Source organism: Hippopotamus amphibius, chromosome 2 (assembly GCF_030028045.1).
Source record: "Hippopotamus amphibius kiboko isolate mHipAmp2 chromosome 2, mHipAmp2.hap2, whole genome shotgun sequence".
NCBI classification, from domain to species: Eukaryota; Metazoa; Chordata; class Mammalia; order Artiodactyla; family Hippopotamidae; genus Hippopotamus; species Hippopotamus amphibius.
Window position 1 is genome coordinate 2194229 of NC_080187.1, and position 131618 is coordinate 2325846.

A 131618-nucleotide genomic window follows, 5' to 3' on the forward strand; every position below is an offset into this window, starting at 1 on the left:
TTTATCCCTGGGATGCAAGGATTCTTCAATATACACAAATCAATCAATGTGATACATCATATCAACAAATTGAAGGATAAAAACTATATGATAATCTCAATAGATGCAGAAAAAGCTTTTGAGAAAGTTCAACATCCATTTATGACAAAAGCTCTCCAGAAAATGGGCATAGAAGGAAATTACCTCAACATAATAAAAGCCATATATGAGAAACCAAAAGCCAACATCGTTCTAAATGGGGGAAAAACTGAAAGAATTCTCTCTAAGAACAGGAACAAGACAAGGGTGTCCACTCTCACCATTATTATTCAACACAGTTTTGGAAGTTTTAGCCACAGCAATCAGGGAAGAAAAAGAAATAAAAGGAATACAAATTGGAAAAGAAGAAGTAAAATTGTCACTCTTTGCAGATGACATGATATTATATATAGAAAACCCTAAAGACTCTACCAGAAAACTGCTAGCACTCATTGATGAGTTTAGTAAAGTAGCAGGATACAAAATTAATGCACAGAAATCTCTTGCATTCCCATACACTAACAACGGAAGAGCAGAAAGAGAAATTAAGGAAACTCTCCCATTCACCATTGCAACAAAAAGAATAAAATACCTAGGAATAAACCTGCCTAAGGAGGCAAAAGATCTGTATGCAGAAAACTTTAAGACACTGATGAAAGAAATCAAAGATGACACAAACAGATGGAGGGACATACCATGTTCCTGGATTGGAAGAATCAACATAGTGAAAATGACTGTACTACCCAAAGCAATTTACAGATTCAATGCAATCCCCATCAAATTACCAATGGCATTTTTCACAGAACTAGAGCAAGAAATCTTACAATTTGTATGGAAACGCAAAAGACCCCGAATAGCCAAAGCAATCTTGAGAAGGAAAAATGGAGTTGGTGGAATCAGGCTTCCTGACTTCAAACTATACTACAAGGCCATAGTGATCAAGACAGTATGGTACTGGCACAAAAATACGAAGGAAGATCAATGGAATAGAATAGAGAACTCAGAAGTAAGCCCAAACACATATGGGCACCTTATCTTTGACAAAGGAGGCACAAATATACAATGGAAAAAAGACAGCCTCTTCAGTAAGTGGCACTAGGAAAATTGGACAGCTACATGTAAAAGAATGAAATTAGAACACTTCCTAACACCATACACAAAAATAAACTCCAAATGGATTAAAGACCTGCATATAAGGCCAGACACTATAAAACTCCTAGAGGAAAACATAGGCAGAACACTCTATGACATACATCAAAGTAAGATCCTTTGTGACCCACCTCCTAGAATCATGGAAATAAAATCAAGAATAAACAAACAGGACCTCATGAAACTTAAAAGCTTTTGCACAGTGAAAGAAACCATAAACAAGACTAGAAGGCAACCCTCAGAATGGGAAAAAATAGTTGCCTATGAAACAAAGGACAAAGGATTAACCTCCAAAATATACGAGCAGCTCATGCAGCTTAATACCAAAAAAGCAAATAACCCAATCCACAAATGGGCAGAAGACCTAAATAGACATTTCTCCAATGAAGACATACAGATGGCCAACAAACACATGAAAAGATGCTCAACATCACTAATCATCAGAGAAATGCAAGTCAAAGCCACAATGAGGTATCACCTCACACCAATCAGAATGGCCATCATCACAAAATCTGGAAACAACAAATGTTGGAGAGGGTGTGGAGAAAAGGGAACTCTCCTGCACTGTTGGTGGGAATGTAAGTTGGTACAGCCACTATGGAAAACAGTTTGGAGGTTCCTTAAAAAACTACAAATAGAACTACCACATGATCCAGTAATCCCACTACTGGGCATATACCCAAAGAAAACCATAATCCCAAAAGAAACATGTACCATAATGTTTATTGCAGCACTAATTACAATAGCCAGGACATGGAAGCAACCTAAATGCCCATCAACAAACGAATGGATAAAGAAGATGTGGCATATATATACAATGGAATATTACTCAGCTATAAAAAGGAATGAGATGGAGCTATATGTAATGAGGTGGATAGACCTACAGTCTGTCATACAGAGTGAAGTAAGTCAGAAAGAGAAAGACAAATATTGTATGCTAACTCACATACACGGAATCTAAAAATGGTACTGATGAACTCAGTGACAAGAACAGGGACGCAGATGCAGAGAATGGGCTGGAGAACTCGAGGTTTGGGGGGGCGGGGGGTGAAAGGGAAGCTGAGACGAAGCGAGAGAGTAGCACAGACATATATATAGTACCAACTGTAAAATAGATAGCCAGTGGGAAGTTGTTGTATAACAAAGGGAGTCCAACTCGAGGATGGAAGATGCCTTAGAGGACTGGGACGGGGAGGGTGGGGGGGACTCGAGGGAGGGTGGGGGGGGAGTTGAGGGAGGGAGGGAATATGGGGATATGTGTATAAAAACAGATGATTGAATTTGGTGTACCCCCAAAAAAATAATTAAAAAAAAAAATGAGAAAGGCTCAAGAAACTCAAGGACTGCAGGGTGGGGTGGCTCCTTTAACAGTGGTGGGTAGTTGATGGAAAGACAGCAATAGGCTCAAAGTCCTAGATTTTTAATTTAAGGCATGGACTGAGAATCAGGGACTTTATTACTCTGTAGAAAAATCTCTCATACAGGTTGCAGCTGCAAGATTGAGTTAACTGAAACCCAGAGTTTTAGCTAGCCCATCAGCAAATCCTATCAACAGGTGAATTCACAACCTTACCACATCTGTCATGGGAAAGCTGGAGCACTCATCAATCCTCAGAATTGAAATGGGGATATTTGGGCAATGTTGAATGCCGCAGGTACCCTGAACACCCAATCTCACAAGGCTCACTTTGAGAAATCAGTCCCTCCTCCCCTGGCTGGTAAGGCTGTGTCTTGCTTGAAGACTCTTCTCTGAGTAAGTTACTTCCAAGGAGAAGCTAGTCTCCTCAATCTCACCCCCGTCTCATCCTGTCTCTCTAGACTGGTAAGTAGAGTCGGACCTCAGCAGGTCCCAGTGGCCAATTACAAAGTCAGAAGATCTGACTGAATGAACAAATATTTGCTGTTTTATATTGGAAAAAACAAAACAAAACAACAACAAAACCAGGGAAATACATGGGAATTGATTCTAGAAGTGTTTGGTCAAGAAAAGAGGGTGCAGTTTCAGATGGGGTTCCATCCGTAAGCAGGGCTCAGTGGGCTAGCCAGGGAACTGGAAAGGATCCAGCTACTTCCTTTGTTGCTCAAGCAAAACCTGGAACCCACAGTGGCCCACACCAAGATAAGTGAATCTTCCAGAAATCCCACGGAATAACTTAGAGGTAAGGACTCTCAGTAGAGAGGTAGGCTTGTTGGAGGGTCTTGTTACCTGACCATCCATCCCACAGGCTGTCTGGGGAGGGTACAGAAGATTCATCTTTTGCCAAGGGAAAGCACTGTGAGCAGAGCAGAGAAGCACCATGGTGGCTCTTCTCTGAAAGCTGGATGGAATGCCACGGGAGATGCAGGGGGACAACCATGCTCCCAGGCCACTGCAGATCCCAGGACCCGAGGGCAGCAGGGAACACATCGTGACATCTTACTACCACAGCCCGCGTACGCGAGGTTCCCACAATTGTCAGCTAGGCTAGTGCGATGAACTTGGGGAGCCAACCCACGGGGGTCTGGAGAACAGCTCTCTCTGCCCTCTGCCCCCCAGACGCAGGTCTGGTGAGCAGAGGCTTCGCTTGAGCTATTCAATGCTTACAGCCCCTCACTGAATTTCTAACCATGTGTTAGTTCAACTCCCGGAGCCCTAAGTAGAAAGGTTGGCCTGGAGCCTACTTAGCCCCACCCGAAGGGGCCAGTGGCACAAGACCACCCTGGCCTCGCGGGACTGTTGGAACCCCAGTTCCTGGTGAACCGCGGTTCCTAAGCACGCGTCCTGGTTACGGCCATCTTCACCCAATTCACCATACAGCAGGAGGGGGACCTTCTGACTTGGAGACTTGCCATTTGGTTCTGAAAATATTTGACACCAGGCCCTCGGATGTTTTCTCCCACGACTCTGCGTTTCGTTTTCTGCACCTGAGGCACACAACACCCGAGAGGCCACCCTAGCCTCATTCTGTAACGCTCTAAACCTTTTCTTCCGTTGTCCACGTCCCATTGCCCACTACTGCCTCTGGGCATGAGATGCTCGTTGCCACCAAATCAGGTGTGACGTGTCCTTGCTTCTGTCCACCAGCAGCTCCCAGCCCCAGGCTGGGGAGGGGCGTGCGTGGCCAAGCCCAGGGAGGCTGGAGCATTTCCAGTGTTTGAACTGTCTCCCGCCAGTGAAGAATTCTCCACGTTTCCTCACCCTTTCTTCCCTGCACCTCCTACTGTCCAGTGCTGCTTCTAGAAACAGGGTGTTCCTGATGCTACCTGCCACCAAAACGCACCACCTGCTCACCCTGCACACCAGCTACGTGAAGCTGGAAACACAGCCGCACACACAGAACAGGGTGCGAGGGGCAAGCTCCCTGGCGTTTCAGGCTTCAGGACAAGGGGGGCACCCAATGAGACACACCCAACAGACCTTTTGAGATACTCCTGTGATTTCCACAGGGGGTTTCTAGTCTCCCAACTCTCCTGACTGCAACATACAAACAGTAATTCAGGAGTAACCACTGGTGCAGAGACAGTGGGACAACAGAATCCCGGAGTGAGGCTCTAGGTCAAGCAAGATGGCAGGAAGTTGCGCTGCACCACGCAATCCCTTCCTAAGACACGCAACCAAGGACAGATACACATAAACACGCTTCTAAGGCTAGAAAGTGCTTTTTGCACTGCCTTAGCTGTGGCCCACAAATTTCAATGCACAGCACTGTCATTATCTTTCAGTCTTAAATATTCTCTAACATTTATTAGTCATTATTCTTTGACTCACAGGTAATTTAGAAATGTATTTTTAAACTTCCAAACACGAAACTTTAACAATTACTTCTTAAGTTTTTAAATTGTTCTATGACCAGATACAAGGCTGATCTTTTGAAATATGACTTGCTTCCTGGACTAGGAGATGGTCAGTTTTCACCACTGTTCCACCCATACTCAGGGTATATACTGTTTTTTTTTTTCCCCCTGACCAGGAATCAAACCCCCACCGCCTGCATTGGAAGTGGAGTCCTAACCACTGGACCACCAGGGAAGTCCCAGTGCATACTGCTTTTAAACACACTGCTCTGTGTCCATCAAGTCAAGCCTGCAAACACTCTCAGCCAAACCTTCCACATCCATCTGATTTATCTGCTTGGTGTATCAATTCCTATTGGAGATGTGAAAAATCTCCCACTTTGGTTTGTGAGTTGATTTCTCCTTGTGGTTGGGTCAGTTTCTGCTGGACAGGCTTGAAGATGTTTCTGGTGCAGGACTGTTCTGCCTTTCAGATGACGTGAACCCCTTTCAGTGCGTGCTGGGACTTTTTTTTTCTCTGGTGGTGCCTTGTATCTTAAAGTCGACTTCATCTTATAATACAACCACACCAGCATCCTTTTCGTTACCAACTGTTTCTTAACTGGAGTTTAGCCAGAAAAGTTTTCTTACCAGTTTTATTGACACATAATCCACAAACCATAAGGTTTATTGAGTTCTGCCCGCGTGCATTCATTCTGGCTGCCCGTGGGCTTGGACTTAACTGGGCCAGACTGGCGCACCCTCGCTTGGTTCTAGGTTTGACTCTTGGTCTCCTGCCCCCCCCCACTCCACCGCTCCCCTCCCAGCTCAGGAGCCGTTTCTATCTTTCCATGGTTACCTGGAGATTCAATGTGTATGCTTATCTCCAATTCTAGTTTTTACCCCTTACAAATACACTCAGAGGAACTCAATTCCAGGCAGCCCAAGCCCCGCCCCTCCACCTCAGCTCCGGCTGCAGGAGCTGGTTTTCGTCCTTTCCCAGTCAGTCCGGGGATGACACGGCAGTCACGAAGGCCGTTCGTTCCTGCTCCTGTGAACACGGGAGAAGAGGCGGTCCAGGGCAGCCCCCCTCCCGCCACACCCCCTCCCTCGCCCCCGACCTGCAGCTTTCGGGGTGCTTTCCGGCCTCGCAAGGGGCGGCTGGAGCCCGGATCAGGGTCTCCCCTTCCCCGCCTCTCAAGGCTCTCCTGCGCCCGCGGCCTGAGCCCCGTGAGCAGTCGGCGAGGGCAGCCCCTCAGGCCAGGCCGGCCCGCGCCAGGTCCTGGGGCAGCACGCGGCCCTTCCTGCGGGCCTTCTGCAGGCGCCGCTCGGCCCCGGCCGCCTTCTTCCTGCGCAGGTTCTGCCGCCGCCGGTCCTGCCGCCGCTGCATCTTGCCCACCACGTGCGCCGTGCGCTTCTCCCACGCGCGCCGGCGCCACGCGCGCCGCTTCTCTTTGCGCTTCAGCGCCTCCTGCAGCAGGCGCTCGTCGTCGCGGATCCGCACGCCCTCCGCCTTGTACAGCAGGTTGGTCCACTGCATCTTGGCCTCGAGCTCCCGGGCCCGGCCCGCGTCCCGGGCCCGCAGCTCCTCCAGCCGAACCCGCCGCGCCCGCAGGCGCTCCAGCAGCTGCCGGTAGTTCCTGCCCGTCAGCGGCGTCAGGCTGCCCTTCAGCCTCTGCCTCTTCTCCCTTCTGCGCTGGGCCTTGCTGGCCGGCGCCTCCCCGGTCACCTCCACCTCGGGGGAGAGGGCCGTGTGAGCTGCGGGCCGCCTCCCGCCTGCCCGGGGCGCACCTGCGGCCACCCCCGCCCACCCTACGGCCGCGCGGCGCTCACCTTATTGAAGAGCAGCCCCGCCGGGGCCTGCACCGCCTCGCCGGGCGCCTCGGGAGGCGGCAGGGCGGCCTCTGCCCCCTCGGGGGCCTCGGCCGCCTGCTCCTTTGCTCTCCGCTCCCTCCGCTTCCTCTTCTTCCGGTCGCGCTCCTGCTTCCTCCGGCGTCTTTTCTCCAAAATGGCGGGAGACAGCTCCCTGGTGCTGCCCTGGGGGGCGAGCATGTGCTAGCTCACACGGTTCTCCCAACCGCAGGGCCCCCAGCCTGGCAGGAAAAAGGGCCCGCCAAGTGCGTTCCACCAGGAGAGGACGTGGCACCCACGGTGCACCCAAAGCAAGGACAAGGGGACCCCACAGAACCACGCCTTCGGGATCCCAGGCACCTCCCCCACACTACGGCACTTCCCCAGCATGGTGCCTCTCAATCTCCCCAATGACCCAACAAGGGACATGTTGTCCTCCATCATTTCAGGGAGAAGAGCAGGGGCTTCGCCAAGGCCACCACCCAGATCCTGGCAATGGGTCAGGACAGCACGGCGCTTGTGCAGACAACTGCACGATTCTGAGCTCTGCCCGCCAGACAAGAGCACTCTGGACCACCGCAAGGAGGCAGGACCCTCCAGCCTGTCCCAGGACCATGTGGAAAGAAGCCAGGGGGCTGTCCCCACCCAGCAAGAGGCCTGGGGTAGGTCCCCAGGAAGGAGAGGGGGTGGCGACAGCATTCGGCACAAAGCGCTGAGGCTGGTTGAGGTCCCAGAGCGTCCCCTGGCTGTCACCTTCGGCAGGTCACCTCATCTCAAGCCCCGGCCTACCTCATAGGGCCATCGTGACATTTAGACAGACACACAGTAAGTGCCGCCCAGTGTGGGTGTTTTAGCAAAGGCAGCTTCCCTGAGGGAAGAGGCTGAGCCTCTCTCCAAGGTCACAGAAGAGCCAGCACCTGAGTGTGGCTAGCAGGAGGGGGGCCCTGAGGACTGAGCTCCCCCAGATGTCGAGGACTACACCTGACCTCTTGTAGAACAGAGCTGCCAAGGCGCTGGCAGGACCCGCTGCAGGGGCAGGCACAGGGGCTCAGGCCCTCCCGTCAGGCCCACACAGGCTGGCAGAGCTGGGAGCTGACCTCAGAAAGCACCAGATGTCTCCTCTCCAGGCAGGGTGGGGAAACCATGACTGCACCCAGAGAGGCCTCCCCCACCTACCTGGCCCCGCGCCTCCTGGATCTTCTCGTGCAGGCGCTGCCGCAGAACGTCCAAGGCAAACAAAGAGTCGGGCTCTTTGGCCAGGCCACCTGCAAAGCAGAAGCCAGAAGACTGAAAGGAGACCCCCTCCCTGACCTTCCTGTCCACCCCTGGGGCCCAGCCTCAAAGCCTGAGTCTGCATGCACTGCCCGCACTGCCCGCCCTGCCCAGTGGCCACTCCTGCATCTGCAGGGCCCCTCGTCTATGCAGCCTCTTCAAGCTGGATTGGCCTCTAGGACAGGACAGCCTCGTGTGGTGGCCAAACCCATCTCCCACTTCTTCCAACTTCTGCAGCACCCAGCCCCACCCAGAGGCAGCTCTCCCGACACCACTTCAGAGACTTGAGAGCTGTAAAGCTCTTCAAGCCAGGCTGCTCAGCACCTTGGCAGGACTTGGCCTTGTCCCTCGCCACCCCAGGTACCATGTGGCCTGGAGCTACTGAGCACTTCCTGAGATTCCCATCCACCCACAGAGCCCCTGTGATCTGTCCTCTGGAAACGCATCCTTCGGGAAGTCTCGCCCTGTCCCAGGGTACCTGGCCGTGCTGTTATGACCGGAAATGACCACGTTTACATCAATTCCAGATCCCAGTTGGCCCTGCCCGCCCCCCTCACCTGCAGGGGCCTCTGTGGAGCTGGAGGCCTCCGCCTCCTTGGCTACCCCTGGCTTCCTGGCCTGAGACTTCTCCACAGGGGCCAGGGCCTTGGGCTCTGCAGCCTTTTTCTCCCGTTCCCGGGATTTCTTCTGTGATTTCTTCCTCTTCTTTTTGGGGGGCCCAGCAGCTTCTAAGACTTGAGTTTTGCCAGCTGAAACACAAAACGAGAAAGGGCTGCCATCCCAATCCCTGTGACCCATTCAACAGGCAGGAAGGGCCTGCAGGGGCTTTGGTCCTAGAAAAATGCTGAAAGCCAGGCGGGGTGGGGGATGTGCAGACCCTCATCGACTGTGTTCAGAGCCACACACGTCCTAGAAAGCAGACTGGCCACAATCAGCAAAACCCTGAAAAACACCCACACGTAGACCCAGCAGTCTGCTAGTGAGAATTCATTCTGGGTATGCAGAAGGATTTGGCCTCAAGGATGTTCATCATACTGTCTTTTTTTAAGTGAAAAACTAGGAAAACCTAAACATCCATCCACAGGGACACGATGGCACCGCCGCACGATAAACTATGGTGCAGCCGCGAAGTCACGGCAGAGGCTCTCACTCTAACAGACTGAGGGGAGTCCCTGGCGGTCGGGCAGTTAGGACGTCAAGCGCTCACTGCAGAGGGCCCGGGTCTAATCCGCGGTGGGGGGACTAAGATCCCACACATGGGGGAGGGGGGATGCTTACATTCTAAACGGAAAATGAGGAACAAATACACAAACTAGGAACCAAACTGTTTCAGTGAGAAACGCTCAGAAAAAAAAGACTAGAAAGACACAGATCTAATTTGTAACCAAGTAATAAGAAAACTTACTTAACTTCTACAAAGTTCTACGATGAACATATTTTCCCGTATAGAAAGAAACAGTCGCTTTTCCTCTCCCGCGTGCAGGCCAGACCCTGCCGCTCTCCCCGCCTCTGGGGCTGGGCAGTCCTGACTTACAAGCCCCTGCTCCCAGCAGGCCAGCTTCTGTGGGTGTCACCTACTCGTGCATCAGCCCCCCGAGGGGAGCGCCTGTCACCCCTGCCGTGCGCCCCCGCCGCAAGAGCCATCTTCTTCCTTCCTTCTCCCCACGCCAACAGCAGGCCCAGAGCAACAGGCTGCAAGTCTTCCCACCCGGTGCGCACAGCTGGCCAAGCCTGCTCACGATGCCCGACGGCAGAGCACCCGTTCCCAGGGTCACCCCCAAACCCCGGCCGACCTTCCCGCCCGGGGGGCACGCAGCTTAATGCCCCGGCCTCGCAGACGGGCGCCCCCAACGCGCAGGGGCAGCGGCGCGGTCCTCAAGCGCCCCTCGCGGGACTTCCTTCCAGAATTTCACAGGCTTGCTCCGCGCACCTGCGCGTCCACTCCAGCTGCAGGCTACTGGGGCGCGGGGCGGACGCCGACCTCGCCGGGGGGTAGGGGGCACGCTGGGGCGTGCAGGGCGCCCCTCCCGAGGCCCTCCCAGGCCCGGCCCCGGGCTGCGCGTTACCCGGCTTGCGCTTCTGCGGCTCGGGGCTGCGCTGCGAGCAGATCCTCTGGGCCAGGCTCTGCAGGTAGACGTCCTTCGCGAGCAGAGAAGCCATGGCTGGAAGCTCGGTGGGGAGGAGGGCCGGCGCGGCCCTCACCGACGGTGCCCTCCCGGCCGCGCTCGCCGGAACCCACCACGTGAGCAGGCGCGGCCGACCGAGCCCCGAGCCGCCGGCGCGCGGTGCTCGATTAGCCAAGCCTGGCGGCACCGGAAGAGGCGCGCGGGGCGGGCGCACAGCATTGTGGGGCGGGGCGGGGCGCACAGCATTGTGGGGCGGGGGCGGTGCCCCGGGGGCGCCCCGTCGCCACACGGCGATACGCACAGGTCCGAGGCCCTTCGGTCCTTGGGGGTTCGGACCCCAAAGGGAAGCTGGCGAGGCCGCGTCCGTCCCGAAAAGACTGCGCGCCCCGGACGCAAGCGGTGAAGCACACACACGGCGGCGTTCTCATCACGTGTGTTTCGGGGCGGCCGGCAGTGCATTCGGGGGGCCGCGGGCTCCACCTCCCCGCCCCCCGCCCGGGGCGGACAGGGCACGGGGTGACGTCCGGCTCCTCGGGGCGCCGCGGGACAGGCAGCGACGGCGGCGGGCTCTCATGCAGGCACCACGTAGGAAGGCCCCTCCGGGTCCTGGACAGCATTTCTAGGCCATGACCCCAAGCTGGCAGAGCCCACGCCTGCCCAGCACCCCCGGCAGAGACGGCTGGCCTGGACGCCGAGGTTGTCGGGGCAGAGCCCAGGCGCTGTTTTCTGACAGCCAGTGGGAGACCAAGGGTCGTCCCAAACGAGTCAGGCCCGAGCAGAAGGAACCAACCAATGCAAAGGGGCAGAGCCGGTTTTATTCACGTCTCATTACAAAAATAACCCACACGTGTGCAGCGGCATAACGAGGATGGACCCCACTGGACGTCTGCGGGAGTGGGCAGCCCCCTCCTCCCTACAGCGCTGCATGGAGGCCCGGCCTTGCCTGGTGCTGTCCACTCTGAGCACTCTCAGGTCAGGTCTCCAAACACTGGGCATCCTCCCTGCCCTGCTGTTAGGTCCTCACAGGACAAACTACCCTGGAAACGCCCTCCCATCCCAGCCAACCAGGAAGGTCGCAAATGAGAGATGACGACTCGAGGAGGGACAGGCCACCCCGGAATGGCTGGAGGCATTACTTTCCCCCAGCACTTCCAGGTAGACTGTCCCTGGACTGACGAGTTCCCCAAAGAGGCCACAGCAGCTCCCCAAGTGGGAACCAGGGCTGAAGGCAGTCGAGGCGGTGGGGAGCCTGGAGGGGAGCCCTGGATTTCGTTCCTAAGATCCTAGAGGCCCAGGGAGGGGAACCCTGGGAGGCTCAGGCATGTTCCGTGGGGCCAGGGCCCCCGGCGTGGGAGTGGGCAGGGGCTGCGGCCTGCAGGGGGCCAGCACTGGGCTCCGGGGACGCCAGCAGAGGGGCTGAGAGGCCGTCAGCGGAGTCTGTGTCGAGGTCCAGCCTCCAGTAAGCTTCGCACAGAGGCAGATCGTTAGCTTCGCAAAGACTTGAGCTTTTCCACCACCAGAAACCCAGGGAGAGACAGGAGCAGGCAGAGGCGGAAGCCAGGGAGGGAGAGCGAGACAGAAGCAGAGTTAAGGAAAAACAGACCGCACCCCAGACCTGCCTTCCCCTCCTCTCCTCTGCGCGAGCCCCTCCAGCAAGCAGGCCTGGCTGAGGGCGAGGCACGGGGGACCAGCCACCAGCAGGCTGTGGGACCTCGGCAGGTCCCTTCCACTGACCAACCTGTGTCCCCCCCAAGTGGCCTTCCTAGCCCCTGCCGCTACCTCCTGTCCTAGCTCCAGCTGCCCTCCTCCTGCAGGGAGCTGCCGGCCTGGCCACACACTCCACTCACCAGCTGCAGGACTCAGTGTCCAGAGCTCGCCATCGTCTCCACGGTTCCTGCCCCTTGCAAGGCCCCTGAGGCAGAGACCCTGTCTTCTCTGTGGGTCTGGCCTTGGCTGAGACTCAGCCTGAGTGGGATGACAGGAGCAGACGCCCTGGTGTTCTGTGTGACCTCAAACAGGCCCCTGGCCCCTTGAGCTCAGTCTCCCGCCTCTAATACGGGGACAGTACGGCCAGCATCTCAGGGCAAGGATGCAGGTGAAGAGCACGGCTCATGAAGGGTGTCGAGGGGGCACCCAGAGCATGGCCGGGCCCCACACTCGCCTCGCTGGCTTTCTCCCGAATCCTGCCCTGCCTCTCGCTCCCGCCCTTGCTCCTGCCCTCAGCATTCATTCTCAGAAACCACCCTGGACACAGAGCGGAGTCTCAAGGAGAGTGGAGGGCGAGAGGCAAAGAAAGAGCACATTGTGAGCAGAAAGCAGGGGAGCGAGCGTGGAGACAGGGGCGTGGGCAGCCGGGTCGCACGTGAAGGACAGGCGGAGCGCTGGTGGCCCGGGGAGTCGGGGGGAGGTGGTGGTGGGAACTGCCTGTGTTGGGGGTCGAGCAGGGAGGGGCCCACAGCCCGCCAGCCCTGACTCAGCTGAGCCCTGGCTGCTCACAGGCATTTAAAGACGACGGAGGAACTCGGCCTCTTGAGGCACTGGAAGAGCAGGATGGGACCCCAGGCCCTCTGGGACCAGAAGCCCCTCCGGGTGAACCCAAGGCTGACAGCGCAGAGCCGGGGCGTGAGGAGCCTGCCTCTCAGGCCCCGGTTCCCCTGCAGCCCTGCCCCCCAGCCCTCAGCCTCAAGAGGCTGCGACCACTCAGCCCAGGGGCCTGGCCCTGGGGGGCAGCAGGAAGACAAACAGGCACATAAGGGACAAGCGGGGCTGTGAGCAACGTCCCCAGCAGGGTCTCAACCCCCCCAGGGACCTACCCGGGACCCTCTCTGAAGGCCAGGTGTATAAAAGCCACTCGCCATGTGTCTGCTGAGCTGTGGGTATCAGGGACGAGAGGAGGCCCCAGAACCCTCAGGAAGACCCTAAACCGCTCCCGCTGGCCAGTGATACTCTGTCCCTTCCCACGAAAGCCAAGATGGGCAGGGACCATGAGGGGTGGCACTAAGGCCAGCGCAGGGAAACCAAGCCCCAGGCCACAGACGTGCTGCTCTGTGGCCCCACCGTGGCCGCCACGAGACAGAAAGGAGCGCTGAACATCCACGACAGGAAGGACACATGTCCAGCATGGGCGAGTGGGGGTGTGGACTCCGTGCCTGCTGGACCAAGTCTTGATTTTTCCAAGCTAATGGGGACGGAGGTGCAAGGTCTCTCCAGCCTCCGTTTCCCCGCATGTACGTTACACCTGGGCTCTGGTTTCTCAGGGCCCCTCCAGCTCAGACTGCCTCAGGCGTCGGGATTCTAAGCGGCCACACGTGGGCTGGGGTGACAGGTCTCGCCCACAGCTGTATCCCTGGGGCCCAGCGTGGGCCTGGCAGGGAGGAGGCCTGTGGTCTGTGAACATGGCTGAGCTGAGGGGGAAGTCAGTGGTCCACGTCCCCAGGCCTGGCTTTCAAGGCCATCCTCTGCTTGGCTTTTCTCCTCCTCCTTCCCAGGAATCCCCACCTCCAACACACACACAGTGGGTGTCCAGTGACACCCACCTGGGATTGCACCCCTGGGCAAGCACTAGAGTCCTGGACACGGGCCTGCGTGGCCGAGAGACCAAGCCCCGCCTTGGCCGGAATGTTTAGATGTTGATTAGACAGCTCAGAGGGACAGGCCCCCGGGGACAGAAATGCTGCCTTGGCCCTCCCAACCCTTGAGGTTCTGTGACTTTCATCCCCACGTCCAGGCCCCGGTAGGTGGCGTAAATTGTCTGTCAATCAAATGCTCTGACCGTGAGGTCTGCTCTGAAACTGAGACAGAGGGCTTTGTTGCCAAGACCGGGAAAAATTCGGGAAAACAGGACCTTCGGGCTACCAGGTGGGGTCGAGCCACCCCTGCTGCCCGGGCCCAGGTCCGCAGGTCCACTCTGCGTGGGGTCCAGCCCTATTTGTACCTGGACGAGTAATACTCCTCCTCCAGCTCGTAGAGGTCAATGGAGACCTCATCCCGCAGGGTGATGAGCTTCCGGTCACACTCCTCCTGCAGAGCTCGCAGCTGCTGGTTGCGCTGGTCGATGGCCTCATTCACCGACGGGAAGTCGTTGAGGATGAGGAATTGCTTGAGGTCGGACACCAGCTTCATTAGGGACTCGCCAGCTCGGACCTGCGGCGGCGGGGACAGGCGGCACAGTGAGGGGCTGACGGCGGCCTGCCTCCGTGTGCCTGACGCTGGGTCAGCAGTGGCCTCAGTTGCTTCACATGCAAAGTGGGACCACGGCGCTAACACAGGGTGGTTGTGAGAAGTGAGGGAACGAGAAGGTAAGCTACGGGAGGGCAAGGCCCCTGGCACCAAGGTAGGTATCATCAGCCTCCCGGTCCCCACCCCCCCGGGCCTCTGGCTTCTGCGCCTGTGTATGATCACCAATCTCACGTGTTAGTCAAGCACACATCCTGCTCCTCAAAACCTCAAGCCCCAGACAAGAGCCCCATCCCGTTTAACCCCCGCCCTGCTCTTCCTCGGGAGCAGCATGCCTGCCAGCAGGAGGGATTCCTCTAGGACCTCGTCCTGGGCACTTTCACCCGTGATCACAGACCTATGGAGATCCCTGGTTGCCGTGCTTGTTCTGCAACATTGAAAGGGATCAAAACGCACGTCCCGTTTCATTTGGCCATTTGCTTCCCGCACTTATAAAGAATCTTCAGCCAGGAAGGGGCAACCTCTTTCTAACCACTGCCCGGCACTCGACAGGATGGCCCTGGCCGGCTACTTGCCGGCCCCTCACGCAGCTGCCATGGTCAGCCCTCCTCTCGAGCGGAGCCTCCTGAGAGATGGTTTGCCTCTCACCCAGGGAACCCTAGTGGGGACCACAAGACTCCTGGAGCCCGGGCTGTCCCCTCTGCCTGGTGACTCACGATGTTGGCGGCTCGCACGTGCATCTCGTAATTGTCCTGCTCGCCCTGAGTGGCCCTCGACACCTGCGTCTCATCCTCGATCTGGAGGGCAGACAAGAAAGCCTAGAATGAGCAGGTGCCCCAGCCCACAGGTGCCTGCAGCGGCAGCCTGGCCACACTCGCCACACCCCGCAGCCTATCTTGCCCTCTGCACTGGGCACCTTCACCCTCTCTTGTTCTGTTCTAAGGAGATAACAGGCACCTTCAACAGGACCAACGGATGCCTAAGTATGCCAGCTGCCAAACCTGGTGCAGGGAGGTGTTGGTCCTGTCTTTTTCGGGGTATGCATCCCTGTTCAGCACAGACTGTGTCCCTAGCTTGGGCACTCACTGACCTGAATGGATGAATAAGAGAACAATGTATTTTTTTTAAGTAACCACTTACCAAGTACCTCCTGGGTGCCAGACACTGTGTTAAGCACTTGGGCATCATCTTAGGAAATTCACAGAAGCCTGGACCACCATCCCTGGTTTACAGGTGGGCAAACCTGAGGCCAGGACAGACCTAAACGCACTCAAGGTGTCTCAGGCAGTAAATGGAGGAGCCTGGAGCCCTGCCCCATCTGTCTTGTCCAAGGTCCACACTAGTAACTGTCCCAACCCACCCACCAGGCCAGGGTCGAGGCGGGGTCAGGATACCCTAAGCGGTTGGGAGCCAGACTTCCTGGGTTCAAATCCCAGTCCTGCCAGATATTAGCAGAATGACTTTGGGCAGGTTGCTAAATCTCCTGAGCCTCCATTTCCTCCTCTGAGAAGGGAAAGAACAGTGTTACCTGCCCCATAGATTCTTGCGAAGACTAAATGGGACAGGACACAAAGGGCCCTCGCGGCTTGGCCTGACACGTCATGAGCAGTAAATAAATCCTAGCTTTCGACATCACCCTTGGGACTTGCCTGGTTGCGCAGTGGTTAAGAATCCACCTGCCAGTGCAGGGGATAGGGGTTCAATCCCTGGTCCGGAGAAGATCCCACATACCGTGAAGCAACTAAGCCTGTGCGCCACAACTACTGAGCCTGTACTCTAGAGCCCGCGAGCCACAACTACTGAGCCTATGTCCAGCAACTACTGAAGCCCAAGCGCCTAGAGCCCGTGCTCCGCAACAAGAGAGGGCACTGCACTTAGAAGTCGGCGCACCACAACAAAGAGGAGCCCCCACTTGCCACAACTAGAGAAAGCCTGTGCGCAGCAACAAAGACCCAACACAACCAATGAAGGCCTCTCCAAGCTTCCCTCCCTGACTGCACGCACTGGCAATAGCCCCCACAGCAACCGTTTTACACAGACAAGCTCCTGCAGTCCTACCAGGCCCCCATGACGCAGGGGAAACTGAGGCACTGAGAAGTCAAGACCTCATCCAAGCCCTGGCCACCGCTAAATCGTGCCGGACATCGGAGCCTGGCACTGCGGGTGGAGTGCCCTCCAGCTGCCTCACCGGGAGCGGTAATTAGCCGACGTATTTATCCGTCGGCCTGTTGGCTAGTGTCTTGTCCCCCTGCGGCCCTCCCAAATGTCCTCCCTGCGGGTTCACTGCCTGGCCCGGAGCCCCCGTGTTCAGCGGGTGCTGTGAAAGCAGACCCCCGGCTCCGCACTCTCTAATCCTGCTACTTCCCTCGGTCTCAGAGGGAGCGGGAGACCGGCGGCCCCCACCCACCTTGGCGGTCTTGATGACCTCGGTGAAGTTGTCCATGATGGACTTGACGTCGTCCTTGAGCCGCTTGTTGTAGGACTGCAGCAGCGTCTCCTTGCTCTGCGGCAGGGCTCTCTGCTGGGCCATGGCGCGGCCTCGGGCAGGGCGGGGGGGCGCCTGGGGCCCAGAGTCCGCGGTCAGCGGGCGGCCCGCGCCTCCCACGCTCCCGGGCCCGCCGCCCGTCGGAGGGGCCCTTCGCGCCAAACCCAGCGATCCCACCACCCGCGCGCAGGGGCACCGCGGGGTCGGCCCGGCCCACCCCTCCGCGGGCCCCGCCGACACCCCGCCGGGCTCCGGGGCGGCCTTCCCGGAGGCCAGGCCCCCGCGGCCCCAGCCGCCGCCCGCGCCCCACCTCCTCCGCACAGGCCGGGCCCGCTCCCCCGGTCCGCCGCCCGCGTCTCCACGCCGGGGTCCCCGAGGGCCGCCGCGCTCCGGCCTCTCTGCCGGGACCGCCCTCCCGCCCGCGCCGGGTGCCTCCAGGCCGCGCGCGCCGGCCGGACCCCCGACCGGACTCACGGTCTGAAGCAGGTCTGGGGTAAATCGCACGGGAAGGACGCCGACCCCGCCCAGCAGCCCCGACGCCCACGCCTGGCCCGCAGAGCCTGGGCCGGCGGGTCCCTGGCTGCGGAGGGGGCGGGGCCGAGCGCGCACCCCTCCCCCGCAGCACGGGGCGGTCTTCCCGCTCTAGGCACCGCCCCCTATCGCCGGGCCGGAGAAAGGCGTCCTGTCGCTTTAAGTTCGAAGTCACGCGCGGGCGCCCATTCTCGCGATCTCCGAGGTCACATACATATCTCCCACAATCCTCTTTCCTTTCTCTCTCCGCCGGCTGCTCAAGATGGTGAGTTCTTGTGTCACCCGCGGTTTCGGCCCTCGGGTGGGGGCTCTATCCGCCGCCATCCTCCCCGGGGCGCGACCGCGCGGGCGTCTCTCCACCGCCCAGCGCGAGAGGAGCCCCTCGGGGCCTCGCGCAGAGGCATCGGGGCCGGATGGACTCCCGGCGCCCGGCCGGGCGAGGAGGACCCGGGGCGCGCGGCGGAGGGGGCCTCTGCCCCGGGCGCCGCACCGGCGTCGTGGGCGGGGGGTTCTGAGCCCGCCCGCGCCTTGCGGAGCCTGCCGTGCGCCGGACTCCGAAGGGGTCGCGGGGCAGCGGAGCCTCGTGCAGATGATGTGAGAGAATATTTGCTATCTGAGCGGCGGTGCGGACCTCCCTGACCACCGAGATCGCTGATGCACGAGCGGGCCCAGGCTCGCCCGCCCTCGTCCTCGGGGCGCCGGCCCGGGGCCCCCAGCGCCCCCCACCCCCCCACACGCGCAGAGACGCTGGCGGAGGCGGCGGGTGACCCTGGGGCTTCTTTTTGTCCAGCCCAAAGGGAAGAAGGCCAAAGGGAAGAAGGTGGCCCCGGCCCCTGCTGTGGTGAAGAAACAGGAGGCCAAGAAGGTGGTCAACCCCCTGTTCGAGAAGAGGCCCAAGAATTTCGGCATCGGTGAGTGGGGGGCGGGGGATCGGTGGCCCCGTGTGCACACGGCGGGGTCGTCGCGCCGGGCCCATTCTCCCGCGTCACCCCACCCTCCCTGTCCCTCCGGGACCGCGCGCCTCTTCTCTGCGTCTGCCCCTGGTCCTGCCCTGCAGAGGCCACCTTCTGCACCGTGTTCTTCGGTGTCGCGTGTACGTCAGTGCAGGATGTCGGAGACAGCTTTTCTAGTGTTTTTTCTTAAATGTCATTCTCAATGAAGAAAATTTGTGTATTGAACTCAAGGTTATGTACTGTCCTTAATAGGTGTCAGTGGGTTTGGGGGGCGTGGAGGAGGCTATTTAGAATGGGATTCTTAAGTCTTGCCCCTTTCTGGTTATACACGGAGCTTGAGGGCACATTGTATCCTGCGTGGCCTCCTTGTAAGCATTTGAGTGCGTGTCAGCATGGAGCCCCGGTGCTGGCCTTTGCGACGTGCTGGCCGCCGCCCCCGCCCCCCGCAGAGGCGGTGCGACTGCAGCGCCGGCCTACCCGTTGGCTGCTTGTTGATTGAGGAGAGGTGTCGCCAGTCTCCCCTGTGATCCTAGGTGTTTGTGTGCAGATGATGTAAAAGAACGTTTGCTATCTGCAAGATGGTGATGACGTTTTAAACCACCAAGATCGCTGATGCACCTGCAGCCTTCTGGGTGGCCCTAAACACGAATTTGGCAGGCAGTTTGAGTCTCACAGGGTCGCCCTTTACTTCTCAGGACAGGACATCCAGCCCAAAAGGGACCTCACCCGCTTTGTCAAATGGCCCCGCTACATTCGTCTGCAGCGGCAAAGGGCTATCCTCTACAAGCGGCTGAAAGTGCCTCCCGCGATTAACCAGTTCACCCAGGCCTTGGACCGCCAGACAGGTGAGGTTCTGTGGCATAAAAGCAACAGTGGGGAGGGGTTTCCCCGGCGTCGTTGCCACCTTTACATGGACACTGCTGTAGCTGAGGCTTTTGAAGGGACAGTGGGTACTTTCAGTAGGTTAGCGTATTAAAACTTGGGATTTCCTGTTCAGTTTCCAGAACGTGATGTACTGAGGAGATAACATACCTGTTCTGAGGTGTCTGGAACTGCAGTTGTTTTCAGGGTAGCGACCTAGTATTTGTTAAGGACAGGTGACACAATCTTTTAAGACTACAGATCTAAACTAGCAATCTTTTTCAGCTACTCAATTGCTTAAGCTGGCCCACAAGTACAGACCAGAGACAAAGCAAGAGAAGAAGCAGAGGTTGCTGGCCCGAGCTGAGAAGAAAGCTGCGGGTAAAGGGGATGTCCCCACCAAGAGGCCACCTGTCCTCCGAGCAGGTGAGTGGGCCCCTCCTTGAAGGGGATGTGTAGGGGGCAGGCTGTGGCAGTGATGTGTGAATTTCTTCACCTGGAGTCACCGTGAAGCGTAAAATCCGAGCTTTTTTAACCGAGTCATGGCCGGGCCCCCAGGAGAGCTTCTTTTGTGAAAGCAGCCCCCACTCCTCTGTGATGCAGACCAGTTGTGTGTTCTAGGGGTTAATACTGTCACCACCTTGGTGGAGAACAAGAAGGCTCAGCTGGTGGTGATCGCACATGACGTGGACCCCATCGAGGTACGTTTGACTTGTTCTCAAGTGTTGATTGCTGGGCTTAGATTGGTTGGGTCCTTGTCTACCAGGAAGACAGTTCCAACGTCTGGGTCTGGCAGAGGCCTTGGTGGGGTGGCGAGGACTGTCGCTTTTCACCTGGGGAAGTCCTGACAAGGGATACAACACATGGCTCTTGCAATGATGTGAATTTCTCACTGAATTAAACCTTGAAGTGCAAATACATGAGCTTTTTAACCCTGAGCAATTGCTACTACCTTACCTTTTAAGTTACTGCTTTTGCTCAAAATACACTCTAGAGCTAATGCTGTCTTCCAGCTGGTGGTCTTCCTGCCTGCCCTGTGCCGAAAGATGGGGGTTCCCTACTGCATCATCAAGGGGAAGGCCAGGCTGGGGCGTCTGGTCCACAGGAAGACCTGCACCACCGTGGCTTTCACACAAGTCAACTCGTAAGTGTGCAGTGTAGTCCAGAATTCCTCACTAGGGGACAACCCTTCCACCCCCCTCCCCCACCCCCGTGTCAAGGTCACAATTTCTCGGGATCTTAACCTTAAAGACCAAGTGTAAAAAGATACTTTTTTTCTGAACCTTTGTCAATGATGGTTATGAATTTCTTCACCTGAATAAACCATGTGGTGATGTTGTATCTGAGGCAAAAGGTTTGTTTAGAGCTAGAAGGGAAGTCATTCTTGCTTTCTGGATGGGTGACAGGCCAGTGACCCATATCTTTCTCTCTCCTTTGTTAGAGAAGACAAGGGTGCTCTGGCCAAGCTGGTGGAGGCCATCAGGACCAATTACAATGACAGATACGATGAGGTAGGTAGAAGATTCATACAAAATACTGTCTTTTGGTAAAAACTGGCTGGCTCTTAGCTCTTTCTGAGCAGTTTTATTTGCTGATCACCTTCAAACCACCAAACAGAAGTGCATGAACTAGTGTGCTTTTGAAAGCCTCAGAGAATGACATGGCAAGCTGACTGCCTCTCTTCTTGTTACAGATCCGCCGTCACTGGGGAGGCAACGTCCTGGGTCCAAAGTCAGTGGCTCGCATTGCCAAGCTGGAGAAGGCAAAGGCCAAGGAACTGGCCACCAAACTGGGCTGAGTGTACACTATTGAGTTTTCTGTACATAAAAATAATTAAAAAGAATTCTTCAGCTAGTGTCCACTTTGGGTCAGAAGTTCGGGATGGGGGCAGGTGTGAGCACTCTCAACCAAGCCTGGATTTTGGATCTACTGATGCATTTGGGTAGAAAGGAAGGCGCTACATGCAAGTGTGGTGTAGAGATTGATTTATTTATACCAGTAAGCACATGGTCAGCATAAAACCAGCTATCTTGAAGTGGCTTCCGTTGTTCAGGGACAGGGCTACATCCCATAACCTCGTCACACACCAGGAGTCCGTCTTAGGAATTTCTTAAACCACAGGTACGACGTGGCCGCACAGAGTCCGTACCTTGGGTTGAAAGAAAGTGAACATCGTCAGGGTCTGAGGGGAGTGCAGAGGGAGCAGGAGTGGCTGGGCCCTGGCTCACCAGGTGATGATGTACTGCATGTGCTCGTTCCTCAGGGTGACTCTGGTTTGCCCTCCAATAGGTCCTCCGGGGACTGTGCTCTCTGTGGAGACAGTGGGCTCTGTCCTCACCGTGGCTTGTGCCTTAGTGACCAATCAGCCAGCCCCTTGGTGTTGCCCCCTCAGCACATGTCAGGCACACTCCTGCTCCACCAGCACACATGCTGGGTAGAAGTGGCAGGGAGGTGTCCAGGGTTAGGAAGGTAGAACAGGGTATTTACAGAAGCTCCTTGGCCTCTGGGGGTGGGTTGGTCACCACGTACTGAAGTCGGCATCTATGAAGATGGGCTCTGCGCCTGTGAGCCTGGCCATGGCCTCCAGGTCCCGGTAATGCCAGTGGTTCCTCTCCGGATTATTCTCAGGAATGAAGGGCTTTCTGGTCTCTGTCAGCCTCACCATCCCAACTAGGTCCACTTCTCCCTCGATCTGCACAGGAAGGTGTGAGGTGTCCTTGTGGGGCCCGGCACGGAGCCTGGGTGGTGCCCACAGGGAACGTTCACACCCCTTACCTGGCCTTTACTCCGTGTGTCTGGGTTCACTTTCTTGCGGGGCACAAACCCTCTGTTTACCAGGATGGTGATTCTAGAGTAAAATGAGCATGCTATTTCAGGTAGGGGAGCATTTCTGAATAAAGATGATCACCAGTGGTCATCCTGTCATCACTGGGAATGACTGCACAGGAAAGGGCTTAAGAGCCAGTAGAGTTGGGGGGAGGCCTCAGACCCAGTGACGGCCATGGCTTCACACCCTCCCCACTGTCTCCACCACCGTCTGATGTTTGCCCCGCTGGAACATGCAGCCAGTGACCAGCACCTCCCCACTGCCTTGCGTGTCTGCCCCAATCTCCCATCCTAGCCAGGGGAGCTGCTGAGCTGCAGCATCGGGACCCATCCCAGACCTAAACCAGAAAGCTGGGGGCTGACAGGGCCCCTGGGGTTTCATTTGTACGTTACCATCTGGAAGCTGCTCTGGTTACCAATCTTGTGGGGCAGGGGATGGGCATCGTGGACGTGTCATTTCCCTGCCCTGGAATATGCTGCCCATCTCTTCACTCAATATCTGACCCAAGCAGTCCCCTGGGAAGCCTTCCCTGACTCAACTCCCTCCATGCAGGGCTGGAGGCTCCTTTCTCTTGAGCTCCTCTTACTGGCCCCTCAGGCTGCACCAGAAGCACTAAACGTGTTGGCAACTAGATGGTTTCTCCAGAGGCCTGTTTCCTTCACCTCTCCTTCCTTCCCCTTCAGAGCTCAACACGCAGGTGGTGTTCAGTAATCAGTTAAATTAACTGGCTTCACGTCAGAATTAGAAAATTTCAGACTCCAAGGAGTTGACCTTGTCTGGGTATCTTGGATTCCCCAGGGCTGGGGGTTGAGAAGGAAGAAGACGGGAAGGACCTCCTCTGCCAGGCCAGTCATCCATCGCCACACCCCTCTCACCCCAGGTCTGTGCAGTGGAAGGGAGTGACCACGTAGGCACCACTCTCAGGCGCTGACGAGAGCCGGCCGGCCTCCCGGGCCTCCCGGGCTGGGTCCACCATGGTCCGTGGCATCATGTGCAGCTCCTTGGAGTGGTCAAAGTGCCCCCTGACCTTCACTGGCCTGTACTCCAGCTTCTTCAGTTCCATCGGGCTACACGGGAGGGGAGAAGCAGAGCTGAGGCCAAGCAAGGTTTGGCAGGAAGACACACCCTCTCGAGGTCCGCAAACCACAAAGCCCGCCGTGGCCTGAGAAGTGATGCAGAAGGGGACACACAGGCGCCGAGGGGACTGCGTCATGTGCCCTCTTCATGTCAATGCCATGTGGGAATGTGGATCTGTGCTGCCCAACAGTCCACGTTTTCAAGAAAAAGCTCAAAGCTGTGGCCTCTTGTGTGAACTTAATATGTTGCCCAGAACTACCATCTGCAAGCCAAATACAGGCTACTTGTTTGCTCCTTTGAATGGGAAGCTTTGTGATTTTAGCTGGCTCTCTACAACACTGCCATATTTATTTATTTACTTATTTACTTCTGATTGCGTCACATGACTTATGGGACTGCCAGGGAAATCCTAGGACAGTGCTCTTAAGTAAAGGGAGAGGGCAGGAGAACCAATGGGCATTTTTTTCACAATAACATTCTCAAGTCCAGACATGACGTATGTGCTCCCTCCCTCCAGCTAAGAATTACTGCCACAGAAGGCCGTCAGCTCTGTGGGGGCTCCCTCAGCTACGCTGGGCTGGGGAGAAGGGGGAAACCCAGGTTCAAAAACCTTTCTGTCTGTCGGTCAGGCAGCTTCACAAGGGCAGTTGGGTGTCACCAGGAAGCCTCGCAGGACCACTGATTCTGACGGCTCCCGTCATGGTCGGGAAGACAAGCAGCAGCCAGGCCCCCCTGGTGCCCTTGAGTGAGCCCAGCCCTGGGTGGGCGGCCATACACACTCACTCTGCGGGCAGAGGGATGGGCTCGGCCATAACTCGAGACTCCAGCTCTGCGATCAGCTGTAGCTTCCACTTCCGACGCTGGACCTGAGGACACAGGGCATAAGCCGGAGCGGGTGGCAGCAGGGCGAGGGCTCAGAGCCAGGAGAGCCAGAGGCCAGGCTTTACCTGCCATGTCCCTAGGCCAAAAGCAGTCACAGGAACGAGGAGCAGAAACCACTGGAGGAAGGAGTCATCTTCTGTTTTTGCGGCAGTTGCTTCTGCTGAAGAGCTGCCACACCTGCTGGGCCTCCAAGCCAATCCTAGGAGACGTCACAATACAGGCATGGGACCGGAGGCCGGAACAAAGAACAGGAGCAGCCAACTCCTCGAAGCCGCCACGACTGCCCGAGAGTACGTGGTACAGGAGGAGGGCGCCGGCCACCACGTGCGGTCGGGAGCCAGCCAGCAGCACCTGCGTCCAGCCCAGCTCCCAACCCAGTGCCCGGCCCACCACACCCCCTCAGTGGACATTCACCGACTGAAGGAGACCCGGGGCTTCGTCCTGGCTCTGCCCCCAGCCATGAGCCTGGGTGATTCACGGAACCACCGCCTGCCTTTTGTGCGAGAATGTGCTGAGACGCGTCCTGGCACTAAGATGCGCGGGTACGGGCTACCGTGCTCCGCAGAGAGGGAACGCGATACACTCGGGGGAGCGCTTTACAGAGCTCCCAGAACACAGCTTTGCTTTCCCATCGCTCGTAAATTTAAAGTTAGGAAAGCATTCACGGAAAGTACCTCTAGGCTCTCAGAGGGTGAGTCCCATCAATCGAAAGCATCACAGGCCTTGCGGATGGTAAAAAAAAAAAAAGCAGGCCTGGAGCAGGCTTCCGACGCGCCTTTACAGCGCGCACAGCGCTCTACACACACACAGCCTTTGCTGCGCCTCGGAGGCAGCGTGCAGACGGCGGGGACCGGCTGTGCCTTGCTGGAGGATCTCACACGCTCTCCGTCCCGGCCCCGCACCAGCCCGAGGCGGCGTCGGGCAGGCACCGCGCGTCTCCGGCCAGGTGCGGCGGCGGCAGCGCGGAGGGCGGCGCCCGCCTGAGTCCGCGCGCGCCCAGGGCCCGACGCAGAGGCCCGGGCGGCAGCTCCGGCGCTTATCGCGACGCACGGTCCCCGACAAAGCGGAGGCCAGGGCGGGGCGCGGCCCCGGACGAGTCCTCACCTGGGCGCGGGACGATCCCAAGGGCGCTCCTCCCGACGGCGCGGGCCGGGGCCTGCGGAGACGCGAGGGGCCGGCTGAGCTCGTCCAGCCCGGGCGCGCGCCCCCAGCCCGGCCGCCCTCCCCCCAGCCCGGCCGCCCCCCGCGCCCGGCCGCCCCGCTCACCCGCCCCGCGCGCAGCCCCAACCACTTCGCCGCCGCCGCCACTGCCGCCGCCATCGCCCCGCCCGCGCGCGCGCTTCCGGGGACTGGAGGCGTCTGCTTCCGGGGCGCCGCCGGCCCCGCCCCCCGGCCGGCCCCGCCCCCGGCCCGCGCGCTTGGAGCGACGCGCGGCCGCCAGCTCCGCGCGTGTTCGGCCATGAGCGAGCCGCCCGCAGACGTGCGCGCCTTCCTGCGGGAGCACCCGAGCCTGCGGCTACAGCCCGCCGGCGGCAAGGTGGGCGGGGGGCGCGGAACCCCTCGACGTGCCGCGGGGCGCCCGCCCGCGCGCACCCCCTGACCGGCCCGCCCGCCCGCCCGCAGGTGAGGTGCGCTCTGACGGGCCACGAGCTGCCCTGCCGCCTGCCCGAGCTCCAGGCCTACACCCGCGGCAAGAAGTACCGGCGGCTGGCGCGCGCCGCCCCGGCCTTCGACTACGCCGCGTTCGAGCCGCACGTCGTGCCCAGCACCAAGAGCCCGTACGTGGCCGGGCCGCTCCCCGTGGCGGGGCGGGCCGGGCGGCCGGGGGGGCCCCGGAGCCCCGACCCCTCCGCGCGCTGCGTGAGCTGGGAGCGCCGAGGTCCGGGTGGGCGTCCGGCCGCGGCCAGCCAGCCGCGGTCTCAGGCGAGGCCCGTGCGGCGCGCGCTTGCTCTCTCGGAGACGTTGAGGCGCATCCCCGGGCCTGTCGGTGTCGCAGAGGATGGGAGCGCGTGCGCTTTGTCCCCTGAGCTGCTGACCGCGGTCGCTTTCCTGTGTTGAGCGTAAAAGAGAGCTTTGGTTTAGCTGAGGGCGCACGGCGGACAATAGCGGCCAAAACGAAGGGGCGGGGGGGGGGGACGGCGGAGGCCGCCCCTGCCCAGCGCTTCGCGGGCCGTGCTGGAGCAGGCTGGCGAGGCCTGGTGTCCAGGTGGACGGGGACGGGGCCCAGTCCGCCGGGCGGAGTGCTCCTCCGCCCCGGCTGCGCACTGCAGGTGCTTGGGCGCTTGTAGGAATCCTGGTGCCCAAGCCACACGGTAGACCTCCTCTGTCAGACGGCCTGGGGGTGACTCTGATGCCGCCGTGCTGCAGGGCCCCGGGTCTGGACCCTTGTGGACTGTCCCCTTAGGCACCAGCTGTTCTGCAAACTCACCCTGAGGCACATCAACAAGTCCCCGGAGCACGTGCTGAGACACACCCAGGGCCGGCGGTACCAGAGAGCTCTGCAGAAGTGTGAGTAGCCGAGGGGGCACACGGGTGTCTGCGTGCTCCCTGTCCCGCCCCAGGACCAGCACCCCTAGGAGGCAGAAGCGGCAGCCCGGGCGTGCTTTGGTGGTACTTGGTGGATGCACTGGGCGGGGTCCCGGCACAGTGAGGAGAGACGATGGGAGGGACGGCGCAGAGCTGGAGGCAGACTCCGAAGTGATGCCGGTTGTGGTTATGTGCGGTGAAGAAGCCGGTGCCGAGCGATGCCAAGTGGGCCTGCCTTATGCAGGAGGCTTTCGGAGGGCTTCTTCTTAGACGGAGACTTGAGGGGCTGCAGGGTGGCAGGGAGAGTGCTCCGCTTGGCTGTGGGGGGTTCTGGAGGATGGCCGTTGTGCCCCCAGGCAAGGTGAGGTTAGACAGGCAGGTGGGCAGGAGACCACGGAGGGTCTCGGTCGCGGTGGCGTGGGGATGGGTTAAAGCACAGACCGGCCTGAGAGGAGGCGGGGTTGGGGGGAAGGAGTGGGAGGGGCCACCTGGTAGCTGTGCAGTCACCCCTGTGAAGATGGTGGTGGCTGGGGTCACCAGGTGCTGGCCGGGAAATGGAAGGATGTGGGTGGTTTTTAACGGTTTTGTGGACAGAATCAGAGGACGAGGGCAGTGAGGGAGAGGAGGAAATCAGCTGTGATTCCCAAATTCCTGGCTTGCGAACTGGTAGATGAGGACGTCATGAGGGTAGGAGAGTGGAGTCTGAAGAGTGGCTTTCTGGGGAAGAGTACAAATTCCTTTGAATGTTACAAGCTGGAGATGCGTCAGGTTGTGTGGCTGTTGAAACCATGGACCAGCCCTCAGAGGATGCAGCTCAGTGACAGCCATGACGTCTGCATCCCATGGAGCCAGGGGAAGGGCCGGGCCTGAGCTTGGAGCCCTGGGAAGGGGCAGAGGAGCCGGGTGGAGCTGTGTCTGGGGCAGAGAGGAGTTTCAGGAACAAAATGGCAGGCTCTTATCAGATGCCACTAAAGGGAAGATGAGGACTGAAGGGTGACCTGAGACTTGACACGGGCCACTGAGGTGGCGCGGTGGCGACAGAGCCAGGCCGGAGCCAGGTGGGAGACTGTAGCCCCTCGAGGCCGGGGAGGGGGGACCAGGTCAGGGTGGAGTCAGGCGGGTTTGGGTTTGATGACAGGAGGGTGAGGAAGACACGTGCAAAGGCCTTATTTCCCGATGAAGAAATGAGCGTGAGAGCGGCGGTGGCCCAGGGGCCTGGGGAGGCAGGACACATGTCTCCTGGGCCCCTTGCTTCCCCTCAGCCGTGTTCAGCTGCTCGGGGAGGGCGGGAAGGGGCTGGGTTTCCCCTGGGCCAAGGCACTGAGACAGGCTGAGGGGGCACTGAGGCCACTCTGGCAGGAGAGCGTGGTGGGGGCACCTGGCCACGTATGGCCTCTGCTGGTGACGAGGCTGCTATGGGCCGTGGAGGGGGTGGCAGGTGGGCAGTGACATGAGAGGCCAGGGCCCAGTAGGGCTTGTCTGCCCGTGAGTGACGATGGCAGGCATGGGGACAGTGGGCACCGAGGAGGGTGAGCTCCAGCAGCCCAGCCAACCCGAGTCCTCCGCGCAGGAGGGGCAGTGTGGCTCCGGCGAGGCCTTTCCGTGAAGCCTCTGCCCCACCCTCTGCTCTGAGCCGAGGGTCAGCCAGGGCCAGGCACCAGCTTGCACTGAGCTCCACCACCCAGGGAGAGGTCCTGGCCACGGTGTCTGAGGGGGCTTCAGTCTCCAGGTGACGGGCTGGCATGGCTTCCGGGCCACGTTGCACTGGAGCCTGTGCCCGCCCAGCACTCGCCCAGCCGCAGCGTGCAGAGCCTGGCTGGCCCAGAGGAGAGGCTGCTCCAGGCTCTGCCGTCCTCCTGCCCTGGCCTGCGCCCCACGCACCGCCCTACTCTCCCGTACTCGCCTTCCACCAACCGATTTTTACCCACGGGAGGGGGCGCTTCTGGGAGCCCTGGCAGAGCTCAGCTCTGTGCCTGGAGGACTGTGGGGAGGTGAGGAGGGAACCAGGCAGCATGTGGGTCTGTCTCCCAGATGAGGAGTGTCAGAAGCAGGGTGTGGAGTTCGTGCCCGCCTGCCTCTTGCACAAGAGGAGGAGGAGGGAAGACCAGCAGGATGGTGAAAGGCCACCCCGCCCTAGAGAAGCCTTCTGGGAACCTGCGTCCAGCGATGACGGCACTGCCCCAGGTGACAGTGATGACAGCATGACAGACCTGTACCCACGTAAGCTGGAACTTCCTCCCCTGGTTCAAGTCTCATCTGTCCACTCTGTGTCCATCCACAGCGAGCAGCTCCCTCTCGCTCTGTGTCCTCTGGTCCTGGGCCCGGCTGACCCCCCTGCAGAGGTGGTAGGTAGAATTTGACCTAAAACAGCCCATCTCTCTACTCCTTCCAGCCGAGCTGTTCACCAAAAAGGACCTGGGAGGGACCGGGCACGCAGACAGCAGTGATGAATTTCTGACAGAGGATGAGGACGAGACACCAAGGGGCCGCAGAGAGATGGGCCCTGGAGACAGCGAGGCCCTGGGAGTGGGCCGGGAGCAGGTCCTCAAGCGCAGGAAGGTGGGTGCCACCCCCAGGGCTGCCAGCGTGGCTTCCTCTAGCCAAGGTTTTCAGCTTCTTTAGAAAAATAAAACACCTTTTTCACAACTGAAATCTCAAACTAACAATATGAAAGATAAGCACCAAGGCTGCTCTAGTGGGGGTGGGGGCTGCTTCCTGGTTTGCTGCCTAGGAGTTTCCACTGAAGCCTCTTCCTCTCTGCGGGCCGGGACTGGGGGGCCGGGCTCACAGCACCCCTGCCTCAGATCAGAACACCTCCACTGATGGGAATTCTCTGTGCCGCAGAAGCAGTCTGGCTCGTTGAAAAAGAAGTTCAAAAGTCATCACCGCAAACCTAAGAGCTTCTGCTCTTTTAAACAGTCGGGTTAATGAAGAGTTGCTGGAGAAGACACATCTTAAGAGCCTTTCGAGAATCCTCCCCGCACCCAGGCCACATTCCTCTTCAGGGCGGCTGCCGCGCATCCCGCATGGGATGGGATGTCCATCCACTCCCCGTCTGCTGCCCCAGGAGGCAGGGCTGGGGGTCTGGCCCGCAGACATCAGGGTCTCACCCCCATACCCAGGAAGTAGCAGGGACCCCGAGGGAAGAATTCTGTCAGGACGTGGTCTTCAGCAAAGCCCGGATGGGCCACCAGAGGAGAGCCCTGGTCAGGCCCCACCTGGCTGGATGACACCACAGGATCACACTGTATACAACAAATGCCATTATTTATTTTGATGTGTCTCCAAAAATCAAAATGTTTTCAAACACAACTAAGATATAAAATACAGCTTAAAATGAGATTCATACCTATTTCCCACATAAAGCAAAAAAAATTTTAAGTTGTTTTGCCAAAACCAATTGGTAGATGCCAGTTTCCTCTCCTCTCCGAGCAGGTGCAGACCCCTGGCCCACGCAGGGCCGAGGGGGCGAGGCTGGTGGCCACCTGGCCACGCTCAGTTTTCACAAACCAGAAAGGTCTTCCAAGCGGGGGGCTGAGGAGGACGTGTACTCTGCCCAAAACTCCCAGAGCACCTGCGGCCTGGCCGCGCGTGCCACGCATCAGGGCCGTCGTGCTGGGCCAGAGGGGAGGGCGTGCGGGTCAGGGGACCACCCTGCCCAGTGAGACGGGGAGTCACAAGCCCCCTCGTGTGGGAGCGTCCCAGTGACTGAAGTAGAAAAGCCCTCTGAACTCACACATACTCGGGGGGCAGGGACGTGGACGCTGGGGGAGGGGCAGGAGCATCTTGGGGTGAGCCTCTGCGGCGGCGGGGACACGGGTGGGTGCTGGGAAGGCTCCAAGAGCACTAGTGGGCGAGAGCCGGCCGCCCCCCTGCCCTGCGAAGCGGACAGGGTTGCTCCCCACTTCCCTCTGGCTCTGGCCTGCAAGGTGGACGTGGATCTGGGGTCAGGACTGGCCCCAGCCGCTCTGGAGGAGGCCCTCAGCCTGGCACCCCCAGCTGATCGAACCGGTGACGGATGGGCTCCCAGGCGAGCTTGTGAGGAGCCTCACGAGGCGGGGCCTCCTCCGAGTCTGGCCAGCCTGGCCACGGCGGTCTGACTCCGCCTCCCCACGGGAGGCACAGAGGCCTCGCTACAAGGCGGACGAGTGGAGGACAGCGAGAAGCACCCGCACCCCCCAAGAAGAGAAACGCAGTGTAAGGCAATGTTAGAAAACTTTAAATACAGGATTAAGATCCAATCAGTAAGGCATCACAAATCGTAAAGAGTAATTTGGGCCGCATTCAGCATAGCAAACCGACAGTCTGAGCGCGCGACAGCCTCGGGAGGGGAGTGGTGGCCGCGAGGCCTGGAGACCCCCACAGGGGAGGTGAGTGGGCGGCGCCGGGCCCGGCCGTGGCCGGGGCTCTGGGACAGGTCCGTGTGAGGTAACTGGTCTGAGCGCCTGCTCTGGCCCGGCCCCCCGGCAGCGGCAGCCGCCCCTGAGCTGTACACACGGGAGCCGAGGCCCACGTGCTGCCGGGCTGGGCGGCGGGTCCCCGTGGGCCCCGGCAGCTTCCCCGAGGGCCCCCGTCCCCACCCTGAACACTGCCGCTCCCAGGGCACCAGCCCGTAAAAACCGCCCCCGTCCGAGCCGACCTTCTGATGAGCACCTCCACCGCGAGCAGCGGCCCCGGGGGCCCCTCTAATACTGCCTGATTCTTTGGGTTTGGGGTTTCTCTAAATGCTCTCGCTGTCCCTAGAAAGTATCACAAAGCAGGGCAGAAACAATGGGGAAGGCACTGGCGCGATTCTGAACCAGTGTGTTGATGTCGGGCTGGCCACCCCAAGTTGCTGAGCAGTTTTAGCTAAAAACATAAACTTTAAAAAAATAATAAGAGGGAGACTGCTTTGAATGATACACAAATGTATCTGCTCACAGTACAGTGTGAAGGTCCCCCACCCCGAAAAAGAAACCGAAAAGTAGGGCTGGGAGGCCAGAGCCAAGCCAGCTGCTCACTCCAAGGAGCCGCGGCCCTGCCTGGGGGAGGGAGGCGCTGACGGCGGGCCTGCCGGCTCCGCGTGTCAGGTAACAGGCTGTGAGTCCAGAGCAGATTTAGCCATCAATTATCAGGTGTCTGCAAATAAAGTTCTCAAAACATCTGTGCCTTTACCAAGGGGGGGGAGGGGAGAGGAACGAGAGACGCTGGCTGCTACGTCGACCCAGCCTGAACCGGTCCGCGACGGCACGGGGCCTAGCCGGGCGGGGGGGGGGGGTGGGGGTCCCGTCACCACTCTTTCTTCTTCTCGTCCATGGACACGCCCCCAGGGCCCAAGGCCACCACCAGGAGCAAGCCTCCGATCACCGACATGGTCTGGAAGAAGTCGTACTTCAGGAAGTCGTGCATGGGCTTGTAGACGGGGATGGTCCAGAAGGCGTTGAAGTACACGTTGATGGCGAAGAGCCAGACGACCAGGGTCAAGGCCGCCAGCTTGGTCTTGAAGCCGACGGCCACCAGGACCATCAGCGCCGTGCCCACGAGGTTCTGGAGGATCTGCACGGGGCACGGGTGAGAAGTGAGAACAAACGTGGGGCGGCGCCCGTGCCGCCGCAGCCTCAGGGCCGGGGGCACGCAGGGCGTGCCGAGAGCCGGCGTCACACGCGGGGAGGGAGACCACCGCTGCTGCGGCGGGGGCGGCACACGAAGCAACGCTCTGCACCAAGAAAGGTCCTGGGAAGAATAGAAGGTCTCCAGGTAACAGGCTGGGAGTAACTGGGACGCACTCGGGTCTGAGCCTGGGGGACCTGTCCGCCAGAGCCACGGTCCCCGGCGCTGCTTAGAAGCAACCGTGCCCTCCTCCCCAGCGCCAGGAGCCCCTCCCGGGGACCCCGCCCAGCCGGGGCCCCAGCTCTGTGAGATACTGGGGGACAGGGACAAAGCCTTCCGCTCTGCAGTCCCAACACCTGGCGTGCAAAAAGTACGCGATAAAGGCCCGGGTGTGAGGACGGAAGGAGGAACAGGAGACCGTGAGGGAAGCCTCGGCGACTCCGGGAGGGGGCCTCCTCTGTCGGGAGGCAGCCCTGTGCCGCAGGAGAGCCGCACGGCGTTCTGTTTCCTTTAACGGGCTCCCCCCCCACGGCCCTGCGGCAATGCCCAGGGCGTGAGCGGGGAAGACGGGGCACGGGGCCGGCCAGGGATGCGCACCGAGAAGAAGCTGGCGTCAAAGTGCAGCAGGGTCATGAACATCAGGACCAGCAGGACGCGGCCCCCGAGCTGCATGTACTGCTTGGGGGAGCTCTCGCGCACGGTGGGGACGCCGGCGAACATGCTCTTCCCTTCGGAGCGGGACTCCGCCAGCAGCAGCAGCAGGCCTCCTCCCAGGGCCAGGTTCCTGCGGGACAGACAGGCCACGCTCGCCGCTCAGGCGCCCCGGGCCCCGAGCGCGCCCGGCAGGCCGGGTCGGGAGGCCCCGGCCGGAGCAGGGATGCCGGTGACACCCGTGGACACGAGCGGAGACACGGACGTGTCCACGCCACCCCGGGGAGCCGGGCCTGGGCTGGGCTCCCCCGCTGACCAGCTGGATCCCTGAGAGCCGGTGCTTCCCTCAGACCCTCGCCCCCCTCGTGAGACACGGGGTCGGGAGGGACGACCTCGCTCTCACCTGTGTCCTGGGGGCCCTGGGTCGGGGAGGGAAGCCTTCAGCAGCGTCCACTACAGAGTCTAAGCGGCACAGTTTGGACCCAAAGAAACGAACTTCAACCCATAGTTACTGAGCTTAGAGATATGAGGAAAGCACACTGACGTCACCGACCGGAAGGCACCTACCTCATCAAAAACTTCAAGTCCCATAAGATGCTGTAGGCGATCGTCTGAGGGGAACAGAGAAGACAGCAACGTGAGTCCTGGCATTTTCAGACAGACCCGCATCCTACACAGTTAACCGCGTCAGGCGGTTCTTCCAACAGAAGCGAGCATCTGAACACGACACACACAGACCCTTTCAGGACACCCACAGCCCCAAGCTCAGCATCTCTTGGGGGTGCGGCGGTGGCCCCAGATCTAACAGGCCCCAGCTTCCTCAGAGCTGGGCCCAGTCTGCAGAACGCGGCGGTCCGAGACACCGACCTGGAGTGAATGTGTGTTAAAGGTCGTGTGTGAGTGGCCAGGGGTTGTTCTTTATGAACTGAAATGCTAACAAGACAGTGTCCTGGCTGCAGCCATGCCTTGTCACCGGGAACTCAGCCCCTTCCCAGGGTGCTCAGCCGCCTGGCTCTCCTGAGCTTGCACGGAGGAAAACCTGGCAGTTTCTCAGAAGAGGAAAGGCGTTCCAGGCAGACACACAGCGGCCTGAGAGCGGAGCGAGGCAGCGTCCTCACAGAGGCCTTTCCACCAGAAGCTCTGCTCTAACCAGCGCGCGGAAGGGGGCGCCCCCGGCTGTGCGCCGCTCACCTGCAGCGCGATGATGCCGAAGAGCCCGAAGCAGGCGTACTGCACGAAGTTCCTGCTCAGCACCAGGATGCAGCCGGCTGGGGCGGAGAGGGCGAGGGTCGGGGGCTGCGCGCACCTCCCCCGGCCTCAGGTGCAGCGGCAGCCCCCCCACCGACCCCAAGCCCAAGGCAGCGTCCGAAAGGATTCGCGGCAGGCGCGGGCCCCACACGGGAGTCCACTGGCCTTTACTATCTAAAACACGGGTCCGGAAAGCGACCCCGTGCCACAGAGTCGCGGTCCATCAGGAAGCAGCTCTTCTGTGGAGCTTCAGGACAGGCTGGCCAGGGCAGGTCCCGCCTGGCCCTCACATGCCAGGGTGGGCGTGCTGCCGCCAGAGGACGGGCAGCAGGAGCAGGAGGGAGCGCCGAGGCCAGCACAGCCGCACGGCATCCGAGGCGCCCCCCTCCTCCGTTCACCCTGGGTCGGGGTGCCTCGGCCCCTGGCTGGCCCGCCCCGCCCCGCCCCCCCCCCCCCCCCCCGTCTCCGGCGCCTCCTGCTCCGGGCACCACGCACAGGGTCTCCGCGCAGTGCGGCCAGGACCCAGCACGGGGCATCCACCCGCGTGCCAGCGGGACCCCCCCCAGACGCACGGCCCGCGCGGGCACCACTCACTCAGCTGCCCCAGCAGGTTGAGGAGCACGAAGGCGGAGGCCAGCAGGTAGCCGCAGCTCCAGGTGGAGTCGATGTAGTCGCGCTGCTCGCCCCACTGCAGCCACATGCGGACGCCGTCCTCCAGGAAGGTGCTGATGAGGCACAGGCGCGCCACGTGCGGCAGGTACTGCTTGGTGACGCGCAGGAACTGCGGGGCCGCGGGAAGCCGAGGTGGGTGGGGGGGCGGCGGCGGTGCCAGGCCCCAGCCCAGCGCCTGCTCCCAGCACTGCCCAGCGGGTCCAGGCGTGGGACCACCCAAGCCTCCGGCCCGGCAACAAGAGAGCCCTGAGGCAACGCCATGGCCCGTCCCTGACCTCCTCCATCATCTCAGCCAACGAGCAGGGGGCGGCTACCATCGTCACGCGTGGCACCGCCACAGGACACCGCTTCCACTCTCAGTCAAGGGCACGGGCAAGGCAGACGCGCCCAACGACAGACCGAACAGGCCCTCGGAGATGACCTACCCGGTCCGGGGTTTGTGCCGCAGCGTTGCTGCCTCGGCACCAGTCAGGCGGCGTCCTGCGCCCGAGGCTGTTAGCCGCCTCCCTGGCCTCGCTACCCACTAGTGGCCACGAGCAGCCCTACGCCTCCAACACGGCGTCCTCCTGATCCGCGCCAGCCACGCCATTTATGACGGGTGATTAGCAAACAAGCAGGCGCGTCAAAACCAAGGTACAAATGTCATTCGGGTGAACCACGCGCACCTTCTCTTACCCAGCATTCGAAGCTGAGGTACAAAGGGAAAGAAATCCTATGACACAGGATAACACAGCAGGAACTCGGGAGAAAGATCGGGGACCCACCCACGTGAGTGCTGTGTCAGGAGCCAGAGTCTAAAGGGCGTCGTGAGTCTGAGCCCTCACGGGGACCGTAGGAGGGACGTCAGAACCCCTCTTAGGCCGATTAAACCTTTGCGAGAATAAACAAACGTGTAGAAGAGTGTTGCTTCATGTCGGTGTTCTGAAAAGCTGCTTAGAAGTCCTAGAAAGTGCTAATGCTGTCCAACAGGGTCACCGCGCCTCTGGCTCTTCAGACCAGCCTGTAGTTGGTCAGCTCCGGCTCGGCCTGCAGAGACGCCTCCCCTCCTCCTGGGATCTGGGCCACAGCAGCCGGGCCGGCCCGGGAGGAGGGGAGGAGAGAGGTGGCGAGCCAGGTGTCCACTCTCCTCCAGCCCTGCAGCCTGAGCCCCGGGTGTCCCTTCTGCTCAGCCCCTGACCCCCACGGAAGCGGCGCCAGAGTCAGAGACAGACGCGCGTGTGGTCAAGCTGGCGGGGGCGGCGCGGGCTGAGCCTCCAGCCCTGGCTTCTCATCCTGCCTCTGCTACCCGCCAGCCAGCAGCCTGCGGACTGCAGACACGCTGAGTTACTCTGGCTGGCGGGGGTCTCTACTATCCTTCTACAAAGTGAGGACAACTGGGTTAATGGTTGCGAAGATTCTTTCCAGCTTTAATGAGAAAAGGGAGGGAGAAAGGACCTTGTTTAAAGAAACAAAAAAACGTCCCACGTACTCCTACATGAATAATTCTGGAGTCCGCGTAGAGAAGAAACATGGGGTGTACGTACTGGGTGTAAACACATCAGACTAGGAGCTGCGGGGACAGTTGACGCCACACACTCTGCCGTTCCTGCCTCGTGGCCCGAATGACTTCGAAATGCCCAGCGACGGTGTGACCACTCAGCCCAGCAACACAAAGGGCACCTCCTCGGCTCTGACGCCGTGGCCCTCGTATCAAGGCCCAGCTGAGGAGCCCTGGCGACCACACAGGCCTCAGCGTGATGTCGAGACCTGGCAGAAGCCACGGCGAGGCCAGCAGAGCCCCACGGGATGGCTGTGCAGACTCAGACTCCCGGGCGGGGCCGTCTCCCCTCCACGTGGTGCCACGCCCCCGGGGAGCACACCCACGGCCGCGGAGGCAGTGTTTAAAGCCTCCGCGACGCGTCTCGCTCTTAATTTGTGTGTCTGGGTCAAGAGGATTAAAGAGCGGCCAAGAGAAGGTTCTCTGTGGACAGATAATTCACTCCTCCCTCCGCGTGCAGACACGCCAAGGAGACAGACATCTCTCTGCTTTGGAAAAAAACTGCAAAACTTCAGGTATCTGTGCTCTGAACTAAGTACGAATCTGATTTTCAGGGTCAGTCGTGGTCTAGGTTTAGGACTGATCCAGAGCTGCTCTTAAACCAGCCACCCTCTAATGAGCGCCTGTGTGGACTGAACACGAAAGAGAAAAACTAGGTGGGACGTAACATGAGACCAATTTCAACCTTATTGCTGACACGCATTTTGGTCTCAGTGTGTGGCCCCTGAACCCACGTCATGCTGCGTTTCAGACAGGGTCCCCCTGGCACAGAAGAGTCCCTGAAGCAGGCACCCAGCAGCAGCTACTCGGCCAGTGCATGCGCTAAGCCGGCCTCCTGCACGCATGACGGGCCCTGAGTGCCGGGGGCTGCCTGCGGCCCGCCCGCGGCCCGTGTGCCCACGGCGGTCACCCATTCTCTCCACTCGGGTAATTATACCCGACCTGGGACATTCCTCTGGGAATACAGTGATCATGTCACAGAGGCACCTGAAGCTCCCACAAAAAGAGGAAAACCTACTTTCCCTTAGTATTCAGGACAAAAGGGACTTAAGGAAAGCAGTCTGCAATTCTTGGTTCATGAGAACTTGGGAGGCAGAGGAAAGAGGCAGGTCAAACTCCCTTCATCACAGAGGACCGGGGCTGCCCAGCTCAAGCCTGCACATCCCAGAAGATTAGAACCTGCGGCCAGGGGACTTCCCACACATCAGGCTGAGGCAGGGCTGGTACTGGAGCTCAGTGACTCACACGTGTGCACTCACTGTGACCCCTGAACCCCCAGCGCGTCTCCCCAAGCGCTGCTCTGTAGGGTCACGCAGCTCCTCGAGGCCCAGGAAGAGGTGTCAGCCGGCCCTGAGCTGGAGAGGTGGCCTGGCTTTCTTTACTAAAAACCCCTGTGGAACAAAGCGCCTGCCAATAGGAGAGCAGCACCAGGCTGCACTTGACCTTCTGGGAGAAGCCTCACCAACCACAGCCCCGGCCCCCCCACTCCCCAGAAGAGGCAGGGTGGCTCTTCAGAACCCCTGTCTGAGATCGGCAAGCAGCGACAGTGAGTCAGCCAGGCCCTCTCTGCCCTCTCCCCACTTTTTTGCATAAGACAGCAAGCCCTTGGAGGGGTAGGGGTGACAGAGCAAAGGAACAAGAGGAAAACACTCAGAAGCCACCCACCTCTGTCACCAGAACCCTACCCACAGTGCCGGTCACCTACGCACTGTTACTCCAGAGCCCTGAGACCTGGCCGCCATGTGTGCCTGGTTCAGTGTCCTGCCAAGGCTATCCTAGCGCTCCAGCACTTGACCAGAGGCCAAGGGGAGCTCCTGGGGGTAAGAGCTCCTAGGACTGGCTCTGTCCTGCCAGAGGACAGGTAAAAATACCAAAGGCCACACTGGAGAGCGAGGCCCATGTGGTTTACCTGTCACCTTGGTGACAAGCCACCAGGAAAAACCCATTAAATGCTAACACTCCTATCTACTGGTGCAGATGTGCTTGGAAGTTACAGTCGCAGACTGGCAGCGCGGCCCAGCTACAGGGCACCGGCGTAATTTTGGACTGCTGAGCTCACTAGTCTCTGGCCCCTGACGCGGTCTCAGATGGCTTCCGCACGCCCAGCTCCGGCAGAGAGCACTCTCAGCACTTTCTCCAGCAGGAGGACACGGTCCCTGGCTGCCCAGGGCAAGACGCTTGATGCCAAAGAGGCAGCTCAGGCAGAGCCTGCCAGCGGGAAGGAGCCAGACTACTCACCCTGCGCCCACACCTCTGCCAACCTGAAGGGAAGGTCACAGGACGGCCAAGCTGTGCAGGGACTCAACACATCGGCCCACCACGTGCTGCGAGAGACCACACAGCCCTCCCTCTCGGCGTCTGAAGATGGAAACGCTATGGCGAGGCTCACAGGATCCAGAAGCAGCACACGCGAAGGACCCAGCGCAGTGTGCACGCAGCCACGGGGTGCGCTTACTGTCATAATTCTCAAAGGACTCACGGCCCTTTTGAGGTCCTGCTCACAGCACCCCTGACTTTCTGGCCGAATCCTGTCACTTCATTTTTGCTTTTGTTGTCTGAAGACAAGGTTAGAAAAGACAGATATGTCACATTATGTGACCAATGACTTTGATGACATTTCCCCAGTCCCTTCAGATTCAACCATTTTCATCTTAAAAGCCTGGACTCGCAGCACCTTTACTGCTGGCAGCTTTGTTTTCATACCGTGCAGGTAAATGTTAAAAACAAAAGCGCCACCCCAGCTCGGCCAGGTTTTGTCCGTAGGAAGCCACTGCTTTGGTTCTGTGCCCCATTATCTGTCCACGTCCTCCTCTCAAGCCACGCCTACCGGCAGAAGAGGCTCCCAACTTCGGTTATGACAGCGTGCCGAGCCCCGCCCTCCTGAGTCACCCAGAAGGGGGCACGGAGGTGTCTGCTGACATCTGTCACAGCCAAGGTGGGCTCTGGTGCTACAAACCTGACCGCGGGAGCCTACACTGCCCGACAGATGCTGCCCCGGTCCACTGTGTTTTCCCGGTTTTTAGGCACTGTGCCCTCTTACAGCGCCAGTGCGCTGTGCTTCCCCCGATTTGTACTAGGAGAGGGACACCAGGCCTGAGAAGCATGTTGCGTGTGGCACTGGCCTCGAGGTCTGAGGCTGGGTTTCTCCCAAGGCTGTGGCCCCAGGCCAGTCCAGGAGCCTCAGCAGGCCTGGTGTGCCCCTCAGGGGCCTTTCCGGTGGCAAGCTTCTGCTTGTTTCATTGAAGGCAAACAAAATACATGGAGAAAAAGAAGAAAGGATTACGTAAAAAGAGTCTGATTTTTTTTTTTTTGCAGTAGGAGGGTTTATCATTTGATAGTTGGCAGCAACTTGATTGGAGACATTTTATCTAGATTCGGTTATGAAATTCACTTGCAAAACCAGGGTTTTTCCGGGCTGCAAAGTAAGTGTACAAGGCTCTCGTGGCTCCCTTGGCTAAAAGGAGCCATCTTCTTAGGCAGCTGCTACTTGGGGAAACGAAATTGGGTCACTAAAATTATGTCAAAGAAAACTGACATAGCAAGCCTCCTTGGTTTTTGAGAGCCTTCAACATGGAATTGTTTTTGCAGGCGATGCAATTTTTAGACTGTATCTATAAACACAAAATCATGACCTTAGGGAAAACTCTTTCTACGAGTCGGTCTGTTTTATCCCCAAACCGGTTTTTAAAATATCAGCTCACAGGAAAGTGGTGCACAGGAGAACCCAACTGGGAGGCCACACAAGGCAGATAACGTCCCACCAAGGGGAACAACAGGAAATCTTGTTCACCAATAAGTGACCAGAAAACGCCCGCTCACTACTGTTTAGAAATCTCTCTCAGACACAAGCGCACACACACCTTCCAAGAAGCCCAGCCTCAGAGGAGGATGAGCTAATACCACCTCCATAAAAGTAAAAAGCCGAGCCTCGCTACCCTTCGCTCTGGTAAAGCCCCACACGCGTTAAGCGAACCAAGGAGAGATCGGCAGCGGGGCCGGCGCGGGCCTCCCTGCAGCGGGAAGGCTGCGCCTGCAGGCTCGGCGGGGTCCTTCCAGGAGCACGGGCTACCCGACTGAGCAAGCACCACCACGTTCTCGGGGCAGCCTGGTGGAGAGAGGGGGCGGGAGCTCGGTCCTCTGCCCTTTCCGGGATCCGGCGCCGTCCACCTGGCGTGCGGACACCTCTAACGGGGACCCACGGGCCTGCCGGAGGGCGGCCACCTGTCGGCTCCGGGAAGGGGAGGGCACGGGGGCAGGCTCGCCCTCCCGCAGGCGTGCGCGCCGGCAAACGCCCATTCATTTGGGTCGCAGGGCAGAGTCCGAGCAGGCCAGGAGAGCGCGGCGACGCGGCCAAGGGCCCCGGGCCCCCAACGCCTCTGCGGAAGGGAAGGGGGCGCGCGGCGGCCCTCCGTGGCGGGGTGCGCCCGGGCCGCCCCCGCGCTCTGGGAGGACCCCGGCCCGCCCCTCGGCGCGCCCGGGAGGCGGGGGAGCGCGCAGGCCCCCCAGCGCGGGAGGGAGCGGGCGCCCGCACGCGCCCCGGCCTCCGGCCCGTCTCGGCGGGCGGGAGGCCGCCGCGCACACGCCTCGGCTCCGGGGGCGGCCGGGCCGGGGGTCCGGGGAGGCCGGGCCCAGGGCGGCGGGGGCGGCGCGAGGGCAGGCCGGGCCCGGAGGCCGGGCGGGGGCCGCGGCGGGGCGCGAGGCCGCGGGCGCGGCCCAGGCCTCGGGCGGCCCTGCGGGCCGGGGGCGCTCGGGGCGGCCGGGCTCCGGGGGCCGGGCCCGGGGGGCGCGGGCGGGCGGGCCGGGCGGAGGCCTCGGGGGGGAGGGGGGGAGCCCAGGGAGAGGGCCCCGGGCGGGGGGCCGCACCTGGTCGGCGACGTCCTCGGCCGTGCCCATCAGGTCGTTCTGGCCCATGGCGGCGGCGGGAGGCTCGGCTGGCTGGCTCGCTCGCTCGCTGCCCCGGCGCTCGGCCCGTCGGCGCCCGCGCCCGCGCCCGCTGCGGCCTCCACAGGAAGTGCCCGGCGGCCGGCCTCGCTCCCCGGCGGCGGCTCCGGCGGCTGCCACGTAGGCCAAGCCTTAAAGGGGCCGCGCCGCGGGGCCCGCCCCGGCCGCGCCTTAAAGGGGCCGCGCGCCGCCCGCCGCGCCCAGGCCCCGCCCCGCCCGCGCGAGGCCCCGCCCGCCGCCCTCGAGCCCCGCCCTCCCCGCGCGAGGCCCCGCCCCGCGGGCCGGCCTGCTGGAGCGTCGCGCGCGCCCCCGCGGACAGCCGGATGCTGTTCGGGCGGGGAGGGTCCCCGGGTCAGACCAGCCGCCGGGGTGAGGGGCGCCCGCGGGCTGGGGGGGATGGGCGCCCACCGGGCGCGGTCCAGACTGAGCATGCTCGGTCCAGGGTCCGAGCGCGACTCCGGTGAGCGGTGCACCCCAGCGCCCCGCGGGGGGACAGGGAGGCCGGGAGCCTCCCCTCGAGACACCATGGAAAAGTACCAGGTGCCGAGCTGTCCCCTGGCGGGAGGCGGGGGCGACGAGGGGCGGACGGCCAGGGGCTAGCCCAGGGCCCGGGTCTCCTGCGGCCACCCCGACCCCTGCCGGTTTAACGGTCGCAGCCGCCAGAGACACGGCCAGCGGCCAGGTCCGGCCCGGGAGGCACGGGGCCCGTGTCTGCCTCTGGCTCGTAGGGTGACCGGGGTACCTCCAGATGTGACCTCCTGGGTGCCCGCAGCTCCTCTGGGCCTGGGTGGCTCCCTGTCCAGAATGACGGATGAAGTTCAGGCCTGTCCAGTGTGAGTACGAGAGGATGGAAGACAACTCCATCCTTCTGCCGCAGGGGTGCGTGTGCTTCGGCCCGTAGACCCAGGACACCCTGGGACGCTCAGAGTGCATCCCCAGAAGCCCCCGAACTCCTAAAGCAGGCGGTCAGGAGTCCGCAGCTGGGGGAACTTGGGCCTTTTCCCTGGCCTGTGAGAGCCGTCAGGACCTGAAACATTCACAAAACAAAAGGAAAGCTGCAAAATAAAAATAAATGAATGTTTAATTAAATGCATAAGATGTCAACCTTATTAAATGTTAGAATCAGTCTTTGTAAAAAACTAATTTGACAATAACTTGTAAGTTAGGTTTTTTCTCACTTTGAGAGAATTCCCTTTGTGGGGCAGGAGACTGTGGGGGAGTGACCTTCTGGGTGACCAGAGAATTATAAAAGCAAAGTTACTTTCTCAGGGGGAAAAAAAAGGCTTGATCTGAAGACAGGGGTGTGTTTTACTGTTTGATTTGCCCCTGACGAATGCTTAACGTGTGTGCGTTCTCACACCAGCCTAAGCCGCTCAGCACAACCCCCCTGTTATTCCCTGAGCAGGATTCAGGCTGCCGCAGGGGCTCGTTACAGAATCCTAAAACTTTTTTGGACTCTGAGAATCCCTAGACTCGGGCTTCCACCCGCCATATGCCCTCCTCCGCATCCTGCCCGTTTTCCTCCATCCTGTGAGGAAGGTGATCCCATCACCCACCCTCACCTACCCCTCGGCCTCCTGGTGCAGAGTTGTGGCTTGGTGGCCATCTCTCTGCAGGTTGGGCTCGATGCACCCACTCTGGAGTCAGACTCCAGAGTTCCAGTCCATCCAGGCCCTCTCGGTTACTAGTGCTGTAGCCTCAGGCAAGGACCCTGCTCCGGTGTCTGAGCTTCCTCCAGTGTAAATGAGGAGATAGCAACGGTGCCAACTGCGTGGGTGGCCGTAAAGCACTTGGCATGTGCCAGGCACACACATGGCTGTGACTGATGGCACCAGTTACGGACCAGTTACTTTCTTGTTTGGATGCCCAGTTGGGAGGTGGATGCTGGAAGCTGGGACCCTAGGGGGCTAGAAAGTGAAGAAACCCTCTGCCCCAGTGAGGTGCTGGCTCTTGGATGCCTGGCTGGTTCTCACCACAGATTGGAGAAGGGGTGTGGGGTGGTGGACAGAGCTCCAGGACTGACCTCAAAGAGATGAGCTCGGGTTCTGCCTTCACAGGTCTCCTCAGCCTTCTGGGCTGTTTCCTTCTTTGCCAGCCCACAAAGGAAGTTAGGAGGACTGGAGAAGACATTGGAGATGGGCCCGCTTTGGAAAGTGAAAAGATGTGTACATTTTCCTGAAAGCTCCTCTTTCGCTGGCAGATTTTGGACTGGCTGACTCCTGGGGCCTTGGGGGTGAACCTGGTGGTGGAGGAGACAGAAACCAAAGTAAAGCACGTGATAAAGCAGGTAAGGGGGGGCGCCTCTGGCACCCCAGTGGGGCTGGTTCCCCACACACACTGACCACCGCCATGTCAGAGGAAGGCCTCGTGATGTGGCAGCCAGGTTGCTCTCGGCCAGCAGTCACAGAGGCAGATCCAGCGGGGGGTGGATGTGGCGATGACAGGAGGCTCCTCAGGCTTCCTCGCAGACTCGCCTCTCTCACCTTGATAGAGAAGGAAGGCTCACGTTCGCTCCACCAGCAGCCATGCCCACCATTTATCCGGACACCGTGCCCGGCATCATCGTCATCTCGTTTAATCTCCTGCCAGCTCAGCAAAGCAGGACCGATGACCCTGCTTTACAGCCAAAGATAGGGAGGCTGAGGGGTTGAGGGGTGGCCAGGGACTTGCCCAAGGTCACGCAGGTTTAAGGACGGAACACCGACCCCGGGCCCTTCCTCCACCTCCTCACCAGGGTCGGCACGGCCAGGTGGAGTGTACACCTGCAGGGGGACAGCCCTTGGCGTGTCCAAGACCGGGTGGTCCAGATGAATGGAGGGCCTAGGGAAGAGCTTTGTTGGTGGCCGCTGCTGGTGCCCTTCTGCTCTGCCAGGCCTCCGGTCTGTGCCGCAGCTCAGCAGCTCAGCCCCGAGGCAGCAGGGCTGACAGTCCTTACCAGCCTCCTGCCCCGTTGCCAGCTGGCCGTGGGGTCGTCGCATTGTCTCCCGGGCTCATGGGGCAGGACAGCTGACTGCCTTCGCCATCAAGGAGCTTTTTAAAAAGTCAGTCAATCTTCCTAAATAACATGGAGGAAGGGGGTTGTATATCCTTTCAGGGCTTTTTGGTAAGCATTTATAAACTTTTTTGTTTTTACAAGAATGGTGCTAGGACTTCCCTGGTTGTCCAGTGGCTAAGACTCCGCACTCCCAATGCAGGGGCCCTGGGTTCGATCCCTGGTCGGGGAACTAGATCCCTCATGCACGCCACAACTAAACGTTCGCATGCCACAACTAAAGATCCTGCATGCAGCAATGAGATGCCACGTGCGGCAACTAAGACCGACGCAGAGCAAGAAAGGGAGGGAGGGAGGAAGAATGGTGCTGAACTTGATAATGCGCTTTCCCCACTCAATGTGTGGCACACGTCCTTGGTGCTTCTGACACATCCTTCTCCTCCCGGCTCTGGTGGCCATATGGACCCCTCTGCTTGATGTGCCCTGACTGATCCGACATGTCCACTCAGGGCGATAGACGTTTAGCTTGTTCTTGAGTTTTCACTCTGTATAAGCAACTCTCATAAACAACCTTATCGTTAATTTTTTTGAGGATCCATGATTTCTTTGGGTTAAACTCCTAGGGATGGCATTTCTAGGTCAAAAGAGGTGACAATGTTAAGGGCTTTCAGTGTGTTTTTGGCCAAAATGACTTAAGCACGAGCACCTGGAACAGAAGGAAGGGATGCGGAGCACCACTGCATAAGGGGTCTTTACGTGGACCTGGGAATCACCTGCTAACTGCGTTTTCATCCATGATCACCCCAATGACAAGAGTTTTTCACTTGTAAATCTCACGAGCAAAAGTTCTGGGTAAGGATCTGGTAAGATGCGGTGATAGTATGTGCCCACAGTCTTTGCCACCAAGTGAAGTATGTCACAGACTCAAAGTTCGGTGCTGCTTTGACCACCACCCTCTCTCCCTCTCCACGCCTTCCCCACCACCCACATTCAGTGACGGGGACAGGCCTCCCCACTCGGGTGAGGAATACAGTGATGAGGCTGATACTTTGCCAACCAGAGCAGAGCTCTCTGGCTCTGGGGACGACCCATTGTTTTCTTCCCTGCTTGCATGATGGTCTGAAAATGGATCCTCTGATGATTCCTTGGAGTTTGTTTTGTCATCCTAAACTTATCCTTGCAGTAGGAGCAAAGATGATCTCATTGCTCAGAGTGTTTCTGGATCCCTCCCTTAGGAACATCTCCAGGCCCTGTCTGGTGCCATGTGATGGGGCATGAATGATAGGAGGCTGGCGCCCCTGCTGAATAAGGATGGTGGTGGTGGTGGTGGTGATGGTGGTGGTGGTGGTGATGGTGTGGTGATGATGGTGGTGGTGATGGTGGCGGTGGTGGTGGCGGTGCTGGTGGCGGTGGTGGTGCTGGTGGGGGTGTTTACTGACTTGGTGTGCCTGTGCCCCTGCAGGTGGAGTGCGTTGATGAGCATCAGGCCGACAAGGCCCTGGAGGAGGTAACTCTCTGGGTGGTTCCCTCTCTAGAGGACGTGATGCTGGACACACAGACTGTTCTGTACCCCACTGCGGAGTGATGGGTGGAAGCCTGGTGAAGGCACGGAGGGTCAGAACCAGCTCCTGCCCTGTGCTGTGAAGCCAGAGGCCCCCAGGTCATGAAGGGAGTCTGTGTACCAAACACTCATTTCTAAATCCAGCTGCTGACAACTTAGAATGTATGTTCTCAGGGAAGATAACCTTTAAATGCTGGCTAGGTCCCTAGGCTGATCCACCAATAACCATCTTTTAAAAGGTTTTTTTCTTTAATTATAAAATAGTTACAATAGAAAATTTGGAAAATAGGGAATTGTTTAACAAAGGAAATATAAACTCTTTTACGTTTCTTAAGTCTACCAGTCAGAACTGACAATAACATCCTGATTTATAATAACAGCAAAAACAGCTGCATATACTTTGGTTTGCCAGGCAAAGGCTCTGAGCCGTTTTTCTCTGCTTTTGTTTTGTTTGTTTGTTTGTTTTTTTCTATTTTTTACAATAAACTGCATATATTTAGAGTGTACAATTTGGTATCCCAATCTCCCAATTCATTCCCCCCAACCCTCCCCGCTTTCCCCACTTGGTGTCCAGGTATTTGTTCTCTACATCTGCGTCTCTATTTCTGCCTTGCAAACCGGTTGATTTGTACCATTTTTCTATAGTCCACATATGTGTGTTAATATACGATATTTGTTTTTCTCTTTCTGACTCACTTCACAGTCTCTAGGTCCATCCATGTCTCTAAAAATGTCCCAGTTTTGTTGCTGTTTACAGCTGAGTAATATTCCATTGTATATATGTACCACATCTTCTTTATCCATTCATCTGTTGATGGACATTTAGGTTGCTTCCATGTCCTGGCTATTGTAAATAGTGCTGCAGTGAACATTGGGGTGCATGTGTCTTTTTGAATTACGGTTTTCTCTGGGTATATGCCCAGTAGTGGGATTGCTGGGTCATATGGTAGTTCTATTTTTAGTTTTTCAAGGAACCTCCATCCTGTTCTCCATAGTGGCTGTACCAACTTACATTCCCACCTTCTCTGCTTTTCTTGAATTTCACATGAGGTTAAATGTCTCCCTTCCTATCTAATGGTCACTTGTTTGTCTTTCTTCTGGAATCACCAGCTTTAGAGCTTTGCCAGCAAACAGCTATTCTGTCCACAGTGTGTCTGACACGCGGTGATGAACCCAGGCCACATTCATGAAAGAAAGAACTTGGGGGGCCGTCCCGTGCCGTGGCCCCCACAGCATCACAGCCCCCACTGTCTCCCATGCCCCACCAGGCGGCCTCCGTTCACACCCCACCCGCCAGCAGCAGCAGCGGTCTACCTGGCTCTAAGTCGCTCAGGGAGCCGTGTCTGCTGCCTAATTGTGTTTGTTCTCAGAGCGCTTTGAGCCGAGGGCAGGGGCCCCGGGACCTCTAGGGCACACAGCCAGGAGGCCAGGTGGCCCGGGCAGAGCAGCGGCCCTTCCTGTTGGCCACACTCCCGTCTCCAGCCAGCCCAGACGGTGCTTGTTTCCGATGCTTCAGGCACTCTGCCTGCATCGGCTCACCTAGTCCTCCTGACGCCCTGGGAGGCAGACACCATGGTTACTGCTGTTTCCAGATGAGGCTAGGAGGCCCAGAGAGGTTGAGGGGCCTCTCCCCAGTCACACCGTACAGCCAGCACATGCCGGAGACAGGACCTACCCTGGGCCATCTGGCTCCTAACCTCCAGGCTGCCCACCCTCCAGGCTGCCCACCCTCCCTGGGCCCGCGCCTTGCCCTGCTCAGAGCTGGAGGTTTGCGGGTGTTGTTGGGACGTGGGACAGAGAAGCATCACTAGACGCGGTGTTTCCCTCACGTCCGCTTCCTCTGGCCTCGCCCCGTAGCTGACGCCACTGCTGAAGCTGCAGCACGCCCACATCTCCGTCTACCAGGAGCTCTTCATCGTGTGGAACAGCGAGGTGGGTCAGAGCCGAGCCCGCGGGCTCAGAGGGCGCTCGGTGGGCCCGGATCTCCCTCCAACCGTGACCCCTGGCGCGACAGTGGCAGTGACGCTAGGCGTGGCTCCCCCGACCCAGCACTCCACGGGGCCACGCGGAGGGCTCCCTGGGCATCACCTCACGTGAGCCCCCCAGCCTCTGCCTAGGAGGGCCACTGTCCCACTTTCCGGAAGAAGAAATGGAGGCTGGGAGAAGCCAGCGGAACTGCAGTCTGGGTCTGGTAGCCCCCAGCCCTGTGCTCGGTCCCATCGCTGTCTGATTCCCCATCTTCCCAAGAAGCCAGAAGCTGGCCGGTTACTCCACGTGGGGCTGAGCTGGAGGGGGAGCGTGCTGAGTGTGAGCCACAGTCAGACCTCCACCTGACGACCGAGGGAGGGGCCGAGGGGAGTGGAGGGGCCCCCTCACGTGCATTCCCTCCCCTTCAGCTGGGCCCCGAGGAAAGCCTTGGGGAGGGCCCCTCACCACACGTGCCCCCAAGGATCTTCTGAGCACCCCTCACGCTCTCAAGGGGGCACACAGAAGCCAAGAGGACATGTCACCGTGGGAGGGAACACAGGGTCCTCTGAGAGGCCTGACGGGGCTGCCGGGGTCCCGTTGGGTGCAGGCCCCTCAGAAGGAGGACTGGATCTCAGCTCAGCCCTAAGGGACAAAGGGGCCAGGGCCCCAGGCACAGTGGTCTGCATGTGTGGTGGCCGGGAGGCTGCACACCTTTAGGAGAAGTCCAGGCGGCTCAGTGTAGACGGGGGTGGGGGGGGAGGGAGGAGGCCAAGGTGGGCGCAGCTCAGGAGGGGCCGGACCTCCCGTGGGGCGGGCGGTGCTCCCATAGCCACTGCAGGTGGTGGCCCTGTGGAGGAAAGTCCTGGAGCGGGTGGTGGCCCAGGAGCGCCCAGGCCTGGGCTTCCGGGGGCCAGAACTCGGCACCTGGCTAGGGGCCCAGGTGGCACCTGGCTAAGGGGCTGTGTCCCCAGCAGATCTCCTCTCTGTTCCTCTGCCTGGTGATGGAGTTCCACGAGGGAAGCTTCCAGAATGTCATTGAGAAGAAGAGGGCAGCAAAGACAGTCATCGACTCCAAGGTAAGACAGACTCTGGGACACCAGGCCTGGGGGCTGCCTGGACCAAGTGATGCCAGACACCCCGCAGTGGGGGGCAGAGGGCCGGGGGGAGGTGGCGCCACTGGAGCCGGGTCTCCTCTTTCCCGATGTGTGTGAATGAATGTGCTTGCACACCGCAGCGCACACAGATCTGAAGTGTACAGCTGGGTGTGTTTTGCTTAGGCAGACACTCTGGTGCCCCCCCTCACGTGAAATCAGAGCGTTCCTGGAACTGCAGACAGTCCCAGCCAGTACCCAGGGTTCGACTTCTGCCTCCAGAGAGAGGTCCTTGTGCCTGTCCCTGAAGTTCACCTAAATGGGCTCATAGAGCATGTTCGCTTGTATCTGGTTTCTCGTGTTCATCCCAGTGCTTAGAGATTTACCCACCTGTGTGTGTGTCGGGGCCGCTCCGTTGGAGGGCCACACCACCGTCGGCGTCTCTGGTCCAGTGCTGTGAGCATCTGGGTTGCTTCCAGTTTGGGGCTATTGTGAACAAGGGCTGCCGTGAACACTGCTGGGCATGTGTTCTGATGGACCTAAACATGCATTTTCTGGGTGAGCCCCTCAGCGCCGAGTTGTTGGGTCACAGAGTGGGTGTGTGTGCTGCTTTAGCCAATGTCCCAATCCTCCAGGATGGCTAGTTGACTCACATCCCCAGTTGTGAGTCTCCCAGCTCTGCATCCTGGCCCACACTGCACTGTGTCAGTCTTCTTAATTTTAATTAAAAATTACATTTTACTTTTAGTTATTCCGAGTAGTCACGGGGAGCATTTTTTGGCTGTTTGGATATCTTCTTTTGTGTCTGTTCGGGTCTTTTGCCCATTTAAACACTGGGGGTTGTCCATCTTTTCTTGTTGTTTCGTAGGAGCTCTTTATATATTATGGACACGGTGTCCAGATGTCTTCTCCCAGTCTGTGGCTTGCCGGTTCACTTTCTTAATTGTAATGAACTCTGGTTCGTCAGTGTTTCCTCTGTGGTTGGTGCCTTCTGAGCTGTTAGAGAAACCTTTCCTGCCCAAGGTCATGAGAGGATTTTTCTCTGTTGCCCGCAGCGCTGGATCCATTTGGATTTCACACCAAATGAATGGTGCCTGCTTTTGCTCTGAACACACCTCTGTCCTGTTGGGCCTCCGGGCACTGCATCCCTGCTGGGGGTTCCGAGGGGATGCAGCTCCTCTCCCAAAGTGAGCCTCAGAGACAGGCTCTGAGTGGGTTTCAGACTTTCTGTTCACAGTAGAACCCTGTCAAGTACAAGCACGTTCTCAGAACCCCCAGTAAGGAAGGCAGAGCTGCTCTGCTCGGGGGTCTGGGGGTCAGTGGAAGGTGGGGTGGGAGGAAGCCCGGGGTCCTGCCTGCTCGGCGCCTCTCTGACACCCCAGCTGGAATCCAGGGTTCTTAGCAACATGGTTTGAAAATCACTGCCCTGGAAACTAGATGGATCTTGTTTCTGACACAAAGCACCTCCAGAATGCTCTTCCTCAGGGGTCTTTTCATTCTAATGACCTGGAGAGGCGAGCCCCAAGTAGGAGCTGCAGACTCCAGCGTTTCTGATACCCGTGGGGGTGGGGCGGGAGCGGGGCTAGAGCCCCAGGGCGCCAGGGTCTCCTGGAGACAGCAGTGCAGCCCTGGGAGGCAGGGCACGCCGGCAGACAGGAGGGCCTCGGCAGCGGCCGCTCTTGCACTGTCTCTGAGCTGCTGGCCACGCGCTTCAGGCCCATCTCAGGCCGCAGGGCGGGATCTAACCACGACCCTGCCGGCCGCTCTGAGTGGCCGCTGACCTGCCTAAGAAGCGCAGTGGGGAGCCCCCCTGGGAGCTTTCAGGCCCCCCACCCTGCATCTCTTGCTTTTTCCCCAGTGGATGCAGAACATGCTGGGCCAGGTGTTGGATGCACTGGAGTACCTGCACCAGCTGGACCTTCTCCACAGGTGACCTGGGCGGCCAGGCTGCTTCAGGAGAAAAGGCACCTTCGGGGCGTGGCACCTCCTGGCGGCAGCACCCTGGGGCAGGCCCAAGGGAGAGAGGTGCAGCCAGGACGAGGACGGCCCCTCCCCCTCCCCCGGCACTTCCCAGGCTTAAAGAGAATGTCACCCCCTCCACGACCCTCCCCACGCACAGACAGGGCGGTCGGTTCTAAAGTGCAAGGAAAGAACCAGATAACAGCACCGAGGAAGAGATTAGGGCGCCCAGGGGCCTCTGGGCGCTCCCAGGCTGAGCTTTCGACCTGCGGGCTTCACGCTCTGGAATCGTGATCCAAAGGAGAGAAAACCGTGTGAACGAAATGTAGGAAGGAAGTGCTTGAGACTCCGTGTCAATGTCACTGGACCTTAGGAAATGATGGAAAGCCAGTCCCCAAGCAGACGCGCAGCTGAGATCTGGAAGGATGTTAGCGGAGGGACCACGGAGGGACTGGGTTTCCCTGCTCGTAGTTGGCTCGTTTTTCCCTTTGGAAATCACTGAGTTTATTTATGCTTACAGGAAACAATATTTAGAAAGTGGGCCGAACAGGGCATTTACTGAAGAGAGAGGAGGAGGGGTGTGGGCTGCGGTGGCGGCCCTGGTGTGGCGGGAGCAGAGGGCTCACGGACGTGGCCCTGCCAGGCGGTGGGTGGAAGGGTGCCTCTCTCGGTTTCAGGAACCTCAAGCCCTCCAACATCGCCCTGGTCCGCAGCGACCACTGCAAACTGCAGGACCTGAGCTCCAACACGCTCATGACCGACGAAGCCAAGTGGAACGTCCGTGCGGAGGAAGGTGGCTGGCGTCCTCCCGGCCAGGGGACAGTGGTGGCTGGGGAGCAGTGCGGGAGGGGCCGTCCACCGGAAGGGGTCGCCCCTGGAGTCCAAGGGCAGTGGCCACCCTGGGTGCTGGAGCAAGGCAACAGCAAACCTCTCCTTGCTCAGAAGGTCCCCACAGACCCCCCCTGGGCTTATGTGGACTCCAAAGAGACCCCCTTGCATGGACTGTAACTGAGCAGAAGTACCACCGTGGGGAGGGGGCGTGCAGCGACCAAAAGACACTCAGAAAATGTTAACCTTCATGGAGGGGGAGGGAAAGCCTCGGGAGGGAGGAAAGTGACGGACGCCAGGCACCGGCGTGGGCTGGGTTACTGTACTGAGTCTCAAAATAACCCAGGAGATGGTCGAGGCGAGCAGTCGTGGAGAGACGTTTTCCTTCCTTTGAAAAGACAACAGGGCAAAGGGAGCTGGGCTTCAAGCCTATAACAGCTATCAGGGGTGGAGAGAGCAGCTCTCCAGTGGAGAATCCCAGAGTCCTGGGCTGACAGGGACTGGTGGCACCCCGTCCTTGGTGGATGGATGGACGGGTGGGTGGGTACGTGGATGGATGGATAGATGACTGGGTAGGTGGGTAGGAGGTTGGACAAGTGGATAGACGGACACGCAGATAGATGAAAGGTGGATAGGTGGATGGATGGATGGATGGATGGGCGGGTGTGGGTGGGCAGGTGAGTGGATGGGTGGATCCTCTGGAGGTGCAGATGGCAGGGGTCCTGGGAGCCCACCCCTTTGCTCTTTGTTTGGGGGGTGGAGGTCCAGAGAGGGAGGGGCTGCCTGAGGCCTGTCAGGCATGTCCACCTATCCACTTGTCCATCCACCTACCCACTCATCTATCTGGGCTGGGGATCCTGCTGTTTTGGCTCCTTGTCTGGGGTTCAGGTTTGTTTGTTTATTTATTGGCCACACGGCTTGCGGGATCTTAGTTCCCCAACCAGGGATCGAACCTGCGTCCCCGGCAGTGGAAGCGTGGAGTCTTAACCACTGGACCGCCAGGGAAGTCCCAGGGGTTCAGGCTTAGAAACAAGGGCAGGGCAACTAGAACTTTGCCTCCAGGTCCCAGCTAAGTGTCGGGAGGGGCAGGACGCTGAGGAGGGTGCGTGTATTAGTCTCCTCGGCACGTGGCTCTTCAGACTGTTTCTGCCGCCGCGGAGGGACACGACGCGCACACGGCCAGCCTGGCGGGCCCCTGCTGAGATGGGCAGCCTCGCTGGCTGAAGATCAGGGGCCAGGATCTTACTGACCAGCGGCCTCTTCCCCTCCCCTCAGATTGCGCATCTCTGCCTCCCCAGAGAAGGGGGTGGGGGCTCATTTTGCAAGCTTCTTGCTTCCCCAGGGAGCACTGGACTCACACATCCCCACCTCACTCCTGCCGACAGAGCCCTTTCAGAAGTCCTGGATGGCCCCCGAAGCCCTCAGCTTCTCCTTCAGCCAGAAATCTGACATCTGGTCCCTGGGCTGCATCATCCTTGACATGGCCAGCTGCTCCTTCCTGGATGTGAGGGGCTTCCATCTGCCCCTCCCCGCCACACCCCAGCCCCGCTGCCCACAGCCCCAGGGAGCCGGGCTCTGCCCACCCTGGCGCTGAAAGGGGTGCCCTCTTCCCATCAGTATCCTGCCTGTGCTGAGTGCCCTGCGGGCCCGTGTGGCGCCTCCACCCCCGCACTCCACCCTACAGGACCCTTGTGAGGGGGTGATGGTAACTTTCAAACCCGCCCACACAGCAGCCCCTCCTGGACGAGACCAGCCAAGTTCAGGTGCACAAACGGCCCATGGTCGGATTCCAGCTGTGGAGGGAGGGTGGTCCTCCACCTCCTCCAGCCAGTGAGACGGCCATTCGCTTTTCTCCGACCCTCCATTTCTTCTTCGTACAAGAACCCTGGGGCGCAGGTGGCCTCTGGGCATTCCTGGCGGCGGGGGCCCCATCGCCTCCCCTCTGCCCAAGGTCAGGCCGTCTTCCTTTAGCTGAGGGAGTGCACAAGCGGTTCTCTGTCTCCTCCTAGACCACAGAAGCCATGCTTCTGCGGAAGTCCATCCGGAGTTCCCCTGACAGCCTGAGGGGTGTCCTGAGGACCATGGAGGAGAGGAGCGTCCCTGATGCGAAAATCTTCGGTGCCCTTTTGCCTCTGATGCTCCAGGCTGACCCCTTGGAGCGAATAAACATCAGGTGAGCTCAGGCCCCGGAGTGGCATTTCAGCCTGTCTCTACGTGCCACCTGGGGTCTTGGTGCCACACAGTGCTGCCTGCAGGGGCAGTGGCTCCTGCGAGCTGGGCTGCCCCACACTGCGGCCACATCTCTGAGCGTGGGACCCATGGGGCCAGCTTCCCCGTCAGCACAGGAGGCACAGCCCCAGCGCCCAGCAAAACTTTGCAAAAACTATTTATTTACTAATTTGGCTGCGCCGGGTCTCCGTTGCGGCAGGTAGGATCTTTGTTGCTGCTTGTGGGATCTTTTAGTTGTAGCGTGTGGAATCTTTAGTTGTGGCATGCGAACTCTTAGTTGTGGCATATGGGATCCAGTTCCCTGACCAGGGATGGAACCAGCAGCCCCCTGCATTGGGAGTGTGGAGTCTTAGCCCCTGGACCACCAGGGAAGCCCCAGGAAGAGTCACAACAAAATGATCCCGCCTGGGTCATGTTCACTCTTATACCAACACAGCCAGAAATCTGACTTTTGGTCTACGTTAGGGAGGAAGTGGCCCACACGGGTGCGAGTGCCAGGGCCCAGCACTGTCTTCCCCCAGCCCCTCCTAGAGGGGAATTGCTGGCGCGGCCACTGGACACGCTGTGACGGGGTGAGAGGTGCTCCCAAGGGGTTGCCCAAAGAAGGTGGAGGCGTGGCAGCTGCCGGCCAAGGGCCCCAAGACGCGGCGCGGGCATGGGCGTGGGGCGAGCTGGCGGCTCTCGGTCCCCCCCAGGGACGTGATTGACTTCACCTTCGTGAGCCACGACTTCGGGTCCTCCAGCGCCACCCTGATGCTGCCCCGGCAGGTGGTGCCTGAGTGCATCATTGACACGCTGCTAAAAGGCAACGTGGCCAGCATCCTAGGTGATGAGGGGGGCCCTGGGGGGGGGGGAGCGGCAAGGCTGCTGTGGCCCTGGCACCCCACTGTCTTTAGCTGGGGGGGCAGGGACTCCCCCACCACCCAGGCCCCTGGGCTGCTCCTCACGCAGGGCTGGTGGGCTTGCCTCGCATCCGTCCCAAGCACTGCTTTGCTCAGGGTACCGCCCTGCTCAGACACCCCCGAGATCCCATTACCTGGAGCAGCGTTCATCTCCGTGCCAGGGCCCCCACCTGCCTTCCTTCCCTTCTGGCTACACAGTCCTTGATGTCACCGAACAGCCCCCTCACTGCCTCCACCCCACGCCCCACCCCGGACTCCCAGCTGGCCACTTGCTCACCTGGCACGCAGCAGCTGGGGGCCCAGAGCGTCTTCCCCAGGCAGCAGCACGTCCCGTGTGGCGGCCGTGTGCCCGACATGGTGCTCTCACCGGGGTGGACACAGCAGTGACCCTGGACCAGGAGGCATGTCCCTGCAGGAAGGTGAAGCGGCCCAGGGGCTGTGTGTGCGATTTGACATGCGCAGGCCTGAGACGCCAGGCGCAGTGCTGGCTGGTCACACACTCCCTTTGGTGCACGCGCTAGACTCCTCCTCGAGCCCCAGGCTGGGGGCTACCCCCGTGGTCTTGGGTAAACCACGGATCTGGAGGTCATCCTCAAGTTCAGGGTGGCTCCAGCCTCCCATCCCTCTGTGTCGCTGGTACGGGCAGGCCGGTCCCTCCCTCCCTGCTGTCAGTGGCTTCCTGCGTGGGCTGCCTGCGACAAGGGACTGCCTCCCCCCACCACCCCAGTCTGCCGCCTCTGCCTCCCTTTCGGGGGAAGGGGGCCCATGAGGCCCCAGCGGCTCAGTCTCCACGCATCGTGGTTATGGGCCTTGGAGGCAGACGCCCATCACCCACTAGCTGAGCGGCCTGGAGGGAGCTGCCCGAGTTGCCCCGAGGGAGGCGTGGAGCGGCCACGCACCCCCTGGGCGGGCTCCCAAGGCAGACAGCTTTGACTTTGGACAGGTGGCTCAGCCTGGCAGGTGGGGATGACAAGGGCGCGGCCGTGTGCAGGGTCACGTACGCCTGTGCCCTGGCCGCCCCGGCCCTCAGGCAGGTCCCTGAGCCTCTGCGCCTCTCTGCGCTGCCCTGTCCCCTGCAGAGGTCATGCAGAACTTCTCCAGCCGCCCCGAAGTCCAGCACAGGGCCATGCAGAGGCTCCTGAGGATGCCGGAAGATCAGCGAGGTAGAGCGCCCCTGCCCCTGCCGTCCTCCGGAGGCCCCGGCCCGCCGCCCACTCTCCCAGCTTCCCCTGAGGCCTGGCTATAGCCCCACGAGCGTCCACGGCGTCACCCCCTGCTTGGAACAGGCGCCTGGACTTCCTCCTGTGCCGCTTTCGCCCAGCAGAGAGGCGGGGGGCGGGGTGGCCTCCCCTCACGCGCTGTTCACGGGTGCTTAACAGACCCCCCCATCGCTGCCACCGTCTCCCCAGTCGGGTGTTTGAGGGGCTGCTGATTCTGTGGCATCGTAAACAATGTTATGCTGCCCGCCCCGGAGCACGTGTGTGTGCTCTGTGTGTTTCTGTAGGATAACTTCCTAGACGTGCAGGGTGTGCGTCCTTCACATTTTCATAGATACTGCAAATTGCCCTCCGTAGATGCACCAACTTACCTCTCAAGAGTGCCTGAGAGCACCTCTTCCCCCAACTTTCTCCATCAAGGAATAGTAATATTTTTAATTTTGCCAAAACATAAAATCTCTGCACTCAACCTCTGTCTCACCAGGCTGAAGATTACATTCATTCACTCATCCCCCCATCTGTCCATCCGTCTGTCCATCCATCCATCCACCCACCCACCCTTCCGTAGATGGTGGTCCCAGTGGCTGGGGCAGCAGGGACCACAGAGGCCCAGTGCCAGGCCTCTAATGAGGCAGCGGAGACCTCACCATGGCCATTTCCCTTTCCCTTCCTCTCCTTCCCCGGGACCCCGTCTGGAGCAAGGCTGTGGCCAGGATAGAGTCCGTGGGAAGGGATTCTGCCTTCCTGGAGAGTGAGGGAGGCTGCTGGGCCCCTTCCCAAGAGTGGCCTCAGCTGCCACCCCAGCCTCAGACAGCCTCGTTTGGAGACAGGCGAGCCACAGCTTGGCTTCCCTGGTGCCAGCACTTTTGTCCTTGTCATTCTTACCCAGAGGACACAGGCTGAGAGAGGTGAAGCAGCAGTAGGGAAAGGGCACAGCTGGGACTGGACCCTGGGCTGCCCGCCACTGCCTCCCACCCCCTCCCCAGCACAGTCCCTGGCCCAGAGCAATGTCGGAGGGACCCACAGATGTCCTCCCTCAGGGCAGTAACGGCCAAGGGCTCTGGAGTCAGACAGGCTGGGTTTGAAGCAAGGTCTCTCACCTCCCTGACCCTCAGTTTTCTCATCTGTCAAACGGGGGTTGCAATAAGGATCTACCCCGTAGAGCTGTTGGAACTAGGAGATCCCTACGGCAGACGCAGGCCGGTCGCCCACGATCACTGACTGATCGCGTCTGCTTGTCCACCCAGGGGCCCACACGTGATGCCCCCCGACTCCCAGCAGGCTCTGCTTCCCTGGTCTGGTCCAGGCCCCCCTCCCACCACCTGCCCCTGTGCCGAGTCTCACTCTGCCCGTCCTGCCAGGCCTGCCGTGGCCAGCGGAGCTGGTGGAGGTGTTGCTCACCATCATGAAGCAGCACAAGAGGACCCTGGACATACAGCTGTGTGCCTGCTCCCTGCTGCTGCGCACCCTGGGCCAAGGTGCGCTCCGCGCCGGGCCAGGGCAGGACCCCTGGGCCAAGGGGGGCTCTGGGCCAGGCCAGGGCAGGACCCCTGGGCCAAGGGGTGCAGCTGGAGTCTCCTGCCCCCACTCTCCCACGCCAGTTATTGCCTTCGCATGGGACCCTCTGTGTCCTGCTCTACCCACCCAACCCCACCCCGTGACAGGCAGGGCACAGCCAGGAGTCTGTAGACTGGGGCACCACCACCCAAGGCCGGCCTTTGATCTGCTCTGTGGCCGTGGACCAGCTCCTCCCCGCTCCGGCTGGTCTCCAGGCGTGAAACGAGGAGCTGGACATGGGGGTCCTGCAGTATGACCTCCCAGGCAGGCTGGGTGGGGTCCTAGGTGTGGGCTTCCAGGAGGGCAGCCGAGGAGGCAGCAGGACGGGCTGCCGCTGAGAGCGGGAGGGCCTGGGCTCCTCCCAGAGTCTTTGGGCCATTAAAGAAAAGCGTAAACATCTTTGATTTTTCAACTGGGAATAGTTCCTCGCCGCTCTAACTTTAACACTCAGGCTGAATCTCCACATAACGCTTTACGCTGCACGTGCTCACGGCCCGGGGGGGCCTTGGAAACCAGCCCTGCCCCGCAGAGCCACACAGGTCCCCCAGCCCTCCGTCCTCGCCTGGGCCACACGAGAAGCACGTGCGGGGACCTGCTGTCTGCCCCACCCGTGCTTCCTCCCCGCAACCTGCAATCCTCTTCCTTGGCCCGCACAGCGCTGGCGCAGGACCCGGCGGCCTCGGTGCCGAGCGGCGGCGGCCTCACTCCCGTGCTGCTGGGCCTCCTGCAGAGCCACCCCGGGGAGCAGCAGCTCCTGGTCACGGTCTACAGCCTGCTCACCATCGTCGCCAGCCAGGGTGGGTGCCGCCCCCAGTGGGCGCGGGGCGCAGGGGCAGGCGCGCCGGGCAGCTCCGAGGGCGCAGCTGCACTGCCCCCGGCTTGCACGCTCGCACTCACGTGTCCCACTGCCAACATGCGTGGGCACTGGCCAGGTGCCAGGCACCACCATGGGCTTCACGCCCTTGCTGCCCCTCCGGCCCCGCTCAGCCCCACTTCACAGAGGCCACAGCAGGCAGCTGGTCGAGGGACAGTGTCGGGGAGAGGGTCACCACCCAAGGGCTTTACACACGTTTACTCTCCTCCAACCACTCACCGGGTGGGCGTCGTTCTCTCCAAAGGGAAGCTGGGGCCCGAGGGAGCCCAGGGACCTCACCTGGAGCCCCGTGGCCCCAGCCCGCACTACAGTAACCAGATAATTTACCGTATTTCATTGACCCCACGCTGGGATGTGAAAAGGGCTGCCATGAATAGCCAGGTGTAAATTAGGAGCGTCTGGCAAATGACGTTAGGTCATCACCCCGAGGGAGACGACTTCCGTGGTCCCACCTTGGAAGGAAAGCTTCAGAGGCTGGTCCCAGCCCAGTGACAGGATGGGAGACACTGGAACGGTGGCCCAGGGGAGGGACCACATCCTTGTTCCCGGGTCCCACGCTGGGCACGACGCTGGCCTGGAGCAGGCACCCAGGGATGCAGAGGACGCCTGGGACCGCAGGGCTCACGGACAGTGAGGAGGGAGGTGGCCGCCAGGGAAGGCTTCCTTGAGGAGGGGTGCTCTGTGGTCCTGATTCCAGCCCCCCACCCCAGGACTGACCACAGACGAGCTGCAGAGGGCCGGGCTGTTTGAGCACATCCTGGAGCACCTGGGGGCCTTCCCCAGGAACAGGGACATCTGCATCAACGGCCTGCGTCTGCTCTGGACCCTGCTGGTGGACGGTGAGTGGGGCCCGGGGCGGGCCCCCCTCTCTCTGCTGCTCCCTTAAACACGTGAAAGCTGGGAGGAGAGGAGAAAGGCGGGGGGAGCACACAGGGAAGCCGCACCAGCAGAGGCAGGATGTGCTGTCCCGGGGAGAGGCGGGCTCGTGCTCTGACCCCCGGTGCCCCACCCGGGGAACCCTCCAGCTCGCACACATCATGGGATTTCCCAGGCAGTCCCTGGTGTCACAGGTTCGCCTGAGCACTGGGCAAACTATCCTGGTTTCTGATTCAGGAAGGGGGGCCCGCAGGCTGTATGACTCCCTCTCCAGGCCCCACTTGGCCCCCCAGCGCCTGGGCAGTCATTTCCCCAAGGAAAAGAGGGCTCCCAACCACGGAGCACCCTGCCCCCACCTGGCGTGCGGGATCCCGAGCCTCCCCTTGGGGGCGCGGCCATCCTACCCTCCAGATGTGCTAGCAGGCTGGCACCACCCTTTCCCCCATGTCCCCACCTCTGAAGACGGCTGACCTCTCCCCCCACAGCTTCTTCTGCTCTTGTCCTTGGTGGCAGGTGGGGGCGGGGGGGCACGCACACAGCAGGCACTTCTGCCCGCAGCAAGGAGCAGGTGTCCCCTCTTCCATCCCGTCCCATTCCAGCTGCCACCGTGAACAAGGCCCCCTTGGAGAAAGCCCCGGCCCTCATTGCTGACGTGCTGGCCACCTACCCGACGGACGCAGAGATGGCCGAAGCCGGCTGTGCGGTCCTGTGGCTGTTGTCCTTGCTGGGTGAGCGGCTGGGGCCCCAGGGCCAGAGGGGTGGCCCCGGACCCTCAAGACGAGGCGCGTGCCGGCTCCCCCGCAGGCTGCATAAAGGAGCAGCAGTTTGAAGAAGTGGCGGTCCTGTTCCTGCAGAGCATCCGGCTGCGCCAGGACCAAGTCCTGCTGGTGAACCACGCCTACCGGGGGCTGGCCAGCCTCGCGAAGGTGTCTGGTGAGCCCGGGGATGGCGGGGCTGCCATTAGGAGGCGGCGGCCGACTCCCCCAGGAACGCCTGCCGGCAGCCCACACACCAAAAACAAACACTCGAAAAGGGGACGGGAAACACCTACAGCCCCGTTGTGCAGGTGACACTATGGACCCCTTCTCTACACACACTCCTCACTGTTCGTGTAACCCTGTCCCGTGACTGCCTCCCCGCCACGCACAGGCCACGTGCGCGCAGGCTCTCCTCCAGCTCCCACCTCCACACGGAGCCTGGCTGTCCCTCCGCCCCCACCAGGCTCTGCACCCGACTGGGCACCACAGCCCCTCGTGGACACTTGGGGCCTGGAGCCCGGCCGAGGTTGCAGGCCCTGCGGGATCCCGCCATCAAACAGGATGGGGTGCGGAGGAGCTGGGCAAGGCCTGCACTCAGAGGTCCCCAGGCTGCAAGACAGTGTGGCGTCCTCTGCCAGCTGAGGCTCCTGGCACCCCAGGCGCTCTGGGCTCTCAATGTCCCCCCTCCCACCGCCCAGAGCTGGCGGCCCTGCAGGTGGTGATGCCCGAGGAGGGCAAGAGCGGCCTCGCCCTCATCCAGGAGACGTACCAGCTCCACAGGGACGACCCGGAGGTGGTGGAGAGCATCTGCATGCTGCTGGCCCGCCTGGCCTCCTACAGTGAGGACCCTCTGCCCTCGTCACGCCTCCCTGGGAGCCAGCCTTCAAGAGGCGGCCTGCTCGCGGCTGTTACTGACAGGGGGAAGGGCAGGAACCCTCCGTGCCAGGCACTGTGCTGGCGCGGGTGACGCCTGCTCCCGCGTCCGGGCGGCTCACGCGAAGCCTGGGAGGGGCTGCCTCGTCCCTGGCCTCAGGCGCCTCTGCTCTGCCCACAGAGGAGATCCTGTCTGAGATGGTGTCCAGCGGCATCCAGCCCCTGGTCGAGGAGATCCACGGGCGCTTCACCTCCAGCCTGGTGAGTGTCGGCGAGGCCGACCCGGCCAGACCCGGGTGCACAGAGTCCAGGGGTTGGACGAGAGGTGTGGGTGGAGGCGACCGGGACTGCTGCATGTGTGGTTTTAAGCGGCTCTCCCCGTGTCACCCCTCATCCACAATGGGGCCGAAGTCAGCCCTGAAGGGAAGGGGAATGAGATGTCTTCAAAGAAAAGCGGATTAAGTAACAGAAATAACTAGTCGTGGACCCAGAGACCATTCGTGAAAACAGCTGACCTACTTTTTTCCTTCCAGGAGCTGGTGTCGTATGCACACAGCGTGCTCCAGGGCCTGCAGGAGGCCTCCCAGTCCACCTCCCAGAGTGGGCAGTGGGCCCAGCCCCAGGCGGCCACCCGGGGCCACAGGGCCTCTCCTTAGGGGTGGGGGTCAGGGAGAGATGTCCCCCAGGACCAGCTGTGGGACACAGCGGTGCTCTCAGACACTGCGCCTCCACGAGCTCCAGCTCAAGTAAAAAGCTGTTTATGTCACACGACATCCTTGGTGGGTCTGGACTTTTCGTACAGGCGTCGGGGCTCAGTAGCACCCGGGGCATCACTCCAGTAAGTGCAACTGGCCGCTCCCGTCCTCAGAAAGCCCCCCACACCTGGGTCGCGCAGAGAGGGCTGCGGGCCACCCACAGTCAGCAGGTCCGTCCTAGGCGGGAGGTGCCTACCTCCAGGGACCACTGCTGTCACCGCGCTGGGCAGCCCGTGCGCCCCTCGCCGACGGTGGGCTCCGACCTGGAGTTTAAACTTGGCGGGTGTGCGTGGTGGTGGTGGGGGCAGTGGGTGAGAAAGGAACCACAGGAAAGTCCTCGATGAGGTCGCCGCTGGGCTGCCTGCAGCTGCGTGGTCCAGGCCTAGTCCAAGGAGTTCTTCTCTCTCGGTCTCCCAAGGCAACAAGGGAAAGGGGCCTCCCCAGAGGCAGGTGCCACAGCCCGGGGGAGAACTGGGTGCTTCTGGCCCCAGGACCCAGGGAAGCCCTGGGGACAGCCCCTCCTCTCATCCCTGTGTGCTGCCCGCCCCCGTGTGCGGGGATGAGTCTCAGATGCCACAACTAGACGGAGGAAGCTCTGCGCAGCAGCACGCATGCCTGTGCCCCGCCGCCGCGGCTCCGGGGAGACTCCATCTGTCCCGTGACTTGGTCACAGCTACCCAGGGCCCTGGGAGCGGCACAGGGCAGGCTCTTGCTAGGCATTGTCACTGCAGACGTCGGGGGCCAGGGGCCTCCTGTCTCGGGAGACGTTCTCCCACTCCTTCTTCACCAGGACATACAGCCTCATCGCCGCCTGCGCATCCTGAATCTGGGGGACACAGAGCGTCACCACGACTGTCCCGCGGGTGAGAAGCACAGCCACATACGTGCCAGCCCACCCCACAGTCCCCGAGTCCTGGTGCCAGACATGGCGAGTGAAGAAAACTAACGAGCGTGGCGGCCCAGCGACATGGCCCTCGCCGCGCTTCCTTGCCCCAGTTCACGGAAGGAAGGAACCCAAAGAAGGGAAGGGATGAGCGTGCTGCCTCGTGGGTGCCCCAGACACCACAGAGCGAGGAGGCGGGTGGGAGGGACGGCAGGCCTGAGCTTGATGCCGGGCTGTGGGCCAGTGGCCTCACATGTGGTCCTGAGGGCCTGCAGTCCAGACGGGGGCCTTTCTCTCTGACTACAGAAAACTAGTAGCTTCCTGGTGCTAAGTGTTAGGTAACTGTCACCATTTAGAATTTCATCAACACTCTGCAGGCCCGCTGTGCCAGGTCATTTATCATGGACCAGGAGCCTCTGAAAACAGAAGCCACCCAAGGCCACTGTGTCTGCCATCAGGTGACACGGCACCTCGCCCATGAGGTCGAGCACGGCCCCCATGCTGAGGACCGTCACCCAGGACACACTCACCGAACAATGCTCCGCCTGCTGCACCCGGATCCCCAGGACCTTCTCGGCAAGCAGCTTCAGAGACGGCCGCCCGCTCTGCCAGGGGAGGCCAGCGCTCAGCCACGCGGGGTGGGGGTGGGGCTCTGCCTGGGCAGGACGGTTGCCTGCTGAGCCCCACCCCAAGTGACCTTCCGCACCCCTCCCACTGGAAGTGTCCGCGGCCCTGTGGCTGGTGACCCCCGGGTCAGCCCACAGAGGAGGACCAGGAAAGGACCCTGCACCTGTGCCTCCCAGCCTCAGGCCCCCCCCCCGCTCATTTCAAGGGGCAGCTCTGCCTCTGGAACACGCACGATGGCAGCTGGTTACTCGCAGTCGAGGGTCCGATCACAGACGTCCGACAGTGGAACCCGTGTGCCCTCAGTGACACCAACTTTAAGGCTGGCGTTTCGCAGAACGCCTTTTCTTGTAAGATTCTTTAGTTTTTTGTATTTTTTTAATGCTGTCTAATTCTTCTCCTGATTCTTTCCTCCCTCCCTCCCGCCCTCCCTTCCTTTCTTATTTATTTACTGCTTGCCGAAGGAGTTAAGGAGTCTTAGTTCCAGGGACTGAAGCCAGTCCCTGGGCAGTGGAAGTGCCGAGTCCTAACCACTTGACCCCCAGAGAACTCCCTCCTTTTAATTTTAAAGGTTAAAAGAAGAAACCAAACCAAACCAAACCCAAACCCCTTTAACCAGTAAGCCAGCCTCCAGGGACCAGAACCGATCACATGAACCAAGAAACTGCACTACAGAGTCTAGTGGTTCCACGTACCTTCACTTGGGTCCTGAAGGGCTTGTACTTCTGAGTGTCCCGGATCTTCTTCTTCGGGTGACCCAGAAACAGCGCCTGGAGGAGGAAAACACGACAGGCGCCCCTTTCTCAACTTCCAACATGTAACGCGTGAACACGCACAGATAAAATAAGGCACTGATGGGAGCCTGAACTTCTGAGGGGAACTTATCACGGGAGAAAGGTGATGCCTTGACAGGAAGAACCACGTGGATGAAAACGCAGCCTTGAAACCAGGGAAGCTGGGACACAGTCGCCAAGGAGCCAGCAGCCCATGTGCTCTGTATACTGAGTGGGTGTCACGCACACAGGAAGTCAGGGATGAAACGGGTCCTCTCACGACCTCAGGACAGGCCCCAGGAGAGGCTGAGATGCAGGTCTTCCCAGGTGACCCGGGGCGGAGAGGGTGCTGGGAGGACACACGAGCTACCAGGGCCTCCGAGGTGAGAACATTTATGATAAAATGCATTTCAGTGAACAGAGGACTTGTTGATTTTAACAGTGCAAAGTTTATTTTTAAAGGCATCTAGGACCACCTTTTATGAGTCCTTCAAAGCTTGGCGGCCTCCAGGCTTCCAGGGACACCGTCTGAAAAGCTCCAGGGACGCCATCTGAAAAGCTCCAGGCCCAGGAAGGACAGTCTCCGACCCTGCCTGCCCCAAGCTTCTCATCCCCACAGGCGGGTCAGCTCTCCCTGAGGGGCAGGGGCTCGGGAAGGGGACCTGCCGAGCTGGCTGCCGCCTGAGGTGCTGGCCGTCACAGGCCGGCCTGGGACGCAGGGACTGCCCAGTGGCTTCAAGGGAACAGGCACCGGGAAGGCTCCCTGACAGGAGGGACTCTGCCCTGAGAGGAGCAGCGGCCCACGGGCACGGGAGGGCAGCAGAGGCCGTGCCCGGCTGTCTACACAGGTGTGCGGGACCCGCTCTGCCAAGCAGACCCCGTGGGCGCATCACCCAAATCACGAAGCCAGTGTGACCACCTCAGACACCATGTGACACAAAAGGTGCCCCAAGCCGGTACCTTCAGGTCGTTGTGCAGTGCGTGTCCCACCAGAATCCGGCCCTTCAGCAGGTCTGCCACCTCCTTCTGCACAACTTCAAACTCTTCTCCTGGAAACAAAACGAACACGTGGTTTTCAGTGACACGTAAATTGTTGCCATGCTGAGGGAGAGGCCCCGGCAGGCAGGTCACCCACTCAGGAGGGTGACGCCAAGGCCGAGGGGCCGTCCCAGCACCCCCCACCCCCACTGGGGAGAAGCGGGGGGGGGCACGCTCACTGCCACCTGAACCTGACAGTGAGAAACCAGGGCAGGGGGACGACGTCTTCCCAGCTGGAGACAAAGACGAGGCGGGGTGACCCTCGCCACACGGCGAGAAGCTGGGGTCTAGCCCCCCGGCTCCAGAGGCGGCTCTGCTTGCTTTTTCTGAGCGGACGCCTCGGGGCCACCCCTGGCCCTCAGGCCCAAAGGGAAGGGCTGCAGCAACCGCGCTTGTGCCTGCGACTCTGCCCGCCCCCGATCCAAGCGGGACCGGCAAAGCTGCCCTGTGGGCTGTGGTCCAGAGAACCCGAGCGGTGCGGAGGGCAGAGACCACGCAGCCAGAGGAAGACCCAGCCGCGGCCTCACGCCCCTGCTCCCAGGACCTCTGCAGGCCCCAAACCCAGGGCCTCCCAGCTGCCTCTCTGCCCTCCCCCGCTCAGCCTGTCCATCGGCAAACCCTACAGACTCCGCGTCCAGGCTGTGTCCCGAGCTGGGCCACCACGCGTCGCCTTGTACAACCAGCTCCCTGACCGAGGTCACTGAGGACAAGCTCAACACCCCTCCCCCGCCCCCGCCCAGGCCTCTCGCTGCTCACCGCTCCCCACAGCTTCCAAACCCCCGCGAAGGCCCAGGAGACCCTCCAGCCTCTCCAACTCTCCACCTCCCTGACCCCTTCCCCCCCCACAGCGGCCTCCTTCCTCTGACACCCTCTCCATCCAGGAACACTGCACTGGTCTTAAGGCTGAGTGGCCATGTGGCAGCGAGGCCAACACAGAAGGGCTCGGGAGCCTCTGAGCCCCCCGCCCAGGAGGCAGGATGAGCACCGGGCTCTCGCTGTGGACGTGCCCGCGCTGAGGCCACCCACCTTGTGCCAGGTGCTCAGGCCGGATCCCGCTCACCGCCGTCCTGTAGTCGGTCACCGGCTGGGTTGGCTTCACGTACTTGTCATAAACGCACTTCCCGTGCTGGTTGACCAGGGACACGCGGGCCACGATGCTCTCTTCCCCCTTGGGACCCACGCCCACCATCTCACAGTCCACGGCTAAGGCTTTAGTCAGGCTGGAGGGGAACCAAGGCTCCAGTTTAACCCACGCGCAGCACCCGGGAAACGGCACCACCGCTCAGCAACGTGACAGGACGAGTCTCAGCCAGACACCAAGAGGCGCCTGCCCAGCTCGATGGGAGGAGAGGGAAGGGGTCCCTTCCTGCAGACTCCCCCCGCCGCCGAGGCTGAGCACACCCCACAGCCCTGCCCCGCGTACCCGCTGAAAGCGCACTCCTTCACCAGCGTGAGGCTGCTCTCGCTCTGACCCAGCCGTTTCCTCGCGATCCGGGCTGCCTCCGGGCCCATCGCTGCCTCGATGTCTGCCGGATCAACATCATCAAACCAGATGTCTTCCCTGGGAGGCAGAGGGGAGAACACGCTGAGCGCGTGGGCGAGCGGGGCTGCGCGCAGGGCGGTCTGGCCCCGGGTGCCCGGCGCCGCCCGCCGCCCCTGCTGTTGTGATCATCTTGGCACTTCCCTCTTTAATCAAAAAACACACTCATCAGCCAACACTTAGGAACCACAGAGCCACACAGTGTACAAAACAGAAATACGCCCCCCCACACCTACTCAGGTGTGCCGGCTGCCAAGGTTTTCTTCTCAATTATAAAACTAACAGTTCAGTTATCAAACGTTTAAGAACCTCAGATAAGCAGGATGACTGTAGAACACAGACGCAGAGCACCCCCCCCACCCCCCGTGCCAAGCCCTGCAGACGTGGACGCCCAGGCAGCGATGGCCCGACGGGCGGCTGTGCCTTGTGAATGCGGCTTTCAGGCTCAGCTTCCATGGCATTTCCTCAGACGGCCTCCTGAGCTCACTGACTGGACACGCTCCTCTGGCCCTCTGCCCCCACAAGCTTCTCCCTCGCTGGATTTACCCCGATCACATGGAGGGAATTACTGAGGTAATTTCAGTGCGTCGTCTGTCCCCCTCAAGATGGAGGGACCTGTCGTGACTGCTGTTTCCAGAGAGCACGCCAAGCACAGTGGCGCGTGGCAGGCACTCAAACTGTTCTCTCCTGAAACCTTCAGCGACTGTGTCCTCAATCCCAAGCGACACACAGCCCGACTGATGCACCAACACGCCCCTCTCCCAGCTGGGCGTCCGGAGGCGGCACAGACCCCTGGTCCTCCCCGTGTAAGGACACCACAGGGTCTGCTGAGGAGCCACCAGGCACGGGGCCAGCACGCTGCGCCTCACAGGCCCGCCGCAGGCGACCAGCCCGAGGCTCTGGGCATGCCAGGAACTAGCCCCAAACCATCCGACTAGCAAGACTCGGGAATCAGTTTCAAACTTGGGTCTTTGTGGCTTTGGTGCGCCTTCATTCCACAAATCTTTGCTGGGGGGCCCCACGTGCCAAGCCCCAATCCAGGCCCCAGAGACACAGCAGCTATGAAACAGCTCTGCCTCCCTATGCCTACGTCCTACGGGAAAGAAACACTCAGCAAAGAAACCCACGGCACCAGGGGAAGGTAAGGGAGGGGCCCCCTGCCTCGGCATCCTTAAGGTGACAGGCCTTAGGCGCCGTGACCTGGCTCTTGGCCAGAAGGCTGACGAGGCCACGCAGGTCACCAGGGCCACCCCAGCCCGCGGGTACTCACTCGGTGGGCAGGGCGGGAGGCAGGGTGGCAGTCGCCTCCTCGACTTTCCGCTTCTTATGTTTGATGCCCACCCGTTCTGGAGAAATGTCACCTTCGGTCCTTCTCTTGGCCCCTTTCTCGCTGCGCTGTGCCCGTAGCCTCCTGTTCGTCAGAGACCCTGAGGGCATGGAACCCCTGGTGGCCTTGGGGTCTGTGTTTTCTGTCCCCGTCTTATTTATCTTTGCTTTATCTGAGATCACTTTTCTGTTTTCTTGGACACTTTGCGACTGCTTTTTGGAATCCGTCTGAGAGAGGACAAGAAGCTCTCCTGGGGCCTGTGGTTTCTGTTTCAGCAGCTAATGGAAGCCAAAATAAAACACGTGACACATTTTACTTTGGAAATCACGCACTAGGGATTGAAAAAGCTTATACATGTACGTGCCTGTAAAAGCAACCTGTTTCCACATTTATAGTTCTATTAGAGTTAATTCCTTCACGGCTCAGGCCAACAAGCCAGTGCACGGCAGCCACCTCCTTGATCAGATATCTTGGTTTGCTACTGCTGTGCGGGTCTCGTGTCCAATAAGAGGTGGCTGGAAAAGGGCCGGCAGCCGCACCCCTGCTCTCCTGCATGGAGCCCAGCCTCCTCTTGTGTGCAAGTCCCCAGCCTGGCCATTCTTAACACGGTTCAGACTCTGCTAAGTGGCCATCAGCTGAGCGCTGAGGCAGGTTTCTACTTTCCTGTCCCCATAAAACTTAAAAAACACAAAATCCCACTCTCTTGTATGAATTAGAGAAAATGCAAGGTTTTTGCCACAGTAAATAGCTCTCTGCTTGATTAACTTTACTTTCTTGAGAAAAAGAGGCAGAGTTACAGTGCAAGAAGTCAGAGACCCCTGCGCTTGCCCGAGGGAATTTCATCAGTCCGTGTGTCAAGACTAGGGAATGATCGGGACTCCACCCTAAGATGCCTGGCTGCGGCAGGATGCTCAGAAGCGCTTCTCTGTTCTTGCTCTCCTCACTCTGAGGCTCTGTAACAGACTTCAGGAACTCAGAAGAGCCTCTGAAGGTCAGCAGTAGCAAACAGCACCAACTCACAGCCCGCAGTGTGAATATGCACCAGTCTGCCATCTGCTAGCTCCTTGTGACCCTGGGCTGAGTTCCATAAACTCTGCCTTAATCTCAACTAGAAAATCACGATAACAAAGCAGTTAACTCCAACGGAGGTGGAGAGAATTTACGAGCAAAGTAGGTGGAGACAGCATTTAGCAGACAGTAATCGGTAAGGAACCTGTAAGTAGTGTCGGTCACTGATGCTGAGAAAAGCAGTAGGTACAACGTGGCATTACGAGCAGGGACTTGGGCGTCTGACCCCTGGTTCTGCTCACCTGGCTGCAATCCTGGACACTTTATTTAACCTTTGTGACCCAGCTCCTCGTCTGTAAAACGGAGATCATGAAGGACTTTACCTCAGAGTCGGTATCGGGTTAAATAAGACGTATTGGGACTTCCCTGGTGGCGCAGTGGTTAAGATTCCGCGCTCCCAACGCAGGGGGGCTGGGCTCCATCCCTGGTCAGAAAACTGGATCCCACGTGCACGCCACAACTAAGAGCTCGCATGCTACACCTAAGGAGCCCGCGAGCTGCAACTAAGACCCGGCATAACCAAATACATACATAAACGTTAAAAGAAACAAAGAGCACCTATAGTTCATCCGGCGGCGGCTGTCAGCGCTCACCTACTCACGCTCCACATCACCGCCAGACCCTCTGCATCGGGCTCCCGCCCTTCTCGGCGCACGAGCTCGCCCCCCGCCCCCCGCCCCCCGGCCCGGCCCGGCTGCGCATCCGCGGGGCGCCCGCGGCCTCACCCGCTGCAGCGCCTTCCAGTTCCGGGAGAAGCCCTCCGGCGCCTTCGGGGGAAGCGGCGCGACCGCACGGGAGCCGTCCCCCGGCGTCCCGCCGGCCCCCCGCGCTCTGTGCCTCCAGGACCTTGTCTTTCCGCGTCTCTTCCGCTTCGGCTTGCGGCCGAGCCCGGGCTCAGGCGCGGGGCTGCGCGCGGCGCGCTCGGGGGCCAGCACCCTCGCCTCCGCCATGCGGGCAGCGTCCAGGCCCCGCGCCCACCCACGGCGGCGCCGCGGCCCCGCAGCCGGACCCTGCCCGCCGAACACAGGCCCCGGCAAACCCCGCGCTCCCCGGCCAACACCGCTCTCCCCGGCCCGGCGGACCGCCGCAGCCGCGACCCCGGAAGCCGTCCCGCGCGCCTTGCGCGTGCGCGCCGGTCCCCGGACGTGCTCGTCTCTCCCGGCCGGCTGGAAACCGGGCCTCCGCCTCTGGTTCCGCACGGCCGGGAGCAGGGCGGGGCTCTTGGGCCTCCAAGGAAAAGGATTGCCACCCCGACGAGAGGCGTCCGCGGTCGGCGGCCTCGGGTCGTATTGGAGTAAGCCCGGGATCCCCCCCGAGAGCCGTCGGGGGCCGAGAAACTCGAGCGCCGGAAGGGGACGGGGGGCCGCCATCGGTGTAGCACGCGGCCGGGCAGGCAGGGCGCGGGGCAGGCGGCCGCCAGGGGGCGCTGGGCGGCTGGGCCTGGGATCGGCGGGGCGGGGACGGGGCGGGGCAGGGCTGGGAGTTGGGCGTGGCTGGGAGGGGCGGGGCGGGGCCGGGGCGGGCACATCGCGGCTTCCCCACGCGCGGGGAAACGGAGGCCCGCGGAGCGCGGGGAGGCCCGCAGGTCGCACAGCCTGCTTGCCCAGGGCCGTGGTGCCGCAGCGGCCGACAACAGTAATAAAGCGCTGTAACAAGCGTCGTTTTCCATCATGGCACTTGGCGGCCGCGGTGATAAGTCACCCGCCCTCCGCGCCTGGCTCGGGCAGGACTGGGTCAGTGACACTGGACGTGCGTGGGGGCCTCCAGGGAAACACAGATGATGAAGGGTCGTGGTAGAGACTGGGGAGGGTAAGGCTACCGACACGATGCAGGACGCGCAGAGAATTGGAAATTTCAGAAAAAGAATAATTTTTACTATAAAAAGCAATTTTTAGTATAGATGTGTCCCACATAATAGCTGCGATATTGGGGACGTAGTTACACCACAAAAAAAAAATTCCACTGTTTATCTGAAATTTAAATTTCACGGCTGTCCTGATTTTTAGTTTTTAAATGTGGCACCCCTCCCCTGGGGGCACTTAGATGCTGCCACGAGGGAGGCCACATTCGAGCTGAAGCTGGAGTGCGAGGCTCAGGGGTGAGAGGGAGCAGCTGCAAAGCATTGGACGTATTTGAGAGATGGCTGGGGGAGCGGGTGGGGCTGAAGGTCTGCGAGCACCGAGCGGAGGGCTGGGGAGGCAGGCAGAAGGCGGGTGCCACCAGCCTGGTTCTGTGCAGGCACAGGCCAGGCAATAGCGAGAGTGAGGGAATGACAGGGACAGGTGGAGAAAGGCAGCAGGTGTGGTGGTGCCTCAGCCAGGGGGATCCACCGTCACACAGACGGGAGATGAATCCCAGCCCCCAGCCCCGATCCCCCAGCCCCGCGCCCTGCTCGTGCTCCGAGGCGCAGGACGGGTGGCCCTGCTCTGGGCCAAGCCCCCGCCCAGCACAAGGCCAGGTCTCGGCAGGAGGAGCCTCAGGCCGCCCAGCCCTATGGCCCCTGCCCTGGGAGGAAGTGCCCACGAGTAAACACAGCCTCGTCCTCCAGCCGCGGGTCTGTTGCATTCCACGCCGGCCAGCGTGCCGCTACCACAGCCCTCTCCCTCCCTGGGCCAGCCTGAGGATGAGTGAGCTTTGCTGCCAGGCGAGATGCGTGCGGGGGGCGCTCCTGTCTGTGCTCTTCCTCCTGGGCTGCTGGGGACGCCCCGATTTCTGGCAGGTGGGTGGATCCGAGGGCTGCGGTGCTGGGGGAGCCCGGGAGCTGGGAGTCCAAGCCCGTCTGGGTGCAGAGGGCGGGTCCCTGGGGAAGAGGGGCTGGCCACAGCCCTGGGGCAGAGTGGGAGGAAATCCGAACTTGGGGTTCAGGGGATGAAGTGGGCTCGCTGGAGCGGGGTTGGCCTCGGTTCTGTCCACCCACCTGTGGACGGGTGGACACTGTCTGCACCGGTGTGAGCGGCTTGCGCCCCCTCCATCCCGGCCCCGTCTCCCTCCCTCTCCCTCCTGCTTGCTCCTTGCCTTGTCCCTCCCCCACCCCGTCTCCCTGTCTCCCCTCACCCGTCCTTTCTTCCACAGCAGTTTCTTCAGGCTTTGAAGCCAGAGGAAGTGACTGCTTACTTTGGCCCTGAAGCTGCCTCCGAAGGTACTTGTCCTGGCGTCTTCCTTGCAAGGGAAGTTTCTCAGAGCCTCTGGGGGGCATCTCACCATTGAATCAGGGACTCAGCATTTTGGTGGCTCTGCTGGGAGGACGTCAGAGCCGCTGCGGTCACCCCTGTTAATTAATTCTGTTACTTCCTGCCAAGTTGATAAAAACTGGTCTGGGTGTTCTGGGCCCAGCTGGGGTTCTGACCCCAGGATTCTGCTCAATGTCTCAAGGGAATGGTCACTAATTAGCTGGTCTTTTCCACTCCTGGGCCTCCCTTGGGCTGACCGACTCTCAGGAACTCTTGCAATTTCTGGCCAGGATGTAAACATTTATCTTTTCTGTGAGAAAGAGATGGGCATTGGGTCAAGCTCCAGCCAGAGCCTCTTCCTGTCGCTCGTGGGCTGTGTCTATGGACTTGGGTGCCAGCCCCCTTTCTGAGTAGGGCCGTTTGATCCAAAGGCTGGTGGGACCAGAGGCAGAGTGGGCTAGTGGTCAGGGCAGAGAGAATTAGGGGTGCCCCGCTCATGCCTGACTTCTCCGTGGTCGGGGCCAAATGCACGCTGAGTGATGCCTGCGGCCGTGCTGGCGGGGGGCTGTGCTGGAGGGCCAGCTGGGGTCAACCGTGGGGTTCCCCCGGGAGGACCCGCAGGGCCAAGCGGGGGGAGTGAGGGGCCTCCTGTCTCCCACAGCGCCCCGATTCGACGTGGCCCCGCTCACCTGCGTCTGTGAGGCTGAGGCCAAGGCCGAGGCCAGGCGCCGGGGGCCGCCCTGCAGGGCCCCACGCTGCTCCCTGGCAGCCCTGGGGTGGCTCTTCTCCTTCAACTTCCGGCCGGAGCTGGGCGTCCTCGCTGCCTCCTTCACCAGCGCGCATGCGGTCAATGCCTCCCTCTGGCTGCTGCGGGGGCCCCCCCACCCCTGCCTCACGGGGGGCCGCGTCCTGCTGCCCTTGGGCGCAGCGGCCAGGCTCACCTACTGCTCGGGCCTTGTGGTGAGTGGGCGCCCGGGCCGGCGTTGGGTGGAGGTTGTGCTGGGGTGGCTGGGGGGACCCCAGGGGGCAAAGCTGTCCCCCAGCCCCCACCACACAAACAAATGCAAGAGTGACACCACTTAGATCTTAGCCTGACTCTGACCCCATGGGAGCCTGTTCCTTGGAGGCTCAGAAAAGCAAGCTGAGTTTCCCCAGGCCACCCAGCTAGCAGGTGGCAGAGATGGGCGCAAGCCCGGGCGACAGGGGACGGAAAGAGGGTGGGCTTTGCAGTCAGACCTGTGCGTTCAGACTCCAGCTCTGCCCCTTCGTACAGACGACCTTGGACCAGTCACTCCACAGGACATCAGTGTCGCCACTGATGGGAATTCCCTGGTGGACCAGTAGGTTAGGACTTGGCGATTTCACTGTGGGGGCCCGGGGTTCGACCCCTGGTCAGGAACTAAGATCCCACAAGCTGCGAGGCCAAAAAAACAAAGAAAGAAAGAAAGAAATGGTGAAGGCAGCACCAGCCTCTTGGGTATTTTCGGGGACTGGTGTCACACATTGTCACAATGGGTCACTCAACGAGCCAGAGTCATTTCTATCACTCTCCCCCCCACCCCCGTTCCGGGGTCGGGAGGCCCAGCCTGGGCCTGGACAGGTGCCACTCAGGGCCCACGTGGGGACAAGCAGTGCTGTTCATTAGCACAGGCCTACCTAGTCCCTCTAGATGCCCCCATTCTTGTGCTCGTGGGGCCCCACCCCGGTCCTCGCAGGCCCTGCAGACTGGGGCCTGAAGGCCGTGTGCATGGTGGGGAACGGGAGTGTGGCCGTGGGGGTCTGGCCGCACGTGGCAGGCAGTGAGCACAGCCCCAGAGGGCGTGGGTCCCCCGTCCCCCGCTCTCCCACACAGATGGGCTCTTGGACCTTGGACTTGGGGAGGAGCCCTTGGGAGAGGGCCCAGGGCAAGTCCATGCCTGGTGCTGTGACGGCCCAGAGAGGCCCTTCCCTGCGTGGCGGAGGGGGCTGTGTGTACCAGGCTGCTCTCTCTCCTCCAGGAGGGCGACATTCTGGTGGGTGCAGACAGGTTCTACATCCAGCCGTTGAAGAGGCAGCACCGGGAGCTGGTGCCTCCCTGGGGTGGTGCCCAGCCCCACCTGATCCACAGGACCACCCCCAGGGCCCCCACTGCTCCAGGTACAGCTCCTGGTGGTGGGGGGCGGGGAGGGCAGAGCTGCCGGCAAGGATAGCTCTAGGGGAGGGACCAGCTCTCCTGATGCCTGGGGGCTGTGCAGAAGGACCCAGCTCCACCAGCCACCTTCGTTAGCCTGCAGGGGAGTGCCCAGCTCACAGGGCAGGCCAGGGGAGCATGTGGCCACCAGCTGTGCCCCCTGACCAACTGCTTGATGGACAGGTAGACCTCTGCCTCCGAACAGCGACTCACAGTTTACAAAGCATGTTCACAGACCAGCACCTTGGAGCCTCGGGCACTAGGCTGATAGTTCCGATGCTGCAGATGGGAACCCAGAGGCTTGAAGAAGGGAAGGGGCCGCTGCAGGCCTACACGATGGCTGCAGGGCACGGCCAGGACTAGGGCCGGCTCTGCTGCTCCGGCCCCCCCAGGCTGCGTCCAGCTGCAAGCAGGGTGGTGTCCTGGGCTTTTCTTGCCATCTTGGGGTGACCAGAAGGATGTAAAAGCTACACCGTAGTTCCTCCTAGGCCTTGCGCTGCCCTGAATGCCCAGTCAGCGATGGGATCCAGGCCCGAGGGGTGGAATGAAGTGTCTCCACGTGAGACGGCCATGCTCCTGAGACCCGGCCGCCTCTCTCCTGGAAGCTGGCTGAGCTGTCAGTTCTAACAGTCACAACACAAGTGACATGCGAGAGGTTGGGACCTCTCGCCCCTGAGAGCGTTTACTCCCAGGAGTGGGGAGGACTGACACGTCCTGAAGCAGGGCCTGGGTGTCTGAGGGAGTGAAACCATGGGCGCTGAAAGGCCAGCTCCAGGGAGGGCCAGAGCAGACCCGCTCACTCAACATAGAGAACAAGCTGTGGTCACCAGACGGGAGGGATACGTTAGGAATTGGGATTAACAGATACACACAACTATATATAAAATAGACAGCCAACAAGGACCTACTCTGTAGCACAGGGAACTCTACTCAAGACTTTGTAATAACCTGGGACTTCCCAGGCGGTCCAGTGGCTAAGACTCTGTGCTTCCACCACAGGGAGTGGGCGTTCAACCCCCCGTTGGGGAACTAAGATCCCACAAGCCATGGAGCATGGCCGAAATAAAAAAATAAAGATTTTGTAATAACCTATATGGGAAAAGAATCTGAAAAAGAATATATGTATATAAAATATTGAATGTGTGTATAGCTGAATCACTTTGCTGTGCACCTGAAAATAAGACAACATTGTAAATCAACTATACTTCAATAAATAAGTAAATAAATGAACCAAATGCTTAGCACAGTACTGATTTAAAAAAAAAAAAGAGGAGCTGTTCTCTCCGTCTCCCTGTGCCGGAGGCAGGCCCCCCTCGCTCCCCACATGCCCCGTGAGAAAGCTGAGGGTTAGGGTCAGGCCCCCTGACTCCCTCATCACCACAGTAAGTGGCACAACAGGGTTCCTGCCGCTACATCTTCAAGCCCAGGGGCACAGGGTGATGGAGAGCCCTGGCCGTGGGAGCCTTGGGGGCCATGGGGGCTGTGCGGGCCGTGAGGTCAGAGCCACGTCTCACCTGCTCTCTAGGACCCTGGCTCTCGGCCCTGCCCCCTCCCTCTCCAGGCCGCCCCCCTGCCCCTCGCCTCTGGAGACGGGCTGCCGGCAGCGTCCTGCACCTGGAGCTGCTGGTGGCGGTAGGCCCCGACGTCCACCAGGCTCACCAGGAGGACACGGAGCGCTACGTGCTCACCAACCTCAACATGGTGAGTGCTCGCGTGGGGAGCGGGCTCTGTGGGTGGCGCTGACCCAGGAGAGGGCTCAGGGCTCTGGTGGGGCAGTGGCTGTCCTCGGAAACCACAGCCGGCCCTTCCTCGGGTGCCTCTGGACGCAGCATCCCGTACTCGGGGCTTGTGCCAACGGTCCGTGGGCTGGCTCATCTGATGGGTGTGAACCTGAGGCTGGGGTCACACTTGGGGCTCAGGGCTCTGCGGTGGGGGGACCTGTGATCTGTTCTTATCTTCCTCCCCACCCACTGGGAAGTGCAACCCCCAGCCTCTTGCTACTTGGGTCCCTTCGCCCAGAGACCCTCAAGCCTGACTTCTCCCCCAATGTCCCTTTTTTTTTTTTTTTAATTTATTTATTTAATTTATTTGTTGGCTGTGTTGGGTCTTTGTTGCTGCACACGGGCTTTCTCTAGTTGCTGCAAGCGGGAGCTGCTCTTCCTTGTGGTGTATGGGCTCCTCATTGTAGTGGCTTCTCTTGTTGTGGAGCACGGGCTCTAGGCACGTGGGCTTCAAGAGTTGCGGCACATGGGCTCAATAGTTGTGGCTCACGGGCTCTAGAGCACAGGCTCAGTAGTTGTGGCACACGGGCTTAGTTGCTCTGTGGCATGTGGAATCTTCCCAGGGCAGGGCTCGAACCTGTGTACCCTGCATTGGCAGGCAGATTCTTAACCACTGCGCCACCTAGGAAGTCCCCCAATGTCCCTTTGATCCGTGGGCACCTCGGCTGGCATTGCCCCGGCAGCCAGCAGGGCTGCCCCACACCAAGCTCTCCAGGTGCCCTCCTTGCGGGTAGCCCCATGTCTGCAGGCCTCCCCTTCACTTGGCATCCCAGGGTAACGGTGGGGCAGGAAGCACAGCTCCCACCAGCCATCATTTCCGAGAGAAAGAGGCAGCACAGAAGCAGGTGACCGCAGCCCCAGGCGAGCACATGCAGTCTGATGGGCTGTGCCCGACCACAGGTGGGAAACACACAAACACGGGTGGGAAACACACAAACACGCATGCTCTAGGCGGCCAGGTAAGGATCCGTAAACGTCAGGCAGGGCCCGTGCTACCCCCTGGTAAGCTGGGCCCGGAGGGCGGGCAGCCGTCCTGGAATGTGGGGGCCTTGGCACCACCCTGCTCCAGCCTCAGGTGTGCCCAGCTGTTTCGGACAAAAGGAAAAGATCCCCCGGTCTCAGAGCCCCAGGCCCTCCAACCCCTCTCCTTCCCCTGTGTTCTCTGGGCCTCCCACCCTGGAGGGAGTCTGGGCCCTGGTGGCCACACCCACACAGCCCTGACCCCTGGAAAAGCTGACTCAAGTCCAGGACGAGCCTGCTTGGGTTTCCACCTGCCGGCCCCAGAGGCAGAAAATAAGACACATGAAAGCTATTGTTTTCAAGCTCTGGGAGTCCCCTACCTCACCTCGAACATGCTGAAATTTGGTAATCAAACCACACTCCCTCTGGTCATTTGACATATTTTATGAGGACCAAGGATGGTCACGGGGTAGATTGCAGACGGGCTCTGGCCCAGATGGTGCAAGTCGTGGTCATGGCCGGGTCGCGACTGGGCGCCCACCTCGTGCCAGCCGCATTGCTCCTGAGTTGGCCAACGACCACGCAAGCCTTTCTCCCCATTTTACAGATGAGGAAACGGGGGCGCCGAGGCTAGTTAGCAGGGTCCTGAGCATACAGGTAGGAAGGGGCAGAGCCTGGGTTCACACTCAGGTCAGCCGAGGCCGGTGGCGGCCCCATCCTTGCTGCCAGGTGTCACGTCTCATTTAGAGGACGCGCTGATGGGAACGACCACAGGTCAATCACAATCGGCATCCTGGCAGATGTATCGGGGGTGCTGGGAGCCTGGCGGGGGACCTTCTCATGGGGGTGCCCAGAAGGGGCTCACGGAGGGGGAGGAGGCCCTCGGGCTGCCTCGTGCCCATGAGCAGGTTAAGCGAGCAGAGGTGAGAGAGGTGCTTCAGGCAGGTGGAGAGAGATGGATGAGAAAGAACAGCGTGAATCCAGTCCAAGAGAAGCAGGGTTTGAAAGGAATGCTCTAGACCAGCGGTCCCCAACCTTTTTGGCACCAGGAACTGGTTTCATGAAAGACAGTTTTTCCACAGACAGGGGTGGCGGGGGGCGGGGAGGGGCAGGTTCAGGCGCGAATGTGAGGGATGGGGAGCACTGGGGAGGGGAGCACTGGGGAGGGGCAGAGGAAGCTTTGCTCCCTCGCCACCGCTCACCTCCTGCTGTGAAGCCTAGGGTTCCTAACAGGCTGCAGGCCGCTTCCCTGGGGCCCGGGGGTTGGGGACCCCTGCTCTAGACTAACAGCAGTTATTCGCATCCCGTTGTTTTGGGGTTTCTCCGTGTTGGGCGACCTTCCTGAGCCTTCCTTCTGACTATCTCTACGGCTGGCTCCCAGCCCAACGACTAGCATCTTGGGTGCCCCTCTGCTGATGGACCATCCTCTCCGGGCACCCCATCCCCTCCCCGGCCCCTGGAAGTCCGCCGCGCCCACCCACATGTGTCACCTCTCCTGCCTGCCCTTCCACAGGGGTCAGAGCTGCTCAGGGACCCGTCCCTGGGGGTGCAGTTCCGAGTGCACCTGGTGAAGATGGTGATCCTGACCCAGCCTGAGGTAGGCGCTGAGCTGGACGCCCGCTCTCTGGGAAACCGGTTTCTGCCCTCCTTAACCTCTGCCTGCGGACGTGCACAGAGCAGCGGGGGTGATGGCAGGGCTGCCCCCCGGCCGGGCCCGGACCCTAATTCCAGCTCTGCCTGGCGCTCGGCGCTGCTGAGCCTCGGTCTCCGTATCTGCCACGTGGGACAGAAATAGGGCTGTTTTGAGGACTGAGATGGCAGCAGAGGTCAGCACCCTGCTTGGGGCGGATCCCCTCAGTGTGCGCTCTGTTCCTGGTCCCCCAGGGTGCTCCGAATATCACAGCCAACCTCACCGCGTCACTGCTGAGCGTCTGTGAGTGGAGCAGGACGGTGAACCCTGAGGATGACATGGACCCTGCACACGCTGACCTGGTCCTCTACGTCACCAGGTAGCCGAGCCCCCCACGGGCGTGCCAGCCTGCAGGGCAGCGGCTCCCCCTCTCTGCAAGGGGGGCCCGGCAGCAGGCAGGCCCCTCAGCGCCACCCAGGTGTCTGTTTTCTCTTCCTCAGGTTTGACCTGGAATTGCCTGATGGGAACCGGCAGGTTCGGGGGGTCACCCAGCTGGGGGGCGCCTGCTCTTCCTCCTGGAGCTGCCTCATAACTGAGGATACTGGCTTCGACCTGGGGGTCACCATTGCCCATGAGATCGGGCACAGGTGAGAGGCCCTGTCCCCAAGCTCTGGGCAAGGATGTGACCTGGGCCCTCAGGAGGGGAGGCCATGGCTGGCAGGGGTCCCTGGAAGAGCCAGCCGGGAGGAGCCTGTACTCTTGACCCCAGTGGGCTCAGGAGGGTGAGGGGCAAGGCCTGGAAAATCTCATACTTCTTCATTGCTGAATGAGGAAGAGAAAAAAATTCCTTTTCAAGATGCGAGCAGAACAAACCTAGGAGTTAAAAAGTCATTGTCATAGGAAATTCAGGTAAAGAAAAAGCAGGCTGTAAAAATTATCCCAAATCCCACCACTTAGAGAAAACATCCAGCCTTTCCTTATACACATGTAATTTTTTATTTGTAAATTTGGGATTATACTGTGTGTTGGTTACGTGCGTTTTTCTGTAACAATGGGTCGGAAACATTTCTTCCAAACATTCTTTTGCAATATACGTGGACTTTCCGTGTGCGCCGTAACTGACTGACTTCATCCCCTATTGTTAGATATTTAGGTTGCTTCCAGACTTTTCCTGATGTGACTGTTGTCCGTTCTGTGGGCAGATCTCTGCGCCTGTGTATTATTTACTCAGGGTGGAGGGTTTCTTTCCTTTTAATCTGTAGCCTTTTAATTATGAAAGTAACACCTGTTTGCTGTAAACATTCAAATAGTACAGAGACCCCTAAAGTGAAAAGTGAGGGTCTCACCTCCTTGCCCGCCAGCACCCCCCCCCCCAGGCTTTTCGGCCCCCCTGAGAGCGCTGAGGCATTCCCACTCCACCTCCACGGACCAGGCTGGGGCTCCTACCGCCACAGCAGCCCACGGGGCGCACTTTTACTCTCATCTGCACCCCACCCCCACCCCCCCCAGCCATCACACGTCCTCCATCTGTCTCGTTTGGAGAAAGAAAAAAAGCACGGAAAACCCTTGCTTTCCACTGGGAGCAGGAACACTGGCCCGAGGTCCGGCCGTGTCACTGCACCACGATGCACACTCAGTCGGTGCATGTTCACACTGGGCCACGCCCGGGTCGGGAAAGCCCTCAGCAGCCCGCTCCAAAGGCCCTCCGGGGAGCGCCGCCTCCCAGGTTAAACACCAGGGATGAGTCTGGCCGGGTCCGTCTTAGCCAACAGGGGCGGGAGCCACCCGGCCGGCCCAGCGCTTTCCTGGGCGGGAGACTGAGGCAGGGCGGCCGCGCGACGCGCTCCACGGCCGGGTTAGCTGGTGGCGGGGCGGGGGGACCCCGGCCACCGCCGCCCTCAGCGCCGCCGCCCCCGCAGCTTCGGCCTGGAGCACGACGGCGCGCCGGGCAGTGGCTGCGGGCCCAGCGGCCACGTGATGGCCTCCGACGGCGCCGCGCCCGCCCGCGGGGGCCCGGCGTGGTCCCCCTGCAGCCGCCGGCAGCTGCTGCGCCTGCTCAGGTAGCCGCGCCCCGCGCCCCGCCCCTCCCCTCGCCCCCACCTCCACTTCGCGCGCACCCCTCCTTCCCGCCCCCAGACCCAGCCCTCCATCTGCCTCCAGCCCTGTGCCCACTTGCATCGCGCCCGCCTCTCCGTGGGCTCCCAGGACGTCTCAGGAGGGACTCATCCATCCCGCCCCCGCCCAACCCCTCCAGCCGCCACCTCCCCCCGGCACCCACCTCTCCACTCCATCCTCCCTGCATCCACGCCTCCGTCTCGCCCTCGCCCATCCCTCCATCCACTCCCATCCCGGCGGCACGCCACCTCCCTCCTTCCTTCCATCCCAGCCCCCTCCTGCACCCACCCCTCAGTTCTCCGCTATCCGCTCCCATCCCTTCGCAGACCCATCTCTCCAACCTGCCCCACTCCCTGCACCTGCCCCTCTATCCCCTCCCCGCTTCCCTAGGTCTGAGGCTTCTTAGCCCAGGGTCAGCTCTTGGTGGGGCACACGGGCTGTAACTTCCATCCTCGCCCACCCGAACCCGCCGCCGCCCGCTTTAAACGCCCTCACCCCCCAACCCCCGCCGCGCCCAATCCCCCATCCCACCCCCACCCGGTGTCCACCCCTCCTGAGCCAAGGCCGTGTCGCAGCGCAGGACGGGCGCGCTGCATGCGGGACCCGCCGGGGCCTGGGCCCTCGGGGCGCCCTCCCGAGCCGCACCCCGGCCTCTACTACGGAGCCGACGAGCAGTGCCGCGTGGCCTTCGGCTCCACGGCGGTCGCCTGCACCTTCCGCAGGGAGCACCTTGTGAGTCCCGTGGTGGGTGATGCGCGGGTCACCCTGGCCATCCGCGCCAGGGCTTCCCTCTGCCGCTCCTGCCCCCCCGCCCCGCCTCACGTCCTGCCCCCTGTGTATTGGGAGCCCGCACTGGCCCAGACTGTCAGATGCCTCTCCACTTCTCAATTTTTGAACAAGGGCCCCCACATTTTCCTTTTGAGGAGGCCCCACAAATTAGGTAGTGCTGGCCCTGGCATGACCGCCGAGCCTACGCGCCTTGTTTCTACATCGGCAGTTACTGAGGGCTTCCAACCCAGTGGGAGCTGGAGGGCTTCCCGGAGGAAGTGACCTTCAAGCTGAACCCTACAGCAGGGGTGGGAGCTGGCAGTGGGAGGGTTGCTGAAGGGGAGCAGGCACCCCAAAGACAGCCTTCCGCCCAGGACTGCCCAGGACTCGCAGGCACTTCCGCCTTGGTGAGCCCCTTCCTCCTTACAAAATATTCGGAATTATATCTTAGGTTTTCATGAAATATGTCATTTTCCATGTGTTGTTATAAATACAAATATATTATTATTATATATTAGAACATTTACTTGACCTAAAAGATCATTTTTTTTCCCTTCTGATTTTAAAAGAAATGAAAACATTTTTGTGGGCCCTGGTCACTGTCCCTGTTCCCGGTGGAGAAGTCAGCCACGGCATCCTCTCCGTCCACCACTGCCTAGGGTGCTGGCCATGTCGCTGTGTCCTGTGGCCTGGGAGGGACAGGTACGGCTGGACACTGAGCCCGCAGGCGCTGGTGGCCCCTCAGCTGGCCATCTGTCTCCCCTCTTAGGACATCTGCCAGGCTCTCTCCTGCCACACAGACCCCCTGGACCAAAGCAGCTGTAGCCGCCTCCTCATTCCTCTCCTGGACGGGACAGAGTGTGGCGTGGGGAAGGTCAGAGCGGGGAGTGAAGGAGTGTGTGTGTGTGTGTGTGTGTGTGTGTGTGTGAGCGTGTGGTCACGCAGACCTGCAGCCTGCAGCCCTCACCTGGGGTGGGAGACAGGAGGACCTCAGTAAGTGGGGGTGGAGGGCCCTGGCGCTGTCCTGGGTGCCCTGGGCAGGAGAGGTGGGCAGCCCTCGTGCTCGCCCCGCCCCCTACAGGTGGCTTAGCCAGGTTCACAGGACCAACGGTGACCGTCGATAGGCTTGCATGTGACTCTGGCGGGGGCGGACGGGACCTCCCGGGCGGCGCCCCTCTTGCCCTCCTCGAGAGCGGGCGCTGGTGGACACCCACCCCCAGGCCCTGTGTGGCAGCCTGGAGACAGAGATTGTGCTGTCACCTGCCTCCCAGAGGAGGCAACATTTTCGCGTGACCGAGTGGCCACCCTCCCCCTGGGCCCAGCACGGGTCATCGTCTTCCTGCTCCCCTGCGCCCTCAGTGCCCCTGCCCTTCCCCTCTGCCTTGCGCGGCGGGACCCTTCCTCCAGGCCCTGTCCTGCAGTGGGTGTGTGCCCTCTTCTGTTTAGCGTTGGCTCCCAAGCAGGATGGGGTCGTGTGTGTGGGGGTGTGTGTGGGGGTGCCCTCGATGTGGGGTACCTGTGGGTATGGGGTACCCTGGATGTGGGGGTGCCCTGGGCGTGGGGGTCCCCTGGGCGTGGGGGTACCTGTGGGTGTGGGAGTGCCTGTGGCTGTGGGGGTGCCCTGGGTGTGGGGTGCCCTGCGTGGAGGTGCCCGGGCTGCAGCACGTGCTCCCGTCCCTGTCTTGCAGTGGTGCTCCAGGGGTCACTGCCGCTCCCTGGCGGAGCTGGCCCCCGTGGGGGCGGTGCACGGGCACTGGTCGAGCTGGGGTCCCGCCAGTCCTTGCTCCCGCTCCTGCGGAGGGGGTGTGGTCACCAGGAGGCGGCAGTGCAACAACCCCAGGTAGGCAGGGAGGGCGCTGTCCCGGGGGTCAGGGAGGCGGCTGCTCCCCATTTCCTGGCGGGGGCTCTGGGTCACCTGTCACTGGTGTCTTGTGGGCATTTTCAGACCTGCCTTTGGGGGGCGTGCGTGCGCAGGTGCTGACCTCCAGGCCGAGATGTGCAACTCCCAGGTAGGCCTGCTTCCCCGGGGGCAGGGCGAGGGGCTGGGGTTGGCGGCACCGGCCCGGGGAGCCCAAGAACCAGGCGGCTGTAATTTGTGGTTCACACGGGGCATTTTGAGAGCAAAGGTGGTGCTGTTAATACCTGCCCTGGCGTCACAGTGCACTCACTAGGACGGTCCCACCACTGCAAGCAGCCCCCCTGAAGTGTCCCCTCCCTCCCCGTATGCCACTGCCCCGCAGGGCACCGAGTGGGAGAGCTGGGCTGCCTGTCTCTGCGCTGAGAACAGCCCTGCTCCCTGGCAGCCGAGTCCTCTACGGCGAGAGCACGGGTGATTCTTTTAGTTATAAGTTTAGGTGAATTTCACGTAGCAGAAAATCAACCATTTGAAACTGTGCAGTTCAGTGGCGTTTACTTCATTCCCAATATCGTGCAACCACCACTCTGTCTAGTTCCAGACCATTTCCATCAGCCCAAAGTAAAACCCCAGGCCCATCAAGCAGCCACGCCCATGCCCTCTCCCCCAGCCCCTGCCAACCACCAGTCTCCTTTCTCTGTCTATTTACCTGCACTGGACAGTTCACGTGAATGGAATCACACAACACGTGGCTTTTGGCGTCTGGCTGCTTTCACTGACCGTGGTGTTTTCAAGTGTCAACCATGTACCACGGTCAGAACGTCACTCCTGTTTTGTTTGTTTTTTTTGCGGTTTATTCTTTTTATATATATGTATCATATATATATTTTTTAAACTGGGGTGTAGTTGCTTTACAATGTCTTGTCAGTCTCTGCTGTACGAAGTGAATCAGCTATGTGTGTATATACATCTCCTCCTTCATGGACCTCCCTCCCACCCAGAACTTCACTCCTGTTTATGGCTGAATAACATCCCATTGGCTGGATGGACCGCATTTTGCTAATCCGTTCCTCCGTTGCCCGTCTGTCTGTCCGTCCGTGCGTTGGGCTGTTTCCGTCTGTGGGTGCCGGGAATAGTGCCTCGATGACCGTGTGTGTACGTGGGCTTTTTCAAGTACCAGCTTTTCACTCTTTTGGGTGCACACCTCAGCGCAGAGTTGCCCTGCCACATGGTGATTCTGTGTTTAACTCCTTGAGGACCTTCCGAGCCGTCTCCCACGGCAGCCGAACCACTTGGCCTCCCGGCCAGCGATGTGGGAGGGTCCCGCCTTCTCCGCACCCTCTCCGGCACGTACCTGTGTTTCCCAACAGCCACCACAGTGGGTGTGAAGGGGTGGAGCGATGCCTCTGGCCTGGACTTAAGACCTGCAGGTGGTGGGACGTTCCCTCCCCACCTTCTCCAGGCAACCTCTGAGGCCTCCCCAGACCTGGAGGACCGCGTCCTTGCCTGGCAGCGGTGGGGGTGGGGTGGGGGTGCCGAGGGCCAGGCCTGCAGGGCGGGCAACCACTCTGATTCTCTTCCTCAGACTCCAGTGCAAAAAAGGCCAGGGTGCCCGCCGGCCTTGGCGCCAGCGCCGAGGGTCTCGGGTGAAGCCCTTTGCTGTCGGCGCCTGTGACTTTTCCGATTACCTGCCTCTAGAGGCGCACGCACAGTGAAACACGTCCTCAGCCCCGTTTTCTGAAGCTGGGGCCTCCCACCTGCAGTGCTGCTTGCCCGGCTTTCCTCTTCGTTGCTGGGTGGTGGGCCCTGCCCTGCGTCCTCACAGGTTCTCGTGGAATCCTCCCATCAGCAGAGGAAGGCTCTCGACACCCCCACTTTACAGAGCAGGGAACTGAGGTGCAGCCAGGAGCTGGGCTCAAACCCACGTCTTGACCCTCGCTCTGCAGGGGGCCTTGCTGTCTCCCAGGGGCAAGGGTTCCCTGCCTGAGCCCCCTGCCCCAAGCCCCCTGCCCCGGCCCCTCCTGTGCCCGTTCTCTGCCTCCTCCCACCAGGCCTGCGAGAAGACCCAGCTGGCGTTCATGTCGGAGCAGTGCGCGCGGACCGACGGGGAGCCCCTGCGCCTCTCCCCGGGCAGCGCCTCCTTCTACCGCTGGGGCACGGCCGAGCAGTACAGTCAAGGTGGGGCCCTGGCCGCGCCGGGGGGAGCCGGGCCCGAGACCCCCGGGCAGGGAGAGTCGTTGCGGGAGGCCCAGCATCACCCAAATGCTGCTGAGAGCCGGCTCAGGCCCTGCGGCAGACACACCATGCATCCCCCCGGCCAGCAGGTCAGGCCACAGCTCCTCATCGCTGAGTCTCGGTCTCCCCGTCTGTAATGTGGAGATAAGAGGCGTATCTCGCTGCCAGGGTTGCTGGAAGGAGTCATGAGATGTCATAGGGGAAGCACCGCACGTGCTCCCTGGCTCATAACTCAGGAACGTTTATCACATCATGGGTGATGCCTGCCGCAGGAGGCGGGGCAGGCGGGAAATAGAGACCCTGCCCCAGACGCAGAGAGTGAAGTGAGACCCAGACGTCGTGAGGGCCCGCTCAGAGCACGCTTCGCAGGGTCACTGCCCGCCCCGCTCCCTGCCACCCTCCCATCCGGGTTCCTTGTCCTTCTGCTTTCCCAGGGGACGCTCTGTGCAGACACGTCTGCCGGGCCGTCGGCGAGAGCTTCATCGTGAGGCGTGGGGACAGTTTCCTGGATGGGACGCGGTGTGTGCCCGGCAGCCCTCGGGAGGATGGGACCCTGAGCCTGTGTGTGTCGGGCAGCTGCAGGGTAGGCGTGTGCGGACAGTGGAGGTGCACTTCCATCCACTGTGGCCCCGAGACCTGTCCCGAAAGAAGCCAAGACAGGAAGGGGCCTTCAAGGGGTCAGGTCTGGGGGTGCTGCCCCCAGGAAGCCACAGGGGAGTCTGCACAGTGTGATGCTGGGATGCAGGCTGAGCTTGGAGTAAGGAGCTTTGCTGTGACCTTGGACAAGGCATTCAAGCGTGCCTCCTGCACAGACGTCAGAAGCTGTAGAAATGCCCCATTTGGTTGGGTGGACCTCAGAGCTGCGGGTGTCAGTGGGCCAGCACCATCTGATAACACCACCGGGGTCTCACCTGCCACTCTCCTTTGCACAGACGTTTGGCTGTGACGGCAGGATGGACTCCGGGCAGGTGCGTGACGTATGCCAGGTGTGTGGCGGGGACAACAGCACGTGCCGTCCACAGAATGGCTCTTTCACGGCCGGAAGAGCCAGAGGTAGGGGCCTTCCTGGGGGTGAAGGACCAGGCTCCCTCCAGCTTCCAAGAAACCCCGCAACCCAGAGCCTGGGTGCTGGCTGCCTAGGGGTGAGGCCCGCACACTCACTCCGCCCTGGACCCTCTTAGCAGCCTCAGCCTCCACGTTCCTCTTTGCCAGCCTCCCCATGAGGCTCAGATTTTGGTCATGAGGCCACTGCTGGGATTGTGGCGCATCGGTCGCTCACGGTACCTGTGATGCAGAAAAAATACGGACATTGGGAAATCTGCGGTGGGCTGCCCTCTCCTTTCCTGCTCCAGGAATCTTAGCTGGAGGGATGTTATGCTTGGAAAATCCTTGACTTTGATCTATTTATAAAAGAGGTCAGGTCTTTTGCGAAGCCAGTCGAGGAGTTGAGTCTCACCTCCCTCTGGCACTGAAATCTGCTCCCTTTGACTCTGACCTAAGTGACCTGAGACCACCCCTGCTTCCTCCTAGAGTACGTCACGTTCCTGACTGTCACCCCCAGCCTGACCAGCATACACATCGTCAACCACAGGCCTCTCTTCACGCACCTGGGTGAGTTGGCCAGAGGATGCCCGCCGGAGTTAGCCAGACCGTGATGGTCAAGGCCACAGTCCCAAGGTGCCCTCGCTTCTGCCGCCAGCTGCAAGTTCGGGGGTTCCCCAAACTGCCGTCAGTTGGCTGCTTCACTTAGGGGACTCCCAGAACTCTGAGAGCTGTTACACTCACCGTTACGGCTTATTACAGGGGAAGGGTACAAAATAAAACCCGCCAAAGGAAGAGACGCCTAGGGCAGCGTCAGGGAGGGCTCCATACCCCCCACACACGGGGTACTGCCAACCTGGGAGCTCCCCTGAGCTCAGTGTCCGGGTCTTACGGGGACGTCGTTATGTGGACGTGATTGAGGGGTTAATTGGTTACCCCTGGATGATCTCAGTCTCCAGGTCGGTGACTCAAAGCCCCCACCCTACATCATATGTTTGGTCTTTCTGGTATGGCCAGCTCCCACCCTAAACAAAGATGCCCTGAATCAGGTCAGACACAGGGCACAGGTCAGACCTGTCTCTGGCCAAGGCCAGCCTCTTTATGAAACACCACTGTGGGTCTTTTTTTTTTTTTTTTGGCTGCATTGGCTCTTCATTGCTGCATGTAGGCTTTCTCTAGGTTGTGGTGAGCGGGGGCCACCCTTCACGGCAGTGCACGAGCTTCTCATCACGGTGGCTTCTCTTGTTGTGGAGCGCGGGCCCTACAGCATGCAGGCTTCAGTAGTTGTGGTGCACGGGCTTAGCTGCTCCGCGGTATGTGGGATCTTCCCGGACCGGGGCTGGAACCCGTGTCCCCTGCATTGGCAGGCAGATTCTTAACCTCTGCACCACCAGGGAAGTCGCACCGTGGGTCTTTATTTCCAGAGGGCGCCCTCGCTTGAGCTTTGACTCTGGGGTGGAGTTGCTCACCCTGGGGTCCTTGAGCCTCTGTAGAGTTGGGTGTGAGCGCAGTTGGTGAGCAAGCAGGTCCACGGTGCTCACTGTTCCAGGAAGAGGCACAGGGTCACCGCGTGGGGAAGCCACCCGTGGTCAGACACCCTGTGCATCTCGGAGCATGTGCCTAGCTCACTGCAGAGACCACCCGGGATACTGGGAGGGCTGGGGACCCTGGGGTGGGAGTGGCAGGTGCGGCCATGGACGTGACACCCCGTTGGTCCAGTTGTCACCTCTCCTTAATCAGCACCCGTCTGTGAGAGGGGGTGGCACTGGCCCCCATGGTAGGGGGGTCCCTGTGGTGCTGACGGCCCCTCTCCCACAGCAGTGAGGCTCCGTGGGCGCTACATCGTGGCCGGGAACGCAAGCATCTCTCCGAGCGCCACCTATCCCTCCCTCCTGGAGGACAGCCGTGTGGCATACACAGTGACCCTGACGGAGGACCGGCTACCCCACCTGGAGGAGATCCGCATCCCAGGTCCCACCCAGGACGACATGGAGATCCAGGTGACCGCAGGGCCTCCCCCAGTGTCCGCTTGTCCATTGGCTCACACACACACCTGCTTCTTCTCCCAGCGGCTGCTGCGGAGCGGGGGTCCCTGGAGTTCTGAGAGTGGGTCGGAGGGAGAGCAGTGCACAGGATCGGGGCTTGCCAGGACAGGGGCTGTACTGCGAGGTCTGAGAAGAGCTGACTCTGCAGGCTGAGCAGGAAGGGAGTGTCTTGAGGGAACAGTGCGTGCACAGGAGGGGGCTTAGGAGGGAGGAAGGAAGGGCTGCCTCCAGGTGAGGAGGCTGGAGGGCCAGGCAGACCTGGAGGGGCCTTGCTGGCCCTGTGAGGAGTTCAGGCTTCCTCCCGGGGGCCTGGGGAGCTGCTGGGGGCTGTGTGCAGGGCAGAGTTGGGGTTGGGCTGCATCCTCTGGCCGAAAGAGGGTGTGGGGCACGAGACCATGGGGGAGGCTGGTTGGGCCGACACCCAGATTAGAGACCCCCCGTGGGGGCGTCCCTCCAGGAGGAGCAGAGGTAGCCTAAGAGCTGGAAGCAGGGCGACCCAGGGGTCAAGAGCCCAGGCTAGGGGCTCAGATAGCCCAGAGTTCAAATCCTGGCTCTGAAGAAACTTGGGCAAAAGACTACTTTTCTGAGTCTCAGTTTCCCCACCTGCAAAATGGGACTAAGCAGACCTATGTAAAGTAATTGTGAAGATTCATTTTTTTCCCAATATAATGCACAATAAGCCGTTGTCGGAGTGTCTGCCGCCCCCCACGTGCACAGGAAAGGTGGCCACGCTGCACAAGTGTGTGCTGACTCGGATCTCGAAATGCCCCAGGCCTGGGATGCCCCCCCGTGAACGGTGGGAATGAGTCACCCAGACGTTCCGGGACGAGGGGATGGGCATGGGGAGGGCTGGAACCGGAACCTGAATGTCCCCCTCCCACGCTTTGCTCTCCTCTGGCAAGGATACTGGGTTCCCCAGATTCTCGTCTGCAGAGTGGGGACCAGACGGCAGTCCTACCTCCTTGGAGTCCTGGGCGGGCCGTGTGGATGCTGGTTCTTGCCGTCTCTCTGGGACAGCGGGAACTGGGAGCCGGGCTGTTTGGATATGTCCTCCATGCTGGGAGCTCGTCTGAAAGCAGCCCCCCGTGTGCTTTGCTGAGGAAGATGCTGGAGGGTGGACAGAAAGTAGTGGAGGTTGAAATAGCCCTTGAGAACCTTTGGGGGGGGCGTCCAAGTCTTGCCAGCCCCTGGCTTGGGTCTTGCAGCCCCACCCCCTGCTCCCACAGGCCAGGCCAGAGGGGGCCGCCCTGGTGAGCCGTTATCCCTTCCCCGCCTCCCCATGTGGCCCAGTTCACCCACCCCCTCACCCCCGGGAATGTCATTCCAAGTGCTGGCTGTCAAGCAGCTCTGTTGGCATCCTTTGCAGTGTGAATAAAAATACAGATTCCTGGGCCCCTCTCAGAGACACTGAACCAGGGCCTGCTGTGGGGGGTTCCCGAGAAGCAGCATTTTAGCAGAGGACAGTGATGGGTGGCCACATGAGGTGTCGTGGGGGCAGGTGCTGGGGCCTCCTCCTGGCCTCTGCCTGCCAGACTGGCCCCTCACAGGACGCAGTGGCCTGCTGGACGCTCTTCCTTAATGCTCTGTGTCCTCCGGGTCCAGCCCAGGCTGCCAGACAGCCGCAAGGCCCCTGATCCAGCCCCTTCCTGCCCGCCCCTGGGCCTCAGCTCCTGCTGCAGGAGCCCGAGCTGTGCTGGTCTCACCCCAAGCTGGGCCTGGGCTCCCCTCCGCTGGGACGCACCTTCACCTGCCTCCACACCTCCCCCAGGTGCCCACGCCGGTCAACCTAGGGGCCCTTCCCTGTGCTCCATAACCCCCTGTGTGGACCTCGATCCCGCGCCTGCTGCCAGCCTGCCCGCCCCCACCCCGCCTGGGGCGGGGCCTTGGGCCCTGGTCGTGGTGCCGTCCCGGAAGCGTGGCCTGGGCTCAGCATCGGTGATGGCTTGCTGAGGGAAAGAATATAGGGGTGGAGGAGTGAAAGGCCGAAGGCTTCCTGGAGGAGGCGGTCATGACAGCGGCCCTCAGGGAGCGGGCTGGACAGGCCCCGGCCCTCCGTGTGTCTCATGCAGGTTTACAGGCGCTACGGCGAGGAGTACGGCAGCCTCGCCCGCCCAGACATCACCTTCACCTACTTCCAGGCCGAGCGGCGGCAGGCCTGGGCGTGGGCTCCCGTGCGGGGGGCCTGCTCGGTGAGCTGTGGGGCAGGTGAGGCCCGGGGCAGGGCTCGCCCGAACGCCTTGGCGTGCCGGCTGCCCCCCAACCCCCCACAAGGAGGTGGCCTAGCCCCCCTCTTCCCTTCCAGGGCTGCGCGCGGTGACCTACAGCTGTCGGGACCAGGCCACGGACGAGGGGGTGGAGGCCGCCCGGTGCGCAGGGAGCCGGCAGCCGCAGGCGTGGTCCGAGCCGTGCGCCCCCGCGCCCTGTCCCCCGTAGTGAGTGCGCCTGCGGCCCCGGGCGGGCAGGGTGGCTCACGGCCCTCGCGGCAGGGCCGGGCCGGCAGCTTCTGGGCCTGTTCTGGTTCATCCTGTCAGTGTCCCCACCGGGCAGGTGAGGACCCTGAGACTCAGGCAGACCCGAGGGGCAGTGTCAGCTGGGGGTGACCCGCCGCACCTTGTCTGTGGGGGTCACGCGCCCTCTCTGAGCTCAGGTGCTCCCTGCTCGAGGGAGATGATTGCCCCGCCTGGGAGGGTTGTGGTGTGTGTTGGCTCAGGGAGGGGACCACACCCTGCAGGAGCACGAGGGTGGGGACAAGGCCGGCCCTGTTGGGTGCAGGGCTGGGGCAGCCGCCCACTGGCACTTTTATACGGACGCCCCCAGGCTCAGGGGCAGCTTGGCGACACCTGGAGAGCTGGAGGGCTGGGCTGGCTGTACCTGCACGGTGCCCAGGTACCTGAAGGGACACTGGGCCCAGGCCGGGCCAGGGAAGTGACTCGCCTAGACAGATCTGCTGGCCTCCCGCCCCTGCCCTGAGCCAGCCTGGGGCCCCGGCCAGCAGCCTGACGCCCCGTTCCTCTCCTCAGCTGGGCAGCCGGAGACTTCGGCCCGTGCAGCGCCTCCTGCGGGGGGGGCCTGCAGGAGCGGGCGGTGCGCTGCGTGGAGGTCCGGGGCGGCCTCCTGAGGATGGTGCCCCGCTCCCGGTGCAGAGCGCTGGCCCAGCAGCCAGCGGCCGTGGAGACCTGCAACTCCCAGCCCTGTCCCCCGAGGTGAGCCCCGGGCTGGGGCAGGGCCCCCCAAGGCCAGATCCGGGCAGAGTCTCCCTGGCAGGGCTGGTCCCTGTGCTGAGCCCGGCCGCTCTAAGTGTCCCCGTTTCCCGAGGCCCCACCATCCTGGGTGAGTACTGACTCCGGAATGACCCAGTATCCAGGAGGCCCTGCACCGGTCATTTTCCTCTCTGAACCTCCGAGTCTCTGCTCATGGAGGGCTGTGAAGACCAAGCGGAACAGCAGATATAAAGCAATAAATGTCACTCTGTTACTGCTGTTGTCATCTCCACAGTGTCCTAGCTGACAGAGCCTCATCTCTCTGATTTGCCAGTAACTGTCTCAGTGACCCGGGCAAGTCCCCTCCCTCTCTGGGCCCCAGTTATGTTACCCGTCCAGTGGGGAGGGGGTTAGCCTAGGTTGCTGGTGGTCCACGTGTGGCTCTGAGCATCTCCCCCCTCCACGCCCCGCATCCATGGCAGACACAGCAGTCACCACTCTTTCCTCCTGGGGGCCAATCCTGCCTCAGAACCCTTCTCCACACAGCACTCCAGGCAGCCCCCACCTCTCAGGTTGGCACCAGAGATGCATTTGCTGTCCCTGAACCGCTGGCCCGACTGCATCCGGCCCCTGTTTCCCAGCGCCTGCTGGGCTGTCTCATTGGAGACCCACGTCTGCCTCTGGAAGGCGGGCAGGTCAGGGCCGGTGTCGCTGCACCCTGGTACCGAGCGGAGAGTCAGCAGCTGTTCAGCCGGGCTTCAGGGAACGGCTCCTGGCTTTTGCCTCTTTGCAGGGGTCCCTCTTTGGGCTCTTGGATACGGGGGAGCAGGTTCGCTGCCTCTCCGCCCCAGAAGCTGGGTTGCACCTACATCCCGATGGCAGAGGCGGGGCCTGATGGCGGTCTTGTGCCTTCCTCAGGGCGATGCCAGACACGTGCTCGTCGGCCTGTGGAACAGACCCGGCCGTGCAGAACATGACGTGTGTGCGGGGGGCAGATGGCGTGGGGGCGCCGGCGACTGCTGGGCCCTGCTCCGCAGACAAGAAGCCGTCTGCCCTTGAGCCCTGCGTGGAGGTGGCATGTCCTGCAGGCCAGGGCCGTGTGAGTATCCTGGGCGCGGGAGAATAGGGAGCACTGGTTACCGCTGGCCTCCTGCCAGAGCTGGAAGACTGCCCCCGTGCAAGGCTGCTGTCCTCGGGAGCCCACTGGGCAGAGGATAAACTTAGAAACAGAGCTCAGGGCTGTGGGGAAGCCCCCTCCCTGCCGGCAAGCAGGCTGAGGATAGAATGTTGTCAGCTGTGTGCTGCGCAGAGAGGCGCGGCCACGCTCCTGCCGGCACCCAGGGGCTCAGGCTGGGCGGTGGTGCTTCTGGACAAGGGTGCCAGCCAATCCTGTCCCCCCTACCCCCGGCTGGTGGGGACCAAGCGTGCCTGCAAGGCTGGCTCCTGAGCCCAGCGCAGCCGTGCCCCACACCGACAGCTGGCGCTGTTGCTGATGGTGGGGTGTGTGGTGAGGGCATCCCCTGGAGGTCCTCCAGGAAAGGAGCAGCGGGGAGGGGTGCGGGTAACCACTTCTGTTCGCTCCTGAAGACATTGGGGTGGGTGGGAGTGGAGGACCAGGTGCCCAGGGGTCTGGAGTGGGAAGCCCAGACCCACCAGCTGTCTGCTTGCCCCCTGCAGCCGGATGCCCAGTCTCCAGGGGAGGAGGCCGTGTCCCCAGCGGGCAGTGCCAGGCCGGAGGTGCACGCCGCACACGTGTGGACTCGCCTGGCGGGGCCGTGCTCTGTCTCCTGTGGTCGAGGTGAGCCCCTGGCACTCCTGAGGGTCAGCTAACTCTAAAAAAGCATTCAAGGTGGCTTGCAAAAAATCCAGCTGTACAAGAACATGACATTATAAGCGAGGAGATTGGGGCCAAGGACGGACAGCCACGTGAATGTGCTCATTGATTGGCTGCAGGCAGGAAATGATGGTAAAACCCGGCCATACTGGCACCCGAGAGCACATTCTGAAGGTCTGATATGGCCTCCAACTTAGCTCTGAGCTTCCTGGCGGCCAACCCAGAGAAAATTAATTTTAAGATACACAGTGTTTTATGCTAAAACCCTGGGAATCCCCTGGCAGTCTGGTGGTCTTGATCACTTGGCGCTTCCACTGCTGTGGGCCGGGTTCCATCCCTGGTCGGAGAACTAAGATCCCGCAAGCCGCGTGGTGAGCCCGAAACAAACAAACAAACTAAAACCCTAATCCCTTGCTCAGCTAAACTGCAGCATGTTTAGAACTGAGGCCAGACATTTCTTTTGCGGATACTCCCAAAGGAGAGATGCGAGGATACGGCCCTAATAACATCTTGGTGATAAACACAGTAAGAGATTTTCATATAGCAACTCTTATAATGCCCTTCAATAAGCAGGAGCAGCTACCACTTTTCAGCACCTGCTATGCGCCAGGCACCTTATATCTCCCCTTGAAAAATCTTTATAAACATGCCTCCAAGCCAGGCACCATTAGATGAAAAACCTGAGGCTCAGAGAGGTTACGTCACTTGTCCAAGGTCACACAGGTGGTAAGTGGCAGAGCAGAGACTCAAATCCACATGGGCCTCGTCTGCTAGAGCTCTCCAGAGAGCGGGGCACCCGTGGTCCTTGCTGACCCTCCTCTCAGGGTGCGGGGTCCCTCCTTCCTCCCGGCAGGTGTGGTGGAGCTCCGTTTCGTGTGCATAGACTCTACCCTCAGGACACCAGTCCGGGAAGAGCTGTGTGATCTGGCAAGCAAGCCTGGGGGCCGGTGGGAGGTCTGCCAGGCTGCCCCGTGCCCGGCTTGGTGAGTCCGGGGGAGGGAGATGGTGCGGAGGGGCAGCCGTCCGGGTCCTCCCGGGGAGGAAGGAGTCTTACTCTGGCTGTGGCTTCCTGAGGAGAACTGGGCTTTCCCTCCGGCAGGTGGGAGACCCGAGCCTTGGCACCGTGCCCAGTGACCTGTGGAGGAGGACAGGTGCCGCTGGCTGTTCGCTGTGTGAGGATGGACCAAGGTCGCCTCGTCTCCCTACCTCACTCCAAGTGCTGGCCGATGCCGCGGCCCAGGCCCCTCGAGGACTGCAGCCCGGAGCCCTGCCCTGCCAGGTGGGCCCCTTCCCAAGGAGACAGGCGGTCCTAGGTGGGCATCCTCAGAGGTGGCATCGTCACCTTCCGTTAAGCTCACCACCCTTGGCGTCCTCACCTGCAGAAGTGCGCCGTATTGGTGCCCGGAAGACTGGCGGGGGTGGGGGTGGGGTGTAAGGCGTGTGACGTGCGTCGCACAGGTTCTGGGAGGCCGTGGCTGCATGTGGTGGATGGTCATTTTCTCATCACTTGTTCTTTACGGAGCACCTACTATGCCCAGGTGGCTGTTCTGGCACGAGGGGACACAGCAGTGACAACAGACAGGCATCCCTGCCCACCTGGAGCAGACGTGGGGGCAACGGGGAGACATGACAAATAAGATTATGGGGGGGACATGTAGTGTGATGGGTGGTGTTGGTGCGATGCGGCAAACACAGTGGGAAAGGAGGTCGGGAGTGCCGGCAGGGGCAGGGTCCAGGAGGCGGTGGGGCTGGGATTCCTATCGGAGACAGACATCTTTGCAGGGCTCCTTGGGTGCCCTCCCCTCCCCCCCACCGCTTTTTGGACACATCTGCCCTCGGCTTCCCCGTCTGTAAAATGGGGTCTTCTGAATATTCTCTGTCCACTGTGCTGAGCCTCTCGGTGGAGATGTAAAAGTGACCCCCAGAGAGAGAACCTTTTCAGGCTCTTTCCAGTCTGGGGAAGTGAGGGGAAGTCCCACTCTTCGGGGTCCCCTCTGACTCCAGCTTGCCGCAGGTGGCGGTACGAGCTGGCGGCCTGCAGCGTGAGCTGTGGGGGAGGGGTCGCGCAGAGGATCCTGTACTGTGCCCGGGCCCACGGGGAGGACAAGGACGAGGAGATCCTGCCAGCTGCGCAGTGCCAGGGGCTGCCTCGCCCAGAGCAGCAGGAGGCCTGCAGCCCGGAGCCCTGCCCACCCAGGTCAGCAGCCCCGGGATGTGGTAGGCACCTGAGCTCCTGGCGTGTGCCCACGCCGGGCCAGGCCCGTGGTGGTTCAAGGGCGACTCAGTGGAACAGGAAACAGGACCGCCCGGCAGGCTGCACCTGGTGTCCGAGGAGACCTTCTAGCAAACTCGGGCAGCGAGCGCTGTCGGTTCTAATGGGGGTGTGGGTGTGGGGAGGGCTGGGGGGCTTCCCAGTGGAGAAGGCAGCACCTGAGCGGAGCCTGAGGGTGGTCCAGCTGGGGCATAGCACCGCCAAAGCCACGGGGACAGAACAGCTCAGGCCAGTGGGGTCCAGAGACGGGTCGGAGCCTGATAGGGAAGGGCACATATTCAGCGGTCTCCCTCACAGTTCTCCCGTGGCTGCTTATTTGTAAGTTTGCATTTTAAATAATGCAGTGCTCTTCTGTATCACACAGAAAGGCCCAGAAAAGAATGTCAGTCACCCACGTGAGTGAGTGAGGCACCCACGTCTCACCACCAGGTTTAACAGATGCTGCCGTATTGCCGTGTTTCCGTCATGGGTCTCCTTGGTTTTAAAGAAAGGTGCCATTGCAGACGAGGCTTCATGTGCACGCAAACCTTTAGTGTGTCTGTGATTTATTTGGGGTCTGTTGCAAAGTAGGGGAGCAAACTCTTTTTTCCAAATCGCTGAGATGCAGTAATGTTTGCTGCCCCTCTCCAGGTGTCCGCCTTATCACATTCTGAATTCTTGGGTGTGTTGGATCTGTGTCGAGGCTTCTACCAGGCTCTGCTGTTTTATTTCCCACGCCTATTCCCAAATCAAACCGCTTTAATCACTGTAGCTTTACAGTCCATGTACCATCCACACCCGTGTCTCTAGATGTCCTTGTTTATGCTAAAATGGGCACCCCATTTATTTTCCAACATCAGATTTGAGATGATCTGGGATTTTTAATGGGAATTTCGCACACACAGGAGCTCTGGTTACCCCTGGAATGTCGCCGTGGCCACCCTGGCCTCCTTGATGTTCTGGAACATTCCAGGGGATGCTCCTGATTGGGGGTCGGCACCTACTTTCCCGCTGCCTGAATGTGTCTCCTCAGGGTACCCCTTCCCAGGCTCTGCTCTAAGTGCCGTGACAGAGAGGCGGGGAGTCCTCCCTGTGACTTTTTTTCTTTTTTGGCGGGGCCGTGCAGCATGTGGGATCTTAGTTCCCCAACCAGAGATGGAACCCGCGTCCTCTGCTTTGGAAGTGTGGAGTCTTAACCACTGGGCCACCAGGGACGTCCCCCTGTGACATTTTAATTGTCACAGCTGGGGGTGGCAGGGCTGGGGACCGCTGCTCCTGGCATCTAGTGGGTGGAGGCCAGGGCTACTGCTAAACGTCCTACACGGTGCAGATGGCCCCCCAAGATGAAGACCCACACAGCCCCAGATGTCACGAGGCACAGAAGCATATATGCTCCGAGGGGTGGGGGGTACTTGGTCTGGTTCATGGCCGTGTCCTGGCTTCTAGAACAGTGCCAGGCACGTGTTTGAGAGGGGGCACCACGGGGCCGGGAGGGCACATGGTGTAGTGATTAAGACTCCAGGCTCCAGTGCAGCCTGCCTGGCTTCAGTCCCAGCTTTGAAAACTGTCGGTCATTGTCACTTGTTGAAACCTGACAAATGAACGTGGGCAGGACCGGCTGAAGTGGAGATGTGTCTCCCCCATCCTGGGGCACCGCTCCCCCATCCCTGCTACCTGGACCAGCCAGCAGCTGGGTGTCCACGGGTGTCCTGTGATAAAGGGGATGAAAGGGGGCACCTTATTTTGGGAAAAGAGCTCTCTTTCCCGCAGAGACTTTCACTTGCCACTCAGCCCTGTGACTAGCCCAGAGGGGCTCAGGGGCTGGACTGCTGGGTCCCAGTGGCCTCGGAACCTGTCCCGGCTGTCGGATCAGCTCCCTGGGGCGGTGCCATCTTCGGGGAAGCCTAGCCTCTCTCCAGGGTCTCTCTTCCTGCAGGTGGAAAGTCACATCCCTTGGCCCGTGTTCAGCCAGCTGTGGTCTCGGCACTGCCACACGCTCGGTGGCCTGTGTGCAGCTGGACCGAGGCCAGGACATGGAGGTGGACGGGGCAGCCTGTGTAGGTCTGGTGCAGCCGCAGGCTAGCATCCCCTGCATCATCTCTGACTGCACCTACCGGTGGCATGTCAGCGCCTGGATGCAGGTAAGTGCATGGCTGAGGGGCCTCACGCATGGGGGCGTTGGGGGGCTTTGATCCATTGCGATCCCCCGAAAGCAGGGGGAGTGCCGGGTCTGGGGGAGGGGCAGTCGGGGACCGAGGGATGGAAGACATAGCAGGGCCTAGAGACATGGGAGGCAAGTGGGCCTTAAGAGGCCCCGAGGTCTGGAGAAGATGCAGGGCTGATAACTCCCACAGATGGGCAAACCCCCACCCTGTGCCCAGCACCATGCACGGCACTGGTGACACAAAGGTAAACAGGGCCGGGTCCCCCCCAGACGGCCTCGCTCTCGGTGCGGAGGGAGAAGAGGCCAAGCAGACAGCCACGGCCCCCTGAGTCAGGAGGACCCGGGCAATCTGGGTCGGGGGAGATGATCGCTCGGAAGGGGCAGCGCAGGGCGGGAGGACAGGATGGACACCCGGCTACCGCGAGTGACGGAGGGCGGAAGGAGGAGGCCACGCCACCTGGTCCCCGCTCTAGGGGCCGGAGGGCAGAGAGGCATCGAGGGCGACAGCGAGAGACCTGGGCTTGAGTCCCTGCTCCTCCTCCTCACGTGACCCTTCTCTGAGCCTCAGGCTCCTCGTCTGGAGAATGCACACACATGCCCCGCTCCCGTGTTGTGCAAAGATTATATCTGCGCTCTGTCCTTGTCCGCTCTGGCAGGGTCAGCCCCAGCTCCTTCCCCTCTTTCCTGGCAGTGCTCCGTCTCGTGTGGGGACGGCATCCAGCGCCGGCACGATGCCTGCCTTGGACCCCAGGCCCGGGTGCCTGTGCCAGCCGACTTCTGCCAGCACTTGCCCAAGCCGGTGACGGTGCGGGGCTGCTGGGCCGGGCCCTGTGCAGGGCCGCGGACACCCAGCCTGGCGCCCCACGAGGAAGCCACTGCTCCAGGCCAGACCACAGCTGCCACTGCTTCCCTGGAGTGGCCCCAGCACCAGGCCCGCCTCCTCTCCCCAGCTCCCTGGCCTCAAGGACTCCTGCCTGGGCCCCAGGAAAGCACAGCAGAGTCCAGTTATGTTCCTTCCTCCTTTCTGTCTGGGCGGCTGACAGGCTGCAGGAGGCGTGGGCAAAGGCATCTTCACCTGTGAGGCCAGGCTGCGTTCCTCGTGGGGACCTCCTGGGGGTGGTCCTATGGCTGCAGTGCCCGGGATGCTGGGATGAATGCGGCCGGGCTCAGGGCGGGCCCTCTTCCTCACTGGTAAAGTGCAAGCTCACTTTAATTATCACTGAGGGAGAGTAACCTGAAGTTTCACAGAGTCAGAATCCCCGCCTGTGTGACCCACTGTACTCACTGCTTCCGTCCTACGGGAGCACGAGGGGTGGCTCTGTGCCTCGGGTGGTGGTGCCCTGACCCATGCAGCCCCCTCCTCGCCCGAGAAGGCTTCCGACGGGGCCTAGGAGGACATCACCACCCCAGCTCCCAGTCTCCTCCCCAGCACGGAAAGCCCCGGCCCTGCCCTGCTGGGGATGCCCCACCTGGAAGCTCTGCTCACCTGCACTCCCGCTCCCTTTCCAGGTGCCTGTGGCCGGCAGCACTTTGAGCCAACAGGAACCATTGACATGCGAGGCCCAGTGCAGACAGACTGTGCAGTGGCCATTGGGCGGCCCCTGGGTGAGGTGGTGACCCTCCGAGTCCTCAACAGTTCCCTCAACTGCAGCGCTGGTATGTCTAGGGCCACATGAGCAGCTGTTGCCAGTGATGGGGTCTGCCAGAGGCCAGTGAGGTGACCCCAGGGCGCCCCCTTCCTGGGGGGCTGCTCCAGGTGCCTCCCCACCTGTAACTATCACAGCCAGCTCCATGGGGTGTGGTTGTCCCCAATTTCACAGATGAGGAAACTGAGGCTAGGAGTGATTAAGTCACACATCCAGTTCCTTAGAGTCCCATAGCCAGTAAGTGGAAGGGTCGGGACCTGAACTCAGCTCAGTCTACCCCAGGCCACGGGGCTGCTGACCTAGACTGGGGGCGCCGGGTCCTCACCTCACTGCCACTTCCCAGGGGACATGCTGCTGCTTTGGGGCAGGCTCACGTGGAGGAAGACGTGCAGGAAGCTGTCTGGCATGACTTTCAGCTCCAAAGCCAACACACTGGTGGTGAGGCAGCATCTCGTGGGGCCGGGAGGAGGAGGAGTGCTGCTGTGGTATTGGAGCCAGCCCGCCCCGGGAGCCCTCCACCGAGGTATGGCGGGGAGATGGAGCCTGCCCCCCGTCCCCAGAGCCCGGCTTGTGGGTGCTGCTGCCAACGGGCCCGTCCCGATGGGTCGGTGGGCAAGGCAGGCAGGGAGCTGAGCTGACTGAGAATAGAAGGCAGCACCTTCCTGGACACCCCCGACACCCCAACTCTGCACGTGCGGTCAGGACGAGGTCCCAGGAAATGTGTGGCGTCCTTCCTCTCTGGGGCCCTGCGGCGAGATGGGCGGACATCCTCACTCCCTCCCTCAGGTCACCGCGGCCCCGCACCCTGGCTCTGGCACTCAGGTCCTTCAGGATCCTTTAAGGTCCTCTGCGAGCCTCTTTCCCCAGCCCTGTTGGGTGCACTGTCCTCCCAGCCCATCCTCTGCAGAGTGGGCGTGTGTGCACACGCACACCTCGTGTAGAGGATGGCGTCCCCGAGGGCTCTGCTGGCCCGAGGGCTCTGCTGGCCCGCGGCCCCCTTGGTATCCACAGGTAGCCCCTGAGGTTGCTTCAGGGGGCTTGCCCTCTTCCAGCAGTCCAAACTGACTGAAGGTGGCTTCCTCAGGGGTTCCAGGCGTTTCTGGGTTCCCCCAGGCCTCAGGTGAGAAGTAGGACCCTGGAGGGCTTCTTCCTCTGCCCCTCAGCTTGCAGCACAGACACCAGCTCCTGCCTGGTCAGCGCTTCTCACTTCCTGGCCTCCCTGCGTGCAGGCACCTGCCTGGAGGGAGGCCCAGGAGGCGCAGGCAGGACGGGCTGCCCTGGTTGGGCCAGATGTAGCATGAAGCACTTTTGCACATGTGACTTTGCTGATTCCTCTTCAAGATTGCCCTGCCCAGTGTGTACTGTTGTTCCCTTCACTTTACAGAAGAGGGAACTGAAGCTTGGAGCATTTAAAGCCTTCACCTAGGGTCATCTAGCTGGGAAGTGGTAGAGACGGGGTTGAGTGGGGACGTCTGCCTGGGAGCCCTGATCCTGACCGCAGTGCCACACTGACCCCCCACTGCTCCCCGGCTGTGAGCTGCCCTGGCCTCTGGCGAGCGTGGTCATTCCAGGGGACTCCTGTGTCCCTGAGGTGGTCCACATCCAGACTGTCCACCTGCTGTCCCCTGCAGAATGTGACATGCAGCTCTTTGGGCCCCGTGGTGAAATTGTGAGCCCATCCGTGAGTCGGGATGGGAGGAGTGTGGGGGGCTGCCGCATCTTCATCGACGTGGCTCCACATGCCCGGATTGCCATCCATGCCCTGGCCACGGACATGGGCACCAGAACCGAGGGGACTGACGCCAGCTACATCTTGGTGAGACTGCCAGGGTGGGGACGGGCCTGGACTGACTCCTGCTATGATTCTGGACAGCCATCCTGGGGACAGGGACTGGGGGGTGGTGGGCTAGAGGACCCACTGAGGTTACTTCAGACCAAAACCCTCAAAATCATTCGTGAGAGAATAGGAGAAAAGTTTCCTCTACGTATTGACCAACAAATGTTTATTGAGTTCCCTACAAGAATGAAATAGAAAAGACCTTTCCTGATGTAGACTGCCAGTTCACCCAGGACTAAAGCATAATTTTGGACCCTAATATAATTTTACTAGAAGAGTGGGCCAAGCCCTCCCCGACGAGGTTTCATGTGTTCTGGGAAAACTGACATCTGTAAGGTATCAGCTCCCTGGAGGAGGCAGCCTTGCCTCGCAGTCAAACAAATCTGGGCTCAAATTCCAGCTCTGGCATCCTGGCTGTGTGTCTTTGGGGGAGGAGTACAACTTCTGTGAGACTCAGTTTCCTAGGTAGAATAATAGTGTCTTCCTGATAGGGCTGTTGTGTGAGGAATAAATGTGACCCTGGGTGTATGATACCTTGTATATTAAGGGCTTGTGAATGCTAGCTAATTGTCATCCGTGGTCGGTCCTTTGGGGCTGCCCCTTTCCTCCCAGATCCGGGACATCCACAGCCTGAGAACAACAACATTTCGTGGGCAACAGACGCTCTACTGGGAGTCAGAGGGCAGCCAGGCAGAGATGGAGTTTAGCCAGGGCTTCCTGGAGGCACACACCAGCCTTCGGGGCCGGTACTGGACCCTCCAGCCCAGAGCTCAATAGCCTGGCGATGCCCTGCCTCTCCAAGCACATCCCTCAGTTGCCCAGTGGGCACGGGCGGGGGGGGGGGGGTGCCGCCTCCCTGTCCTGGAAGGGAAAGGACGGAGCCTGACATTTATGAGCACCTCCAATCTTAAGCATCTCCTTTAGGGCTTGCGAAACGTTAGAGGGTGGGAGGGGGGACTCTCCGCAAAGGTCGTTCCCGGCGCCTCGGGTACCAATAAACGGAACGTGCGGTCCGCCTAGCGTTTTCCTTGCATAACCTGTCCAATTACGGCTTGGAGACCCACCTCCCCTCAAGGCGGGGATTCCCCGGCCGCGGTCGGGCTGCAGATCCACACCGGATCTGAGCAACCCCCTGGCCACCCGCAGCGGTCTCCTTCCGACCCAGGGAGGAGAGGCCAGGGGGTGTGGGGTCCGCAGGCGGCAGATGCTGCCCACCTGTCAGTCCTCTGCGAAGCCCCGCCCCGACGCGGTCCGGGTGGGAAGGTCCGACCGCCTGCGAGTCCCGGGCCCCGCCCCCCATGCTAATAAGCACGCGCCCCCGCCTCTGCGCCAAGGAGCGCGAGGCTCCCGGCGCCCCGCCCCCTATGCTAATTAGCGGGCGCCGCTCCCACAAGGCCGCGCGCCGGGACGACGCGGCCGGCTCCGGGGCGCTTTGTGGGGGCTGCGGGCAGCGGCGCCATGAGCGGCGCGGGCGGAGCGGCGGCGGCCTCCGTGAGCTCGGCGCCGCCCGCGCCGGAGGAGGGCATGGCGTGGTGGTACCGCTGGCTGTGTCGCCTGTCGGGGGTGCTGGGCGCCGTCTGTGAGTACCCGGCCCGGGGGGCGGGGCCGGCCCTGCCCCCCGGGGCTGCGCCCGCGCCCCCCACGCACGCCGGAAGGCGCCCGCTCGGGGCCGGGGGGCGGCGGGGCGGCAGGAGGCGGGCGCTTCCGCGGTTGCCGTGGTTACCGGCGCGCGGCCTGGACCCCGGGTCGGGGCCGGCGGGCAGCGCCGGGGATGTCCCGGGAGGGGACGGGGGCCGGCGCGCTCGCCGCGGCCGAGTCTCGGCCCTCCCCGGCTCCTCTGGGCGTGAGCGAGTGCGGCACCTGCCCCGGGGGCCCTCCGAGACCGCCCAGGTGCTGCCGCCGAGCTCGGGCTCAGCCTGGCCCGGAGGCCGCCTCGCCTGCTGCCCCGGGTGTGGCTGGCAGCCGCCTTAACCTTTGGACCGAGGTTGTGTATAAATGGGGCGGGTGCGGGTCTGGCCAGATTTCCTGAGGGACAGGTGGTGGCAGCGGACAGGTGGTCCCCAAGGGAGGGCCGGGCGGTGAGCTCGGGGAGGTTACCTCTCCTCCGGGTCCCCGCTGTCCGCTTGGAGGCGGGGCACCTCTCCCTGCTGCTGTCGACTCTGCCTCAGCCGCCTCTCATCTCGGCTCCTTCTGCGCGCCAGGCCCATCCTGGACACACACCCTGACCTCAGGTTTCCCGGGCAGCCAGGCTCTCTCAGCACTAGCCCCAAAAGAACACACATAGGAAGGCAGATCTGCTGCAGAAGTAAAATTAAGACCGCCTGGCAGGCCTTCCAAAGGCAAGCAGACCCGGGTCAGATATGTCAGAAGGAACAGCTTTTTAGGGTCTCCTTCAGTCTCCCGGTCCTCCCAGCTGGTTGGAGGCTGGAAGAAAGTTCAGGAGTACAGGGTTAGGATTATGGGGTGGTGTACCCCTATCAAGAGGTGATCATGGGACAGGCCCTCCCTCCAGTTGCAAAAAGGCCTCTGAGTCCTTGCCACTGCTGTTCAGAGGAAGCGTGTTTTTGACTTTGTGGGAGAGACTGGTCAGGTCTTAGGTATGATTCTTTGGAGTTTGGGTAGCTGTTTCCCTGGTTGCTGTGGGAGTGACAGTGATGGGGCAGGGGTGGGACGGGGGAGAAAGGAAAGGGCCTGCCTGTGGCCTGTGGGCCATCACCCTCCTCTCTCCCTCTTGGGGTCAGCGGCCCTGCCGACGCCTTCATTAATCCTGGCGCCGCATCCCGTTCTGTGCTTTTCGAAGTGGGGTACTTGGGCTGCCCCAGGAGTTCACAGTGTTGGGACTGCCGCTGAAGCTTCAGGAGGAACCTGTGGCATTGCCCTGAACGTCAGTTTCACCTGCAGATTTGGGGGAAGTGATTGCCCTGTGAATCCCAAGTAGTATATGGGATGGGAGTAGAATGCAAGGCGTGCAGGGGCTTTAGAGAGGAAGCTGGAGTTCAGGTAAGGCTCGTGCTTCTGGCTGGTCGCTGTGGGGGCCTCAGAGAGGCGTCCCCTCAGGGTCCTGACCGTCGTCCCCTGAAGGCCAGAGCTTGGGAGGAGGGGATAGGCTGGCCCAGGATGCCTCCCTCACTTGGCAAGAGCACTGGAGCCCCCGAGGGGACACCTTCCAGCCCCTGATTGTTGAAGGACTCCTGGCTGGAGCCTGTTCGTCTGGGTTGGAACCTGGTCCTCCCCCAGGGTTGGCTGTTGGTAGACAGTAGGGGTAGAGGGGCAATGCGGACTGCGGCGGGAAGTACAGACCGCTGTCAGGTGAGACCAGGCACAGCTGACCACCAGGCAGAAGCCGTGTGGCATCACGGGCGCTCACATCTGTGGCCCTGGGGAGCCTTGCTGCCTGAATGCGTGTGTGACGCGTCTAGGACAAGTGCCGCCTTTCGTAGATGGGAAGTACGTCTGTTGCTGTAGGAGACCTTGGGGGGGGCACAGGAGGACAGTCCCGCTGCAGTTTGGGTTCACGTCATCTGGTTTCCTCTTCCATCGCCTGCTGTCGGCATAGGATTACATGGGAAAACAGCAGGAGGATTCCAGGCCCTGGTCAGGGACCAGGTGCAGAGGGAGCTGCTGCAGATTTAATGAGCTGGTTCTCCTTGCTGCCTCCGAGGACCCAGCGGCCTGCTGCGCTGCCAGGACTGCCTGGCAGGCTCCCCAGGTTCCTGGTGGAGCCGGGCGGGGGGCTGTGGGGGGAGGAGGGAGGGAGGTGTGCAGACCCCTCCATGGGATGCCGTTGGGAGGGGTGAGCAAGGCTCTGCATCTGGGGCATCACAGAAGCCACTTTCCAGGGTGGGGAGGGTGCACCCTCCCCAGCGCAGACCCTTGGTATCTCAGGGTGGGTGGGCTGGGCGGTGGGACTCTCCTGCGTGCAGGAGAGAGAACAGGCCTGGAAAGGTGAAAAGAACCTACCCACAGCCACTGGGCTGGTGTGTCAGTCAGAGCTGGAATTGTGACGCCGGTCGACCTGGTCCCGATTTCTGTTCCAAGAGGGGCCGCCCGGTCCCGACCCAGATCCACGGAACTTCTCTTGTGGCCGGCCCTGTGCGTGCTGCCGCCTGCCCCGGCCTGAGTCCTTGAGAGACGTTCTTTCTTTCACGCGACGCACTTTCCAAGCTGTGGGTATTGGGACAGCGAGGGTTCAGAGGGCAGGGGGGTTCAGAGGGCGGGCTCCTCCAAGCCCGGAGAAGAGAGAGGGCGCGCTGAGCCCCGAGAGCGCGCCCACTCCAGGGTCCAGCCACGCCTCGGCCATGGCGTCTGGGCAAAGCCGCTTCCCCAGTCTGAGGCCGCGTCCTCGCCTGCTCGTGGAGCCGTCCTGTTGGCCTGGCTTGTCTCTGGTGGCGGAGGGGAGACGTCTGGGTGCTGGGGCCGGAAGGGGTTCCGGGGCTCTCAAGAGCCGTCTCCTGGGCGGCCTCCCCATGGGCCCTGCCCCCCCCCCCCACCTGCTGAGTCCCACCCGTGTCTCTTGCTTTCAAGCCTGTGCCGTCTCCGGCCTCTTCAGCTGCGTCACCATCCACCCTCTGAACATTGCGGCCGGCGTGTGGATGATGTGAGTAGCCCTGTGACTGTGCCGCTGCGGGGTGTGGGGCGTGTGGATTTCTGGGCTCTTTCTGCTGGGGCACGGGGGAGTTGAATTGGGATGGGGGGTCTGGAAGGGTCCGCAGGTGCCGCTGGTGTGCGGGAGGCTCAGAGACCGGGGTGGCGTGAGTCGTGCAGAGAGTTCTTGCGTGGGGCTCCGGGGGTTCTTGGGACCAGACAGGGCTGGCGAGGTGTTTTGCCCCAAGGTTGGGGGGCAGATGGAAGGGCCTGGCCTGCGTAAGGGCCCATGTGTGGTCACTGAAACTGTGACGCGGGAGCAGACGCCCTCGGGGTGTCCACCTGTGGCTCAGCTGTCCCCCGCGGACACGCGCTGCGCCGAGGGCTCCCTGGGGGCAGGCCGTGGCCCCCTCAGCCTCCATCTGTTCCGGGGACTGGCTGCCCTGCTCTGGCTCCTCAAGGAGGCTGTGCGCAGGGAGCTGCCGGGAGCAGGCGGAGGCTCCGGGAAGGAGAGGGGTCCACCGAGGAGGGGGGCTGGGGGGGGTGGCATTCCGGTGGCGCTGGGACCCGCCGGCCCGGGTGCCAGCCTGCTCCTCTCTCCCCAGCATGAACGCATTCGTCCTGCTGCTGTGCGAGGCGCCCTTCTGCTGCCAGTTCGTTGAGTTTGCCAACGCAGTGGCGGCCAAGGTGGACCGGCTGCGCTCCTGGCAGAAGGCCGTCTTCTACTGCGGGTGAGGGGCCGCGGGCCGGGCCTGCTCACCTCCCCCAGTCCCCGCTGTCGCGCGAGACACGGTTGCCCAGGGTCAGGGGACGGCTGCCTAGCTTCCACTGGGTAGAGATTTAAACAGGGCTGGCCTGCGCGCGGGGCTCTGCGTCCAGCCGGCAGGTCCAGTCGCACAGGAGTCAAGACGTGAGATGCGTGTGCCTCGCGGCAGTGCGTGTGATGGAGAGAACGGGGAACGCCTGGGCTGTGGGCCCATCGGCTGGGAGTTGTAGAGCAGGTTCTGGCAGATCCTTCAGGAGTGTGGTCAGTCTAGACGTCCTGACATGAAAGGGGAAAGAAGCAAGTTGCAGAAGACAAAATAGTGCCTTCCGGATATGTTTCTCTCTTGTGTTCCCGCTTCTAACAACAAGCTCAATATGTAGTCCCTCCCACCCGAGTCAGGAGATTGAACTCATTTCAGGGTGTGTTTAATGCGGCTTCCAGAACCGTGTCTGGTGTCCAGGAGGCCCTCGATAGCTTCTGGCAGCATCAGCAGTGGTGGCTATCTAGATTATCCTTAGGAATAAACATGGAGGTTTTTATTTCAAAGGTTTCTTCCTTCCTGGAGGCCAGTAGTTGTGACAGGCAGAGCACAAGATGCGTGCTCAGCTCTAGAGCCGTTTCCCACTGTGTCGGTACGGCCTTTGCCTGGGTCTTTATTTTTTTACTTAAAAATGCTAACAGTGGGCTTCCTAGGTGGCGCAGTGGTTAAGAATCCGCCTGACAATACAGAGGTCACGGGTTCGATCCCAGCTCCAGGAAGATCCCACATGCCACGGAGCAACTAAGCCCGTGTGCCAAAATTAAAAAAAAAAAAAAAAAAAAATGCTAACAGTGATATATATTCATTAAAAACAATGTGGAAATAGAAAGTTGTCACCCAAAACCCTGCAACCTGTCAACATTTTGATATGGGTCCTTTCAGTCTGTCTTGAGGCATTTTCTAAAACCTGTTTTTCACACAGGTTTAACCATTATAGTACATTTGTATCCTGTGTTTTCCCTTTATTATCATGGTAGAGATATTTTCACTATTACCAGGAAGGCTTTGTAAGATGACTTCTAACGGTAGGAATGTTGATTCCACTGAAGGCGTCCTGCTTTTCTTCACTTGTAACCTGCAGTGCAAGTCGGGCTGTGAGGATCATCTCAGTGGTAAAAATTTCTATGTTTATGATGATTTCCTTAGGATGTATTTCCAGGTGTGCAGTTGTTAGGTCAAAGACTACAATCATATGAAAGAGTGCAGTATGTGGCTAAGTTGTTTTCCAAAGAGGTTGCCTGAGTTTCTTTTTCCTTTCCCCTGGCCCAAGTTCGTGTGGTGTTTTCCCATTTGTATCTGTTATCTAAGGTGAAATCTTTTTTGTATGTTTTTTACTAATTGTGCTTTCGGTTTTTGGTAATTAACGGTCTAGTTTCCTTTTTACCTGTTGACATCGTAAGGTTTTGCTTAGTAAGTTGCGTGAGTTTTCTATATTAAAGATTTCTTAATTCTTTGTTATATTTCCTGCAGATATATTTCCAGCCTGTTGTTCGCCTTTAATTTCGACAGAAGATTTTTTCCCATGGTCTTTTTTTTCTTTTGCAGTTTCTATTATTATTTTATTACTTAGAAATTTTGTAACTACAGTAAAACCTCGTGATCACACGTCCCGCCAGGATGGAAATTCAGGTAGAACTCAGTTGGTTGAGTCCAAGAAGAGTCAAAGAAGAGTCTTGTCTTCCTTGTGTATAGGATGTGTGTGTTAACCCGAATAGCTGCCACTGGTCTGGAAATCCCAACCAGGACCAGACGTCGGCCCCGTGGATACTTCAGCCAGAGTGGACACCTGTCTCCAGGTGGTGCCAGCCTGGACCAGACAGAGCTGGGGCTGCCTCACCAGCCAGTTAGGCGCTCTCGGCATGCACCTTGCAATAAGGAAGCCCCGTGTCTTGTGTAGTTTAACCTTTGGGTTCTTCCTTGTTGAGATATGGCTGGTTTTACTGTACTGATGAGAGCCAACATTTATTCAGTGCTTATGCTGTTCCAGGCATCGTATTAAGTAGTTAACGTGCCTTACCTCGTTCAATCTCAGAACCTCTGAGGTTTGATCCCCACCTTACCATAGAGGGACTGAGCCTCAGCTGAGTGTCTTGCCCCCAGTCACAGAGCCACTAAGGGACTGAACTGACACTGGATCTCTGGTCTGCCGGTTTTATGCACGTTGAGGGGTTGGACCATCTCGGTGCTGTTTAACCCTTTTTGGCTCACAGGCCCTTTCAAAAATCTGATGAAAGCTTTGGGTTCTCTCCCCAGAAAATGCACAGAATCTTGCAGGCAAGTTCACGGGTGTTTGAGGACTTTATAAAGCCCGGCTGTGCACCTGTACCCCAGCTGATTTCTGGGGACCCTTCCTGTACCTGGCTGTCGGGGAAGGGGGCTGGGTGAACCTGAGAAGCTGGAAGTGGGGTCGTGGCCACGGGGTGGGAGTGCCCTTTGACCTCTGTTCTCCCCTAGGATGGCCGTGGTGCCCGTCGTTATCAGCCTGACCCTGACCACGCTGCTGGGCAATGCCATCGCCTTCGCCACCGGAGTGCTGTACGGACTGTCTGCTCTGGGCAAGAAGTGCGTCTGCTGCTCCCGGCCCCCGGGGGGTGGGGGTGGGGGGAGCTTTACTTCCTGCCCCCTGGAGTCTCTCAGGGAGGAAGGGGTGGGAGTGGCCCTCGTCATCCTGTTGTGGAAACGGAGGCACAGAGGCTGTCCGTGACCCCCCCATCCGTGTCTCCAGGGTGTCCGAGCCCTAGGGAGTGAGAGCGGGAGAACTCACGGGACTTCCTGCTGGCCCCGTCGTGCCCCGTCACAGGGACGGCAAAGGCACGGCTCCTGAGAGCCTCCCCCCCCGGGGCCCGCAGCTGGCTCCGTGGTCGGCGGCCCCTCCGCCGCAGAGCCTCAGCTCAGCACCCCCAGCGGCCGGGGCCCCCTGAGAGGCGACGGGATGTCTCTCTGCCATCCTCGCAATAGGGTCTCTGGGGAAACCAGAGGCCCTTGGGCACTGTGTGCAGGCCACACCTGGGTCACAGGTCAGGAGCGGGGTGGAGGCTGGGTGGGCTGCGTGTCTGGGTGTGCCCCCCGTGCGGCGCTGACTGGCCGTCTCCCCAGGGGCGACGCCGTCTCCTACGCCAGGATCCAGCAGCAGAAGCAGCAGGCGGACGAGGAGAAGCTCACGGATACCCTGGAGGGGGAGCTGTGATGTGGGCGGGGACCCTCCTGGAGACCCTCCCTCCCCCTGCCCCGCGACCCTGGTCTGTGTGAGCACGTCCCTGGCGAGCAGTGACCCCGAGGGGCAGCCTGGAGGAGGAGCCTGTGTCCGGCTCCCTGGGTCTGGCCCACATGTCCCCCCGTCTGCCCCTCCCCCAGATCGGCATCATCCTGAGCCAGGTGTCCCAGGTGCGGAGGCCTGGGTGAGGGCTCTGAGGGCCTTGGCTGGCAGTGGGCGGGGTGGGGTGGCAGGAAGCAGGGGCTTGGGGGGGTCCAGGCCTCGGGACGAGACTCTTCCCAGCTGGCCTGTCCTGGCCGGCAACAGGCCCCCGGGTGGGTTTCCAGACTTACACAGCTGGCAGGACGCCCAAGATCTGCTGAAGGCCTGAGAGGAGCTGCTTCTGGAGACTCTGGTCCCATCTCGAGGTGGGAGGCGTGTCCACCCGGCCTGGGCCTTGGCCACCGCGGCCTCCTCTCAGGCCTCCAGGCAGGAGAGCGTCCCATAAGCTGAGCCGCCTGGGCCGCCTCTGTCCTCCTGTCATCCAGGCGGAGCTGTGTCCTGCTGCCCACAGCCTCCCACCCCTGCCAGGGCCCCCCCCCCCCCCGTTCTCTGTGGGACCCCGTGGTGCTCCCGACGTGCTCCTCCAGTGCCCAGGGCAGCAGCCTTGGCAGCGACCCGCCTGCTGGCAGGGCCGTGCTCCGCCCCGCCCCGCCCAGTTCCCTGAACCTTGGACAAGCACAGAGCCAGGACACTTCCCGCGGGCCTGGCCGGCCCCCAGGCTCTCCCCAGACCGCAGGCCCCGGTGCTAAGGGAGTGGGGAGGGCAGGCTCTCCCCTGCCCCGCGGGGCTGCCCGTTCGCCTCTCTGATGGGGACCTGCTGACCCCCAGCCCCCGCCCTGCCCTCGTGGAGCGTCCTGCCTTCTGAGAGCTGGGCAGAGGCTGGAGGCGCCCCCGCCCCCACCACGAGCTGTCCCCGCTGCGCTGGGTGCCAGGCCACCCAGGGACGGGGCCCTGCCTGGACCTGCGCGTCGCCTCCCAGCCTCCCTCCACGCGCTGTCCCTTCCTTCCGCCTCTGCCCGCTGGCCGCTCGGGGTGCCAGACCGTGCCTCAGCCCTCGGGCGCGTGCGCTGGGCCTGGCCAGCCCGGCGGCGGGGCGTCCGTGGGCCGGCCGGGGGCTGAGCTCCTGCTCCCGGGACCCCGGGCTGGGCCTGCCCTGAGCGCCCAGAGCTCAGGGGCCCGCTCCTGCGCTGTGACCAGACGCGGGGCTGCGGTCTTTGGTTTCCGAAGGGACCTTTCATCTCGGGGGTCTGTCAGCGTTTGAGGCTGGAAGGGCAGGCACCGTCCTGGGGCCAGCAGCTCTCCAGGGAGCCCGACACGTGCCTTCAGGGGTCCTCGGGGACCACCGTCCTCGGGCCAGCGCGGGGTTCAGGGGGCTGCGGGCTGTAGGCCTCTCCAGGCCGGCCGGGTGGGCGTGTGTGCGCGCACGTGTGTCTGTGTGTGTGTCTGTCTCCTGCGTGTGCCGTGAATAAGACCTGTCTACCTCCCAGGAGGAGCAAGGGCCCGCCTGCCCCTCTTGGCTCTTTCTTACCCGGGAAGTTGGACTCTGGGGTCACTCCTACCCCTGCCTCCGGGGCCTTGCCGACGGGGTCTCTTTGCTGCAGGAGGAGGAGGGCTGCGTGTGGGTCGAGGAAGCGTGTGCCTCTGTCCTGTGAGGAAGTTGGGTGGGCCCTGCAATCCCTTGGTCACAGGCCAGAGGTCACAGGTCACTGGCTGCGGTTCTGAGTGAGTGTAGGCAGCTGAGCGGCCCTGGAGCTGTGATGCTGTTTCCCAGTGGCGGGGGCGGGGGGGTGGTCCCACCTTGCCTGGGGGTGGAGGGGCAGGGCCACTGGAGCCCTCTCCCACCTCCGTGGCTCCAGGCTCTGTCCTCGTGTGGGCCTGTCTGCTCGCAGTGTGTGGCTTGTGTTTGCAGCAATAAAGCCTGGTGGTGGTTTGTATTCTCGCATGGCTGCTCGTCACCTTGTCCCTCGGGCGCCCCGAGTAAGCGGCAGGGCTGCCCTGACTCCTCACCAGCCGCGCAGGGGCCACCAGCCCCAGGAGTAACCGCCATGTTCTCGAGGTCCTGCGGTGCCACTGGCCCGGTGCTGGCCTGCACCCAGCGTCCCAGATGAGGACAGGGGCTCGCCCGAGCGCGCAGCTGGGAGGAGCTGGAGCCCCGTGGTCTTCGCCCCTTCCTTCTGCCTCGTTGGGGGCAGGTTGGGGTGGCCCCAGAGAGGTGGCCTGGGGCAGCAGGCCCTGGCAGCCTCGGCTGAGAACGTGGGTCTAGACTGGCTGCTGGAGGGCCCCCCCCCCCCCGAAGTAAACCCACGCCTTCCTCTCCTGGGCCGTGGCCTGATTTATTTGTATAAATAGGGCGAGTGTGGCTTGCTCGCGAGTGCTTCCTGTTCCCAGAAGTCAGGTGGGTGTAGGAGGCAGTGTCCGTGCTGGGTCCTGTACCCTGGCCTGTGGGAGTCCAGAACGTCCCCTGTGGTGTCACAGGCCCTCCCGGGCGCACTTCAGAGGCTCGCTGGCTGCCACGCGGTCCAAGCAGGAGACGCTGACGTCCCTGTGCGGAGCCGCTGCACCGCCACAGCGCTGTCTGTCCGCACGGCCTTCCGTGTTTGAGTTGGGACTAGGCCCGAGGTTGCCCAGCAAGGCCCTGGCCCTGGGGCAGCGTGGCTGCCCCTCCGCCGGCGGCTCTGGCCGATGAGTGGGCGACCCTGCTGGACATCTGGGCTGGGGCCGAGGCTGGACAGCAGTGCCGCCTGTCCAGAGCCGGCATCTGTGCCCGGGCCGCGTCAGGGCTTTGGCTGGTCCTCCTGAGCCCTGGCTGACGGTGGGGTGCTGCTGCCTCCTGGGCGTGGGGTGCAGGTTTGGGACTGGTGCACAGCTCTGCCACCCAGGGGTCTGGCCCTCTCCAGTGGGGGCCCTTCCCTAGTGCAGGAAGGACCTCCTCCCCGTACGGAAGAAGGACTCGATCTGCTCCAGTGACCGGCCCTTGGTCTCAGGCACGCAGCAGCCAGTGAAAGCCAGGTTCACCAAGCATACCGCAGCGAAGAAGAAGAAAGGTGTCTGCAGGCCGAAGGCGTTCTGGGGGTGAAGAGGGGCGCTGGGTCACAGGGGAGCCCCAACGGCCCTTCCATCACGGCACCAGCTTTGTGGCCCTGCTAGTGTTAGCCAGCCTAGGGGCAGGGGGCTTCATCTCATTCCCCTGCCCAGACACCCCCCGTCTCCCCGCTGCCTCTAGCACGAAATCCAAGTGCTGTGGCAGAGCATTTGAGGCCTCGAGGGCTGCAGGCAGCCCTCCTCTGGTGCTGGACCCAGGACTGACTGCCCCCTCCCAGCCGGAGCCCAGCACGCCCTAGACACCAGCCTCTCTCCCTGGTCCCAGTGCCCACCTTTCGTTTCCGGCTCTTCCACGCCCTGCCTGCAGCCGGCCTGCACTCTTGGCCCACCCCCACCCTGTGCTTCCTCTCTACCCTCCCTGCACACGCTCTGCCTCCCGGCTGGCTTCCCTGCTCTGGGCACCCCCAACCCTGCCCTGACCCACTGCCTGCACCAGGGTAGGCTCTGCCCAAGCTGTCCCATCAGATTCTCCCGCTTGGGAGTCGGGACCTGGGATTTGGGGACTGTGGCTGGCTCCAGGGCCTGCTAGGGGTTTGAACCAAGAGGCCGGGTGAAGCCAGGAGGCACTCAGCTGAGAGGCCCCAACTGCCCACCCAGACAGGAGGCCCTGCTGCTCGCTGCTCACTGCCGGGAGGGTGACAGGCAGGGCAGGAGGCTGTGGTCTCTGGGCTGGGGGCCCACCCTGGCCTGGGGGGTCAGTCACCTGACCTCTAACAGTTCCCTTAGCTGAGTCCATTGGCTGAAATGAACGTTGTCATTGGGCGGCCCTTGGCCTTGGTGTGACGGGGGCATGTGCTAAGGCTGGTGGGGGACGCGGCCCCAGACAGAGAGGCCCCGGGTCCCCAGGGGCAGAGCACTCACCACCACCAGCAGGAAGGACTTGGTGAGGGCAAAGGCGGTGAGCCAGCTGACCAGCACGCAGAGCCCCGAGGCCACGCCGCGGGCCCGCAGGGGCAGGATCTCGGACATGAGGAGCCAGGTGATGGGCCCCCAGCCCATGGCGTAGCCTGCCGGTGGGGGGCAGGAGGGGTGGGCTCAGACGCCGCCGGGGCCCGGGGGAGGCCTCTCGTGTCTCCTTTGAGCTGCTGAGAGACCCCTCCCCAACCTCCAGGAAGGCAACGCTCCAGCTCACGACACGGGCGCATCCCCGCCCCTCGTGCCCGAGGCGGCCCCCGACCCCAGATCCCACGGAGCACGGCCACACCTACCCATGATGAAGAGCATGGTGGCCAACAGAGGCACCAGGGTGAGGTAGCTGGCGGGCGTGGCCGGGGGCTGCTCTGTGCCCCCCAGGGACACGCCGTCCAGGCCCGTGGTGCTGTTGGGAGTCAGAGGCTTCGGACTGAAGTGGACGTACAGCCCCAGGGTCAGGTTGGCGGCAAACATGCTGGCCGCTGTGGACAGACAGGTGCCCTCGTACCCGGTGCGGCCCGGTCCCCTCCAGGCCACCTGTGGCTGGAGGCGTCTTCCCGCAGGGCAGCCCACTCCCGCCCCGCCCCGCCCCGCGTGCGTGTCCCCGTCTGCTCACCCGAGCCCCGGCAGACCTCTCGGGACGCCCGGCCCCCGCGCTGGGCGCTGGGGAGACCGAGGCCCCCAGCGCTCCCACCACGAGGGCCGACACGACACGTGGCAGCTGCCGGAGCGCAGATGCGTGAGTGCCAGTGACGGGCCCGCACTCACCAGAGACGAAGAGCAGAGCCTTGCGGCCGGCCAAGTCCATGGTAAAGGCGGCGATGAGCACAGACAGCAGCCGCACGGCCCCCACGACGGCCGCGTCGTCCTCGGGGGGCTGCCGGGAGGAAGCCCCGTGGCTGAGGGGCCCCGGCCTACCACGCCTCTCCCCCCGCCCCCCCGGGGCGCTGCAGGGTCCGGCCCCAGGCTCAGCTGCTTTGCGCCCGGTGGTGGCGCTGGTCACCCCGCCTGGCCTGCGGGGCCTCGCGGGCAGGGGCACCCCTGCAGTGCCCACCACGAAGCCCAGGGCCGGCACCGGGCCCAGGCATAGCCACGGCGTGTGGAACCGTGCTGTCACTGATCGTCAGATCTCATCTCTGTCTGAGCCCCGGGACAGGCGGATGAAGCCACGCTGGCTACTATCTCCGTTTCGCAGAGAAGGAAGCTGAGGTCTGGAGGGGAAGTGACTCCCTCCGCAAGTGGCAGATGCTCTGAACCTGGGATCTGTGGCTCCCAGGGGCTCGATGCGTCTATAAAACTGGTTTCCCTTGTGATTCTGCGTGTCTTATTTTAAAACACACAAGCTTTACTTACGAACACCACTCTGAGAACAGGCGGGTGGCACAGAAACAGCTACGCGACGCTGGCGTCTGCACGCGTGCGTGTGCCCCGACCCTGGCCCAGAGCGGGTGCTCAGCAGGGACGGCCTCCCCGACCTGGGGGCAGAGCGGGCGGTATGGGGGCCGGGCCCTCACCAGCAGGACGGCCGTGCTGTCGAAGATGGACTGCAGGTAGACGAGGATGGGCGTGATGCCCGTCAGCTGCTGCAGGAAGCGCATCAGCAGGGCGATGGCGGTGGGCCGGTACACGTGGGGGTCCCGGGCCTCGGCCCACGACAGGTGGCTGCTCTGGAGACACGGGGCTGCCGCTGACAGGGCTGCACCTGCCCCTGCGGCCGGTGGGGCTGGGGGGAGGCTCCCCTCTTCCCGCCCTCAGGAGAGACCCCCTGACGGAGGCAACCCTGGGTCTGGGGACAGGCCCGGGGACCCCCGCGTGGACCAGGCTCTCGGGTCAGCGGCAGGTGGGCCGAGGCACACGTGCCCTGGGCCAGGCGCCGTGACACCCCGCCCCCACCCTGTGCTCCTGGAGGTGGGCACTGCCCTTGTCCCTGTCTCCCAGCGAAAGCGCCCGAGGCTCATCACGGCCTCGTGAGTGGCCGTGGCCCCCCGTGCTGCGGGCGCCCCGCCCCCCGCCCCACACCTGTCTCCGGACGTTGTCCTGGATCTGCGCGAACTCCCAGCGGATGTCCGTGCCAGCCCCTCGCAGCCAGGCCAGCGCCTGCAGGGCCTCCGCGTCCCTGCCCTTCGAGAGCAGGAAGCGGGGCGAGTTGGGCATGAAGCTGAGCAGCAGGACCATGACGAGCACAGGCGCCTCCCCGGCCACGGCCAGCCAGCGCCACGGCAGCAGCAGGCCTGCGGGTGGGCAGCGGGTGAGGCGCGGGGCCGCGCTGCGCGCAGGAGCCTCCTGGCGGGGCCTCCGAGCAGCCTCCTGTGCCTTCAAGGGTGAGTCCCAGGGCCACCTCCTACAGGAAGCCTACCCTGGTTGCTCCAGGCCTCTGCGATCTAGATCAAGAGGGATCACAGGGATGGCCCAGCCCCTGGCGTATGCCCGGTCCTAGGAGGGGCTCAGGGCCACGGCAGGCTGATGGAGGAGTAGCCTGAGCAGCAAGGCCCCGGGGCCTCTACCACCAAATACCCCCTACCCCACCCCACCCACCTCAGCCAGCTGCACTCTGGTCACTTTTCCCACCTTTCTGGTCACTACGGACTTCCCACCTAAGACCATCTGACAGAAAACACTGCTGTTACAAGACAGTTTAAAGACTGCCAGCCCAAGGGAAGCCCTCACTGCCCAGTTAGGGGTGGGGCCTAGTGACCAGAGAGGCGTGGGGAATTGCCTGGAGGCACACAGCAGATGGCAGCCACGCCTCTGTCCTCCCAGCATGCAGTTCATTTGGGGGCGCGTTCCTTCCCTTCCCTCCCCGGCTGCTCAGCGGCACCCCGTCCCCCCCGCCTGCACAGGGAGGTGCCTAGTGCGCCTCTGGTGATACTTGCCAAGGGCGTAGAGGGACAGTGACCCGAACACCGCCATGAGCTGGGGTGTGGCGCCCAGGGCCCCTCGGACGCCAGGGGGAGCAATCTCAGACACGTACACCTGCAAGACACGTGCCCACCTCCAGCCTCTCCTGAGAACACGGGCGCCTGGGCCCGGCTGGGGCGGCAGAGGTGTGGCCCAGGGAGCCTTGGGGGGCAGGAAGTGGGGGCTTCCGGGGGGTTCTCGTCCTGATCACGACTCACAGCATGACCTCCCTCGGACCTCAGTTGTCCCGGCTGTCAAGTGGGCAGAAGCGCTTGGCTCTAACACAGGGACGTGAGGCCGGGTATTGGGATGCCCGAGGGCACCCAGACTCTGGCCTCTGCTCCTCCCCGGGGGTCTTTGTCCCCTGCTGGGCTCACCCGGCCCCCGAGTGGGTATGTGGAGTGGTGGCTAAGACGGGGATGGGGGGGTCCCAGGAAGGGCGCGGGTCAGGGACTTCCCTTTCCTCCTCGCTGCGTTGCTCAATGTGGATTTTCTCTGATTGAGCAATGTGTCTGTCAGTACTCAGGACAGGAAGTTTGGGGAGTCCAGGGGGTGGGGCTCAGATTTCCTCCAGGTTAGCTGCCCTGGTGGGGCTGAGCTCAGGCTCCCTGGCAAACATATCCCCACCCGGGGGCTCCAGGGCCAGGAGGCCTCGGCTAATGGTGGTCAGTGCAGATACTGAGGCAGTGAGGGGCCCGAGGTGGGCAGTCCTGGCCTTACCGGGATGCAGGCAGCTGTAAGCCCCCCAGCGAAGCCCGTCAGCATCCTCCCCAGGAGCAGCATCCAGAGGCCGTGGGCGCCCGCCATGAGTGCGTAGCCAGCCGCCGAGGGCACCGCTGAGAACATGATGCTGAGCTTCCGGCCCAGGAGGTCGTTGAGGACCATGGCGCTGAGGCCCCCGGCCGCCGCACCCAGGGTGAACACGGACTGCAGGGGAAGGGTGCAGGGCAGACGTGTCTGGGCCCCCAGCGCCCGCAATGCCCTGTCAGAGCCTGGAGACAGCTGCTTTCGCAGGCTGTCCTGGGAGCCTGGGCTGCAGGACCAGGGCCCCGGATGGGAGTGAGCCTCCCGTCTCCAGAGGGGTACAAGCAGCACGTGGCCGACTCTTTGTTAGGGACGCCACGACAGGTGTCTGCAGTGGTTCTGTCCAGCCTGATGTGTAATGTCTAGTCCTGTAGGATAGCAGACAGGAGAACTCTGAAACCCTTGAGATTTTAAGATTTGGGGGTGCTGGGATTCCCTGTTGAGGGTAGCAGGTTGGATCCAGTCAGTGCCCTGGGCACCTTGCTTAGTCTGTCCAGGCCTCAGTTTCTTCGGCTGCATTATGGGGAGAGGGGTAGCCCGCACCTCACAGGGTTGGCCCCTGCGTGAACCGGCTCTCGTGGGACGTGCTGGCACTGGCCCGGCACATCCTGGCTGCACAGTGTGCCTCAGGTATTATCTCAGATAACATGGTGTGGTGTAAACCTGAGGCTACTAAGACTGCAATGCTGGAATCTTGGGGTGCTCGGGGCCTGTCTCTTCCCACCCACATGCCCACAGTCTGTCCTGGGACCCTCATGTCCCAGCAGTGCTCTTTCCAGTAGTCCCGGACCCCCTGCCGCCCCTCATCTAGGGAGGCGTCCGCTCAGCTGTGACAGCCCAGCTCCAGGTTGGGAGGGTGGTCTGCGGAACCCTCAGCCCTGCTGGGTGGAGATCTTAAGGGACACCTCCCCACCTGCTCTTTTTCACGCCTTCTCCATCAGCTTTCACTTCCTCCTTTTATTTCAGAGCCATTATCTGGCCTCACTACCCCTCCACGCCCAGCCCCACCCCCAGCCTGGAGTGGGTGGGGGAGGGGGGCAGCTGGGGCCCTGGAGAGGGTCCCAAGGCTGGGGGGTTCCTAGCTGGGGTTGCTAGCTGGGGACGGAGCTCAGCGGGTCCCTGCTCCCCCTGCCCTGCCCCTCTCCAGCTCAGAGCATGGCTCTTACCCCGAACCAGGACGCCTGGGATTTGGTCAGACTCAGGTTTGGATCCGAGGAGCGCTCCAGGGCTGGGATGACGGGGGAGGTGTAGACCAGGGCATACCCGAAGCTGAAGTTGCCCAGTACAGCCGCGAAGGTAGCCAGGAACACCCTCCTGTTCCTCAGGGCCCTGGCGTGGCGGGGGGTGGGGTGGGGGTGCAGAGCAACCAGAATGTTGGGGTCCCTCCACACGTAACTGCTGCCTGTCCTGAGCACCATGGCTACCCGCTCAGAGGACAGTGCTGGGACGGCCGGGTCAAGAGCCAGTCAGACTGGCACCTCCCGGGCCTGAGCACCAGCTCCCTGGGGAAATCGCCAAGGTGTGAGGACAGCCCTCACAGCCCACTGCTGTGGCTGAGACACGCTGCAGAGCACTGTTCCCAGAAGAGGAGGCTAGGTTCTGCTCTCAGCGTTGCCATCCAAGACGTGCTGTGTGACCTCAGGCAAGCCCCTCACCCTCTCTGGGCCTCAGTAGCCCTGTCTCTGCCAGCTGGGGGCTGGGCCCAGTCCTCAGGGGGTCTGGCTCCTTAAATAGGACTAGTGCGTCTGGGGCAGGAGGGAACCGGATGGCCCCTTGGTGGCCACTCACCGAATGTCGGTGGAGGCCCAAGGTGGGAGCCAGTTGCCCACTGGAGGGTACGAGCGCCATCCCCACCCTCCACCCGCAGACCCTATGCCCAGCGACTCTCACCCGACCCGCGTCCTCTCCCCTGGCGACGGGGGCGGCTTCTCGGGGAAGGTGTCATAGTCCGGGCCCTCGGCTCCCAGCAGCGGCTCCTGCATGGCCGGCTTCTGTCACGGTGCGCCGCCGAGGGGCCGGGGCAGCTCCGGCCGGAGGCGCATCGGGCCGCTGGGGCTGGGAGCATCCGGCCGGACCCGCAGCTCCGCCCTCCGACCGCGATTGGCTGTGGGGCGGCCCTGCAGAGCGGGAGCCGACCAATGGGGCGACCGCGAGTGGTGCGGATGCTGAGGATGCGGGCGCGGAGCTGGGGTGGGGCTGCCGGGCTTTCCCAGGGCGCCGGCTCGGATGCGGGGAGCAGCCACGCTCTCCCGGGGCGCAGGCTCGGGTGTGGGGCACGGCGCCAGGGCGGGGAGGCCGGGCTTTCCCGGGGAGCAGACTCGGGTGCAGGGCGGAGAGACCCGGCGGGGCGTCAGGGATGTCCCTGGACGCGGGGGCCCCTCGTGCGCCCCTAGAGGCCCCAGGTCTCGCCAAGCGGATGGGAACCCCGTACGGAGGGAGCCGCTTGAAGGTCGTGCAGGGCCTGGAGGCAGAGCCCTTCCCCACTGGTCTGTGTCCACGTCTGGATCTGAGCCGGGTACCAGACCTGGGGCGCAGACTGCGTCCCACTCTTGAGCCCAGTTGCCTATAGGCAGGAGGAAGCTGAAGCCCAGAGAGAGGCCGCGACGTGCAAAGGTCACACAGCGAACACTTGTTTTCCTCCAAAGGAAGGCTGTGCGCTCAGCCTTGCGCTCGACTCCCTCTCTCCCTGCCACACCGCATCTGAGTCACCGCTGACCTCTGACGCAATGAAATCCGGCTCGCGAGTATCCAGGGCAGCCGCAGGCGAGGGTCTGTGGAGTGAAGGCAGAGGGAGGAAGGGGGGTGGTTCCAGTGGGCAAGAATTGTATTTTCCCCATTTCTGATTGCAGAAGTAACTTGGGCTTGTAGCGAATCATCCAGGTAATAAGATAAAGTTTAAAAATAAGAAAAGCAGAAACTGAAAATTCCCTGGAAGCCCGTCCTTTAAAGAAACAAAACAAAAACCAATCCCCCAAAACCAAACAAACCCCCCCCCCAAAAAAAAACCACCCTGAATTACTAGTTCGAGCTCTCCCTTTGGACTTTTTCAGAGGGTAGGGGCTGAATCAGACCCTATTCTGCTGAATGGACATGCCACATATATTTTGAAATCAATCCTTTGTTGTTGAGCATTTGGGTTATTTCCAAATTTTAGCTATCAAAATAGCAAAGCGTTTAAAAAAGTTGTTATAATTCTCTTTTATAATCAAAATATAACCGCATATATTAGAACAGAGAGAACAGAGCCGTGGGAAAGCCGCGTGCTTTGCCTGCAGCTTTGAGGTGCTGGAATCTCAGTGTCTTTCCTTCCCCTCTTTTCCTCGCGTGTCTGTTGTTCATGTTTGCCCACGGAGTGTGTATCTGATTGTGTGACCACTTCACACTGTATTTTAAGCATTTTCTTGCCATCAAAGGCATAGCCTTTGGACTCGGGCACACCCAATAAGTGGTGACTCTCACTATAATGTAGCACAGTCCTCACGACCACATTTTGAAAATTGAGATCTAACACATTGAAAACAAGCAGAAGTGTATGGGGCCTTCCCAGGACAGACTCCCCCCCCCCCCCCCCGCCGTGTCCTCCACCTGCCTTTTGTCTGCAGAAGAACTTTAGCCAATAAATAGATTTAATCAGAGAAATGAAAAAATGCAGAAGCAAAGAAAGGCAAACAGGACAAAATAATAAAGTTTAGTCATTAAACAAAGTCAAGGACCTTTAGTTCCTCCTCAAAGGCTATAGATAATATTCTGACTCATATCCTTTGAGCTGTCTTGTAGATACTGAAACCCCCACCAGGTGGGAAGGGTTAACTCCGTGATGACCAGAATGTAGCCATGACATCAGCTGTTGCATCTTACACAATTCCGAGAACTGGCCCCAAAGACATGGGAACAAATCGACCCTGGAACGGAAGATGAACTACTAAAACCAAGATGACCCAGATGAGACCACGGCAGGACCAGTTTCAAGATGACTGTCGGAGCTGGCTGTACTGCTCTGCATGTAGCCCCCTCCCGCTGCCTGCACACCCCCGAAACTCCCCTTTAAAAGCTCTTGCCCCCTGATCAGCAGGGGCAGTTGGCTTTTGGACATGAGTCCACCTTCTCCCCCAGGCCTCCTGTAAAAAGCAACCTTTCCTTTCTTACCAACACTTGTTCTTGAGTGTTGGCTTTCAGGCTCCGAGCAGCCGTACCTGAGCTCTGTAACAACATCTTGAAAGTAAAGCTCAGTGAATAAACTTCCGTGTGCACCCCAGGAATTATGGCTCAGATCCAGAAAGAAGCTTCTCATCACCCCCAGAAAGTCCCAAATATCCCTTCCCAGTCTTACCCACCCTTCCGAGGTCCCGTCATTCTGATTTCTGTCATTGTGGATTAGATTGTCTTGCTCTTGAACCCCTCAAATGGAATCCTGCTCTTGGAGCTGGCTCTTTTTCTTTTCAATTTTTTTTTCTTTTAAAGTCAGCTTTATTAAGGGACAATCTACACACAGTAAAATGAACCCATGTTAAGTGCGTGGGTTGATGAGTGTTGACAACTGTATCACCCAGTGTCCCCCGGGTCAGGACGTAGAACATGTCCATCCTCCATGAAGATTATTGGTACCCCTTCCCAGTCAATGCCCCCTCCCCCACCCCAGGAAACTACTGATCGTCTTTCTGTGACTGTAGATTAATCGTCCCTAGAGTTTCATAGAGAGAGAACCAGGTATTCAGTGCTCTTTTCCTGGCTTCCTTTACTCAGTACATCTCTGAGATTCATTTGTGTTGTGTTTTCTAGTGGTTTGTTCTCTTTTTGTTGCTGTGTGTGTGAGTTCCATCCTTTGATGTGTAGTTGAGTTTCATGGGCTCAGGGCGAGCCACCCCAAAATAGGCCAAAATGGCAGGTGAGTCTTTCGAATTAAAGTTACTTGAGAAATAACGGATGCAAGGACACTCTGACCTCCTCCTTCTCCCCCTGAAAGCAGGAAATAAATCTCCCATGTGGAAGATATGCTTCCTGCACCAGGAGGCAGACAGACATCCTGATTGCCAGAGATGGGTGGGGGGCTGGGGGTGGGTTCAGGGCAAGAAGGCTGTGTCACAAGCTCTGCCTGATTTCTTTACTAATTAGTACCCAAGCCTAAGTTTCTTTGTCCTGTCAGTCCTTCACAAATTTGTTGTTTCTTTGTCTAAAAAGCATAAAAGCTGTCTGCTCTGGTCATTTCTTTGGGTCTTACATCTATGAGACCTCCGTATACACGAAATTCAGCTGGTTTTTCTCCTCTGGTTAATCTGTCTTGTGTCAGTTTAACTATTAGAGCAGCCAAAAGGATCAAGAAGGGTAAGGAGAAATTTCTCCGTCCTGGACAGGCTATTTTCAGTTTTGGGCTAAAAGAATAAAGCTGGTATGACTCTCCTAGGTCACAGCCCCATCTTACCGAGTTTTGAAGGCTCTGGAGTGGACGAACCTGGATTTGCTTGGGAATCTTTTGTCGTGGGCATTAAGATTGTCTCACATCTTTTTCTTTTACAATTGCTCTTGTGGTGAACATCTTTGCCCTGAAGGGATAATTTCCTTCAGCAAAGATCATCTCTGAGGTCTCAGGCCTCTGAACCCTCCCATCTTCTCTCCTGCCCTCTCTCACCCGGGTCGGCCCCAGACGGGGCGCCCTGGAACCTGGCCTCTGGGGGTGGTGTGGGGCTATCCCCGTCTTCTGCCGGCCCCGCGCCTGGCACAGCGTGGGCACACAGCCGGTGCCAGGAGGCCCCTTGCCGACTTGAACTTAGAGCCTGCCCTTCTTCCTTAGCCTCCCCCAGCCCCACACGCAAATCTCAGTTCAGAGGCAGCAGAAAGCACTGGTCTAGGAGTGCAGGCCCCCGGCTCTGCTGCGCCTGGGGAGGCCCTGGACACACCCCTGCGGGGGGTGGGGAGGCTCTTGTTCCCGCCTCCTGCTCCAGCCACGCCCTGGGGGAAGCCCCAGGAGGGGTGGTGTCTTTAGAGGAAACGGCCCCTGGTGGATCCAGGCAGGCTGCCGCGCACTGGCGCCTGACCCTGGGGAGACTGGCAGCCCCCGGGGCGGGCCTCTCCCGGGATGTGGGAGACCCGATGGCTGGAAGGTAAACGTCCTGCAGAACTGCCAGGGTTGGGGAGGGACTGGGCAGAGACCACTCTGTGTCTCTTGGGCCTCACTGGCTGATCTAGGGCATTGGAGCTTAACAAGTGACCTGCCCAGACTCTGTCCCTGTACAGAAGAGGAGCCTGAGGATAGGGTCTCAGGCTGCCATGAGCCTCTCTGCTGAATCAGGGGCTTCTTGGGAGCCCTGCTGAGCCTCAGCTTTCTCATCTGTAAGATGGCTATAACCTGGTGCCCACTTCCTTCACTGCCATGTGGGCAGAGAGCAGCTGGTAGCCTTGACAAATTTCTCCTGCAGTTTGACAAAGGTCCCTCCAGACGGGTCTGCTGGCTTCCAGTTGCCCAGGAAACTAGCTGAGCGGCATTCCAGACTCCCTGGCACAGGGGAAAAGGTCTCTGAGGAGGGCAGTGGGGCTGAACCTGACTTCCAGCCCCGTCATCTCAAGGAAGAAGGTGAGGAGATTGAAGGGAATGCCAGCGGCCCAGGGGCTGTCTCATCTGGTCCTTATCCTCCCACCGTGGTCTCTGGCACCCCCATTTCACGGAGGAAAAGAACCAAGGCTCAGGGAGTCACTGCCCAGGCTCACCTCTGGGGCACCTCTTGGCCTCTAGCTCCTGCCATGCCTGGGGGGCTCCCTGAGGGAGAGGGAGGGGAGGGACAGGCAGCGGGTGGGCAGGGGGGCCCTTCCCAGAGGGAGTGCTGTCCCTCTTCTCACAGGTGGGCCAGCCGGCGCCCCCCATGGAGAAGGTGTCTGACACCCAGCCGTCCTGCGCTCCCGCCGCCCCCCACCACGCCCTGGCCGATGCCATCCCTGGCCTTGGAGACTCGGACCTGGTGCCTTCCCTGACCCTGGCTGCAGCCCTGGTCCTGTTGTTCCTCCTGCTCTCAGCCTGGCTGCTCTGGGACAGGCCCCTCCAAAGCTCCTGCCGACGTGGGTTCCCGAGCGGGGGTGGGGGTATCGCTGGGTTGGGGGGGCACGGGGGCAGGAGTGGCACCGCCCCCCAGCCAAACCCTGTGGCCAGCTGCTCAGCCCTTGCCCCTGGCAGCCCCAGGGGGACCCCAGGAGGCCCCCAAGTGCCCCCCACTGGAGGGCAGGAGCCCTGAGGCGCCCTGGGCTCTGCTGCAGGATGCCGCCGCTGGGGCCTCACCCCTGGGAACGCTGCCAGGTGGGCTCAGTGGCCGGGCAGCGGAGAGTGCTCAGGCAGGTCGCGTCCAAAACCATCCCCTCCTGGTGGGCTGCAGGGCGTGGCCGGGTCCCTGTCCTTGTACCACCATCCTGAGTGCTGCAGATAAAGCCAGGTGACCGCTGGGTATTTGTGGAATGAGTCAGAACGAGTCGGGAGACGAGAGCTCCAGCCAGGCTCTGCCCACGCTGGGCCGTGCGAGGGTGCACAAGGCCCATCTCCTTCTAAAGCTCGGTTTCCCAGTCATCAAACGAGGACGGCAGTCCCTACTCCTGGGCATTGCTGGGAGGGCCCACCAGCAGGTAGGCATCCTGTGGTCACCTCCGCAGCAGACAGTCTCCCCTTGTGCCCGCCCCTCTCCCTCCCGGTGGGACCCAGAAAACCCTTGGAGGAAGCCCCTCGCCCTCCCCAGGGATGGCCGGTCAGGGGCCGGATGCACCGGTCTTGGCCGCCACCTGGTGGCTAAAGTCAGAATTACACGATCTGCTGTGCGATCCCTTTGGGGTCCCATCAGGGCAGAGCAGGTGAAGGTCTTTTATTTTTAACGTTGAGATTGTGCCTAAGCACGAATCTCGTGACCCAGGGAAAACGTCTTTTATCACTTGCCATTTATCTTCCTTCCCTCTCTGTCCGTGTCTATAACCTCCTTACCGAAAAGTCGTCAGGAAGAAGGCAGCGGGGGGTGGGGAACTGTGTGAAAGGCGGCAGGGGCGGGGAGTGGGGGGTCTGCCCAGGGTCACCGGTGCCTTTCGGCCCCACAGCGGCCCCTTCTTGGACCTTGACAAAGGAAGATGAACATTTCTGGGGGCGGGAGGGGTGTAGAGACCTTCAGGTCCTTCAGGTGGGGCCCCCGGAGCCTCCTGTCTCTCACTGAGCAAATACGTACCAAGACCCCTCCGGAGCGGGCATCCTCTGTCCTCCAGGGGGCAGGGGAGGGAGTAGAAGGCCCTCTGGACCTTGCCCGAGGCCTCAGCCTTGCCCACGGCCCGACATGGGGGGAGGGCAGGCCGTGTGTGACCCCCAGTTTGCATCTCAGTCCAGCGCCCAAGAAGATGCCGTGTGGCTTCCGACGCGGTTCCGGGGGCCGCCTCCCTGTGTCCAGCCCCGCCCGCCCCTGTGGTTCCCCCAGACCGCCCGCCCCTCTGCCTTGCCCAAGGCCAGCACGGGCATCTGTAAAGAGCTGGTCCAGGAAGGAACTGCACCCGCGAGGGAAGTATCGTTCTGTGTAACTCAGTGGACTGTTTTATAAACACTGTGGTTCCATTTGGGGTTTTTCCTGCCCCACCTCCCCCCTCTGCCCGGGGTGCCGGGGCAGCCAGATGCCTGAGGTTAGGAAAGTCCGGGCTCTTGGTGGGCTGGATGTCGCCAAGGGTGACAGGATGGGCCGGGCCTGGGGTGGGAGAGCGTCCTGGCGCGGGGCTGGCAGCCCGCTCCTTGAGCCCGTCTGCAGGGAGTCCCCGGGAGCCGGCAGCTGGTGTGTGTACGTGTGGGTGTGCATGTGTACATGCGTGTCTGCACGCACACAGGTTTGCCCATGTGCTGCAAACACACGCACTGCGTGTGTACATGCACACGTGTGGGCATGTCTCTGCTGTGTGTGTGTGCCCGCGTGTGCATGTGAGTGTATTTGCATGCGTGCATGTGAGTGTGTGTACCTGCAGATGTGTGAGCAGGCGCATGTGTGCACGTGTGTTTAATCCATGTGGCCTCCCTACAGGAGCCAGGGGAGGGAGTGGAACTGGCCTCTTTCCACCAGCCTGGGCATGGGCTTGTGGGCACTTGCCAGGCAGGGTGCAAGTGGCCCCAGGGGACAGGGGCTTCTTCTTGGGGGAAGAGGTTTCCCTTGTTTCTCTCTCTCTGGCGCTCTCCAGCTGCCTGGCCTTGGGAGAGTCCTGCAGCCCGAGTCTCCTTGCCTCACCAGTCTGCGGGGTGGTGGGGCCACACTGCTACCTCTACCCCCCCGCCTCCTTCCTAAAAGGGCCCCGATTGTGTTTGGGGTGGCAGCGTGCCTACCTAAACACACAGGTCCTCCAGCTGCCCTGCAGTTGGGTGCCCATGTGAGTCTGTTCTGGCCAGGGGTGTAGACAGGAGGGTCCAGGGAGGGCCACCTTCCTGATTAGTGAGGTTTTGGGTCCTACCCCCTTCTTCCTGCCTGGGATTCAGTCGTGTTGCCTGGCAATGCAGCAGCCCTCTTGCAACCAGGAGGTGGGAGCCCAGGATGGTGGGCAGGGGCAAAGCGGGGCTGGCTCTCTGGCGATGCGGAGCCTGGACGCGTTGTTGTGTGAGCTGGTTTTCTGTGAGTCGCAGCCCCAGGCACTCCTAACTGGAGCAGACCATCAACCCCTCCTTCCTGGGGAGTAAGGGACCTAGAGCCTGAAGGGGCTGGCTGGTGGGTGTACCCCAGGCTGGGCACCCTCCTCCTTCTGCACCGAGAGGGGCACCAGGAAGAGTCCTCGGAGGCATTCAGGTGCCTCTCGGGAGGAGAAGGACGAGGCGATAAGGACCGCCCAGCCTGGCTTCCCAATGGGAGGCGGGCACCTCCAGGGCCCTCGTCTGAAACCAAGCGCAGCTTTGGAGCCACGGGGCCTGCTTTCACCCCGTGCCCTCCGCAAGGCGAACATTAGAGACGGGAATGAGGTGACAGATGAAAACCCCCTGCCCTGCCCAAGGAGACGGGACTGAGGGGCTGGCACAGATGGGCGGTGGACAGGTGGGCAGAGGGCATAGCCAGCCTTCTTCGTGACGTGGGGCAGCCAGTCCCGAGAGCCCGGCCCTGGCTGGACCCCTCTGGTCTTCTCACCAAAGACCTGGCCACACACCCCCAGCAGACACGTCTGGGGACCTTCTTGGGGTTTCAGCCGTGCACACCACAGGTACAGGCGTGTCCTGCTTGGGGCACAAAGAGGCAGCAGAAAAGGCCAGGGTGAGGCTGACCGGTCCCCAGGCTGGCCGTCAGCCCCTCCCTGGGTCCCGTGATGCGGACTTGGGTCTCATCTGGTGGGGTGAAGTGAGTTCCTCTCCGCTCTCGCCTCTGTGCTGGGAAGGGGCAGACCCAGGTCCCCCCGCCCCGGCGGGATGCGCAGTGACCCTGAGGATCCCACCCTCCCCTGCAGCCCGGACTGGCCGGGCCTGGGGAGGGCGGGGCTGCGGCGAACGCCGGCCCGCCTGGTGTTTCTGCCTTTTAACAGCCTCCGCCGACACCCTCTCCCGGATCTCAGCCAACTATTTGTGGGCCGCTAAGCAGCACAGCAGCTGCTTTCTCGCTCAAGTATGACTTTACATTTTTTCGGATGGCTGGACACTTCCCGGTGCACAGCGTGTAAGCGACAGCCTCGCTCTGTCCTGGCCGCTCCCCTGCATCCCTCCAGCCTCCCCCCTCCCCTCTGCCCACCGCCCCCACTGTCCAGGGGCTGCGGTGGCAAGGTCAGGCCGGGACCACTCCGCCCCGTGCTCAGACAGAGCCCACACAGAGGCCCCAGGCTGCAGGTGGCCCGGGAAACCTCTCCTCCGTTATTTTTGGCCCCTGTGCCGGCCCGTGGACTCCCCGCCAGAAGCAATTACTGAATTTTTGTCTTGTTTTGCTGACGGCTTAGACTATGTCAAACATGTTCCACTGGGAGACCCGAGGGCACCTCGGGGTGGGGGTGGGGAGCGGGGGCTTGGGAGCCCAGCGGCGACGGGGGCCCCCAGCACCAGACCTTCGGGGTTCCTGGGGAGTCGGGAGGACGGGGCCCAGTGTGTGCTGTCACCTGTCGCGGCTTCTGAAGCACCAGCCTGTGTGCAGACACTGAGTCACCCCCGCGCCCGTAAGGCAAGGGGATCACTCTCTGATTCTCTGACTTGCCAAGGTCCTCGTCGGGGAGGTGGCTGAGGGGGCGTGGTGCCCAGGCTCTGCTCCCTGTTTATGGGCAGTGGGCTCACCCCATCCTGCGGCGGGCAGGGCTGGGGGCTGGGAGCTGGGGCGGCAAGAGGAACAGGCAGGGTCTGCCCCCAGGGGTCTCCCCGCTTTGCCCCGGGGTGTGCTCAGAGCCGCTGACAACAGCCCAGGAGGACAGACCTGGCCTGGCCATCTCCTTGGAAGTGTCTCCGTTGCGTGCCCTGGGATGTGCACCCTGGGCCTCCGACTCCAGCGTCTTTGCCACGAACACCACGCCGTCCCGGGGAGGACCTTGGGGTCGCCCGAGGGGGCAGGCTGGGTTCTGCCTGGTGGGCTCCGTCCGGGGCCAGGCCAGCCTCCGCTCCCTCCCCTGCCCTCGGGAACGTCCACCGGCCGCAGGCAGAGAGCAGCTGGAAGACGGTCCGGACCGCAGCCCCAGCCGCAGAGCCCGGCAGCCCTGCCCCCGGGGGACTCCTGATCCAGATCTGGGAGGAGACGGGGGTGGGGGTCACTGCCTGGGGGGCGGGGGGAGCTCCGGACCCCAACCTCTCCGCCGGCCTCAACGTCCACCACAGCGGTTTCCAGAAGGGAGTGTGGAGATGGGAGTCTCTGGGGAGAGGAGTTTGGGCTGGGAGTTGAGCCGTGTCTGGAGGGGGAGCACCCCAGCATCTCGGGACCTGGGTACTTTGGACAGCACCCCTTGGGGGGGCAGGGGCTCCCTGTCCTGCGTGGAGCTAGTGTCCGACCCGTCTTCCCACCAGCTCTTCTTTTCGGGGTGCAGAACGCTGGCTGCCCCAGGAGGGAGGCAGGGAGGCCGCACCCACGCCGCGTGCACAGGTGGGCAGACACGTGTGCACATGTCTGTGCTCCCTGCGTGTGCGTGCGCGTGCTCTGACAGAGAACCCCCGCTTCCTGTTGGACAGGCTGGCTGGTGCCCGGAGCTTTGTTACAGCATCCACGCCGTCCTCAAGTGCCGGCTGGCGCCCGGCTCACAGCCGGGCGGGGGGGGGGGGGGGGGGGGGGGAGGATCGGACCGGCCCTGCCCCGAGGGGGCTCCGGGTCTGGTGGGGGAGACAGAAGCTCGGCAGGAGGGCGCACGGGAGAGGCTTCCAGACCCAGCCTGGAGTGGGGGCCACGCACACCTCCTGGCGGGGACGGAGGGCACCTGAGCTCGGTGTAAACGCAGGTGTGGGGCCGGCCAGCTCGGGGGGGCTGTGGGGAGGGGCGAGGGGGGTCCCGAGGCCCCAGGGTGGGAAGCGGGCAGCTTGGTGCTGGGCGGGTGGGGCTGCACCCAGCAGGTGGGTCTGGAGCCTGAGGCTGAGCCCTCAGGCTGCAGGGAGAGGCCGGCCTGGGTGTGGGGTGGCGCTCGTAGATGTCGCGTGTGTGCCACGCGTGCCGCTGTGTCCCCGCCTCTCCCCAGCCAGGGCCTGGCTCGCAGCTGGCCTGTCGTCCCGGACGGCCCCACGTGTTTGAAATCGCAGCTGCAGTTTCAGGGGAGAAAGCAGATGGGTGCCTGCCCGCAGGTGTCCCTGACCTTGGAACATGCAGAATGCCTGCCTTGGGAGCACGGCCCGCAGCACTCTGTGACCCAGGAGGCCCAAACCGGCCAGGCTCTCGGGGGTGTCTGTCGTGGAAGAACGGAGGTCTCGGAGCTCACAGATTAGCCCCCCAGGGAAAGGGCTCTTCCGAGAAGCCAGGCTCCTTCTCACGGGTAAGGAGCAGGATATGCTTCCTCAGGCCGGAGGATGGAGACCAGGACCCCGCAGTCCTTAAAGGGACTGGCTGGCAGGCGTGGGTACAAGGGCAGGTTTGGACATTCTGGGAGCAGTGTAGGGGAAGGGGCCGCTGGTCGTTGGGGTCAGACCACCCTCTCTCTGGAACGTTCTGCAGGAGCAGGCCTGGCTTGGGCGGGGCTGGGAGTGGGCTGGACGGCCCGGGATCCTGGCCCAACCTGGGCCTCCCCAGGCCTCCCCTGTGTCCAGCAGGCAGGCGGCCTGCATGCACGGCTGACTGGCCTTTCTCCGAGTCAGCTGACGGGGCCCATGGCCACCGTCTTCTGGGGCCCTGTGAGTGGAGGCCCACGGGAACGCACCATCTAGGAAATGTGCTCCCTGCATGAATGTAGCTGGCCGGGTCCCAGACGTCCCAGCCCTGCCCCTCCTGGGTGGAGGTCTTGCCCTGCCCACCAAGGCTGGAGACTCGGGTTGGAGGCGTCACGGTTCCCTGGTGGTCCGGGCGCATCTTCTGTCTGTGGCCCCGTGGGCCCCTGACTGCCTGTGGACGTGATGCCCATCAGGGTCCAGAGCACCCTCAGTTTAGGGGCGCCGCCCTGGCCTTCTGAGCACACAGGGCCCCCTTCATCTGGACTCTGCTGGGGCAACATCTCCTGACGCTTGACGCTTGTACTGTCTGCTGTACTTGTACTTGTTCTGTCTGATCGTACTGTCTGCTGGACGGGGCTTGTCAAGTGAGAAGTTCCCCAGTGCAGGGGCTGTTGGACATGTGCGTTCCTCCCAGGAGCCCAGTGGCTGGGAACCCGGAGCCTGGGCCCCCGAGGCT

At 61.2% G+C, this 131618-nt stretch overlaps 11 protein-coding genes and 5 non-coding genes across 24 annotated transcripts; 10 read left to right on the forward strand and 6 right to left on the reverse strand.

Moving 5' to 3' along the window:
* Positions 1 to 5721: 5721 nt before the first annotated feature.
* SURF6 (surfeit 6) lies at positions 5722 to 10344 on the reverse strand. Its single transcript, XM_057720358.1, has 5 exons — positions 10110 to 10344; positions 8601 to 8792; positions 7948 to 8036; positions 6754 to 6957; positions 5722 to 6655 (listed from the first exon to the last, which is right to left on the reverse strand). The coding sequence occupies exons 1-5, from the start codon at positions 10201 to 10203 to the stop codon at positions 6176 to 6178; spliced, it is 1059 nt and encodes a 352-aa protein (XP_057576341.1). The 5' UTR covers positions 10204 to 10344; the 3' UTR covers positions 5722 to 6175.
* A 610-nt stretch (positions 10345 to 10954) lies between these two features.
* On the reverse strand, positions 10955 to 17449 carry MED22 (mediator complex subunit 22). The gene is made up of 5 exons (XM_057720359.1): positions 17305 to 17449; positions 16753 to 16905; positions 15062 to 15142; positions 14104 to 14312; positions 10955 to 11674 (listed from the first exon to the last, which is right to left on the reverse strand). The coding sequence occupies exons 2-5, from the start codon at positions 16873 to 16875 to the stop codon at positions 11485 to 11487; spliced, it is 603 nt and encodes a 200-aa protein (XP_057576342.1). The 5' UTR covers positions 16876 to 16905; positions 17305 to 17449; the 3' UTR covers positions 10955 to 11484.
* A 56-nt stretch (positions 17450 to 17505) lies between these two features.
* RPL7A (ribosomal protein L7a) lies at positions 17506 to 21025 on the forward strand. The gene is made up of 8 exons (XM_057720357.1): positions 17506 to 17626; positions 18152 to 18272; positions 19010 to 19159; positions 19461 to 19601; positions 19797 to 19876; positions 20189 to 20319; positions 20617 to 20686; positions 20869 to 21025. Exons 1-8 carry the CDS (start codon positions 17624 to 17626, stop codon positions 20971 to 20973), a joined length of 801 nt encoding a protein of 266 aa, XP_057576340.1. The 5' UTR covers positions 17506 to 17623; the 3' UTR covers positions 20974 to 21025.
* LOC130847339 (small nucleolar RNA SNORD24) lies at positions 17946 to 18020 on the forward strand. Its single transcript, XR_009052104.1, has one exon. It is a non-coding gene; the product is annotated as a small nucleolar RNA SNORD24 (small nucleolar RNA).
* Positions 18857 to 18931, forward strand: LOC130847338 (small nucleolar RNA SNORD24). The gene has a single exon (XR_009052103.1). It is a non-coding gene; the product is annotated as a small nucleolar RNA SNORD24 (small nucleolar RNA).
* On the forward strand, positions 19646 to 19719 carry LOC130847336 (small nucleolar RNA SNORD36). The gene has a single exon (XR_009052101.1). It is a non-coding gene; the product is annotated as a small nucleolar RNA SNORD36 (small nucleolar RNA).
* Positions 20046 to 20118, forward strand: LOC130847335 (small nucleolar RNA SNORD36). The gene has a single exon (XR_009052100.1). It is a non-coding gene; the product is annotated as a small nucleolar RNA SNORD36 (small nucleolar RNA).
* Positions 20461 to 20527, forward strand: LOC130847337 (small nucleolar RNA SNORD36). Its single transcript, XR_009052102.1, has one exon. It is a non-coding gene; the product is annotated as a small nucleolar RNA SNORD36 (small nucleolar RNA).
* An 89-nt stretch (positions 21026 to 21114) lies between the features above and the next one.
* LOC130844170 (surfeit locus protein 1) lies at positions 21115 to 25301 on the reverse strand. 3 transcript variants are annotated; one of them, XM_057720354.1, is made up of 9 exons: positions 25228 to 25301; positions 25066 to 25117; positions 24027 to 24160; positions 23863 to 23945; positions 22878 to 23069; positions 21951 to 22023; positions 21705 to 21867; positions 21404 to 21485; positions 21115 to 21324 (listed from the first exon to the last, which is right to left on the reverse strand). In XM_057720354.1, exons 1-9 carry the CDS (start codon positions 25279 to 25281, stop codon positions 21255 to 21257), a joined length of 903 nt encoding a protein of 300 aa, XP_057576337.1. In that variant the 5' UTR covers positions 25282 to 25301; the 3' UTR covers positions 21115 to 21254. The 3 variants fall into 3 exon arrangements, with proteins under 3 accessions (XP_057576337.1, XP_057576339.1, XP_057576338.1); XM_057720355.1 differs by lacking the exons at positions 25066 to 25117; positions 25228 to 25301 and adding an exon at positions 24636 to 25042 and having other exon boundaries at positions 21117 to 21324; XM_057720356.1 differs by lacking the exons at positions 23863 to 23945; positions 24027 to 24160; positions 25066 to 25117; positions 25228 to 25301 and adding an exon at positions 23690 to 23848 and having other exon boundaries at positions 21116 to 21324.
* A 65-nt stretch (positions 25302 to 25366) lies between these two features.
* Positions 25367 to 30870, forward strand: SURF2 (surfeit 2). Of its 2 annotated transcripts, none has more exons than XM_057720975.1 (6): positions 25367 to 25498; positions 25585 to 25739; positions 26366 to 26469; positions 28519 to 28707; positions 28880 to 29046; positions 29332 to 30870. In XM_057720975.1, the coding sequence occupies exons 1-6, from the start codon at positions 25421 to 25423 to the stop codon at positions 29413 to 29415; spliced, it is 777 nt and encodes a 258-aa protein (XP_057576958.1). In that variant the 5' UTR covers positions 25367 to 25420; the 3' UTR covers positions 29416 to 30870. The 2 variants fall into 2 exon arrangements, with proteins under 2 accessions (XP_057576958.1, XP_057576959.1); XM_057720976.1 differs by having other exon boundaries at positions 29335 to 30870.
* A 507-nt stretch (positions 30871 to 31377) lies between these two features.
* On the reverse strand, positions 31378 to 41260 carry SURF4 (surfeit 4). 2 transcript variants are annotated; one of them, XM_057720974.1, is made up of 7 exons: positions 41048 to 41259; positions 38423 to 38739; positions 34570 to 34756; positions 33919 to 33995; positions 33295 to 33338; positions 32674 to 32860; positions 31378 to 32022 (listed from the first exon to the last, which is right to left on the reverse strand). In XM_057720974.1, the coding sequence occupies exons 3-7, from the start codon at positions 34673 to 34675 to the stop codon at positions 31756 to 31758; spliced, it is 681 nt and encodes a 226-aa protein (XP_057576957.1). In that variant the 5' UTR covers positions 34676 to 34756; positions 38423 to 38739; positions 41048 to 41259; the 3' UTR covers positions 31378 to 31755. The 2 variants fall into 2 exon arrangements, with proteins under 2 accessions (XP_057576957.1, XP_057576956.1); XM_057720973.1 differs by lacking the exon at positions 38423 to 38739 and having other exon boundaries at positions 41048 to 41260.
* STKLD1 (serine/threonine kinase like domain containing 1) lies at positions 41094 to 61466 on the forward strand. The gene is made up of 22 exons (XM_057719876.1): positions 41094 to 41245; positions 41782 to 41958; positions 42742 to 42844; positions 43326 to 43412; positions 45580 to 45624; positions 47536 to 47610; positions 48621 to 48722; positions 50596 to 50666; positions 51374 to 51489; positions 52910 to 53028; positions 53534 to 53697; positions 54449 to 54579; positions 55735 to 55818; positions 57234 to 57350; positions 58086 to 58230; positions 58455 to 58473; positions 59031 to 59142; positions 59779 to 59907; positions 59984 to 60112; positions 60636 to 60776; positions 60992 to 61095; positions 61344 to 61466. The coding sequence occupies exons 1-22, from the start codon at positions 41094 to 41096 to the stop codon at positions 61464 to 61466; spliced, it is 2445 nt and encodes an 814-aa protein (XP_057575859.1).
* On the reverse strand, positions 44060 to 69923 carry REXO4 (REX4 homolog, 3'-5' exonuclease). Of its 5 annotated transcripts, XM_057724194.1 has the most exons (11): positions 69544 to 69923; positions 67694 to 68028; positions 66307 to 66444; positions 65910 to 66103; positions 64806 to 64894; positions 63768 to 63842; positions 62979 to 63104; positions 60707 to 62391; positions 59847 to 60109; positions 54933 to 55064; positions 51008 to 54081 (listed from the first exon to the last, which is right to left on the reverse strand). In XM_057724194.1, the coding sequence occupies exons 1-8, from the start codon at positions 69766 to 69768 to the stop codon at positions 62278 to 62280; spliced, it is 1296 nt and encodes a 431-aa protein (XP_057580177.1). In that variant the 5' UTR covers positions 69769 to 69923; the 3' UTR covers positions 51008 to 54081; positions 54933 to 55064; positions 59847 to 60109; positions 60707 to 62277. The 5 variants fall into 5 exon arrangements, with proteins under 5 accessions (XP_057580176.1, XP_057580177.1, XP_057580175.1 ...); XM_057724193.1 differs by lacking the exon at positions 51008 to 54081 and adding an exon at positions 44060 to 44180 and having other exon boundaries at positions 59847 to 62391; XM_057724192.1 differs by having other exon boundaries at positions 59847 to 62391.
* ADAMTS13 (ADAM metallopeptidase with thrombospondin type 1 motif 13) lies at positions 69767 to 102297 on the forward strand. The gene is given in 34 exon segments (XM_057719878.1): positions 69767 to 70112; positions 70862 to 70916; positions 71229 to 71366; positions 71368 to 71403; positions 71435 to 71537; positions 71891 to 71957; positions 75684 to 75859; positions 78413 to 78496; positions 78784 to 78908; positions 79030 to 79176; positions 80449 to 80589; positions 81220 to 81376; positions 82182 to 82286; positions 83101 to 83252; positions 83358 to 83421; positions 85319 to 85445; positions 85937 to 86085; positions 86435 to 86555; positions 87033 to 87113; positions 88362 to 88543; positions 90658 to 90793; positions 90891 to 91020; positions 91609 to 91791; positions 92707 to 92887; positions 93466 to 93586; positions 94476 to 94605; positions 94722 to 94901; positions 95637 to 95819; positions 97810 to 98014; positions 98729 to 99041; positions 99547 to 99693; positions 100027 to 100206; positions 101315 to 101499; positions 102133 to 102297. Coding segments are annotated over 34 exon segments (4995 nt in total).
* A 617-nt stretch (positions 102298 to 102914) lies between these two features.
* CACFD1 (calcium channel flower domain containing 1) lies at positions 102915 to 112750 on the forward strand. Its single transcript, XM_057724301.1, has 5 exons — positions 102915 to 103099; positions 106045 to 106117; positions 106710 to 106835; positions 109365 to 109472; positions 110007 to 112750. Exons 1-5 carry the CDS (start codon positions 102979 to 102981, stop codon positions 110095 to 110097), a joined length of 519 nt encoding a protein of 172 aa, XP_057580284.1. The 5' UTR covers positions 102915 to 102978; the 3' UTR covers positions 110098 to 112750.
* A 326-nt stretch (positions 112751 to 113076) lies between these two features.
* On the reverse strand, positions 113077 to 119896 carry SLC2A6 (solute carrier family 2 member 6). Its single transcript, XM_057724302.1, has 10 exons — positions 119773 to 119896; positions 119049 to 119211; positions 117799 to 118005; positions 117054 to 117153; positions 116200 to 116411; positions 115695 to 115847; positions 114949 to 115057; positions 114477 to 114662; positions 114130 to 114275; positions 113077 to 113232 (listed from the first exon to the last, which is right to left on the reverse strand). The coding sequence occupies exons 1-10, from the start codon at positions 119862 to 119864 to the stop codon at positions 113077 to 113079; spliced, it is 1524 nt and encodes a 507-aa protein (XP_057580285.1). The 5' UTR covers positions 119865 to 119896.
* Between the last annotated feature and the right edge of the window lie 11722 nt (positions 119897 to 131618).

Excerpts from the sequence above, each read along its gene's own strand:
- SURF6 (XM_057720358.1), bottom strand. The coding sequence starts at position 10,203 with ATGGCTTCTCTGCTCGCGAAGGACGTCTACCTGCAGAGCCTGGCCCAG. Across the intron at positions 8,793-10,109 it reads GCCGCAGAAGCGCAAGCCGG|CTGGCAAAACTCAAGTCTTA; the intron begins GTAACGCGCAGC and ends TTTGTGTTTCAG. Across the intron at positions 8,037-8,600 it reads CTCCACAGAGGCCCCTGCAG|GTGGCCTGGCCAAAGAGCCC; the intron begins GTGAGGGGGGCG and ends TCTGCTTTGCAG.
- SURF4 (XM_057720973.1), bottom strand. The coding sequence starts at position 41,095 with ATGGGCCAGAACGACCTGATGGGCACGGCCGAGGACGTCGCCGACCAG. Across the intron at positions 34,757-41,047 it reads CCGAGGACGTCGCCGACCAG|TTCCTGCGCGTCACCAAGCA; the intron begins GTGCGGCCCCCC and ends GCGGCCCCGCAG. Across the intron at positions 33,339-33,918 it reads TCGGCATCATCGCGCTGCAG|ACGATCGCCTACAGCATCTT; the intron begins GTGAGCGGCGCA and ends TGTTCCCCTCAG.
- SURF2 (XM_057720975.1), top strand. The coding sequence starts at position 25,421 with ATGAGCGAGCCGCCCGCAGACGTGCGCGCCTTCCTGCGGGAGCACCCG. Across the intron at positions 28,708-28,879 it reads CATGACAGACCTGTACCCAC|CCGAGCTGTTCACCAAAAAG; the intron begins GTAAGCTGGAAC and ends TACTCCTTCCAG. Across the intron at positions 29,047-29,331 it reads AGGTCCTCAAGCGCAGGAAG|AAGCAGTCTGGCTCGTTGAA; the intron begins GTGGGTGCCACC and ends TCTGTGCCGCAG.
- CACFD1 (XM_057724301.1), top strand. The coding sequence starts at position 102,979 with ATGAGCGGCGCGGGCGGAGCGGCGGCGGCCTCCGTGAGCTCGGCGCCG. Across the intron at positions 106,118-106,709 it reads GCGGCCGGCGTGTGGATGAT|CATGAACGCATTCGTCCTGC; the intron begins GTGAGTAGCCCT and ends CTCTCTCCCCAG. Across the intron at positions 109,473-110,006 it reads CTGTCTGCTCTGGGCAAGAA|GGGCGACGCCGTCTCCTACG; the intron begins GTGCGTCTGCTG and ends CCGTCTCCCCAG.
- RPL7A (XM_057720357.1), top strand. Across the intron at positions 18,273-19,009 it reads GCCCAAGAATTTCGGCATCG|GACAGGACATCCAGCCCAAA; the intron begins GTGAGTGGGGGG and ends TTTACTTCTCAG. Across the intron at positions 19,602-19,796 it reads GCCACCTGTCCTCCGAGCAG|GGGTTAATACTGTCACCACC; the intron begins GTGAGTGGGCCC and ends TGTGTGTTCTAG.
- MED22 (XM_057720359.1), bottom strand. The coding sequence starts at position 16,875 with ATGGCCCAGCAGAGAGCCCTGCCGCAGAGCAAGGAGACGCTGCTGCAG. Across the intron at positions 15,143-16,752 it reads AGGTCATCAAGACCGCCAAG|ATCGAGGATGAGACGCAGGT; the intron begins GTGGGTGGGGGC and ends TCTGCCCTCCAG. Across the intron at positions 11,675-14,103 it reads GAGGAGTATTACTCGTCCAG|CTCAAGTCTTTGCGAAGCTA; the intron begins GTACAAATAGGG and ends GTGGTGGAAAAG.
- REXO4 (XM_057724193.1), bottom strand. The coding sequence starts at position 69,768 with ATGGCGGAGGCGAGGGTGCTGGCCCCCGAGCGCGCCGCGCGCAGCCCC. Across the intron at positions 63,843-64,805 it reads CACTGCACAACGACCTGAAG|GCGCTGTTTCTGGGTCACCC; the intron begins GTACCGGCTTGG and ends TTCCTCCTCCAG. Across the intron at positions 63,105-63,767 it reads CCTTCAGGACCCAAGTGAAG|GCAGAGCCCCACCCCCACCC; the intron begins GTACGTGGAACC and ends CGTCCTGCCCAG.
- SLC2A6 (XM_057724302.1), bottom strand. The coding sequence starts at position 119,864 with ATGCAGGAGCCGCTGCTGGGAGCCGAGGGCCCGGACTATGACACCTTC. Across the intron at positions 116,412-117,053 it reads ACTGTCCCTCTACGCCCTTG|GCCTGCTGCTGCCGTGGCGC; the intron begins GCAAGTATCACC and ends GCCCACCCGCAG. Across the intron at positions 114,663-114,948 it reads GGCTCTGCTCTTCGTCTCTG|CGGCCAGCATGTTTGCCGCC; the intron begins GTGAGTGCGGGC and ends GTCTGTCCACAG.
- LOC130844170 (XM_057720354.1), bottom strand. The coding sequence starts at position 25,281 with ATGGCGGCGGCAGTGGCGGCGGCGGCGAAGTGGTTGGGGCTGCGCGCG. Across the intron at positions 23,946-24,026 it reads TTGGCCTAGGGACATGGCAG|GTCCAGCGTCGGAAGTGGAA; the intron begins GTAAAGCCTGGC and ends CTGTGTCCTCAG. Across the intron at positions 21,486-21,704 it reads CTTCATAGATGCCGACTTCA|AGAGCACAGTCCCCGGAGGA; the intron begins GTACGTGGTGAC and ends CTGTCTCCACAG.
- STKLD1 (XM_057719876.1), top strand. The coding sequence starts at position 41,094 with ATGGCGGCGGCGGGAGGCTCGGCTGGCTGGCTCGCTCGCTCGCTGCCC. Across the intron at positions 41,246-41,781 it reads GCGGCTCCGGCGGCTGCCAC|CCGCCAGAGACACGGCCAGC; the intron begins GTAGGCCAAGCC and ends TAACGGTCGCAG. Across the intron at positions 51,490-52,909 it reads GAACGTCCGTGCGGAGGAAG|AGCCCTTTCAGAAGTCCTGG; the intron begins GTGGCTGGCGTC and ends TCCTGCCGACAG.